This window comes from Hypomesus transpacificus, chromosome 5, assembly GCF_021917145.1.
Source record: "Hypomesus transpacificus isolate Combined female chromosome 5, fHypTra1, whole genome shotgun sequence".
Taxonomy (NCBI): domain Eukaryota; kingdom Metazoa; phylum Chordata; class Actinopteri; order Osmeriformes; family Osmeridae; genus Hypomesus; species Hypomesus transpacificus.
Window position 1 is genome coordinate 3,177,463 of NC_061064.1, and position 124,203 is coordinate 3,301,665.

At 48.9% G+C, this 124,203-nt stretch overlaps 8 protein-coding genes, 1 long non-coding RNA gene and 18 other non-coding genes across 35 annotated transcripts; 8 read left to right on the forward strand and 19 right to left on the reverse strand.

The window, feature by feature from the left end:
* The first annotated feature begins 2,462 nt into the window (after window positions 1–2,462).
* LOC124467786 (spectrin beta chain, non-erythrocytic 1) lies at window positions 2,463–36,871 on the forward strand. Its single transcript, XM_047020215.1, is given in 42 exon segments — window positions 2,463–3,222; window positions 17,423–17,574; window positions 18,123–18,296; window positions 18,756–18,847; window positions 19,076–19,156; window positions 19,956–20,071; window positions 20,473–20,585; window positions 20,722–20,909; window positions 21,030–21,147; window positions 21,271–21,429; window positions 21,797–22,099; window positions 23,039–23,192; window positions 23,655–23,749; window positions 23,751–24,050; window positions 24,167–24,430; window positions 24,549–24,665; window positions 24,667–24,761; window positions 25,194–25,227; window positions 25,229–25,332; window positions 25,442–25,592; window positions 25,595–25,663; window positions 26,073–26,609; window positions 26,761–26,963; window positions 27,070–27,160; window positions 27,274–27,420; window positions 27,651–27,914; window positions 28,244–28,468; window positions 28,692–28,781; window positions 28,923–29,213; window positions 29,479–29,609; window positions 29,738–29,942; window positions 30,219–30,593; window positions 30,694–30,938; window positions 31,092–31,230; window positions 31,329–31,413; window positions 31,627–31,823; window positions 32,151–32,275; window positions 32,493–32,568; window positions 34,424–34,602; window positions 34,829–35,002; window positions 35,234–35,276; window positions 35,373–36,871. Coding segments are annotated over 42 exon segments (7,026 nt in total). The 5' UTR covers window positions 2,463–3,116; the 3' UTR covers window positions 35,592–36,871.
* A 3,428-nt stretch (window positions 36,872–40,299) lies between these two features.
* On the forward strand, window positions 40,300–50,669 carry cdc42ep2 (CDC42 effector protein (Rho GTPase binding) 2). Of its 5 annotated transcripts, none has more exons than XM_047020220.1 (2): window positions 40,300–40,320; window positions 48,187–50,669. In XM_047020220.1, exon 2 carries the CDS (start codon window positions 48,504–48,506, stop codon window positions 49,260–49,262), a length of 759 nt encoding a protein of 252 aa, XP_046876176.1. In that variant the 5' UTR covers window positions 40,300–40,320; window positions 48,187–48,503; the 3' UTR covers window positions 49,263–50,669. The 5 variants fall into 5 exon arrangements, with proteins under 5 accessions (XP_046876176.1, XP_046876172.1, XP_046876173.1 ...); XM_047020216.1 differs by lacking the exon at window positions 40,300–40,320 and adding an exon at window positions 41,511–42,132; XM_047020217.1 differs by lacking the exon at window positions 40,300–40,320 and adding an exon at window positions 41,511–42,132 and having other exon boundaries at window positions 48,190–50,669.
* A 1,955-nt stretch (window positions 50,670–52,624) lies between these two features.
* Window positions 52,625–52,697, forward strand: trnav-uac. Its single transcript has one exon. It is a non-coding gene; the product is annotated as a tRNA-Val (tRNA).
* Window positions 52,698–52,994: 297 nt separating this feature from the next.
* Window positions 52,995–53,066, reverse strand: trnaa-cgc. The gene has a single exon. It is a non-coding gene; the product is annotated as a tRNA-Ala (tRNA).
* Window positions 53,067–54,379: 1,313 nt separating this feature from the next.
* trnas-uga lies at window positions 54,380–54,461 on the forward strand. Its single transcript has one exon. It is a non-coding gene; the product is annotated as a tRNA-Ser (tRNA).
* A 986-nt stretch (window positions 54,462–55,447) lies between these two features.
* LOC124468313 (rap1 GTPase-activating protein 2-like) lies at window positions 55,448–72,964 on the forward strand. The gene is made up of 24 exons (XM_047020990.1): window positions 55,448–55,852; window positions 58,331–58,366; window positions 65,709–65,793; window positions 65,952–65,987; window positions 66,410–66,457; window positions 66,754–66,786; window positions 66,880–67,104; window positions 67,257–67,360; window positions 67,478–67,556; window positions 67,729–67,782; window positions 67,933–68,016; window positions 68,126–68,226; window positions 68,425–68,554; window positions 68,643–68,798; window positions 69,073–69,144; window positions 69,388–69,474; window positions 69,678–69,821; window positions 69,985–70,074; window positions 70,176–70,270; window positions 70,465–70,560; window positions 70,755–70,812; window positions 70,909–70,996; window positions 71,152–71,222; window positions 71,734–72,964. The coding sequence occupies exons 1-24, from the start codon at window positions 55,809–55,811 to the stop codon at window positions 71,740–71,742; spliced, it is 2,025 nt and encodes a 674-aa protein (XP_046876946.1). The 5' UTR covers window positions 55,448–55,808; the 3' UTR covers window positions 71,743–72,964.
* A 235-nt stretch (window positions 72,965–73,199) lies between these two features.
* ncbp3 (nuclear cap binding subunit 3) lies at window positions 73,200–79,066 on the forward strand. The gene is made up of 13 exons (XM_047020240.1): window positions 73,200–73,599; window positions 74,583–74,648; window positions 75,151–75,256; window positions 75,413–75,538; window positions 75,676–75,810; window positions 75,890–76,068; window positions 76,164–76,272; window positions 76,498–76,597; window positions 76,753–76,862; window positions 76,969–77,317; window positions 77,516–77,694; window positions 77,817–77,999; window positions 78,158–79,066. Exons 1-13 carry the CDS (start codon window positions 73,417–73,419, stop codon window positions 78,439–78,441), a joined length of 2,109 nt encoding a protein of 702 aa, XP_046876196.1. The 5' UTR covers window positions 73,200–73,416; the 3' UTR covers window positions 78,442–79,066.
* Window positions 79,067–79,325: 259 nt separating this feature from the next.
* On the reverse strand, window positions 79,326–84,090 carry LOC124467867. Its single transcript, XR_006956124.1, has 14 exons — window positions 83,780–84,090; window positions 83,470–83,526; window positions 83,174–83,257; window positions 82,947–83,030; window positions 82,689–82,737; window positions 82,461–82,508; window positions 82,192–82,275; window positions 81,415–81,463; window positions 81,193–81,240; window positions 80,924–81,007; window positions 80,653–80,716; window positions 80,419–80,465; window positions 80,201–80,225; window positions 79,326–79,992 (listed from the first exon to the last, which is right to left on the reverse strand). It is a non-coding gene; the product is annotated as an uncharacterized LOC124467867 (long non-coding RNA).
* LOC124468360 lies at window positions 80,068–80,141 on the reverse strand. Its single transcript, XR_006956177.1, has one exon. It is a non-coding gene; the product is annotated as a small nucleolar RNA SNORD65 (small nucleolar RNA).
* Window positions 80,299–80,374, reverse strand: LOC124468359. The gene has a single exon (XR_006956176.1). It is a non-coding gene; the product is annotated as a small nucleolar RNA SNORD65 (small nucleolar RNA).
* LOC124468364 lies at window positions 80,533–80,608 on the reverse strand. Its single transcript, XR_006956181.1, has one exon. It is a non-coding gene; the product is annotated as a small nucleolar RNA SNORD65 (small nucleolar RNA).
* LOC124468343 lies at window positions 80,785–80,859 on the reverse strand. Its single transcript, XR_006956161.1, has one exon. It is a non-coding gene; the product is annotated as a small nucleolar RNA SNORD49 (small nucleolar RNA).
* On the reverse strand, window positions 81,073–81,148 carry LOC124468357. Its single transcript, XR_006956174.1, has one exon. It is a non-coding gene; the product is annotated as a small nucleolar RNA SNORD65 (small nucleolar RNA).
* LOC124468365 lies at window positions 81,302–81,377 on the reverse strand. The gene has a single exon (XR_006956182.1). It is a non-coding gene; the product is annotated as a small nucleolar RNA SNORD65 (small nucleolar RNA).
* LOC124468344 lies at window positions 81,534–81,608 on the reverse strand. Its single transcript, XR_006956162.1, has one exon. It is a non-coding gene; the product is annotated as a small nucleolar RNA SNORD49 (small nucleolar RNA).
* LOC124468361 lies at window positions 81,824–81,899 on the reverse strand. The gene has a single exon (XR_006956178.1). It is a non-coding gene; the product is annotated as a small nucleolar RNA SNORD65 (small nucleolar RNA).
* Window positions 82,053–82,127, reverse strand: LOC124468346. Its single transcript, XR_006956164.1, has one exon. It is a non-coding gene; the product is annotated as a small nucleolar RNA SNORD49 (small nucleolar RNA).
* LOC124468358 lies at window positions 82,341–82,416 on the reverse strand. The gene has a single exon (XR_006956175.1). It is a non-coding gene; the product is annotated as a small nucleolar RNA SNORD65 (small nucleolar RNA).
* LOC124468366 lies at window positions 82,576–82,651 on the reverse strand. Its single transcript, XR_006956183.1, has one exon. It is a non-coding gene; the product is annotated as a small nucleolar RNA SNORD65 (small nucleolar RNA).
* On the reverse strand, window positions 82,808–82,882 carry LOC124468345. The gene has a single exon (XR_006956163.1). It is a non-coding gene; the product is annotated as a small nucleolar RNA SNORD49 (small nucleolar RNA).
* On the reverse strand, window positions 83,098–83,173 carry LOC124468363. Its single transcript, XR_006956180.1, has one exon. It is a non-coding gene; the product is annotated as a small nucleolar RNA SNORD65 (small nucleolar RNA).
* On the reverse strand, window positions 83,327–83,401 carry LOC124468347. The gene has a single exon (XR_006956165.1). It is a non-coding gene; the product is annotated as a small nucleolar RNA SNORD49 (small nucleolar RNA).
* LOC124468348 lies at window positions 83,667–83,737 on the reverse strand. Its single transcript, XR_006956166.1, has one exon. It is a non-coding gene; the product is annotated as a small nucleolar RNA SNORD49 (small nucleolar RNA).
* A 416-nt stretch (window positions 84,091–84,506) lies between the features above and the next one.
* On the forward strand, window positions 84,507–88,691 carry LOC124468314 (ras-related protein Rab-34-like). Of its 4 annotated transcripts, XM_047020994.1 has the most exons (11): window positions 84,507–84,805; window positions 85,459–85,598; window positions 85,953–86,044; window positions 86,157–86,222; window positions 86,727–86,828; window positions 86,967–87,031; window positions 87,140–87,191; window positions 87,304–87,385; window positions 87,475–87,565; window positions 87,676–87,783; window positions 87,868–88,691. In XM_047020994.1, exons 2-11 carry the CDS (start codon window positions 85,542–85,544, stop codon window positions 87,924–87,926), a joined length of 774 nt encoding a protein of 257 aa, XP_046876950.1. In that variant the 5' UTR covers window positions 84,507–84,805; window positions 85,459–85,541; the 3' UTR covers window positions 87,927–88,691. The 4 variants fall into 4 exon arrangements, with proteins under 4 accessions (XP_046876950.1, XP_046876949.1, XP_046876948.1 ...); XM_047020993.1 differs by having other exon boundaries at window positions 87,676–88,691; XM_047020992.1 differs by lacking the exons at window positions 84,507–84,805; window positions 85,459–85,598 and having other exon boundaries at window positions 85,616–86,044.
* Window positions 88,692–88,790: 99 nt separating this feature from the next.
* supt6h (SPT6 homolog, histone chaperone and transcription elongation factor) lies at window positions 88,791–102,059 on the reverse strand. 2 transcript variants are annotated; one of them, XM_047020154.1, is made up of 38 exons: window positions 101,935–102,059; window positions 101,043–101,155; window positions 100,776–100,934; window positions 100,452–100,525; window positions 100,125–100,314; window positions 99,921–100,002; window positions 99,541–99,796; window positions 99,334–99,435; window positions 99,124–99,237; window positions 98,912–99,001; window positions 98,642–98,784; window positions 98,305–98,453; window positions 98,054–98,164; window positions 97,815–97,944; window positions 97,429–97,579; window positions 97,160–97,314; window positions 96,868–97,060; window positions 96,573–96,712; window positions 96,361–96,478; window positions 96,145–96,221; window positions 95,924–96,059; window positions 95,541–95,678; window positions 95,264–95,431; window positions 94,997–95,124; window positions 94,530–94,737; window positions 94,284–94,431; window positions 94,035–94,177; window positions 93,670–93,810; window positions 93,347–93,542; window positions 92,882–93,027; window positions 92,679–92,771; window positions 92,427–92,540; window positions 92,151–92,275; window positions 91,885–91,997; window positions 91,670–91,747; window positions 91,343–91,536; window positions 90,924–91,159; window positions 88,791–90,715 (listed from the first exon to the last, which is right to left on the reverse strand). In XM_047020154.1, exons 2-38 carry the CDS (start codon window positions 101,143–101,145, stop codon window positions 90,529–90,531), a joined length of 5,229 nt encoding a protein of 1,742 aa, XP_046876110.1. In that variant the 5' UTR covers window positions 101,146–101,155; window positions 101,935–102,059; the 3' UTR covers window positions 88,791–90,528. The 2 variants fall into 2 exon arrangements, with proteins under 2 accessions (XP_046876110.1, XP_046876108.1); XM_047020152.1 differs by having other exon boundaries at window positions 100,776–100,937.
* A 285-nt stretch (window positions 102,060–102,344) lies between these two features.
* Window positions 102,345–104,408, forward strand: sdf2 (stromal cell-derived factor 2). Its single transcript, XM_047020155.1, has 3 exons — window positions 102,345–102,579; window positions 102,672–102,868; window positions 102,989–104,408. Exons 1-3 carry the CDS (start codon window positions 102,405–102,407, stop codon window positions 103,289–103,291), a joined length of 675 nt encoding a protein of 224 aa, XP_046876111.1. The 5' UTR covers window positions 102,345–102,404; the 3' UTR covers window positions 103,292–104,408.
* A 3,465-nt stretch (window positions 104,409–107,873) lies between these two features.
* On the reverse strand, window positions 107,874–119,904 carry caln2 (calneuron 2). The gene is made up of 6 exons (XM_047020648.1): window positions 119,705–119,904; window positions 116,696–116,820; window positions 114,324–114,467; window positions 113,739–113,851; window positions 108,947–109,097; window positions 107,874–108,060 (listed from the first exon to the last, which is right to left on the reverse strand). The coding sequence occupies exons 1-6, from the start codon at window positions 119,887–119,889 to the stop codon at window positions 107,933–107,935; spliced, it is 846 nt and encodes a 281-aa protein (XP_046876604.1). The 5' UTR covers window positions 119,890–119,904; the 3' UTR covers window positions 107,874–107,932.
* Between the last annotated feature and the right edge of the window lie 4,299 nt (window positions 119,905–124,203).

Below are 124,203 nucleotides of genomic sequence, written 5' to 3' on the forward strand. Positions count from 1 at the left end.
TTGTGTGTGTCTTGGGGGGGGGGGGGGGGGATTGTGTGTGTTTGTGCCCATGTGTAGTCTTGACTCTTCCTGCACCATAATGCAACAGATAGTATCTCCTTTTAACAAGCAGGGGCTTGATGTGAACATTCTTTGACAGGCTGGAGCAGCGTTCCTCCCCAGGCGCTCTGCACCTCCTTTTAACCCCTCCCTCACGACAGCACCTCCCGCCTTCCTACACTGCTGTTCACCTCTCTCTCTCTCTCTCTCTCTCTCTCTCTCTCTCTCTCTCTCTCTCTCTCTCTCTCTCTTTCTCTCTGTCTCTGTTCTGTCTGTCTCTGTTCTGTCTGTCTGCCTGTCTCTGTCTTTCTCTCTTAACAGGAAATATCCTGTTCTCTCTCTTTTCCCCATCTCCTTAATGTACCATTATATTGGCTGGCCCTCTTGTGTCCCTGCCATGAGCTATTGTATTCTCCTGCTCCACTTCCTGCAAATGAACCATCTTTGTCATTTGCGTAGATTAAGCTCTCGTTACACTCCTGTGTGTGTTGCCTCTGTGCCGACGTCCGTGACAGTGACGGCCCGTCACCCCCACCCCACCTGTCATTATCCTCCCTCCATCCGTCAGCCTCTTCGGGGGAAATGTATGTCAAATAGAAATGTTCTTGGGAAAAGTAGGAATACGAGACCTGGTGTCTCGTGGTGCTTTCACGCCTCGGACGTGTGAGACACCCTGAGGAAGCTGCCAGCTGTAAAATAGGTTGGAGAAATACAATGATGAAATGAGGTATTCAAACTTGACGTTGACACGGTAGTGACCCTGGCTTTCGTGAGGAGAGGAATGTGTCTTTCCCCGGCACCAGGACACACACAGCTCCATCCTGGTGATCCCTCTCCCCTGTCCTCCTGTCTGGAGGTCAGAGCCTGGGCCTGATCCTGCGCAGGGCCAGGACTGGCCTCCGTCAGGGGGGATGTCAGGGGGCTCTCGGCCTCCCCCGGCCCGTGTGGAGGAGTGGGGGGACCTCTGAGGTGTGTTTACTCTCACATCCCGGGGATCACTCTTATCCCCTTCCAACCAGTCCGCACAATCTCACTTCCCTCCCTCCCTCCCCTGCTACGACACCGTCTTGCCTGTGTCCGTGGACCAGCAGACCGGTCCAGGCAGACTAGACCATTTTTCTGTAATTGCAGCGTGCTTCTTCCAGGGCTCCAGCCAGCTCCTCTTAAACTCTCCTCACCCCTGTGATCTGCACAAGCCCGAGCGGCTTGTTTATCCCCAACTATGCATCCTCTCCATCAGAACGGCCCACACAAACTGTTTATAGAAGACGAAAGCCTACTAATCTTAAGGCATGCGCGTGCACACACACACGCACAAACACACACACACACACACACCCTGCTCATGTGTAGTCCCTCATGTCAACAGTGGTGTTGGATATTTAGTAATGGCAGCACCGAGCACTTCTCTCTCATCTCATCACCCCTGGCGACCGTGACAAGACCTCCCTCGACCCCCCGTTGAGAAGCGCTGGTTCTCTTGAGGCCCCTTCCCTCCATAAAGACCTGGTCAGCGTGTCGTAAGACCCCGGGCCATGCTTCTAATTAGAACAACCCCATGCCCTCCTAACAGGGTCCACACTCAGCATGCTGTTAGTCTACAGAGCTGGACACCTCTGCCCCCCCCCCCCCCCCCCCCCCCCCCCCCCCGGGGCAGACCAGACCAGGCCTGGCCGCCCCCTCCGGCCACCACGCCCTTTGACCTCTGGTGTTTACGTGCCGGGGGACATCACCTTTCTGGAGACCCCTCATCTGGTCTGTATTAAGCATTCTCAATGGTAGAGTCAATTTACCGAGAATGTGAGAAATGGAGTTGGTTTAGATGGCTAGGTTGGTTTATGGCAATCCACAAAAGCCAAGACTGTTCACATTTATTAAACAGCGCAATCCTGGTCGTGTGGGAAGAAACCCTATTGACACGGCAGGCACGGCCTTGCACACACCTGCTACCAAAGTTTCACTTCTGATTCATTTACTGGATTTGATCAACTGAAATACACATTACTATCTATATCTAGATATGTGATTTCTGGCTCACATGCTGATATCTTGCACACGCAGGAAAGAACTTGTTGCTGCTGACTGTTTCTCAACTACTTCCTTCCTGTCTTTAACGCCTTGTTTTCGTTTGCTGCCGGAGAGAGAGTAAAGCAAGTGAGAGGCACACCCACGCGAGAGGATGAGAGGGGGGAAACAACACAATGTGGCTGCTTGTGACACACCTCACCAGCAGGCCCCACCCCTCCACCCCCCTGGCATTAAGCAGGAGTGGATCACTCCACCCCCTGTCTCACACACTGAGCCTCTCACAATGGTTTGGTCCACCTCAGCACTCCTCCACCCCTCCTCCACTCTGAGCCTTTTATACACCCCCCCCCCAGCCCCCACGCTCCTCCCTAAACACACCTTATGCAAATGTCCCGAGCTTTGAAGGAGCAGCAGCAGGTTCTGTTTACACATCCACCCGACCACGGCCGCTTCTCCCACTGGCCGCACACAACGCTCCAGAGTCCGCCTGCCAGCTCAAACCGTGGAGCGAAGGAGAGGAGCGCCGAGTGCTGGTTTTAGCGCGAGTGTGTGAGTGTGTAAGAGTGTAAACGGCAGGGAGGAGGTGCGGAGAGCTACAGGTTTTCTACTTTGCTCCGAGGCAAAGTAGACTTGTCATGGACTTCAGAGGAGGTGGTGAAAGAGAAGAAAAGAAGTAGAACATTTTGTTCTTATTTTTGTTTGGGGGGAAAAACCTCGGCCACCCCTGCACACTCCACTGCCTTTTCTGTGGAGAGCAGAGGGAGTGAGATCCAAAAAAAAACCTTTCCAAACTTGGATACCCTGGAGTTGCCATGTTGATATGTGTTAGCAGAGGACGACGGCAACAGGGATTTTAAACAGGCAAAGGTGGACTTTGTCGAATCGTTCCCCACGCCTCCTTCAGACTGAGAGAGCACACTCTACAGGTATTGCGCCTTGCTGTCGCTGTGCTATGCTGGAGAGCCCCCCAGGGACTAACACCAGAGCCCCTGTACCCGAGGGAGTCGTTTAGGCGGACACATTTCTGAGCTTTTTCACCCGGGGGAACTATGGAGTTTGACCTGCGAGACCGAGAGCCTTGCCTCTCCCCCGCTGCCTTCGTTAACCAGGTGCAATACTCCAACATCCTGGAGGGGAGGTTCAAGCAGCTGCAAGGTAAGAGACGCGCAGTCGCTGCCCCCGGGGGAGGGGAGGTTCAAGCAGCTGCAAGGTAAGAGACGCGCAGTCGCTGCCCCCGGGGGAGGGGAGGGGTTAACACCCGTCCTGCTGCCTTTGCAACCAGGAGTAAAGAACGAGGGAGAAGCTTACAGCTCATCATGTATTCATGATGTCGCGCCCGCCAAGCTGAAAGGATCTAGTGCCGTCTGGAGGAGCGCTGGCTGGTTTTAAGGGGAGAGTGGAAAAAGGTGGTTCCCTCAAGGCTTCCTCCAGTCTCCCGTCCCCTGTCGTGTCAGGGACACCGGGAGAAATGGGTGTCCGCTAAGCTCCAGCCCCTGCCAGGCCTCCTGATCAGCAGGGCTCCTGATCAGCAGGCCACCTGTCCCTCCCTATCCTATTACAACAACACAGGCCTCGGCCATGTGAGGCGCCATGCACGGATGTGGCCGTGGCCATTGTGAGAACGCACATGCTCTGAGGCGCTCAGGTGAAACGAGCCCGGCGCTGACTCACGTCATCGTTCGGATTCTGAGGACGGAATGATCCCATTCCGAGAATTCCCCCCCCCCCCCCCCTCACCAGTCACGAAATGTTCCCAGTTTCGTTTCAGGAGCCTCCCGCCACTGTGGTAATCCCCTCTTTTGAGGAGAGTTCTTTTTGGGATGGGGGAGGTTGGCTGTAATGAGCAGGTAACAGATCGTGGGTTAGGGGAGTGTATGTTTGCTCGTCGTATCATGTGTAGTTAGAAGGCTTTATGTGGTTTGTGTAATCAGGTGTGTGCTACTGCTTGGAGCGCTGGGGCTCGCCAGTCATGGTCCACTAGGCAGGCGGAGGGGGGGAGGGGGGGGGGGGGGGGTGAGCAGGCAGGCAGTCAACAGAGCGTACCAAGATCACAAACCGGTCCCCCCCCTCGCTGTCTCAAAGATTTAACACACATCGTCTGGAGTGGAGAGCTTTCAAGGAGTTGACTCGAGGGGCAAGTCCACACACCCTCACGCGTCGCGCACATTCTTTCTTTGTGCTAACGATATTTCACCTCCCCGATGAAGCCATGGGTCCAGTGTCACCGAGGGAGAGGGCAGGCTTTCAGGGTGATTTACTGCTTCTCCTCCTGGGGGTCATCACACTAACTGTGTGTGTGTGTGTGTGTGTGTGTGTGTGTGTGTGTGTGTGTGTGTGTGTGTGTGTGTGTGTGTGTGTGTGTGTGTGTGTGTGTGTGTGTGTGTGTGTGTGTGTGTGTGTGTGTGTGTGCAGGTCTGTGTGAGATTTGTCCTCCCTCTAAAAAGACACTATGATCTTTCTCCAGGATAAGACCCACATATGAGATCCAATCATGTGTTCAAAGAAAGTCGAGACCTAATGCCATTGTTTGTGATCTTGCTCGAAACCCATTCCGGTGTGTCATGGCGGCGATTGGAAGGGTAACCAGGGCTTGGCAACACGGGCTGCATCTTCATTCCCATGTTTCAACACGGGCCTAAGGTTATCTGATCAAATTCCACTTGATAACAAACAATACCCCTCATGCCCAGCAATGTGTGCCACGGTCAAAGTTCAGGCTGAGTCCGTGGTGTGTCTGTAGTCAGGAGGCTGAGTGAAGGGAGTCAGGGAGCCTGGGCCTGCCAGTCATCGTGATGGAACAGAAGCCTAATCTCCTGATGTCTCCCTGTCAGACATGTAAGCCTCGCTCACGCAACCCTCGTGTGCTTTGAACTTGACGGGGGCGAAGCAAACCGTTTACCAGCAAGTTCCTCTGTCGTCTAGGTGAACCCAGGCAGGTGCAGGTGGACACCTCTACCTGTCCTTTTGAAGGGATTCCAAATGTCCTTGATCAAGCTTGCTCCTCTCTAACCTCTCCTCTCTTCTACCTCCGGGCTTAGCTCTCCACACACATGCTGACGACACACGTCCCTTTCACACACACACACACATCTCTGTTGCACAAACTCGAACACACAGCAGTAATTCTGGTCTGACTGCCCTTGAGGTTCATTCTCAGCCTCGCTCGCTATGTTTTGTTCCTTTGTTCTCCCTGTCAGTCTTGAGACCCAGGAAGCTGTTGCGTCTGCAGGGACGGTAGTGATATATCGAGGCGATGTTTCCACATGGTGTGGAACGCATCACTAGCGCTCGCCTTGTTCCAGGGGTCATGTGACAGAATTCTTCTGGCTAACCAGAATTCTTGACTGAATTCTTCTGGCTAACCAGTCATATCAGCATTGTGACACATGACCCCCAAGTTAGCCTCAAGGGTCGTTTTAGACTCAAGGAGAAGTGAAACCCACCCAGCTGGGTAGAGAAGAAACTCATCAAGGTGGGTGAATGTGTAAGCCTGTGATTGGCTGACGGCCAGAGGGGAGCCTGTGATTGGCTGACTGGCAGAGGGGAGCCTGTGATTGGCTGACTGGCAGAGGGGGAGCCGTTGAAGGGAGAAGGACGACCTTGACCCTGCAGACCAGCACCTCCTTGGTCCTGGCCCGCTGTACACAACCAGGAAGAGCTAGCCCCTGTGGTGATTTGCATAGCTAACGTTTTTGTGTAACTGTCCAACCTGCAACCTGTCTAGGCAGGAGAGACGGTAGCTGGAGAAGCAGTGTGGAATGATGTCAGCTTCTCCAGCTTCCTGTCTGGCTGCCGCCTTCCTTTTGTCGTCTTTTTTTATGGACCAACGACGCTCGAGGCAGTTCTCAGGAATTAAAGGAAGGTCAGGAAGTTCAGCAGGAATTAAAGTAACGACAACTGCTGAGACCCGTTATCACGTCTCAGCTCTGTTATAATACCTGACAGAACCTTTTGCTTCTCCGGCATTAGACAGCGAATTCCCTTTAGATCCTAGGTTACAGCAGGCCCAAACCTCCAGTTATTTATTCCAGTCCAGGCAGCCTATCAGGCCTGATTGGTGAGAGTTGGATCCTGGTCCGAAGGGTCAGTATCACTGGGGCCAGTCACCTCCCTGCCGTCTGTGTAAACACTGCTGTGTGCTTTAGCAGGGAGGGCTGCAAGGCAACCATTAGCAGCGTGGCTCTAGTCAAACACAGGGGCAGCAGCAGCTCACTAACTGGGAGTCAGGTGGATGAGCGGTTAGGGAATTGGGCTTGTAATCCGAAGGTTGCTGGTTTGACTCCCGCCCGTGCCAAATGACGTTGTGTCCTTTGGCAAGGCACTTTACCCTACTTGCCTCGGGGGAATGTCCCTGTACTTACTGTAAGTCGCTCTAGATAAGATCGTCTGCTAAGTTACTAAATGTAAATGAAAACTAAGAGCAGAACCCACTTAGGCTACGTCTTGTCAGAGGCTGTCCAGGCAATACAGTAAGGAAGTGTTTGGAATGCAGCAGTAAAAAAAAAGAGAAAAAAAAAGGGATTGAACACACACATGTCCAGACTGCAGCTATCTTACCATGTTCTGGGCTTAACTGTTCTGGGCTTAACTGTTCTGGGCTTACCATGTTCTGGGCTTAACTGCCAGGGATTGATAACGAGTTTTTGAGTTGCCCGGCAGATGAAACAAACGGAGATCTCCAAGGTGTCAGTTGGCTCCGTTGGCGCTGATAAGGGTCATTCATTACACACCTGGGGGATTGATTTCACAATGTGTTCTCACTTTGTCACTCTTACTTAACCTCACCTATGTAGGTCAGCGTGATGAGGACAGAAGTGTGTGTGTGTGTGTGTGTGCTAAGGCAGACACACAAAGGCCTAAAGGTCATTCTTGTCACGGTCACCGACGAGATGTATGAAGGAGAGTCAAGCTAAGGGTCACCAGAAGTTTGATACCAAGGTATCCAATAATCACTGTGAGTAGTGACAGGACACTGTAACTCTTTCAGACTAGCTGTTTTCAAACGGCTTTACTCTTCTGATGCCCCCATGTTAATCGTGACCTGGTGCAGCGTTTGAGCCACCGGGGGTGAGCGGTTAAGGAACTTGAGAGGTGTTCTCGTCCTCGCTGTCCAAGTCCTAGACTTGCTACAGGCTCCAGCATTTAGTTCCTCTACTTTATTTAAGGAGGTGAATGGGTGCTTGTGGAGATCCATGTCCTTCTATGGGTCATGTTTCGGGTCTGGTAGCAGACTCTGAATTGGCTATAGTAACTCTATACTACTAAGCTTCCTGTTGAAAGCACTGGGTCTAAAGGCCTTAAGGTCCATATTCCCATTTCCAAGTGGATAACCATGACCGTACAGGCATAATACCTTTATCAATACCGTTGTTGTTGACACAGCTTGACAATTATTTACTGATTTCTACTTGGGGAAAGTAGCGCAACGGTGCAGTTTCCAGGGCTCCGGGGCAATTAGAGGCTTCCTGTTCACACTGGGTAAGTGTCCAGATGTTATGGCTGAGGGCAGGGGTGCCTCTGTCTGCAGCCCCCCCTCCCTCCCCTCGTTATCAGGAGCAGCTGCAGGTGGCCTGGGGGGAAGGGAGGGGGGGGGGAGCCCTTCACCCAGACTGGGTCCACCTTCCCCAGCCGGCAGCATGGCTACATCCTGCCCTCCTCCTCCTGCTCTCCTGTGGGTGTCTCCGATCCATGAAAGCCAATCAAAAAACTTTTATTTTTTTATATATATATATATAAAAGTCCTAGTGCCTGATGTGCTCATACCGATCGCCAACTCAGCCCGTGAGTCCCTCTCTCAACGGAGATGTTTGAGTCTTTCCCCCTGTCTTTTACGATCCCCTCTCTATCTGTTTACCTCCTCTGCCTTTTTACGTGGGTTTACCCCGGAGAGTGCTGGCTCCAGATCAAGCGACGTGCTCAATTAGTTTTTACACTTTAAGCCCACAAACCGTCGAGCGTCTAAAATAACCAGCGTCACACGTGGCCAGACTGGCCTCGCCCGCTCCTGCTCTCAAGTCTTTTTCAGAGCATGGGCGTTTTGTTATTGTCGCGCACACCAAGTGTGTTTGTCGCTGCGTCTTGTCCTCCCTGCAGACTGAGCTCTCGTTTACGCTCTGATTCCGCTGTGTTGTGGTCTGCTGCACTGAGGCGATGCAGCCATCTTGCTCTGGTGTCCTTGGCTTAACCCAGAGGACAGGTTACACTGTTCTAACACAGAGGAGTATTATGCTGCTTTGAGTGTGTGTGTGTGTGTACGCAGAGAATAATCACCCAGAGAATTGATATTCTGTACCCATCATTCCTTTCCTGGGTGGATATTCTTGAGAGGGCCAGACACATTTGAGAGTGTGTGTGTGTGTGTTTCACCTCAGAAGTATTGAGCTCATCTCTGGTATTGGACCTCTCTGTGTCTCTTCTGGGTACTTTCAGGAGGATTCTGATTGGCCTCTTTTCATAGTCCTTTGTGTACTGCTGCAGGTGCTGCAGGCACCGTCGACCTGCCATCTTCTGACATGGACAGAACAGCGGGTGAAGAAGGGGTGACATCATCCGCTTGGCGAGGAAGTGAGAGGCGGTTTGGAACCGCAGATGGGAAAGCCCCTCCTTGTAAAAAACAACGCTGTTTGTGTCATCGCGAGCGCCTGTTTGATACATTTCTGGAGATACAAGCTTCCTGTGTGTGTGTGTTAATGAGTACCTTGACTGGGCTGTAATCACAGGCTGGCTGGAAGCAGCTGGAGGGGGGCTGGCTGGGGAGGCAGAGCCTGCCCTCCCGTTTGGTGCTCAGAGACAGAGCTGCACGGTCGCTTGGCCTCGTGACGCGGGGGCACACAGGCCCCCTTCACGACACCACAACCCCCGTCGCTGGGCTTAGGCTGCTCCGTCACAGCCAAGTGCTCCTCACTCCTCCTCCTCACCTCCCTCCTCCTCCTCATCTCCCTCCTCCTTCTCATCTTCCTCCTCTTCCTCATCTCCCTCCTTCTTCTCATCTTCCTCCCTCCTCACCTCCTTCCTCCTCACCTTCCTCATCCTCACCTCCCACCTCCTCACCTCCTTCCTCCTCACCTCCCTCTTCCTCCTCACATCCCTCCTTCCTCCTCACCTTCCTCCTCCTCACCTTCCTCCTCCTCACCTCCCACCTCCTCACCTCCCTCCTCCTCCTCACCTCCCTCCTCCCCTCCCTCCTCCTCACCTCCCTCCTCCTCACCTCCCTCCTCCTCCCCTCCCACCTCCTCACCTCCCTCCTCCTCCTCACCTCCCTCCTCCTCACCTCCCTCCTCCTCCTCACCTCCCTCCTCCTCCTCACCTCCCTCCTCCTCACCTCCCTCCTCCTCCTCCCCTCCCTCCTCCTCACCTCCCTCCTCCTCCTCACCTCCCTCCTCCTCACCTCCCTCCTCCTCACCTCCCTCCTCCTCCTCACCTTTGTCGTAGCGCAGAGTTGACTCCAGCACAGGGTGGCTCTCTGTTTCCACGTGTCATCACTTGTCCTTGCGTACTGTCTGCTGGAACACAGGATAAGACCTTTTGAAAGTTAAACGTCGCTGCTCTGAACGGTAACAAAGACTGGAAATAATGGGGCTTTACTTCAGAAGACAAGTAAAGCCCCAACAGCTACTACATACAGTCGGAGGGTTGACTTTCCCCACACAGAGGAATAGTCCAATCTAACTCGGTGAGTTTGTCTGAAAGGCACCGCGTTCTTTATGGGTTGATTTGTTTGTCAGGTGCAATGTGAGGGCCTCTGTCCTAGACCAGGAGTGCTTTCAGAGACGGATGAAAGCATAAGGGCAGGGTTGGCTGGTGGAGTCATTAGATTAGTCAGATCTGTCAGAACTCTCACAACCCTCTCCTCTTGGCTGCCACAGACCATCCATAGAATAGGGCTTTTGTAGGCTTTTTCTCCCTCCCTCTCTCTTTCTCTCTCTCCCTCCCTCCATATCTCTCTCTCTCCCTCTCTCTCTCTCCCTGATGAGACATCAGTGCAGGAGTGAAGAACTGTGCCAACATTGCATTGGGCCAGGCAGAAGACGTTGTGTACGCAGCAGCACTCTCTGTCAATAAGCAACAGTGCCAGTCGTCACCCCACAGACCGTGCATCGCGCAAGGAGGCTGTGAGGGGACGGGCCGGCGTGCCGTCCTCCTCAGGGCCCTAATGCCCCCTGCCGCCCGTGATGTCACCCTCTTAAGACGCCGTTTGCTCTGGCGGTGACTTTGGTCATCATGAACACATAGGTGTGTGTGTGTGTGTGTGTGTTGTAGGGGTCCATCAGTTGCATGGCTTCAGTCCCTGCGGGCTCAGGCTGTAGGACAAACACAGACGCAGGATAAACACTGGCGGCATACCTGCCTGGATTACCTGTGTTTAGATCCTCATCATTGTCATCAGGCCAGCAGAGATGCCATCAGGCTGGCTGTGGAGGGTTCAATTGGAAGGTACCACGCCTGCCTCTAATATGCAGTGGAAACCACACAGGAACCATTCCAGAGAAGTAATATTGTAGCCCGGGGCAGAACAAGCTGTCATGATGTCTGTTTGCTCACAGACATTATGTTCTCGGAAGACGGGTGTGTTTGTGTGTTTAGTACGGCGGCGAGCAAACACGACATGTGTGTCCCGTGTTCGTCTCCGGCCCTGTCATTAGGGAGCCGGGACGAGGAGGCAGCCTGGATGAGGAGGCAGCCTGGATGAGGAGGCAGCCTGGATGAGGAGGCAGCCTGGTGAGGAGGCAGCCTGGGTTTTGTTGTCTCCCCAACTCGTCTTCCTCCTCCTCCTTCTCTGCCTCCTTAGGGTCAGGTGCTGTCACGACACGACCAGGCATCACGAGGAATGTCTCCGCCCCCTGCCTTCCCTCGTTGACCAGCCTCACCCTGCCTCACCCTGCCTCACCCTGCCTCACCCTGCCTCACCCTGCCTCACCCTGCAGCTCCCTCTCCTTCACTAACCCTCCAGGGCTCCCAACCAACCATCTTCCTCTCTGTCCCAGTGCCTTCTGGGAAAAAAAGTAACGAAAGGTTGAAGAGATATTGTCATGAATGATTTCGATCAAAGGTTTTTGAAAAAAATCTAACGAGTTTGGCAATGGTTTGGCAAAGGTATGCAAAAAGGTTTCGTAAGGTTGAAAGACTATTTACGATTTATTTTCCAAAATAGATTTGCATCACTCTACCGTACTCTCCCTCCCCCACTCTCTCCCTCCCCCACTCTCTCCCTCCCCCACTCTCTCCCTCCCTTCTGCCAGGAAAGGTAACCTCATGCTTGGAGGGAACCACCTGCTATTTGTGTGCTCGAAAGAAGAAGTGAGAGTAAGACTGCTGTTGCCTGTACCAGTGTGTGTGTGTGTGTGTGTGTGTGTGTGTGTGTGTTGCCTTGGCCAGTGTAGGTCTGGTGGCAGAGTGTGTGGGAGGGTGACCCGGTAGATGTTTAACTAAACATCCCCCTGTAGGTCAGCCGAGTCCTCCCATTAGGACTGAGGTCAAACAGGTTTTCCATGGTGCTGTGCTGTGCAGTCTCTAGCCCTAATTCAGGGGTGTGTACTGTGCTGTGCCATCACTCGGATCACCTTGAGAGCTGACAAGTCAATAGGAAGTGTTTGCATGCGTGGAGCTGAAGGCTGTGGCCATGTGGCCGGGCCTTGAGCGAAGGCTGTGTTCCCCCTGGAGCTCAGATAAAAGCCCCACAATCTGCGCCTCCTTTATCTCGCTCGCCCTCGCTCTTGTGCTCTCACTATCTCTTTCACTCCAGCCATTCTGTTTCTCACTTTTCTTTTCTTTCTTTTTTTCGTGTTTTTGCTTTGACGTTCTTTTACAGGTGTGTGTGTGTGTGTGTATTGGAGAGGCCTAAATCCTTGCACGTTTGTGCTTGTGTGCCTGCGTGTGAGTTCAGGTCCTAACCGTCAAGAGATACCCATCTCTCTCTCTCTCTCTCTCTCTCTCTCTCTCTCCTTGTGTGTTTTGATCTGCCGCAGTGTCACACTGTTACGTGTTGCCATGACACTCTCTGTCTGTCTCTCTCTCGGTCTTTTCTCTGTCTCTCTCTCTGTCTCTCTCTTTTCTCTGTCTCTCTCTCTCTCTCTCTCTCTCTGTCTCTCTCTTTTCTCTGTCTCTCTCTCTCGTCCCGTTTTCCCTTCCCTCTGCTTCCTGTTCTCCTCTTTGCCCTTTCTCTATCCCTCCCCCCACCCTTCCTCCCTCTCTTCCTCCCTCTCCCTGTCCTCCTACTTTGCCTCTTCACGGTCAAGCCCCGAGGCGGCCTCACAGGAGACGGCAGAGAGACAGAGGGAGAGAGAGACAGAGAGACAGAGGGAGAGAGAGACAGAGAGACAGAGGGAGAGAGAGACAGAGAGACAGAGGGAGAGAGAGACAGAGAGACAGAGGGAGAGAGAGACAGAGAGACAGAGGGAGAGACGGAGGGAGAAACAGAGCCGGAGAAAGTTATACTTCATTGTTCAACAAGCGCATGAAATCCAGTCCGCCCAAGCTCTGAGGCTCCTCACGGGTTAAAGGAAAGGTCACCTTGAGATATGGAATTGTTCCCACCTGAAGTTACAGTGAGCTGTAGCTGCAGGAATTTGTGTGGGCTTCGGTCTCATTGTCTTTCTGAGACCGACAGGAACTCTGGGTTCACACGAATGTCATGTCACATCATTATTTTTAGGGTTTTTTATGTATAAAAGTGGTTCTTTTGATGATTGTGTGTATTCATAACTGTTCTGTAATCCAGATTGTTTTTAGGCGTGGCTCTGACACATTTGTGGTGTCACATGCTGTGGTGTCACATGCTGTGGTGTCACAGTGCCTGTGTTAATATGAAGGCTATTGATAGGGGTGATGAGCAGCAGTGTTGTGTAAAGGCAGTCACAGTGCGTGCTCCTCATAAGAACCTGTTGTTGTCGGTTGAGAGATGATGATGATGACACACTGCTATCACAGCCTTTCCGGCAACCGTTGAACGCGCTGTGCTGCAATTTCCTCTGTATCAACACTTCTCTCTGTCCAGTGTCTTTAATCCGTGTGAGTAGTGTTTGTTTATACAGCATGCCTCCAAGGTCAGCTGGATTCCAGACCAGGTGGATTAGACAGTGCAGGTGTGGTTCTCTGTGTTTGGATACAGAATGCTGTTAACCCCCCCCCCCCCCCCCCCCCCCCCCCTCCCAGTCAGCCATTCTTACAATTCTTGAATGCTTTGGCACGGAATGTTCTCAGGACTTCCATTTCCCTGCTGTGTTGCCGAAATGTTGTAGAACACTCCGGAACGTTGTACAACACTCCGGAACATCCAGTCACTCTGTTCTCAGTTGGTCTTTGTATTCCGCAGTCCTCAAAGGTGTAACTCTCTCCACCAGACATTTAGCTGGTGCATTGATGTCTGCCGCCAACTGTAGAAAATATAAACCTTGTAAGATGATTAGCTAACAGATGATTAATAATATACTCTGTACTCTGCACTCTGGGTAACTGATCAAGCTGAGGTGACAGAGCCCCTACAGGGTTTCAACTGGGTGGATATCCTAAGCAGAGCTATCAGGCCTGTGTCGTGTTCATCCGGCCTCTAACTACATCTCTGCTACAGGCAGTCTGTTGGTTGTCCAGTGTCGTCCTGTCCTTCTCAAGGAGTCAGTGTTCGCTTTGCCCTTCTCTCTCTCGCATCCCAACTGCTTCCTTCCACTGTTGTATGTCACCGTGACCTGGTTCTGTCTCTCTCTCTATCTGGAATCATTTGTACCAGCCTAGTTCTTTAATCTACTGCTGAGCTGTTTATTTACCAACACGGTGGGACTGGGGAGGGCCTTGGCTGACTGTGTCGAGGTGATGCAGAGAGAGGTGAGGTTTAGATCGCCCTGGCTTGGACACTGCTACTAGACTTGGACGCTGTCATGCTCAAGGTTGCCAGATCCAGGCAAGAACCCCCTCACATGGGGGAGTTAACCCTCCTCTATCCTTACTAAGATAACAGCTGACAGTTTGTGTAACTCAAGCATACACATGCACCACAGACATGCACATAGTCTGTGCACTTTAGTGTTCTTCAGGCATTTTTCCTGATAAACTGGGTGAGTGGTCTGTTGCTTAACCCATCCGCCTTAACAAGCAGGCAGATTCACAGCCCAGGAATTCAGTTTATTCCTTAATTGCTCTTTTTTTAATCTCCACTTTTCTGATTTATTGACTTTCATGGCTCTTTTTTCAAATCAAGCTTAGTCTTAGAGAAACCGCAGTGTACAGCCAACTACACATGTTCCAGAGATGTGTGGTGTGTGTGTGTGTGGTAATTGGGCTGGTATTCAGCTGATCCCCTGGTTAACATCAAGGGAAGAGTGTCACAACCTGTGTTTGTGTGTTTCCTGTTGGCCTCCAGAGGAATGTCCCTGAAAGAGAGTCGCTCCTCAGATCTCATACCGCCCCTCCTAGTTCATATAGACACAGACAAAGACGACTTATCAATGTCATGCGTTATCACGTCGCTAGGATCAGGGTGTCGCCTTGTAAAACTAGTTTGGGATCTTTTTCTCAGATGAGGAATACCTCTTATCATGTGACGCTTGTGCCACCGTGGCAAAATGGGGAGTTCATTTTGATTTAACGACCAGGGCAAAGCCACAGTATTATTATCCTCTTGGGTTTCAAGGATCTACTCTGATAAGAAACCTCATTAAAAGGTAGGCTAATCCTTCGTACTTAACCCACCCATTACAATCATCGAGGGGCTACAGCTCACAGCTTTACAGGCCTTTTATGTCTTCATCATCGAGGAAGCTATTGAACGCATAGGACTAGCGGTCTAAAATAAGCACACACTATATGGAACAATATGGTTTGAAGTGCATGTCATTTACCAGAGGGTTTTCAACTGAACTTGAGCCTAGCCTGAGGTTTCAATAGCGTCAGAGCACTTTCCAATGGCTTCTCACCTCTCTCACTCCTGGTAACCCTGAGAGAGAGAGAGAACTCACCTGGGTCTGATCCTGGTCTCCAGACCCCTGACTACTTTCCTACCCGCCCACCTGCCTCTCCTCCTGGCCTCCCCTCTTCTCCCCTCTCTTCTCTTCCTGGCCTCTCATCCACTCTCCTGCTCCCCTCTCCTCCCCTCTCCTCTCCTCCTGGCCTCCCCTGTCTTCTCCTCCTGGCCTCTCATCCCCTCTCCTCCTCCACTCTCCTCTCCTCCTCCCCTCTCCTCCTCCACTCTCCTCTCCTCCTGGCCTCTCCTCCTCCACTCTCCTCTCCTCCTGGCCTCTCCTCCTCCACTCTCCGATCCTCCTCTCCTCCTCCCCTCTCCTCCTGGCCTCTCCTCCTGGCCTCTCCTCTCCTCCTGGCCTCTCCTCCTCCACTCTCCTCTCCTCCTCCACTCTCCTCTCCTCCTGGCCTCTCCTCCTCCACTCTCCTCTCCTCCTGGCCTCTCATCCCCTCTCCTCCTCCACTCTCCTCTCCTCCTGGCCTCTCCTCCTCCACTCTCCTCTCCTCCTGGCCTCTCCTCCTCCACTCTCCTCTCCTCCTCTCCTCCTCCCCTCTCCTCCTGGCCTCTCCTCCTCCACTCTCCTCTCCTCCTGGCCTCTCCTCCTGGCCTCTCCTCTCCTCCTGGCCTCTCCTCCTCCACTCTCCTCTCCTCCTCCACTCTCCTCTCCTCCTGGCCTCTCCTCCTCCACTCTCCTCTCCTCCTCCACTCTCCTCTCCTCCTCCACTCTCCTCTCCTCCTCCACTCTCCTCTCCTCCTGGGCCTCTGCTCTGAACAAAGCCATTAGCGTTTGATTGAAAGGCTCCTCCAGCAGGCAGAGGGGGGCTTCCTTAAACCTTGCAAAGTGGCCACCTAATCCCTCAAGTACGACCATAAATCAGCTCAGGATTACCGGTGCTCTGCCACAAGGCCAGCTGCTCCTCTCTCCGGCCAGTCCAGAGTGGCCACCACCAGGCAGGGGGAGTTGCCCAGTCAGTCAGTCACCATATCACCTCTCAGTCACGCCCATCTGCCAGAATACACCACCCACCTCTAAGACTCCTAGAGAATCAATAAATAATATATTCTAAATAATAGAAGTCTGCCTGACTTCAGATCTGGGAGTTCTCCTTATCTATTGTCCTACTTCCCTCCTCGCCCCCTGCCCCAGTTTGGGGCTGCTGTCCTTGGCCAAGGTGGGGACGAGTCTCAGCCTCTTGGCCCTGGGGCTCCAGGGAGGAGCTGTGAGTCAGCAGGTTGTCCTGCCGGCTTCACGTCTCTTCACCAGCCGTTACCTTTCGGCGCCCATCGCTCTCTGGTTTGCTTTAATGCGAGACCTGACCCTTGCCTCGGGACTAATAATAGCCTTGAGTAGCTTATAGACGAGGCAGTATCGCGGCGCACACTCAACCTCAACATTTCCTGCTGTTTGTCAGTGGATATGTTCTTATCTCGTGTCTTCTTTAATGTCACACCTCTGAGGGAAGTGTGTGTGAGGGCGTGGGCTCGTGTCGGGAGAGAGATAACAGCCGCTCAGACGGCAGTGTTTCCCCCCTTAGACCAGATCAAGCTCTCCTGCAGCCCCGTGTCCTGGAAATGAGGTCACCTCGTTAGGAGGCAAGTTTAGCTTCTTACTTCCTGGCTCCATATGTCCGTGCTACCACCACCATCTGCAGCTTAATGCATTGTGTCCCGGCCTCCCCGTCCTCCCGTAGCGTTGGAACGTCCCGTCCCCTCCGACCCATCGCCAGTCCCCCCAGTAGGGCACCGTGGATTCGAAGCCGCCCACATCCCTCACCAGGGGGGAGCGTTTGTTTCGTGAGAGGTCGGCCGTGCTCCCGTCCAGACCCGGCGGGAGGACCCGTCAGCAGAGCAGTCGCTCATTTAGCAGACGCTCTTATCCAGAGCGACTTACAGTAAGTACAGGGACATTCTCCCCGAGGCAAGTAGGGTGACGTGCCTTGCCCAAGGACACAACTTCTTTTGGCACGGCGGGGAATCGATCCGGCAACCTTCTGAATACTAGCCCAACTCCCTCACCGCTCAGCCATCTGACTCGCTCACCCCCGCATCCCCCCCACACCCACCTCTGTCAGTCAGCTTTAGGCTGGGGGGCTGAGAACTCTCTGCTAAGCTGTCAAATCAATGATCCCAATGACCTCATGGCGTAGCTCATCTGAGAGATGGGCCGCGTCACACCGGGTCTCTGATCCACATGATTTACTGTAATCAGTCTGGGCTCAGGAGTGATTGAGGGTCTCTAATAGGGGCTGGAATTGTTTATAGACACGATCGTTATTGGAGGAGAACTTAATTGAAATATCGGGCAATGATGATGACTTTACACAGTCCGGTGGGAAGCTGGGGCTGCCTTGTGATTGGTGGACCCGTGCTAACCGCCCCTCCTCTCTCTTTCTCTCCTCCCTGCAGATGAGCGTGAGGCGGTGCAGAAGAAGACCTTCACCAAGTGGGTGAACTCCCACCTGGGCCGCGTCACCTGCCGCATAGGAGACCTCTACACTGACCTGCGGGATGGACGCATGCTCATCCGCCTCCTGGAGGTGCTGTCTGGGGAGCAGCTGGTCAGTACCTCATCCTCTCCGCCCTGACCTGGCCCTGACCCTGGCCCTGGCCCTGACCCTGGCCCTGGCCCTGGCCCTGACCCTGGCCCTGGCCCTGGCCCTGACCCTAACCCTGGCCCTGGCCCTGGCCCTGACCCTGGCCCTAACCCTGGCCCTGGCCCTGACCCTGGCCCTAACCCTGGCCCTGGCCCTGACCCTGGCCCTAACCCTGGCCCTGGCCCTGGCCCTGGCCCTGGCCCTGGCCCTGGCCCTGACCCTGACCCTGGCCCTAACCCTGGCCCTGGCCCTGGCCCTGGCCCTGGCCCTGACAGTCTCCCTGACCCTAACCCAGACCATAACCTGACATTGTGACTCGCTGGTCATCTGGTTTTAGCGGCAGCTGATGATGAAACTCTTATTTCTGCTTTCTCTCGTTCTTCCTCTTTTGAGTTTACCCCTCTTTGCCAACACACTGTCTTGCCTACGGTACATAACTCCCCCTCTCTCTCTCTTAATGAGCTCTCCCCTCGTCCTTGACGCCCTCTCTCCCCTCTCCCTCCCTCCCCCAGCCGAAGCCCACCAAGGGCCGCATGCGTATCCACTGCCTGGAGAACGTGGACAAGGCCCTGCAGTTCCTCAAGGAGCAGAAGGTGCACCTGGAGAACATGGGCTCCCACGACATTGTGGACGGCAATCACCGCCTCACCCTCGGCCTCATCTGGACCATCATCCTCCGCTTCCAGGTAACGTCCTGGCTGCCACACTGGCTCTCAATTTCTCTCTCTCTCTCGCTCTCTCTCTCTCCCTCTCCCTCTCTCCTTCTCCACCTGGCATCTGGACCTCAGGTCCCTGCTTGTCCTCAGGCCTCAGGCGAACCACTATGAATGGAAGCAATTAACTGCTAGGCGGTGTTTTTCAGGGCTGACTCTGCTCTCGTAATATCCTAACACTCTGATATCATTTCTGAACTCAATTTGTCTCACCAAGGACACAATTAATATTAGGACCCGTCAGCTGTTTCCCCATCATTGCTGGTGAATCCGCGTAAATCTCCGCCCCTGTGCAGAACGACAAGATTATGTTTGTTATTTATGTAATCAATGCCGAGCAATGTTTAATTAGCCGAGCCGGGGCTGCGTTGGAGTGTTAAGTGGGCCTGTGTCTGTGTGACTGAGCGGAGCCTCTCGTCCTCCTGCTAACAGATCCAGGACATCAGCGTGGAGACCGGGGACAACAAGGAGAAGAAGTCTGCCAAAGAAGCCCTGCTCCTCTGGTGCCAGATGAAGACTGCAGGGTGAGGAGGGAGGGAGGGGTGGGGAGAGGAGGGAGGGAGGGAGGGAGGGAGGGGGGAGGGGGGGGGGGGAAGGGGAGGGGGGGAGGGGAGGGGAAAGGTGGGAGGTGGGGAGGGAGGGCAGCGTCGGAGAGACATTTCCCAAAGTCCGCGTGAGAGATCATTGGCCATGTGACAGAACTCTTCCTGCGTGTAGTTGATGATTAATCCCCGTTGACCTTCTCCCTGCAGGTACCCCAACGTGAACGTCCACAACTTCACCACCAGCTGGAGAGACGGCCTGGCGTTCAACGCCATCGTGCACAAACACAGGTCAACCACCTGCCAGCACATGACCCTGTGCACCACACTGTCATCAACAGGAAGTCAGCCGTTAACTGTAGGCCGCTGGGTGCCCGCCGTGTTCTCTATAAAGAGCTATATTTAGATGATTAACTGTTCCATTATCTGAGGATAAGTGCCTCGCCCTCTGGTCCTATCAGGACCTCTTGTCTAATGTGGTCCACCTGCCATGACACCTTGTCTCTGGGGGGGTCTGAACCTCCTGTTTGTCTATGTGGGTCTCCTCAACCCTCCTCTCCTACAAACTTTCAGCAGTTTGGATACGTGGATGAAAAATACCAACTCACTGGAGTAAGTTGACCTAGATAACGGAAATAAAACCCACTGGATGTTCACGCGAGAGCGTGCCCAGTAGCTCACTGGTGCCCCCTGCTGGTAGTGTGCCGGCGGGGTTAACGGGTTGATTGTCAGTGGCTTCCCCTCGATTGTTGAACACGGACAGGTTGAACCGAAATGAATGCCTGCAGCGTTGCTGCCTGTTTGTAGGTTTGTGGTTTTCCAGAGTGTAGAAGTCATTTTTAATGAGGAGTGATTCAATCTTCAGGGCTACAAGATGGCACTATCATCTCTACATGATCTTATCTCATTAAACAGAGGACAGAGACCACAGATAAGACAGACTTGGAACGAATTGAAAAAAAAAGATTCATTAGACCATAAGTCTTCTTCTTTGTTGACTTGTCAGACTGAATTCAGTGGTTTCGATGACAGTCCTCCCAGCCATGAGATGAGTGTTGTCATGAACAAGCTCCCTGCCCCCCCTTTCCAGATCGGACCTCATTGAGTTCGACAACCTGAAGCGGTCCAACGCCCACTACAACCTCCAGAACGCCTTCAACGTGGCGGAGAAAGAGCTAGGCGTCACCAAGCTGCTGGACCCAGAAGGTGAGGGGGATCCCTGGGAGAGACACCTGGGAACGTGGGAGTTACCCCCCACCAGGAAGAGCCTCTGTCCTGGGATAGCTGGTTGGACTGGGGGAGGGAGGAGGGGAGGGGTGGATGGATGGATTACCAGAATGAATGACAGCTTAAGAGCGAATAGGAGATGGGAGGCCAGACTGGGCACAGTGGCTTAGGGATGCCTTCTGACATCACTGGTCTGGAAGTCCATATATGGGGACGGTTTGGCTTCCCTTCTGAGCCCTGAGCTTGATTTGAAGACGAGGCCCACGTGTTCTTAAAGGAAATGGGATGTGGATGTGTGTGTGTGTGTGTGTGCATGCTAAGTAGATGAGAGGGATAATGGGGCTCCAGTGAAGCAGGCTGACAGTGCCGTCTTTGTCCAGATGTGAATGTGGACCAGCCAGATGAGAAGTCCATCATCACCTACGTGGCCACCTACTACCACTACTTCTCCAAGATGAAGGCCCTGGCTGTGGAGGGCAAGAGGATCGGCAAGGTGGGCTACTGTGTGTGTGTTAGTGTGTGTGTGTGTGTGGGGGGGTGCATACAGACTGTGTGTGCTTCCGTGCGTTTGTGTGCTAACAGATGGTGTGTGTGTGTGTGACCCTCACCCCTCCTGCCTGTCTCGCTAGGTGCTGGACTACGCCATCGAGGCAGACCAGCTGATCGACAAGTACGAGACCCTGGCGTCGGAGCTGCTGCAGTGGATCGAGCAGACCATCCTGACCCTCAACGACCGGCAGCTGGCCAACTCCCTGAGCACCGTGCAGAACCAGCTGCAGGCCTTCAACACCTACCGCACCGTGGAGAAGCCCCCCAAGTAAGAGAGGGGTCTGGGGGGGGGGGGGGTTAGCGGAGGGAAGCGTTGACACATTCCAGAACACGAGGCCAACGTTTGAGAGGTTTTCAAAAGTGTGCGTGTGTGCGCGTGTTTCCTCAGATTCACAGAGAAGGGGAACCTGGAGGTGCTGCTCTTCACCATCCAGAGCAAGATGAGAGCCAACAACCAGAAGGTGTACATGCCCAGAGAGGGCAAGCTCATCACTGACATCAACAAGGTAGGATCCTGCCCCCCAGGACCCTATAGCTCCGGGTGGGGCTCCTCCTCACAGACCCTCCTCCCAGCACAGGAACCTGCTCTCTCTCTGCTCTGACCATCTGTGTTCTGATTGGCCGGCCAGGCCTGGGAGCGCCTGGAGAAGGCGGAGCACGAGCGCGAGCTGGCACTGAGGAACGAGCTGATTCGCCAGGAGAAGCTGGAGATGCTCGCCGCCCGCTTCGACCGCAAGGCCGCCATGAGGGAGACCTGGCTGAGCGAGAACCAGAGACTCGTCTCCCAGGTAACCCACGACACACCTGGGGAGGGGGCAGGAGGGAGGGGGCGTCCGTCCCCGTGGCGATTACAGTTGGGATGATCAGTGACTGGGATGGCGGCGTGTTGATTTAGATTTATGTACACGCAGCTGCCCTGAAGATGAACTGTTCTAATGATCTCTCCAGTGCAGGTGGGAGGGATGTACCTGAATGGGGCTGATCTCCCCACTGGGGCTGTTAATAACCTGTGTTTATGCTCTCTTCCTCAAACACAACGTGTAACGTTGCTGAAAAACCTTTTGGGATTTGTTGTGAAGGAGGGAAGCAGCGATGGTCTCAAACAGACCAGCCCGTTCCGGCGCTAACCTTTGACCCCCCCCCTCCCCCCCGCAGGACAACTTTGGCGTGGACCTGGGGGCGGTGGAAGCGGCCACCCGCAAACACGAGGCCATCGAGACGGACATCGGGGCGTACGGTGAGCGCGTGGCCACCGTGGAGTCGGTGGCCCGCGAGCTGGAAGCGGAGGGATACCACGACGTGAGGCGCGTGCTGGCGCGGAGGGATAACGTGCTGCGGCTGTGGGAGTACCTGAAGGAGCTGCTGGCGGCGCGGCGGGAGAGGCTGCACGCCCACAGGGACCTGCAGAGGCTGCTGCAGGAGATGCGCTACATCATGGACTGGATGGGAGACATGAAGGTAGACGAGGGGAGACGGATGCCTTACAGAGGGTTAAAACCCAGTCAGGTTGACGTTGTAGAGTCCTGTTTGACAGGGTGGATGACAGAGGGCTTTACGGATGGCCACAGATCAGCTCCTAGAACCAACCTAAACCCCTCAAAAAAGAAAAGGAAAAAAGAAATGCATTCGGAGAAACTAAAGTGGAGGAAACGTTTTACTGCTACCCCAGAGACTCACTAGTCCCTCTAGTCTTAGTCGTTGTGCTGCCAGAACATAAACCTCTAATCTCATAAATGGAATGAGGTGCTGATGCACACACAACATGCCCAACCCTGTCCAACCCAATCATGTCTAGAAGTCCACTGAAACCCACAGAAGCCTGCTCTTCCCTGGGACCCCCTCCCCCACCCCCTGTCCTGTCCTGACCTGCCCTGCCCTGTCTGTGTTGGGGTTTACCAGGATGTGCTGAGCTAGGCACACCAGTAGGCTGAGCCCTCAGAAAACCCCTCTCCCCACCGCGAGCACATCAACAGCAAACAGATCGATAAGCCCTCCATGAACCCACTTTTGTCTCAAGTTAATAAGTCTCATTTATCATCAGTCTCTCCGAAGGCTAGACCCCGTTATTGACCCTGCTGGCTTCATCTAGAACTTCCAGTAGCAGCGGGGATATGGGTTTATTTTCGGCCCTGCCATTTACCCTCTAATTAGACACAGTAAAATGTATCAAATCTAAACATTGTACAAAGCAGGAACGTAATGCGAGTCTCCTAGTCCGTCCAGATTGTCGCGGCCCATCGGCATCTCACCTCCCAGCCATCGCAGTCTCCAGAGTCACTGCATGTCACCGGCCCTGCCAGGGCCTGCTGCCCCGAGCCAGACGGGCGTGCAGAGAGGGGGGGCCAGGTCCTGGGTGTTTATGTGATGTGTGATCCCTGCGGTGTGCTGTGTCCCCAGGGCCGCCTGCAGTCGCAGGACAGCGGGAGGCACCTGCACGACGTGGAGGACCTGCTGCAGACGCACACCCTGGTGGAGGCCGACATCTCGGCCCAGGCAGAGAGGGTCCGCGCCGTGCAGGGAGCCGCCCAGCGCTTCACCTCCGACGAGCAGGGTGAGGCGTCACGCGCACGCGCACACGCTAGCAATTGAAAATAATTTGATGTGAATTGATTCATGCGTTGTATCGCAAGCAACTGTGCTACTTTTGGGTTTTTCTTCTGTCTCTGCTTTAGTTATTCAGTGAGGAATCATTTGGGTTTGATCCCTTTCTCTCCCCCTTTTTTTCTCTCTCCCTCTCTCTCTCTCTGTCTCTCTCTCTGTCTCTCTCTCTGTCTCTCTCTCTCTGTCTCTCTCTCTGTCTCTCTCTCTCTGTCTCTCTCTCTGTCTCTCTCTCTGTCTCTCTCTCTCTCTCTCTCTCTGTCTCTCTCTCTGTCTCTCTCTCTGTCTCTCTCTCTCTGTCTCTCTCTCTGTCTCTCTCTCTGTCTCTCCCTCTCTCTCTCTGTCTCTCTCTCTGTCTCTCTCTCTGTCTCTCTCTCTCTGTCTCTCCCTCTCTGTCTCTCTGTCTCTCTCTCAGTGTACAAGCCGTGTGAGCCAGCGCTGGTGGATGAGAAGGTGACCCTGCTGGGCCGGGCCTACGACGACCTGGGCCAGCTGGCGGGCGAGCGGCGGGGGCCGCCTGGAGGACTCCCGGCGCCTGTGGCAGTTCCTGTGGGAGCTGGGCGAGGAGGCGGCCTGGATCCGCGAGCAGGAGCAGATTCTGGCGGCGGGCGACTGCGGCCGCGACCTCACCTCCGCCCTGCACCTGCTTAGCAAGCACGAGGCCTTCAGGGACGAGATGGCGGCGCGCTACGGCCCGCTGAGCAACAGCATCGCCTCCGGGGAGGCCCTGGTGGAGGAGGGGCACGTCGGGGCGGCCCAGGTCACCGAGAGGATCCGGGACGTGCGAGCACAGTGGGCACACCTGGAGGAGGTGAGCGAGCCTGGGAGGACCCAGACCCGTGTCAGGAGAGAGTGCATCCTGTAATATCCTGTTTCCACGTCACCAGCAGGGCGTAAACAGTGTCCCCCGTCCCCCCCTGTCCCCAGACCTCCCAGCTGAGGGAGCAGAGCCTGAAGGAGGCGTCGGCCATGCACCAGTTCCAGACGGACGCCAACGACATGGAGGCGTGGATCATGGAGACGCTGAGGCAGGTGTCCAGCCAGGAGGTGGGCCACGACGAGTTCTCCACCCAGACGCTGGCCCGCAAGCAGAGGGAGGTGGAGGAGGAGGTCCAGAGCCACCGGCCCCTCATCGACTCCCTGCACGAGCAGGCCCAGAGCCTGCCCCAGGCCTACACGCACTCCCCTCAGGTCAGGCCTCTCCCTGCCTCCCCCAGCTCCCTTCATCTGACCCCCCCTCCCTCCCCCCCCCCACCTTTCGGCTCTGCCCTGCTCCGTGCCCTAACCCGGTCGTCCCGGCCGTCCGCAGGTGGAGGGGCGCCTGCCCGCCATAGAGCAGCGCTACGAGGAGCTAGCGTCGCTGTCGGCGTCGCGGCGGCAGGCCCTGGAGGGGGCGCTGGCCCTCTACCGCATGTACAGCGAGGCGGGGGGCCTGCCAGCTGTGGGTGGGGGAGAAGGAGCAGTGGCTGGACAGCATGGAGATCCCCACCAAGCTGGAGGACCTGGAGGTGGTGCAGCAGAGGTGAGGGGGGAGGGAGGGAGGGGGGAGGGAGGGAGGGAGCGGGGGAGGGGGGAGGGAGGGAGGGGGGGAAGGGAGGGGGGAGGGAGGGGGGGAGGGAGGGAGGGAGGGAGGGGGGGGAAGGGAGGGGGGGAAGGGAGGGGGGAGGGAGGGAGGGGGAGGGAGGGGGGGGAGGGAGGGGGGAGGGAGGGGGGGAAGGGAGGGGGGGAAGGGAGGGGGGAGGGAGGGAGGGAGGGGAGGGGGAGGGAGGGGGGAGGGGAGGGAGGGACATGAGTGATATTGTTACTTAACATATGGTGTCGTTATTGGTGCCGTCTTGATATTTGACACTTTCCTGCGCCGTGTATGTACGTGTTATCATCGGAGCACACCGCGGTTCTGTCCTGTGTGTGTGTGTGTAATGAGAGTGAACATTAGCTGTTGCTGCGCGTGCAGGTTTGAGACGCTGGAGCCCGAGATGAACAACCTGGGGCACTCGCATCACGGACGTCAACCAGGTGGTGGAGCAGCTGCTGGGCTCTGACAACCGCAGCAAGGAGCAGATTCACCAGACCCAGGACCAGCTCAACGACAGGTGAGAGGCAGCACCACCGTGTCAATACGCTGGAACGATGCGTTGACTAAAGACTGTGTGAGGTGGACAGCGAGGGAGATAAGGGTTTTGACGTCCTGTCGTTCCCCAGATGGAAGGAGTTCCAGCGGCTGGCGGAGCAGAAGAAGCAGGACCTGGAGTCTGCCCTGAACATCCAGAACTACCACCTGGAGTGCAACGAGATCCAGACCTGGATGAGGGAGAAGACCAAGGTGATCGAGTCCACCCAGAGCCTGGGGCAACGACCTGGCTGGGGGTCATGGCCCTGCAGCGCAAGCTGACCGGCATGGAGAGAGACCTGGAGGCCATTCAGGTACAGCAGGGGGGGGGGGGGGGGGTGAGGAGGGGCAAGAGTCATATTCTAGGCCAGAGGTCTTCAACCCTGGTCCTCAGGGACCCCCTGTCCTGTACGTTTTAGATGTTTTCCTGCTCCAACACACCTGACCGCGTGCTTTCCCGAGCGTGAACAAAAATTCATTGTTTATTTTTAATTTATTTACATTTAGTCATTTAGCAGACGCTCTTATCCAGAGCGACTTACAGTAAGTACAGGGACATTCTCCCCGAGGCAAGTAGGGTGAATTGTCTTGCCCAAGGACACGTCATTTGTCACGGCCGGGAATCGAACCAACAACATTCTGATTAATAGCCCGACTCCCTAACCGCTCAGCCATCTGACCCCCTTTATTTGACTCTGTTTCCCTCCCTGTGTGTGTGTGCAGGGTAAGCTGGACGACCTGAGGCAGGAGGCAGAGAAGCTGGCCCGGGAACACCCCGAGCAGGCGGACGAGATCCACGCCCGCCTGGGCGGCATCCAGGAGGTGTGGGAGGAGCTCAACGCCACCATGAAGCGGCGGGAGGAGTCCCTGGGCGAGGCCAGCAAGCTGCAGGGCTTCCTGCGCGACCTGGACGACTTCCAGTCGTGGCTGTCGCGCACGCAGACGGCCGTGGCGTCCGAGGACATCCCCACGTCGCTGGCCGAGGCCGAGGGCCTGCTCGCCCAGCACGAGAGCATCAAGAACGAGGTGGACAACTACAAGGAGGACTACGAGAAGATGCGGGCGCTGGGGGAGGAGGTGACCCAGGGCCAGACGGACGCCCAGTACATGTTCCTGGCTCAGAGGCTGCAGGCGCTGGACACGGGCTGGCACGAGCTGCGCCGCATGTGGGAGAACCGCCACAGCCTCCTGGCCCAGGCCTTCGACTTCCAGACGTTCCTGCGCGACGTGAAGCAGGCGGAGAGCTTCCTCAACAGCCAGGTGGGGTGGAGGCGGAGAAGGGCGGAGGGGAAGCGGGGGCTTTCTCTGGGGGTGAGGTCGCGTGTGGAACTGTTGCCTGTGGGAACATAACGTGCTTATAACCTTGGTTATCGCTCTCTCGTTTCCTCTCTGTCGCCTTCCCTCCCTGTAGGAGTATGTGCTGTCCCACACCGAGATGCCCTCCAGCCTGCAGGGGGCAGAAGAGGCCATCAAGAAGCACGAGGACTTCCTGACCACCATGGAGGCCAGCGAGGAGAAGATCACCGGCGTGGTGGAGGCTGGCCGCCGCCTCGTCGGCGACCTCAACACCAACTCTGACAAGATCGAGGAGAAGGCCGACTCCATCCAGGAGAGGTGAGGGAGAGAGGGAGGGGGAGAGGGGGGGAGGGAGGGATCAAACCCTTATACATTTCCTCATTGAGTAGTGTCTCATTCTGTGTCCGCTCTGTTTCGTCATCAGACATCAGAAGAACAAGGAGGCAGCTAACGAGCTCCTGGCGAAACTGAAGGACAACCGTGAACTTCAGGACTTCCTCCAAGACGGACAGGAGGTAAACACAGGCATCACTACAGCCTGCAGCTCTGACCGTCCATACCCCTTTGTCATTCCCACAGTAGTTAGTTGTCCCCTGGTATGGGTTTGACCCCTTTGTGCTCTCCACAGCTCTCTCTCTGGATCAACGAGAAGATGCTGACCGCCCAGGACATGTCGTACGACGAGGCGAGGAACCTCCACAGCAAGTGGCAGAAGCACCAGGCCTTCATGGCTGAGCTGGCTTCCAACAAGGACTGGCTGGACAAAATGGACAAGGTAAAGGCCATGGTTGGGTCTGTGTGACATCACTGCCTGTGGTAGTCTGGCATTGTGTCCATCTGTCTGCTCTCGTGCTCAACTCTCCTCTTATGCTCTTTCCTCCACACCCCTTTTCCTCACCCCCTTCAACTCTCCTACCCCTCCACCTCCCCTCATCTGCACCCAACCCTCCTCCTGCCCACCCCGCCTCCTCCCCACCCCTCCTCCTCCTCCTCTCCCCCCGTCAGGAGAGCCAGGCCCTGGTGAAGGAGAAGCCCGAGCTGCAGCCGGTGGTGCAGCAGACGGTGGACGGCCTGCAGGCGCAGTGGGAGGAGCTGGAGAGCACCACGCGCACCAAGGCGCAGTGCCTGTTTGACGCCAACAGGGCGGAGCTGTTCACCCAGAGCTGCTCGGCCCTGGACGGCTGGCTGAAGAACCTGGAGGGCCAGCTGCAGAGCGACGACTTCGGCAAGGACCTGACCAGCGTCAACATCCTGCTCAAGAAGCACCAGGTGAAGTGAAGGACAGCTTTAGTTTTGGAGCGGCAAAAATAACATACTCTATCAATAAGACTTCTACATGTAGTCATTTAGCAGACGCTCTTATCCAGAGCGACTTACTCCCAGGGACAGGAACATTCCCCCCGAGGCAAGTAGGGTGAAGTACCTTGCCCAAGGACACAACGTCAATTGGCAAGGCCGGGAATCAAACCGGCAACCTTCTAATTGATAGCCCGATTCCCTAACCTCTCAGCCATCTGACCCCCTTCTACATGATTAGTAGTGTATGAGGGGGGGGTCCACTGTTGTCTGACGAAGCCTCCTGGCTGTTCCCTCTGCAGATGCTGGAGCACCAGATGGAGGTGCGTGAGAAGGAGGTGCAGTCCCTGCAGTCCCAGGCCCTGGCCCTGTCCCAGGAGGACGCGGGGCTGGCCGAGGTGGACGGCCAGCAGAGGCGCGTCACCGACAGCTTCGGCCAGCTGCAGGAGCCCCTCAAGCAGAGGCAGCAGAGGCTGCTGGCCTCTAAAGAGGCCCACCAGTTCAACCGAGACCTGGAGGACGAGATCGTGAGTCGGGCGGGGTTGTGTTTATAGCGGGGGGGGGGGGGGGGGGGGGGGGGATGCGGATAGCTCAGTGACCGCAGATCAAGAGTTTGGAGGTTCAACGGATAAAAGGCTAAATGACTACATTGATAGTACATTTATACTAAATTATGCAGCAGATTCTTCAGTTGTAGTTTCATTAAGGTTGTATGTGTATAACTCATTGCGTGTGTCTGGTCGTCATCAGCTGTGGGTGAAGGAGAGGATGCCATTGGCCAACTCCACCGACCACGGCAAGGACCTCCCCAGTGTGCAGCTGCTCATCAAGAAGAACCAGGTAGGCACCCTGTCCCCACGCCCACACGCCACAGGAGTGCCAGCGCCACCTGCTTCTGGAAAAAGGAGGACTGCCTCGACTTTTTTCAATCCACTACCCCACTTGTAAACAAACCTCCCCCCCCCCCCCCCCGTCGCACAGACCCTGCAGAAGGAGATCCAGGGCCACCAGCCACGCATTGACGACATCCAGGCCCACCGGCGGAGCATGTCCCCGGGGCAGGAGGAGGTGGACGGGGAGAGGCAGGAGGCCCTGGAGGGCCGCCTGGCCGAGCTCAGGGACCTGTGGGCCCAGCTCATCGCCGAGACAGACGAGCGGCACGTGCGCCTGGTGGAGGCCAACCGCGCCCAGCAGTTCTACACGGACGCAGCCGAGGCCGAGGCCTGGATGGGGGAGCAGGAGCTGCACATGATGTCAGAGGAGAAGGCCAAGGTGAGGCCCGGGAGGGGGGAGGAGCTGCACATGATGTCAGAGGAGAAGGCCAAGGTGAGGCCCGGGAGGGGGGAGGAGCTGCACATGATGTCAGAGGAGAAGGCCAAGGTGAGGCCCGGGAGGCCGACCGGTGGATCATAGAGGGGATCGGCCTGGCCAGATGAGCGGAGCGCCAAGATGTGTTTTAGTTTTTTCTCTCAATTGTCGTTGCGTAATCGATGCACTTTCCTCCATCTGTGTGTGTGTGTGTGTGTGTGCGCTGCAGGATGAGCAGAGTGCCATGGTGATGGTGAAGAAGCATCAGATCCTGGAACAGGCCCTGGAGGACTACGCCCAGACCATCCACCAGCTGGCCAACAGCAGCCGCCTCATGGTCACCAGCGAGCACCCCGAGAGGTCAGAGGTCATAGAGGGCTCGACCAGGCCAGAGAGAGAGCCACACAACCCAATACCTACTATCTGAGGTTGAGTTATACGGCTGGGGACTGATGTGGTCATGTTGGGGTCTGGTTCCCTGTGCTCAGTGAGAGGCTGACCCTACGGCAAGCCCAGGTGGACAAGCTGTACGCGGGGCTGAAGGACCTGGCGGAGGAGCGTCGCGGCCGCCTGCAGGAGAGGCTGAGGCTGACCCAGCTGAAGAGGGAGGTGGACGACCTGGAGCAGTGGATCGCTGAGAGGGAGGTGGTGGCCGGCTCTCACGAGCTGGGCCAGGACTACGAGCACGTCACGGTGAGAGCAGCTTCTAACACCCCCCCCACCCCCCCCCCCCCCCCCCCCCCCGCACACACCTGGATAGTAGGGCTGGGAATCTTTTGGTACCTCGCGATTCAAGAAAATAAAATACATTTGATTCACACAAATTTGTGAATCGATCTGAATCGCTACCAGACTGAATCGCGATTCAAATGTGAATCAATGTTTCCCCCCCACCCCCTACTGGATAACCAGCCTGGCATCCAGCCAGCCGCAGACCAGGCCTGCTAACCGCTCCCCCTCTTGTGTTAGATGCTGAGGGACAAGTTCCGGGAGTTTGCCCGGGACACCAGCAACATCGGGCAGGAGCGCGTGGACGGCGTCAACGGCCAGGCGGACGACCTGATCGAGTCGGGCCACCCGGAGAACGCCACGGTGGCCGAGTGGAAAGACGGCTTGAACGAGGCGTGGGCCGACCTGCTGGAGCTGATCGACACGCGCACGCAGATGCTGGCCGCCTCCTACGAGCTGCACCGCTTCCACCAGGACGGCCGCGAGGCGCTGGGCCGCGTGCGGGAGAAGCGCGAGGCGCTCCCCTCGGAACTGGGCCGCGACCTCAACACCGTCCAGCACCTGCACAGGCAGCACACGGCCTACGAGCACGACATCCAGGCCCTCAGCGGACAGGTACGCCCACGCGCTAAACCACCCGACCTCCACCTCCCCCCCCCCTAAACCCAGGCAGCGTGCGTGGTTCTGAGCTGGTCCTCCTCTGCCCCCCCCCCAGGTGAACCAGGTGCAGGATGACGCGGCGAGGCTGCAGAAGGCCTACGCCGGGGAGAAGGCGGAGGAGATCCACCGCAGCGAGCGCTCCGTCACCGAGGCCTGGGAGGGCCTGCTGGGGGCCGGGCAGGCTCGCCGGCTCCTCCTGCTGGACACGGTGGAGAAGTTCAGATTCTCCAACATGGTGCGCGACCTCATGCTGTGGATGGACGGGGTCAACCTGCAGATCGACGCCCACGACAGCCCCAGGTGAAGCCACGCCCACCCCTTGTTCAACTTGATTGCCGTTGAGCAAGTACAACTACAGTACCCGCCACATCTGTCCTGGGATTGGATTCTCCGGGGAAGGAGAATGATTGGGGCCTGAGCTGACCTGTCTGTGCCCTGCCCTGCGTCCTCCAGGGATGTGTCCTCAGCTGGGCTGGTCATCGCCAACCACCAGGACATCAAGTCTGAGATCGAGACCCGGGCCGACAACTTCACCGCCTGCTATGAGATGGGCAACACTCTCAACAACAACAACCACTACGCAGCTGACGAGGTATGGACTCACACACACACACACACATACACATAGATATACAGAGTTGTTGGCAGTTGGACTGCTGTCCTGACCCGTGCGATGTGACCGCGTCTCAGATCCGGGAGAAGCTGGACCAGCTCCAGGGTCGGAGGGCTGAGACCAACAAGAAGTGGCAGGACAAGATGGACCACCTCCAGATAGGTATGTTCCCTGGGCAGGGTGGGTGAGGGGTATGTTCTCTAAGCAGGGCGGGTGATAGGGGTATGTTCTCAGGGCAGGGCGGGTGAGGGGCATTTGAACCAGTAGAACTGAGTAGCAGGTGAGTGTGGGGTGTCAGGACGTCTTTGCGTGTGGTCGGCGTGTCTCGCACCCCCGGTGTGACCCTCCTGGCCCCTCTCGCCGTGTCTCCGTCAGTCCTGGAGGTGCTGCAGTTCGGCCGGGACGCCTCCGTGGCCGAGTCGTGGCTGGCGGGGCAGGAGCCCCTGGTGAGGGCGGGGGAGCTGGGCGCCAACGTGGACGAGGTGGAGAGCCTCATCAAACGCCACGAGGCCTTTGAGAAGCTGGCCCACGGCTGGGAGGAGCGCTTCATCCTGCTGGAGAAGCTCACCACGGTGAGGGCGTGTGTGTGAGGTGTGTGTGAGGTGTTGAACAGATATAGCAGGCATGGCATCTCCTGTGCCTGCCTGAGTGTGTGGAGTGATGCACGTCTGGCTCCTTCCTCTGGCCACAGCCCCGTCTGGCCCCTCAGACAGCGGCTGGCGAGCTCCTCCGGCCACAGCCCCGTCTGGCCCCTCAGACAGCGGCTGGCGAGCTCCTCCGGCCACAGCCCCGTCTGGCCCCTCAGACAGCGGCTGGCGAGCTCCTCCGGCCACAGCCCCGTCTGGCCCCTCAGACAGCGGCTGGCACGCTCCTCCGTTAACCATCCCTCTGTGTGTCAGCTGGAGGAGCAGGAGCGTCAGAGGAGGATAGAGGAGGAGGAGAGGGCGAGGCGGCCCCCCACACCGCCCCCCACCGAAGTGGCCCCATCCGAGGCCGAGAGCCAAGCACATGAATCTGCTGCCAGGTGAGTCTGGGAGGCCTGGAGGCCCGGGGAGACTCGGGCTGCTGCTAAGTGGAGGGGTAGAGCGCAGGGGCAGAGCAATTTGACTGCCAATTAGGAGGTTCCGGGTTCGAATCCCCCTTTGTTGCTTTGGATAAAAGGGTTAGGGTTATGGTCTATGTACACACGTCTTCTGGACATGCCTGGGTCGTGTTCTCACCCCCCCTGTGTACCCCTCCAGGACCAGCCTGGACCAGACCACCCTGAACCAGTCAGTATCTGTGAATGGAGTCCACAGTGACCAGGACACGTCCCAGGTGAGACACACCTCACACAGTCTCATCATGCTGATGCTCTTCACATCCAGTCACATCCAGACACAACCAGTCACAACCAGACAACACCAGTTACATCCAGTCACAACCAGACACCACCAGTTACATCCAGTCACAACCAGTCACAACCAGACACAACCAGACACAACCAGACACAACCAGACACAACCAGACACAACCAGACACAACCAGTCACCATTCTCAGGGATGTTTGACCTGGAATTCGACGATTCGTCGTTTTTTGGTTCACAGTTTGGATGTTCAATGTCGTGGTCTTCTTCACGTCGTCTTATCCATGTATGATGATGTGTTTTCATTGTTTGTACGTGTTACGATATGTATATCTTGTAACTTGTAAGTTATCAGTAATCATTAAGAAGACCTATACGGTCGGTTCAACATCAGTCCATTTATGTGAGATGATACAAGTGTCTTTGTCTTTGTACGATCTACTTGTTTGTGTGTCAGGGTCTTGTTATGTTTCACTAACACTGGCGAGCAACACTCCACACTCCAGGACCTCTTACCTTTCCTGTTGCGTTTTTACCTGCAGTCCTTATCAGTCTCGTTGTCAGTGGGAAAGAAAGCCCAGCCTAAGCCCGTCTCTAAGCCCGTCTCTAAGCCCAAGCAGCTGGAGCGTGTGAGTACCCGACCAGGCGTAGTCCTAGCCTAGCCTCCTCATCCCTCCCCCCTCCCCCTCTCCCCATGCCTGGCCTGCACCCTGCTCCTGGTCTGCCGCAGTACCTCAGCCTGGCCCAGCAGAGGGCGCCATTGCTCCCTGTCACGGCTGCCATCATTGCTTTCTTTGAGCGCACGCACAACCTCCCCAGTGTTGCTGTCCAAGCCTGTCCCCCCCACCATCCCCCACCCCAACCCCCCCCCCAGGCTCTCCTGGCTACGGATTCCTCACATCCCTCTGCTCGTGAGTGGAACAGTCTCTGTCCTGAGTTCCCCTCAGTCTGTGTCCGTAACTGTCCAGGACATGAGTGGTTGGGAGAGCAATTGTTGTTATTAGCTTGAAGCTAGCGAATAGAACCCATGTGTCGTCTTGACTCGTGAAAGTAGCTTCGCCCAAGTGGTCTTGTGTTTCTGCGTGCATTCAGCTGTTGTTTAGTAGGCCGACTGGAGAATAGGTTTTCAACTGAGGTGGAAACTCAAGATTTCCAATCCAAGTTGATGCTAGGGAACGTAGTCAACCATGTGTTGTCCCTCATGGGTCGCAGTGAGCCCTATCACTTCCTGCTGCCTTGTTATGGACCATGTCTGGAGTTCTTCAGTGGAAACGTCATTGCATGAGTGTGTGTGGTGCTGTGTGTGTGTGTGTGTGTCTGAGACGCTGGGCTGGCCTCCTGCTTCTCCCCTCCTGGCAGTGAGGGGGCGCTGTGTCACGGGTCACCTCTGTTTAGAGTGAGTCGGTATCTGTGTGAGGATGTTTCTGTTTGAGGATGTTTCTGTGTGAGGGTGTTTCTGTGTGAGGGTGTTTCTGTGTGAGGATGTCTGTGTTTCTGTGTGAGGATGTTTCTGTGTGAGGGTGTTTCTGTGTGAGGCTGTTTCTGTGTGAGGCTGTTTCTGTGTGAGGATGTTTCTGTGTGAGGATGTCTGTGTTTCTGTGTAGTCCTCCTGTGTTTGTCACGTTTAGCGCATCGTGAGTTCACCAACAACGACACACTGCTGTTTTTGTTGTCGACTAGTGGTGTCATCATGGCTGCTAGCTCTGTGGTCTTTCTGTAGAGGAGAGAGAGAGTGAGAGAGAGAGAGTGAGAGAGAGAGAGAGTGTGTGTGTGTGTGATGTGCTCCGTCCAGCTGTGTGCTGACTAGCCCGTCTCTCCCCCTGCAGGGCTCTGAGACAGACTCTGTGAACGGGCCGGGTCGAGACAGCGGCCTGGCCTCCTCCAGGCTGGACCCGTCGGCCACGCTGCCCAGCAGGGGCGGGGCCGAGTCGGGCCCCGACGCCATGGAGGGCATGCTCTGCCGCAAGCAGGAGATGGAGTCACACAGCAAGAAGGCAGCTACCAGGTAAGGGAGGGGAGAGTGTGTGTGTGGGCAGGGGGGAGTGTGTGTGGGCAGGGGGGAGTGTGTGGAGGCAGGGGGGAGTGTGTGTGGGCAGGGGGGAGTAGAGGGAAGGACAGAAAGGAAGACAGGGAAGAAGAGTGGCAAAGGAGACATGAAAATGGAGGTGAGGTGAGTGAAAGAGAGGGCTGTGATCCCCTTGTGATCTCTGACTGAGCGCTCCTCCCCTCAGATCCTGGCAGAACGTGTACTGCGTCCTGCGGAAGGGAAGCCTGGGCTTCTACAAGGACAACAAGAGCGCCTCCAACGGGATCCCCTACCACGGGGAGGTGCCCATCAGCCTGGGGGAGGCCGTGTGCGAGGTGGCCAACGACTACAAGAAGAGGAAATACGTCTTCAAGCTTCGGTAGGAGCACGTCATGAGGGGAGGAGGTGGGGTGAAGGGCGGGCGGGCGGGCGGTTCGTCGGTCGGTTCGTCGGTCGATTTGATTCGATGGCTGAATAAGCCCGATTACTCGTTCTCCGGGTGACATTCAGAGAGAGCCCAGTCACTGCGGTCCTAATGCTGTAGAGGTGATCCAAAGGGGAGTAGAGATGTGTTAACACTGAGCTTGTCCTCTCCGTGCTGTCCCTGCAGGCTAGGAGATGGGAAGGAGTATCTGTTCCAAGCTAAGGACGAGGTGAGCGCCAACACACACTGGTCACAACGTGGCTCCGGTCATGCCTGTCTATCAGTCGGAGTTAACCCTCTCTGTCTGTGTGTGTGTGTGTGTCAGGGGGAGATGAGCTCCTGGATCCGCTCCATCCAGGCCATCATCCCACCAGTGGGCTCAGGGGACCACTCTCCCGTGGGCCCCCGGGCCCTGAGCCGAGCCATGACCATGCCCCCCATCTCTCCCAGCTCGGCCGAGGCCGGGGGCGTCACCATGCGCAACAAGGACGGCAAGGACAAGGACCGGGAGAAGAGGTTCAGCTTCTTCGGCAAGAAGAAATAAAGACATTTTGGTGTCGAGGGGAGAAATAACACACCGACTTCAACCCAAACAATATTTGTCAAAAAAATTCCAACAAACTGAAACGGGCAGAAAAGGAAAAAGCGGTCTTGTTGCATCAAACGCTTTGCTGTTCGGCCTCAGCCCTAAGGAGTCTCTCAACAACTACAACAGGCAGAGCTTGCTCTCTCTTTCTATCTCTATTCATTTGTCAGTTATTTCCCTTTAGCTATCTGGAACCGTCTCCACATCCAGCATCACCCCTAGTACTCCTGTGTCCATGGCTTTCGTGAGTTTTAGGCTTTTGGGCCAACAGAGCTATATTGGCCGGACTCACTAGTAGATAACGAGGGGATTCTTGTGGAAGCAGGGATAGTCACTCCGTCTCTGGCCAAGAGAGAGTGAGGCTCCCCTCCAGTCAGATCCCCCACCACTCTAGATCCGGTTTGGGTGGAGTTAGCCAGGTTAGTTGGGTTAGCCTAGTCTGGAGACAGGCAGCTTACTTCAATGCTGTTAAAGTGGCACGGGAGAGAGCGACCATGGCACACGGTGCTACGGCAGGTTCCATCTTGACCTGTTTTCTCATCTCTCTCTCTTTTCTCCTTCGGAAGGACCACATCCATTTTGTTTTGGTATTGATGTTAATAACTTTACCAATATTATTGCTGTTATTTTATTTATCTTTTTTTTGCTGTTGCAGGTTTGAGAAAAGATATTATTTAAAAGAGTTTGTCAGTAGAAATCTTGAGTAACGTTAAGGAGGAGAGTTTTGGATGAGCGTACGAGACCACGTTGGTCTCGATTCTGTTTGTTTTGTTCTCTTTTTATTTTTCTTGGAAGGGAATGTTCTGAGGCGTTTTTAAAAACGGTACATTTTAGCAGTGTGCAGAAAGTGATCATCATTGGGGAAAATGAAAAATAGATATTTAAAGTGGTTTTATTTTCAATTTTATCTCAACTCTTACTTGTATTTAATTTTGTTCTTCTTCTGAGGGATTAATTCTGCATTGATTTGGAGTTGTTTCTTTATAAAGCAGAGGGTTAGTTTTCTAGTAAGGGTGAGTGTGAGTTGTGGTGCTGTTGGTTTTGCACGTTTTCTGTTACTCTTGATCAGAGGCAGCAAGTTGGGTGCCACTGTTCTATCTTTACACACACACACACACACACACTCACACCAACGGAAGTTAATGGGATGGCTTCGAAAAAAAAAGGAAAGAAAATGTTTTTTTGGTTTGAACATGTAGATGACACTGCTAAATTGATTAAACGTTCCTCCTGGATGATTTTCAGACTTCAGTTTTCCTCTTCAAATCCCTTCTCCAGGTATAGACACGTAGTGTGTCTGAACCCTGTTCAGGAGAGGATATGGGCCACAGGAACACTCCTCTGAGAGACTGAGGGGGGGCAAGCAGGGCAGAGAGATCGGGTGTGTGGGGGGTGGAGGGTCATTATAGGTGGGCTAAGGAATGATGAGGTGGCAGATGGGATTCTGGGTAAAGAATGTGTGATGTCAAGTGCAGGATGATGATGCCTGAGAGAGCTGCGCTTTACTCAAGCCCATGTTTACTTAGTACTTTTCACAAGCCCAGACTATCCATTTAATTTAATCAGTGCTTAACCAGAAAGCGAGCTTTATCGTTGATAACGCATCGTTTGGTACAAATCTTCAAAAGAATGTTTCAAACGCTGCCCTTGGCCTTGACTTCATGTATGGCCTTAATACCCAGGTACTATACGCAGGCTCAGACAGGCTCACAGCCTCGGCTTCAGGATGTGAGGTGAAGGAGAGCAGTAACCATGGCGATCTCTCTGCGTTTGATGGTGACAGTCAGGAGGGGGGGGGGGGGGAGTCTTAGTGGGTTTTCAAGGCGAGCCGCGTGCTGTTCCGTGTCATGTCCGTATGTGGCATGGCTTCATATAGGATTATACTTGTATAGGTGTCATCGTTGTCTCCAAGTTCCATCTACTTGATGTTCTCTAGGTACGTGAGGTTCCATGTAAGCAAGGTCTAGCATGGCATGATATACCATGAAACCCACACTGGGTAGGGGGGGAGATTTACACAGGACCGAACTGGTCAAACTATCTCACCTCTTAACAGTTAAAGATCAAAAATACAAAGAACAGTTCATTGAAACCGGTCATTTTAAATAAGACGATGTTTGAGTCCAACAGCAGACACGTTTGGAACGTAACATTGTTGTTTATTAGTAGTGCAAGGCTGCTTACCCTTGTAGGTGTTTTTCCCAGTTGCTCTCTCATTGCCAATAGTGGTAGGAGCTGTAATGGATGTTTTAAAGAACATTTCAGATAAACTAAGCAGATCGACCGGCCTAAACTGCTTGGCAGCAGACTGTTTTGTCTACGAGGTTCTCAGAACCAGCTTTGAGGCAGAGCTTCTGTTTAGAGTGCGGAAGCAGCTGAAAGGTTCAGTCTGGGATCTAAGTGTTGAGCAGCAAAGCTGAAAGCTGGCTTGGTCAGGACTTCCTGTCTACCAAACTACCAGAGCAACACCTGAACGTTAAAAACAAGCTTGAATGGACACTCCAAACTACCGAAGCTAGGTTCTAGTGCCCTCTCGTGGACGTACTTGTGCTATGGTGACCCTCTTGAAATCCTGCCAGATTCAAGGAGGTGCAGGTGGGAACAATGAACAGCCCAGGCAAGTGATCGGTGAATCTCTGGATCTCTTATGAATGTTGACGTCTTAAAAGTAGGTTGGCCAAATTGGTCATGTGATGCAAAATAATGGATGCTGTTATTTCAAATGCTTTAAACACCATCTCTCTCTAGGACACAAAACACACACACCCTGAAATGCCTGGCTGTGAACTGGGGTCAGACTTGGGTTGATGATGTTCAGTCTGAGGTGAGCGATGACCGAAAAGGCCAGACTTTATCATTGCTGGCAGAGGGCTGGTAAGCGCTTAGAGGGCGATGCTGTTGAGGGACTGTCCCAAACGTGTATGAAGAAGGGATGTCTCCTGCTTGAAGAGGAACAGACACACGTGGACAAGAAGACAGATGGCAAATTTGAGCTTCCCTTTTTAGCTTTAGGCAGCAAAGGGGGGGATGTGCTGTTTTACAGGGGCTTGTATTTTCTCATCCGGTGATCGGTTCTGCAGCGTTTGATAAGCCTGTCCATGCAAACTCATTTTCATGACTTTTAAAGAATGTCAGTCCCTTCCTCTGTGACTAATTGGAGTTGTTAATATCACTACTATGATTGATTATGTTTATTATCATTCTTATTATTGCTACTGTTATTACTACTACTACTGTTACTACTGCAACTTACTTATTACTACAACTATAACTGCTGTCCATTTTCAGGAATTTGTCTGTAATACCAGACCCTTCCACAAGATGTCCGAGTGCTGTGGAGCATTTTCATTACGAATCGAAATGTTTGTTGACTTGTGTATCTACATCTAATATTAGGAATAATAAAACATGGTTAAAAAGAAAAACATGCCTTGTGCATATATAGTTATTTGTAATGTGTCTCTTTGTTTGTGGATTTGAAACTACAATGCAACTTTACATGCATTTCCTAATCCTGTTCGTCTCAGTGTTCATGTCGGAAATAGAAGCTCGTACATGCTGACAAGAGCGTATGCTGATGCCAGGTAACCTGTAAATAATTTACATGACCCCGACTACACCAATCTGTTAAGCACACAGGTGAGGCAACGTTCACTGCAGAACCTTCAGTTACGATATTCTGTTAAATTAGCCTGGTCTCTGGGTGATCCAAACTGGCACTTCGAAAACGATCTGTGCGGCTCCCAAGGGCAAGCCCTGGGAGCACACAGTCACATCCTCAGGCCTATCCTGACGTCAAAGGCTGAGAGAGGAAGGGCATTTCAGGCATGTCCTGTCTCCCGTTTGCCAGACTTGAACAAACAGCTCTGAGAGAGTACGTCTTGTTCTTGGTTTTCTCCAACTTGGCTGCACATGGCCTCCTCTAAGTGCTTCTAATGTGCTGTCTGAAGCGTGCCCATCATTCTCCAAACATGTTAAAGGGCCAGGTAGTCTGTGTCATACCACACCCTGCTGAAGCATTGGCATCCTTCACATCATCATCCCCTGTATCTCAGTTGATTCAATGGTAGTTGGCATGTTACATAAGGGGGGAGGGGAGGGTATGCAAATGTTCCTTGTTTAGCAGCTTGTTTGTAACATTAAACTACAGAGGATGGATGCTGGTGTGACCTTTTGTGTTTTTCAAATGACTTCAAATGTCATTCCCTGCTTTATAACTTAAATAGAAAACACTTATGTGGTGTTGTCACGGTTGGAAGGACTGACAAATACTCTGATCTAAATAGTAACGGCCACTTTCAAATCCACATTCTCTGCACAAGAAGTGTAAATGGCCTCAAAGACCTCAATTAATCAAGTTCCCTGGACAACTTGGCAACTGCAATATACTGAGGCAGTTTTCAAAAGCGTCAGAGCCCTCTTTCAATAGGCTCTCACTGGCTCCCCTTTCTGCTAACGGCTAACCTAACAATAGCCAGTAACCCAGCGACCGTTGAAGCTCCCAGAGAAAAGACAAGGAGGTCACAATGCTTTTAGGAACCCTTCGCTTCAGTAGCAAAGTGACTCTGACATGCTAGACTACTCCTCTGTCTAAAATCAGGATGGAGTAACATTTTTATACAGTCGCGTTGTTTTATTCATTAACTAGAATGAACTAGAATGAAGATAAAGGATGATGTCCCATTTGGTAAGTTTTCTTGTATCTTGTTAGTATTTTTAAGTTGTTCTTTTGCTCTGATTCTAATGCAACACAGATGAGTCACCCATATTCATTCATATATTCCAACTGGTGATTTGAATGCTGCCTAATAAAATGTTATCTACCAAATAGATATTTCACAACACCCCTTGCTCTGCCACATGCAAGTAGATAACTAAAGAACTATTTTGAAGGAGGCTGTGGGTAGTATTGCATTGATTTCCTGCTCTTTAAGCCCCGATGCATTATGCATGACAGCAGCTATGTGGGGGGATGCGTCGTGGACACAGGGGAGCTGACTGCACACTCTGCTTTTTCCACTTAACAGTCCAAGGACACGGTGCAACTGAACTCCTCAAAACATTAAAGTTCGTTGTATCTCAGGAATATACGGGTCTCTGAAACATTCATAACATCTGGGCCGTATTTAGAGCTTAGAGAGGAAGGAAAAACGACAATGGTTGCTGTGCCTGTGTCCGGGACGGAACTGCACGTGCGCTGGATCATTGGGCCCGCTACCAAAACCTGCTTCAACTTGACTCAGTGTTGATTACGCAACGTTTTACACATGAAGGCATTTACACCCCTTGTTAGGTTGAAGTTAATCTCGTTCAATGTTAATTGAAGACAGATTTTCAAACATTGTTGACTCAAGGTGGCCAATAGCTTTAGCAGGATATTTTAGGGGGGGGGGGGGGGGGGGGGGGGGGCTGTGAGGGGTATCTGCCTTTTTTAATAAGTTGTCATGGTGCCTCTCTTCTGGATGCCACGTGCTATTGAAACTCTAATTCAATGTCCACGGTGCTTTACACCCCATGCAGGTGGTATAGAGCTTTAGACTTGATTTTTTGCAAAAGCCAAGAAAGTTTAGACACATTTGACAATGACAACTACCCACTCTCTCTCTCTCTCTTTTTGTTGTTGCTTTATTGTGATTGTGTTTACTGCATTCTCTTGTGTTAGGTGATTACAAAGCGATTAGCGATAACAAAGTTATGGTAGGCTTGATGAACACTTGATTCAATCATGATATGCCCTTCTGGATTGTCACGTTTGACTGTGAACTAGATAATAATACATGTTTCCATGGAAGGTAGTTGTGGCAGAACTATCATAGGCCTGCCTAGTGGTGTAATCGGCGATGAGTCAATAATCGCGCGCCCGTCGATGCGTGCACATTTGAACAGCGACGGCAGCGCCCATCTACGGCAGCGCCTGCCTGGGTTGGAATTTGGGAGCAACAAGGAAGAAGAGAAATATTCTAATAGAGACATACAAAGCCTGGTATGGATCATTGCATTTCTGAGGAATAGTCTTTGCCAAACCAAGCCACGATGTATGGTAGTTGATGCAGCACTGATGTAGCGCGGACTATAGACCCTGAATGAACCCGTTTAGATTTACCAGCCTGCCACGAGCGTTTCCACGCGTTTGCCTTTTTCTGCAAAAATCCGGTGCCGCACTTTACAACTCCTCACCAATTGAGGAGGTGCACCCGCAAAGCATGCGTACAGGAGAGCGCGCGAGGGGGTGTCATATGAAGCGCATCTCTGGTTCCACTGTATCAGCACATCCACTGCAGGCTGCGGAGCACAGTTTCAAGTGAAGAGGTAATTTTGGTGGTGAAGCCAGGCACCTCTGCATCGCTGCACTCACGGAGACCTAGTTAACAGCTTTAACATTACATTTTTTCAGTGGCCGGATTGTTTTAGAATTCTGTGCCATAGGCCCTATTCAAGTTTTTTACAAGCCTATAGGTGCTAACACTATTGGATGTAGGAATTATCTTGGAGAGACGCGGTAAGTCTTTAACTATGTTATTTTTAGCCGCTAAAATAGCGCACCTTAACTACAACTTACTAAGATAAGCTTTATCTCCCTTGTACAATATTGAGGTGCCGCCTCGGTAAAAGTAAACTACTTCTATGCGATATTAGCCTACCTGCGGTCTTGCAGTAGCCCACTGTTATATTCTTAAAACATGAACGCTAGTTCATAAATTAGGTTGACGAAGGATTGTGCATTTATTAATATTACCTATGATGTAAAAGACTGGGATAGGATACATGAGCAGGTTACACAGGAACTGTAAATGCGTCATAAGATGACGCATACACCTACATTTGTTTTCTCATTCCTTTGAAATGATCAAAACAAATAAATAATACATTTGCATAACGGTTTTTACAAGCAATGTCACATAGGGATTCACATACAGTGCCCTCCAAAAGTATTGGAACAGTGAGGCCAATTCCTTTATTTTTGCTGTAGACTGAAAACATTTGGGCTTGACATCAAACGATGAATGTGAAACCAGAGATCAACGTTTCAGCTTTTATTTCCAGGTATTTACATCAGGATCTGATGCACAAATTAGAAAATATCACCTTTTTGTTCGAACCCACCCATTTGTCACGTGAGCAAAAGTATTGGAACATGTGACTGACAGGTGTGTTTTGTTGCCCAGGTGTGTCCTATTACATACATTATTCAATCAATAAATACCACTGAATGTCTACACTCAGGTTCAGATTGGGTAAGATAGGTTTTGTCTATGCAGACTGTATTCAGAGGTGAAAACAACATGAAAACCAGAGCGCTGTCTTTGGGTGAAAAACAAGCAATTGTGAGTCTTAGAGAAGATGGAAAATCAATCAGAGCCATTGCAGAAACATTGGCCATAGCCAGTACAACCATTTGGAATGTCCTGAAGAAGAAAACTACTGGTGCATAAAGTAACAGACGTCGAACAGGTAGACCAAGGAAAACATCAGCAGTTGATGACAGAAACATTGTGAGAGCTGTAAAGAAAGACCCTAAAACAACTGTTAGTGAGATCAGCAACAACCTCCAGATGGCAGGAGTGAAGGTATCACTATCTACTGTTCGCAGAAGACTTCATGAACAAAAGTACAAGGGCTACACCAGAAGATGCAAACCACTCATTAGCAAGAAGAATAGGAAGGCCAGGCTGGAATTTGCCAAAAAGTACAGAGATGAACCTCAAAAATTCTGGGACAAAGTTTTATGGACTGATGAGACAAAGATTAACTTTTACCAAAGTGATGGAAAGGCTAAAGTTTGGAGAAAGAAAGGAACTGCTCATGATCCCAAACACACAAGCTCATCTGTGAAACACGGTGGAGGTAATGTCATGGCTTGGGCTTGCATGGCTTCTTCTGGGACGGGCTCATTAATCTTCATTGAGGATGTAACACATGATGGCAGCAGCAAAATGAACTCGGAAGTCTACAGAAACATTTTGTCTGCCAATTTAAGGAAAGATGCAACCAAACTGATTGGCAGAGCCTTCATCATGCAGCAAGATAACGACCCAAAACACACTGCCAAAACAACAAAGGAGTTCATCAGGGGCAAGAAATGGAAGGTATTAGACTGGCCAAGTCAATCTCCAGACTTAAACCCTATAGAGCATGCATTTTACCTGCTTAAGAGGAGACTGAAGGGAGGAACCCCACAAAACAAACAACTGAAAGAGGCTGCAGTGAAAGCCTGGGAAAGCATCAAAAAGGAAGAATGCAAAAGTTTGGTGACGTCAATGGGTCACAGACTTGCTGCAGTTATTGAAAGCAAAGGATTTGCAACTAAATATTAAGTCTTATTCACTTAAATATGTTTTAAGTATATCTGTTCCAATACTTTTGATCACATGACAAATGGGTGGATTCAAACAAAATGTGATATTTTCTTAGTTGTGCATCAGATCCTGATGTAAATACCTGGAAATAAAAGCTGAAACGTTGATCTCTGGTCTCACGTTCATTATTTGATGTCAAGCCCAAATGTTTTCAGTCTACAGCAAAAATAAAGGAATTCGCCTCACTGTTCCAATACTTTTGGAGGGCACTGTATACCCATAGAACTGCATCTAAACCAACGTAAAAGAAGACAAGGAAAAAGTCTCATGAAAACTTAAGTGACAAAACGGAAGAAACCTTGGGAGGAGCAATTCAGTGTGAGATCCCCTCTTCCAAAGACGTTTGGTGAGATAGAGAGGTGCCAAACATGCAATGAAAATAGAGATAACATGCCCAAGTGAATGGATGATGAAACACATCTATTCAGAGTTATGAATGAGAGCATTTGCAGTGCTCTTTGGTGTGTGTCAGTGTGTGTGCAGTGATCAGCTACTGTGATGGGAAGTACAGGATCAGTGGAACGCCACAGGATGGTCAAGTAGGCATCAGGAGTTCTGTGTGATCCATCAGAGGGCATTGCAGACCTAAATGTGTCTTGTTATCTAGGTCCAGAAGGCATTGTAGGATGTCCAGGACTACAGATTATGGAGAAAGAGTTTACAATGTTTTGTAACCCAAAAACAATAATTTACATAGTGCTGTTTTTGTGTCAATATCATTAGACTAAACACAACTGTTCCCCCTCTGGCCCAAAACAACTCTACCATTTCTATTTAAGGTGGGTTTTTTTTCCTTCTCAAAATGATTAGCTGGGTCATGTTTATCTCAGGAGGAAGGAATGTGAAATGTCATCCAGAAACATCTCAGATCCAGATCTTGTACTAATCACTTTGAGTACAGGCTCGTGAAAGGAAAGTTTGTCAGGTTGGGGGGGGGTTTAACACCTGACATTTTTCAACCAGACCATGTTTCAACAGCCCTGGTGGAGTGAAATTCCCTCCAACTCGTACCAATGTTCAGCCTCCCCTCTCGCCCGTGTCTGTCCCTGCCCTCCTGTGTGACAGGAGTTTGAATAGTGACAGTGCTGGCATTGTTTAAAAAGTGCTCAGTTGCAGTGAACGGTAGTGCATAGTGAACAATGTCCTCCTTAGACCTCTGACTGCGCTCTTTGTGTGAGCTCTCAATGGATGCTCGAGCCCAAAATGTTGTGGTAGTATGTTCCATGTATGATGTAACAAACAAACAAACAAGGACGATTTTCAAGGGCTTCATCCAGCGTTAGGGTATAGATTATGGTCGTTAAAGACGGCAGCCATAGATGCAGGTCAGATAGTCTCATATCTGGAAATTAGGTCACATATGGTGCACCAAAAAACAGTTACTATGTAATTACTCGGACATACTCTTTGTCTTATGTTAATGTTTTTTTTAATCCACCAAACAATCTAAAGACCTTAAAAAAAACTAACATTATATTATGTATAGGGTTCTATACATCGGATCTATCCTGTATCTGGGTGAATGTGTGGATGAACATGCTGTTCCTTGGTATCAGTAAACATACTTATAACATGCCTATAACATGCCTCATGAAACTTTCATGTGAGGACTCCCATTCTCTGATAATTTAATTAATAAAATGCGATGAACCCTACCAGTTACGCCACAACAAAACAATATGGCCAATGCCTGCAGTATCCAGATCTGGGTTGACGACCTTGGTGGTCTGTCTGTTCCTCTAGACCGTTGCACTCGACCAGTTGTCTCCCCTCATGTCTAAAGCTGTTTCAAAACAACCAATTAATGTCATGTGACCAGTATGTTTAAGCCAGGGGCTGGAGAGGCCTGGGTTGGGGTTGTTGTGGTGAAAGATGAAGCAATGAACCATCAAAACCACCTCTTTAGGGGAGGACAGTGCATGGTGAGTTTTAAAGGTATGTGTGTGTGTGTGTGTGTGTGTGTGGGTCCGCGTGCATCCACATGCCCATGATTGTGTGTGTGTGTGTGTGTGTGTGCGTGCATGTGTGTGATTGTGTGTGTGTGTGCAGATGATGGTGTGTGTGTGTGTGTTCATGATTGTGTGTGTGTTTGCGCTTGTATGATTGTGTATGTGTGATGAGGAGAGGAATGTTTAAAGATGAAATCTTTCATCCATTAGTAACCTGCTGATGTCAGGTGTGGAGGCTAATGGACTTCTAATAAGACTGACCTGTCAGCTCAGACTAACAAAAAGTGTTTTGTGGAGGCATGTGGACACATTTTTGGCTGTGTAGAAGTAGCCTTATGTAGAAGTCCACGAACATTGTCAGGGTTCAGACGAGCCGCTTAGATGCTTCTGCCTCTGTCCTGCCCTTTCAAATGAGACGGAATGTGCGCTTCAGACCGTAACAAAGTGTTCAAAGTGTTCACGTCCACAGGCCAGGTCCACAATGGTGGCCCTGAGAGAGGCTCCCAGGCTCGGCCAAATGGAGTAGAGGGCAGCCAAGAGAGAAGGCCGGACCCAACGCTCCCTGTGTTCCACAGCGACTCGTTATCTCCACAGACCAGCGATCTCTCTCTTTCACTCCCTTCGTGTCGCTCTGTGTCCTGCTCCGTCTGTCTGTCTTGCTCTCTCTCTCTCTCTCTCTCTCTCTCTCTCTCTCTCCCTCTCTCTCTCTCTCTCTCTCTCTCTCTCTCTCTCTCTCTCTCTCTCTCTCTCTCTCTCTCTCTCTCTGTCTCTCTCTCTCTCTCTGTCTCTCTCTCTCTGTCTCTCTCTCTCTCTCCTCTCTCTCTCTCTCTCTCTCTCTCTCTCTCTCTCTCTCTCTCTCTCTCTCTCTCTCTGACCCTCACCCCCCACCCCCCCCCTTTCCCTTTTTTTCCCCCCTTCTTTCCGTTGTTCAACAATGTATATCAGTCCCATTGTGAGAGGCATCTGCCAACACCCAGAAGTTGGTTAGACCAGCTCCTCCTGCTTGGCACAGGTTGCATCACGTGACTTCATATGGGCACCTTTTGTGGTTGAATACAGTCAGGCAGCCATTGTTTCTATTCACGCCGAGGTGAGGGTTGGTTTTTCTTGTAGGAGGCGTTGGCCTTTTGTTACTTTTTGAGGGATCTTGATCTTGCTCTAGATGCCTGTGTAAGTGTGCATCTGCCCCTCCCTCTCTTCCTTTCTCTCTCTCTCTCTCTCTCTCTCTCTCTCTCTCTCTCTCTCTCTCTCTCTCTCTCTCTCTCTCTCTCTCTCTCTCTCTCTCTCTTTCTCTCTCTCCCTCTCTTTCTTTCTTTCTCTCTCTCTCGCTCCCTCTCTTTCTCTCGTTCTTTCTCTCTCTAGCACTTCATCTCATAGTTGTAACCAAAGAAGTATGAGTTCATATCTGTGGCATGCGAGCCAGGCCCTCTTGTGTTCTCCAGGTGCTGCTGCTCAGCCCAGCCCAGTCATGCCCCTAGGGTCATGGCTCTCTTGAGTCCTGATGGAGGCTAATTTGGCTCCGTCAGACCTGATGCCTGTCACCGCTCCTCACGCTGCCGGCCTAAAGCTGCCCCAAAGCTGTTTATATCAGGCTAACCCCCTGCGGTGTCCTCCTCCAAATGTCCTTTCCTAATTCACACTTTGACACTCCCAACGTCTCCCCCTCCCTGCTCTGTCCACGCCTCACACGGCTGGTCCACATGATCTCCCTCCAAGACGTTTCAGGAGCGGGAGCGTATCTCATTCACGTCTGGTGGAGTCGTAAAATGTGGGGATTCAACTCGCTTTCTGACCATGTCACCCTCCAGCAAAGTGAGTGATTTCAGTTCAGCGTATCAGGATTCACACTACTCAGGGGAACAGTGTATTTTCCCACATTGCACTGCCAACAACAATAGACTGGGTGATTATTTTATGTCCTGTCCCCAAATGATTCGATGGAAATATGGATTTATTTTTCTTTTAGCTCAACTCATTAATATCTTGGATGTACTTGATGTGGTTAAATATCTTTCTCAGAAAGGCTAATCAAACCGGTTTCTGGGCTGTGGAGATTTTCGAGTACGTCACCAGTGTTAGCTTCTCCTTGAGACACAATTACGCTTTTAATCTAATTTCATCTCAAATCATGATTTTAAATATTAATAAAAAATTACGAAATAACTCTTCCATCTGTAATTCTCAAGTGATGGCAATTGCATGATCTGAGAGGCCTGTATGGTGACATGTCCTTTACTCCTTTGTCAGCAGTTGCAGGCGAGCAGTCTGGATGGACGGTCCTCTGACCTCACAGAGACGTCTCCTAGCCATCAAGCGTATCCGCCCGACATTCCTTCCACTCTGAAGATCTGTCACAGAGGAGTAGATTCTCGTGGACTTCCTTTAGAATAACAACCGACCTCCAGGGAACGTAGCTCCAGATAAAGGTGCTTGCAGCAGTGCGGTCCTCCAGTCCAGTTCTTGAAGCTCTGTGTGAGAGGAGCCCTCCTGAGCCTCCTCTCCCAGCCAGCCCCCTCACATTGTTGCCAGGGCTGAATCTCTGCTGCCCAGGGAGGGGTCCCGACATGTCCACCAAGGCCCCCATTTACCTGAAGCGGCGGAGCAGGAAGGGGAAGAAGGAGAAGCTGCGGGACATCCTGTCCTCGGACATGATCAGTCCTCCGCTGGGGGACTTCCGCCACACCATCCACATCGGCAGCGGCGGCGGCGAGGACGACCTCTTCGGGGACCTGTCCTTCCTGCAGGGGAAGTTCCACCTGCTCCCGGGCCAGCAGGGCCACAGCCTGTCCCAGCGCTCCAGCATGTACGGAGAGCCCTTCCAGTTCAGCCGCACGGCCAGCGTCAGCGGACACACGCCCTCCTCGGAGAGCTCCCCCTTGCTGAAGAACGCCTTCTCTCTGCCTGTCATCGGGGGGGTGCAGGCCATCACCCTGCCCCTCAACTCCGCACCCCCCCCTGCCCCCCAGTCGCCTCAGAGTGCAGCTCCTCCGCCCAAACCCCCCAGACTGCACCTGGACGACAGGGCCCTCCCCTCTGGCCAGGGTCCCTCCTCTCCGTCAACCCAGTCGCCCTGCGGCATGGCCAGGTTCAGCCCACCCCTGCCCAGGGTCTCCTCGGTGGATGACGTGTGCATCCAGGACCCCTATGTGGAGGATGACAGCCAGGAGCACTCCTACATGTCCCATGCTGGCTCCCTGCTCTCCCTGCACCTCGACCTGGGCCCCTCCATCCTGGACGATGTCCTGCAGATCATGGACAGCCATCGTCTGAACGGGCTTAACAGCACCTGTCTGCAAGGGGGCATGCAGGGGATCTACACCTGACGACATGCACCCTCCTCCACCCTGCCTGCACCCCCTCGGCTCACTGTCTTCTTTCAGTCCTTCTTAGTGTAGGTGAGACAAGGGACTGTAACGTCAGATACCCTTGCAGGATCACAAGGCTGGGTAATAGAGCACTCATATTAAGTGCACACTCCTGGCACTTTGCTTCAGTTGCTGTTAGTGAATACCTTTTACACTTTTGCCCTCATGTGAAATGTCTGCGGTAAATACATGACTCAGACTGTGCTGACACTGTTATAGTACAGTATGTCCTTTCTGACGTTCCTCACAGACAACTACGAAGACTTTGGTGGAAGAGTGCACTGCTGGTCAGAAACGTTAGCAAGCATGTGAGTTTTTTACTGCGTGTAAGGACGCTACACAGCTCCTAACCTCCCCGTCTGTTCCCTGGCAACACAGAGGCCTGTGTTACAACACAGAGGCCTGTGCTGCATCACACAGCTCGCTCAACTCTGCTGGGACCCATTTTCAGGCTCTGCTTGGTTCTGTTGGTGCTATTGTTCTCAAAGACAGGCGGATGGGGGAAAAAGGAACTGTACAAAAGGGTGATGTCATTCTCCCCAGGGACCAGAGTGGGAGAAGAGGTGACCTCCTTGAGTCTTTGACACAATTCTCCTGCTTTTCTTTTTAAACCAAGTGACCGATGAAACCATGTGTTTTATGTGGAGTTTGATGTTGAATTGAGGGCCTGGGTGAGGAAGTGTACTCCAGAAAACGAGTTTGAAAGTTCAACAACAGTTTCGGGCCCACTGAGGCTTGAAATAATGGATATAATAAGATGTGCAGTAGCTACATTACCATTTACTGAAAAGAGTTTATAATGAGATTCTCACTACAACTGCAAACCCCTGTAGGATTCCATGCACTGTCTCTATTACGTTAAGTAACCAAAACATCCCCATCTGTTTTGGGGAAATCTAAACTGGTTATAGCTGTTGTAGAGATATGTATGCTGGAACTGTACAGTATTTTTGATATTACAAGGGCAATGCAAGAATACTACAGTATTCTGAACAGCTTCATGGGTTTGTTTTTCCTCAATTATTACTCGTAGGTATGATGGTATGATTATAATATAGCAATCTTCTTTTTATTTCATTTTAAGGCTCTCTAATTCACTGCATACTTTTGAATTTGGTGATGATGGTTTAGTAACCATTGAAGTCCACCATGCTATTAGAAAGGGGCCCATAGCACAAGTAACTCATAGGCTTTTATTCTGGATAGTAGTGATACAGTAACCATGATAACATCACACATTTAGCATGCACTTGGAGGACACCATGGTTGACATTTAAAATGTATCGAACAAAAGCACTAGAAATTATTATTTTTGTCTGTATCTTACACAGAAATGTCAACTTGCAATAAAACCTGCTGTAATTACATGCTTGGTATGATGAACAACTGTAGGCCTATAGCACCACTGTTATCAGATGTCTTTTGTTGTAAATGTTGACGTCCTCTTTGGGATATACACTCGTCAGATACAATTTCACTACTGAGTTGAGCTAGATATGAAACAAGTAGGAGTCGGGCCCAGTGCTATCTTCCTTTTGCATGCTCATGAATCCGTAAATCCATCCTCTGAAAAAAGCTCCCAGGTTCTTGACTTGTGAGTCTGTGCAGAGCAGGGGGTGCGTTATCACTGGCAGTATATCAGACACACACAGTACTCCTCAGCCCAGAGAGGATGCGCTAGCCTAAGATGAACTGTCCAGCTCCGGTCTGCTCCAGATAACTGGGACCGTCAGACGGCGTCCTGGCTGATGTTGCGTAACAGTACAGCGTCAGTACAGTGGCGCGCCACTGACAGCTCTTTGAGACGCCATGCTCCAGCCAGGACACTCAGCACCTGTTAACATTCAGCTGTGTGGAAAGGACTGGTGTCTATGCTGTTTTAACCTACCTAGTACCTCCTGAATGCTTCTCATCAGCCAACTGCTAGTACAGATAGTTTGATTGATACAGATGATTTAAATGCTGTATTGACTTTGGTCTTCCTTTTTTAAGCTGTGATATGTATGGTTTTTAGGATGGAACAAGTTCTGGCATGTTTCAGATTAATCATATCTAGCCTCTTATATCAGACTGACCTCCTTATTTGTGCTGTGTAGGTCTCTATCATAGTGTACTTTACTTCTTCAAGGCATCAGGCCTTTGTAAATATTTTAATCACCAGACATTATGCTCCATGCAGTGACCTACCTTATCAAGGTTCTCAATGTTATCCATCACTAAACCATCACGGATCATTCCTTTTAGTTAAGCACTGTTCAGAGTATGATCAGAAATTCTTATGTCGCTGCTATCAACAATTAATATAACTGTCTATTTGAATCAATAAACTCTTTGAAAATTGTAGAAAAAAATACCTTTCATTTGTTATGTATTTGCAATGTGAGAAGATTGGTGGTTAAGCGAATAGTTAGGCCTATCCGTGTGTGCGTGCATGTGCGTGCGTGCGTGTGTGCGTGTACTCTTGTTTGCCATGACCCATCTACTTTCTGAACAGCCCTGGGAATCGCTCCAACTGGCTTTATTAACACTGGGTCCTCAGCACACAGCCCGTGACCCTGAGAGCAGAGGCGGCCTGGGAACACTACAGCGAGGGGGCCACAGTGGGGGTGGGCTCAAGAGGGAGGAGAGAAGGGGCCTTTCTAACAAACGGGATGAGAAGAGGCAGGAAAGCTGTCGCAATTTTGTTGAAGTGGTGTGGGCGTATTCCTGCTAGTCGGAACAAATAGTTGTCGTCTTCACTGAGGCCTGTCGGAAGCAGGTGACATCCTCAGCTACAAAGGTAATCTGATGGCCATGTGACCAGATCTTCAGTTCTACATCCTATGTTTTGCACCATCTGGACCTACCTATATATCTCCTGTTAAGAGTTAAATTATGTTACACGGTCAATGTAATGTGTAATGTGTTACATTGCCATTGGTAGTTTGGGGAAAAGTTACACGGTCAGCGTACATTGCCATTGGTAGTTTGGGGAAAAGTTAGATAGTAGCAATAGATAAACACTACAGACAGTGTTGCAAGGGTGGCGTGGCTCGTAGACTGGAACATCGAAATGTTTCGTTGTAGTTTACTAGCTGAACGGCAGAATAAAACTACCATACGGTAATGCAAAAGATGCTGCAGAGCATGCTGGTGTGGTGGCGCAATGTTCTGCATTCTGGGACTTCACTAAGATAGCAAGCAAATATTCGGGCTGCTAAACGAATCCCGGTGTATCATACTTATAGGCAGATGTCGCCATGTTTCCATCGTATAATTGAGTTTGAGGAAAAAAAGAGTACTTGGCTATGTATCCCGTCATATTTTATTATGGAGCAAGTGGTTCCATAGTGTAGCGGTTATCACGTCTGCTTTACACGCAGAAGGTCCTGGGTTCGAGCCCCAGTGGAACCATGGTGTTTTTTGGTTCAGAATGATCTGATACAAGTAATGTATCTGTATCTGGGCTACCACTACTCCCGATCGTAACTACACAATAATGTATAAGGTACTGATTTTGCCAGATTACATCATCAATCTTTTGTCTCCCACTGCTGTCGTCTTTACTCGCGTCTTATTGAATAAAAACTGTCCGCTAGTTACCTAAGATCATTTGTTTGTATTTTGTCAACGTAGGTTAACATGGTGAGAGAGTGCCGGTGTCGGTTAACACGGTTTCACCTTGTACGAAACAGTAGAGCCCATCAAAAGTGGAGATGCCGGGGATTGAACCCGGGGCCTCATACATGCGAAGCATGCGCTCTACCACTGAGCTACATCCCCACGTGGTATGCTACAGTCGTCAATAAAGCTTTATAAACAATTAAACAATGGCTGTAAAAAAAAACTTATTTGAAATGTGTTCGGAATTGTGTTTGCCGTCCAGTGAGAAAGTTTCGTTCGGAAACTTTTTTTTACAGGTCCCTTTAGGGCTCCGTACATCAGAATCAGATTTGGTCTATTCGCCGTGTAGGTGTAGACGGGTGGCGAATTTGTTGTAACACCCCCCATCACAGTTATTTCTGGTTATCTACAGTATGTATTTTGGTGTTTGAAACCTGAAAGAAAGCTACATACATAAGCTACATACATGTTTGTTTGTTTGCTGGCGGAGGGTACATTTTGAATAGGTTATTTCAGCCACTAGGTGGCGATGTCATAAGCCAGGTAGTTGCGCAGTGCATCTTGGTCTCTCACTTGGGAAAATCCAGGGGTATACCGTGTGAAATAAATAGCTAAATATTGTATAACTGGTTAAAAACATGCATGAACAAAGGTTCAAATGATACCTGTTCATCTATTAACTGGATGATATGTTGTATTTGAGATTTACTTTGGATGGATGTCTATGGATTCATGTGTACTGTAGCGGCTAACGCCAGTGTTTCCATGTGTTAGCCAGACAGTGACAAGTTTATGAAGTTGTGCGGTCCCTGGTGAAACCCGTTGTTCAGAGTCTGTATTCTGGGAAATGTAAGTGTTTTTTTTTTGTCAAACTGTACATTTAAGAGTCAGACAGATATTATTGTTACTGTATATTTATATTGTTTTTTTTTGTGTTTTATGTCAGTGTCCTCCCGATGCACCCTCGATAAAAGGGGCGGATCAAGAATACTTCCGGGTGTTTTCGGCATTCTTGGTGATTCTTTGGATTGGAACTGGACTTGGCAAAGACATGACGTAAAACGAGTTTGCAAGAACACAAGAACGGAGAAAAACATGGATTGGTAAACAGCAATTGTGTCCTGTGTGGGTGTAAGTTCAGCAGGCTACGTAGGTTTAAACAAGCAAGGAATGTACACGGCAGGAAGGTGCAAAAAATAAACATACCGGTCTGAAATAAAAAATAACCTGGCTAATTCTAAGAACTAAATATTCTAAAAAATTAATAGTTAGCTGATAGCTTGCTCTTTGTAAAATTCTGCAGATTTACGTCACGTGAAATGTGACCCTGCCCCCTTTACCTCTGTTCGGACTTAAGTTCGGAATGGTTAAGATTTTTTGTTCGGAATATGTCTTCATCTTACACAGAAAGGTATTTCGCAATGCTTTCAGGCCTCATACTTCTTAGTATAATTGTGGTAGTGATGACGTAAGCTGCGATGGCCGAGTGGTTAAGGCGTTGGACTTGAAATCCAATGGGGTCTCCCCGCGCAGGTTCGAACCCTGCTCGCAGCGATTGGATTCATTTTTAATTTTGGGTATTCGAATTGGAGGCAAATCAGTGTATACGGAATCAACATTTATTAAGTCTGCATCTGCATTGTTTCCACCTCAAAAGAGAACCTTCTTAAGAGAACCTAGTTGTAGCAGGCATACACTTAAATAATGGGTTCATGTGAACACAACTGTCCATACTCTTGCTTTACTGCTGTGGACAAATAGGATTGCTGATTATCATCTGTATATTGATATTGATATAATATAGAGAATGACGAGGACTGTGATTAAACAAGTCAATGTGCAATATTCCGACTGTGTGAGTCTGTGGCATGACAGCCATCTTCTGACTGGCCTTCATCTCAGAAACACAATGTCACCCTCTCCCAGCAACATGCATCATTCTCTCCTCCCTATCTTAGTCTCCCTCCATCTGTGTCCCTAAGATTCTCTCTCCTTTCATTCTTTCCTTCTCTCCTCTCTCTCTCGCCTTCTGCCTCTTTCCTGACAGGGATGTATTACCATGCCAGTTCAGTCCATATGGCCTATTTTCTCTCTAACCACATCTCTCTGGCCGCCTAGCTGTCTATCCACTTCTCTCTGTCTACCTCCCTCTCTCCATCTCTCCTCTGTTTCCACCTGCCTCTCAAGGGAGGAAAAGGGAGAGAAAGACAGACGGACATAGTTATGTAAAAACCTTGCAGGAAGAGCTAGGATAAACCTTGATAGCTGGATCTTCTCTGCAGGATATACATCTGTTCATATCAAAAACACGTGGTCTCTAAATAATTACTGACCCAAGGCCAGAAATAGATAAAAAATAGTCTAGCAGTAATGATAGTAACATTTTGACAGCAGTGTGGGCTTTGTCAGGATGGGTGTTTCAGAGTCAGTGAAGAGATGTAGAGCCACAGAGAGACAACACCCACCCTCCCTCCCTTCCTCTCTCACTCACTCACTATCGCTCGCTCGCACTCTCTCACCTCAGTCTAGAGGGTGTGCACTGAAGTGAGAGGGAAAGACTAGGCAGGTGTAAACCTTGCAGAAAGGCAGAGAGAGAGAGAGAGAGATTGTAAGTGTAAATAAAAGAGAACGGGGGGAGGGAGAGAGAGGCAAAAAGCGAGGGCATGGTAAAATAAAAGCCTAAAGGGCTGACCGAGAGGAAGGTATATATAGATAGATGAGGAGATAGAAGAAGAGGGAGCGCTGAAGAGGCAGAAGAGCGAGAAAGAGAGAGAGAGAGAGGGAGAAAGAGAGAGGGAGCTGGAGAGACCGTTTAAGAGGTGCACTGGCAGGGCTGAGGGCGATCCCAGACAGAATCAGACCGAGAGACAAAGAAGAGAAGAAAACAGGGACGTGGACACCATGCTGAGGAGGAAGAGGAGCGTTTCGTTCGGGGGGTTTGGATGGTAAGTGTGTGTGTGTGTGTGTCAGTGGTTACTGCGCCCGCACTAACAGTTTGTATTTGCATGTGGGTTGTGGTGAGTTTTTCTATCCAGGAGGACATTGATGTGGGGACTGAAATGTGTTCCTTGTTTTGCTCGTGTGAGAGCGTGCTTTTGGATTGGGTGAATGCTCTCCCAGCTTAGGAGGGTTGTGCCACACGCACAACCCTCCTGAGCTGGGAGAGGTGGCCATGTGCAGGACAGATCCCCCACATGACTAACTCAGGAACCTAGGTGTATTCAGGTAGAAGGTAGAGCACAGACAGGGTTATACTTTTTTCCTAACCATACAGTTATCTTTGTATTAGTTTGTAAAACCCTAACATACCCTACCCTGCCGCACCTTACTCTAACCTAACATACCCCCTACCTTCCCCAACCCTAAACCAACCCTACCCCTACCCTAACCCTGCCCCAACCCTGCCCTGCATGTACGTATGTTATAGAACCTCAACTAACATTCATATTCTACACAGAATCTCTCCATGAATCTCTCTCCATGATCCCCCCCCCCCCTCTCTCTCTGAGCTGTAAGTCACTGAATCGCAGATCTGTCAGGTCTAAAATGTGCCTTGAATACACAAGTCTGTGTGTGTGAGAGAGAGAGAGAGATTGTAAGTCAATCATTCACTTTCTCATACTGAGGTTTTTGTATCCTCCTCCCTTCCATCTCCACTAGAACACCCAGTATAGAGGTAATGGAGAGACATCATCTAACGATGCAGGAGGAGACTATAGGGGAGATGGAAGCAGAGACGCATATTAGCATTTTCCCTCCCCCTTCTCCTCCCAGGTAGCTGAGCCTTTCATGTCTTTCTTTTCCTTCCTGCTCTCATCATCCCCTCAATCAGAACATCCTCACCTTTCCACCTTTGTGTGAGTCTGCCTTTATTCTGCGGGTGAAGCTGTGTGTGACTAACTGTGTGTGTGTGTGTGTGTCTGTGTGTGTGTGGTGCACGTGTGTGTGGGAGAGAGAGAGCCACACAGCTTGAGTTGAGTAAAGCCCTAGGTTGAGCGGCACTAAATGCTTTATTTATGACCAGTGGGAATAGATGTTTCCCAGGCTCATCATATGAGGCTTTTAACGTTTACTGCTCCTTCCACCTCTCTCCCTCCTTCCACCTCTCTCCCTCCTTCCACCTCTCTCCCTCCTTCCACCTCTCTCCCTCCTTCCACCTCTCTCCCTCCTTCCACCTCTCTCCCTCCTTCCACCTCTCTCCCTCCTTCTCCATCTCTCCCTCCTTCTCCATCTCTCCCTCCTTCTCCATCTCTCCTTCTCTTTGCTCCTCTACATCTCTCTCCCCTGAAAACACCCCCCCCCCCCCTGCATCTGTTCCTCTCTCTGCACCTCTCTCCCTCTTTACTGTGATCCCCTCCTTTCTGCGTCTGCATGATTGTGATTAGCTTTCTAACACGTCACATATCCTGGCTGGTAGGGGCCCCCCAGTCCCCCTCCCATGTCAAAGGTTCTGGTCTGTGGTGCCCATCCGCCCCTCTCCCCACGAAATAGCTGTGAAAATAGAACACTCACAAACAGTTACACCTGTGATGGAAAATGATTGTTCACTCCAGGTTACTTATAGTGTAGAAAATGTTTTGTTTTGTGTGTCTGTGTGTGTGAAACCAGTTTATTCTTAACAGACAAGCAAATGGAAAATATGCAGAAGCATGTACCACTGAGTTACTGATCAAAATCTTTGTTAACTGTGTGTGTGCGTGTGCGCGCGCGTGTGTGTGTCTGTGTGTATGCGCGCATGTGTGTAGGTGGGTGAGCGTGTGTGTGAGTGTGTGAGAAAGACCAAACGGGGGCTGTGTGGTTGAGCTTCTCTGGGAGGAGTGGTGACACAGGAAGGGTGTGTGTGTGTATCTGTGTGAGAGAGAGAGAGAGAGAGAGAGAGAGAGAGAGAGAGAGAGAGAGAGAGAGAGAGAGAGAGAGAGAGAGAGAAAGAGTTATAAAGAGAGAGAGAGAATCATAAAGAGAAAAAAGCTCAAGTCTATAGAACCTGTACTGATGTGAAACGCTCACAACAGCAGAGCTATGAAGAAAGCCCTGGTCACACCATGTACTTGGCGGAGCCATAGAGACCCTGATGAAAAGGAGAGGCGTGTGCGTGGCCATCGCCCTTCCTGCGTCAGCACACACTTTATAACACCCTCAAGAGACAGACAGGAGGACAGTTAGGAGCGATGTGACACATAAAGCAGGAGATTAACAGTTTCATTCCTTCCAAACCATGGAGATGAACTTTGTGTGTGTGTGTGTCGATGATGAAGTGTTTGCTGGAGTGCGCGTGTGTCTTATGCGTGCATGCGTATCTCTTACTGATGTGTGTGTGTGTGTCTGTGTGTTGAGAAGACTAAGTCATGAAGACTGAAGTGATGTCTCCCCCTGTAGTCGTCGATGGGTCTGTGTTGTAAACATGTCTCTGTCTCTCTCTGCAGGATTGACAAGAGCACTGTCAGTGCCCTCAGAGCACGGTGAGTTTGAACTTCGAACACAATCCCACAGTAAGGAAACCTGGACTGTCAGGGTGTCCGCTAGCAAACCCTATGGATAGCAGCCTATCACTGTCCAGAAAATGAGCAGTATGTGTGTGTGTGTGTGTGGGGTGTGTGTATGTGCTTTATTTGTCTGAAACCTTTGTGACAGTGACAGTGTGTGAGGTTCCTTTGGGGTAGGTGACTTCTCCCTCTCTCACTGTGGGCGTAATGAGCCATGGTATTTTAATCTCTGTCTGACCCCCCCTTGTAACGTCCGAAGCCCCCAGCCCTACTGTCTCTGCTTGTCACTCAACACCCCCCCCCCCCCCCCCACACACACACACACACACACACCCTGTCCTCCAAGAAACATCCACAGCCTGTCACTCACTTGATTAGACTCGTCAGACACAAGTTTGTCCATGAACAGAAAGGTTTGATGACGGTTGTGTTTTTCTGCTTGGTGTGGCAGCGAGCCTGTGGGTTTGCACTCTCATTCCAGGGTTGTGTTCTTGAAGCAGTTTGCCTGTGATGATGGAGGGCGTAGTGTGTTCCCCTGGGACCAGGCATGAGTGGCACCCGGAGCAGGCTGTGTGAGGCCCAGGTGCTCCTCTTACTAAACTGCTGAGAAGTCTAGCGTTGGAAGACAGGTTGTTTTTAGTTGTTGTTATTTTTTGTGTATCAGTGTTTGTCTGTGTGTGTGTGTGTGTGTGTGTGTGTGTGTGTGTGTGTGTGTGTGTGTGTGTGTGAGAGTGTGTGACCAGCTTTGGGGTCAGTTCTATTTTAACTGAATGGTTCTGCGATTTCTCCATGGGGGGGAATTGAATTCCTTTCTCAAGGGCCTGGAAATGGGATTGATTGAGATGTTGAGACACGTTGTACATTGTGTGGGCGAGGCAAGGCCACGGGCCATGCCAACTAGAATGAGGATCATTAATTGTGCATGTTCACATAGCATGTTTGTTTACGCCAGTTTACATGTGAATAACCATGTCATTGAGCACAGTGTATGTGACAAAGAGAGAGAGGGTTTGTGTGTGCTTTGTACCATTACAGATTTTCGGTTCAATCCATTTGTGTATCAGAAATTATTTATGCTGATTTTAATGTTTGTATGTTTTATGAATGTGTACTTACTGTCCAGTTTACCCAGTAAATAGTCATTACCATATTTAGAGCCCAGTCACACAGTCCTAGCCCCATCTCTCTCTTTCTCTCTCTCTCTCTCTCTCTCTCTCTCTCTCTCTCTCTCTCTCTCTCTCTCTCTCTCTCTCTCTCTCTCTCTCACTCTCTCTCTCTCTCTCTCTCTCTCTCTCTACCCTCCCCCTCTCCCTGTGCCCCTATTAACTCTCATTCCTGGTCTCACTCTCTCTCTTGCTCCCCCTCTCTCCTGCTCCTCTCTCTCCTGCTCCTCTCTTTCCTCTTCTTGCTCGCTATTTCACACTACAGAGCGCTACGCCCTTTCTTCCCCCCTGCCCTAAAGCAAGGATTACTGTGGTTTAATCAAGGACCAGACTGTGTGTGACAGAGAGAGAGAGAGAAAGAGAGAGAAAGAGAGAGAGAGAGAGAGAGAGAGAGAGAGAGAGAGAGAGAGAGAGAAAGAGAGAGCGAGTCAGTGTGTTAGGGTTAGTGTCTGTTTCATTCTTCTCTCATCTATGTAAGAGCTTGCTACTGAATTACCAGCGGTTAAATTGCCTCCATGCCTCACAACCAATGGTAAGTCTTGTCTCCTTAAGTATGCGTGTGTATGTGTGGCTGTGCGTTTGTACGTGTGTGTGGAGGGGTGGGGGGTGGTCTTGATGTTTTTAGCAGGGTTTTGACATTTTTAGTGAGCAGTAAATAGAGACACAGGGACGCAGTCCACATTAAATATAAAGAAACAGATTTGTCATCTAATTATCGTCAGTGTCATCAGATTGTTCTGTTGTGGTAGTGTCCGCTGATGACCGGCTCGGTTTGAGCTGTGCTTCTGTTTCTTCAAGGAATGGGAGATGTCTTCTTTGTTTCATATCCAGCGTGTTGCCAGCGTGCAACCGTGGAAAAGCTGCTCTTGTCTTGTGTGTTTTAAGCCTGTTACGTGTCAGCGATGCCTTAAGCAAATGAGTGATGTGCACAGGTCCTGAATGTGCGTACTGTGCGGTCCTGTGTGTGTACGGTATGTGTGTGCGTTGATGGGGGAGTGTGTCTTGTGGTGGTAGTGGGGAGTCTTTGCTTTGCTGAACGCAGCCCTGGCTGAGACGAGGCTGTGCGACTGGCACTAACATCCCTGAGTGGAGATCAGAGATGGGGAGGGGGAGGAGAGTGAAGGGCAAGAGGGAAGTCAGAGAGTTGAAGAATGGAACGGAAATGAAAGCAGAAGAGACAAGAGGTGGAGTAAAAAGGAGAGGAGGAGGGGAGGAGAGAGGAGGAGAGAGGAGGAGAGGAGGAGAGAAAATGCAGAACGTAAACCCCGAGCAGCCCGGTGATAAGTTGCCCTGTGTTGTTGTGAAGCGCTGTGAGACCAGCTGACCAGTCAGCTTTGGGGCACAGCCATGCGTGAAACTGGTCCCTGTTAACAAAGAGCCTGAGCTGCAGGAGACCCAGGACATGGCTGCCTCAGCTCTCAGGCCCTGCCAGGAGAGCCTCCCTCCAGCCCTCCAGCCCTCCATCCCTCCAGCCCTCCAGCCCTCCATCCCTCCAGCCCTCCAGCCCTCCAGCCCTCCAGCCCTCCATCCCTCCAGCCCTCCAGCCCTCCATCCCTCCAGCCCTCCAGCCCTCCATCCCTCCAGCCCTCCATCCCTCATTCTGAGTCTGTCTCCACAGATAGCCACCAAACAAAAGGAGGCCTGCAAATTTCTGCTGCTCCCAAATGGTGACTGTATTGTCTCTGTGAGGACTGTTGGTCTGACTCCGTGGTTTATTCCCCTCCACAGGGAAAGCTTTTTCCTGGCAGCCAAGTTTGCGGCCTATCCTGGACGGGTGACAGATAGCGCCCGTCTTTTTCAGGGAGTCAACATGAGCCGTTCTCCTCCACGAGTTAAGTCTGTGAGGACGGCGTGTCCGTGACAAAGGTAGAATAGCTGGAAGAGTGTGTGGAGGTTTCAGTGCTGTGCAGGACCCCAGGTGGCTGTGACTGGTGTGAGTCCCTGCTCTTCAATGTTTCAGCAGCTTGTGTAACGAGGCCAGTCTTCGTGGCCAACCAGGAGCATCCCTGAACAGCGGGGGCGTCTTCAGTTCTGTCGGAGCCTCACGGAAAGATCTTACGCTTCGCCCGGTCTACGATGGCTAATCGGTAGCACCCGGAATGCCATCTGGCTCATTGACCAATGAGCCTCATGAAGAGCCTCAACAACATAATGTCATTCAAAGGTCAAACAGGATTCCTGGAACTGGCCTGGCAATATGAGGTCAGTGTTGTTTCTCTGCAGCACAGCATGCAGGTACAGCTTTTCACCAACAGAGGGAGTCCCGAGATCAGAGTAAGTAGTACAGGACGGAAACGCCTCACGAGCACCTGTTAGAAGCTCCCTAGAACTGGGGTAGACTAATGCGTTTGTCCTTGGGAAGCACCTGCAAGGCCTGTGAGATGAGAGGAGGCAAATCTGTTGCTCTATTGTGCTGCTGGGTCGACGCTTGTTACAAGATGACAACTTGGCTAATTTCATCACTGTTGTTTACCGAAAGCAGCGTTGAATAGTGCACCTGGACTCTCAGGCACAAACGCCCACACACGGGGGGCACACACACACACACAAACATACACACACGGGGGGCACACACACACACAAACATACACACACGGGGGGCACACACACACACAAACATACACACACGGGGGGCACACACACACACAAACATACACACACGGGGGGCACACACACACACAAACATACACACACGGGGGGCACACACACACACAAACATACACACAAGTACCAAGGCACACACGTCGACGGAGGCACAAATATACTTACACCCACGCACACACATGCAGAGACACACACAGACAACACTTACAAATACACACACATTCACCAACACACGTACACACACACAAACAAACACACCCGCACACTCCCTGTGGAGCCCGTCTGTTCAGACTGACCTTCTCCTCACAATGGGGGTCTGAGAGTCGCCTCGTGTATGGCCCTTCCATGCTGCTGTCCATCTCTTCTCTCTCCCTCACCATTTCTCTCGCTTTTTCGTCTCTGGTCCCTGAATGTCCCGTTCTGGCACTTATGTGTCTGGCAAAGTGTCTGGTCTCAGTTGTGACCAGTTCACCAGCAGAGAGGGTGGCCGTGTCTCTTTTTTCCCCCCCTCTCCTCTTGTCTTCTCTCTTCCTCTCCTCGCTCCCGCTCTCTTTCTGCAGCACCGTTGCATGTTCTTTTTCTGTGTGTGAATCCTTTCTTATGACCAGACAGATTCTCTAACTCATGCACCCAGGTATATCTTGTACTCTGTACCTGTGTAAGTGTGCATCTGCCCCCTCTCTCTCTCTCTCTCTCTCTCTCTCTCTCTCTCTCTCTCTCTCTCTCTCTCTCTCTCTCTCTCTGTCTCTCTGTCTCTCTGTCTCTCTCTCTCTCTTTCACGATTAATGAAGATGCCATTATCAGCTGAAATGAATTTGAGGAGTTAATTCGGATGCTGACATTTCCATTGAACAGAGATAGATAGCACTACCCACAGGCTACACCTATCATGAGGTTTGTGACAACGTGAGTGTGTGTGTGTATGTGTGTATGTGTGCTACCTTCTGAATATATTTCAGCCACGTCTTTGCCAAGGAGAGACAAGTGATAATCCGACAGAAAGGTCAGGAAATAGCCCTGGAGCATATTAGTATGTGTGTGTTTATGTGTGTGAGAGAGAGGGAGAGAGAGAGAGAGAGAGAGAGAGAGAGAGAGAGAGAGGGAGAGAGAGAGAGAGCGAGAGAGAGAGACAAAGAGAGAGAGAGGGAGAGAGATAGAGAGACAGGGAGAGAGAGAGAGAGCGAGAGAGAGAGGGAGAGAGATAGAGAGACAGGGAGAGAAAGAGAGACAAAGAGAGAAAGAGAGACATACACAGAGGAGGAGACACACACACAGACACAGCGGGGCAGAATGGGTCAGTGTAGACTGTAGTGTTGGCTGAGACTATAATGAAGTCAAAACATCACCTCATTATCCTCATCTACCTCCAGCCAGCCAAGCAAGTAGAGCTGGGACTAACATGTCTTAGCCACACACATGTATGCACGCAGCCACCCACGCGTGCCCACACACACACACACATAGTGTGTGTCTAACATACTCTGTGTCTCATGTTCCGTGTCTGTGTTATCTAAAATAGACTGATAGTCACACTGTCAAGCCCGTGCTTTTCAATCTAGCCATCTCTTTTCTTCTTATCCAACATCTCTTTCCACAGTTTGGCAGACGCACCTCTCTTTAGTTAATCCCCAAACCAATCACTTCACTCTGCCACAGTGATCCAATCTAATCCATATTCACTCTCAGATTAAAACCAACAGATTATCGCTACTGTTTATGTGTGCGTCTCTGTTTGTGTGAGTGAGAGAGTCAGTCAGGCTGTGAGTCCTCTGTCTAGTAGACACAGACAACACCATGCCTTGGGTGCAGTTTCATTTCTACTCAGAAATACTATCTGCCTTTTGGCAAACACACTTCATGTTACCACCCTGAACTGAACATAAACTTGTGGTCTACTATACTAACGACAAGTGAAGCTATCTTAACCAGTGTACATGTTCACCTGATGTAAGAAGCAGATCATAGAACATTGGAGACCAGGGATAGAGAACGAACAGAGGATGGTCCGGTGGTAGTAGTAGAGAAAGAGAGATACATACATACATACATACATACAGTACTGTGGAGAGACGCTAAGGGAAGCAGGGGGGAGGGAAGGAGAACTGAAGATAATTAGAATTGGCAGAATGCGTATGTGTGTCATTGTTCAGATGGGTACCAAGAGAGAGAGAGGGGGGGCGAGGTAGGAAGGTAGACACAAGTGTGGAGGGAGAGCGCGTGTTCATTAGTGTGCATTTAAGCTCAGACAGGTGGAGAGTAGGAGGACTGAGCAGCGTTACCCAGAGGCAGGGGTAGAGAGCGTGTGAAAGACGGAAGGACAAGAGGCTGTTGCAGACAGGTAAAGGAGGGGCAGGGAGGAGGGGCTGGGAGGTAGAGCGTGGCCAGACCTGCGGACCTGTTGGCTGTGTCTGCTCTGTTGGCTGTGTATGCTCAGTTTCTACTGCAGTAGTACTCCAGGTTCTGCTTCTGAAGGGATCACCAGGGGTATGAGTCCGGACCATCTGTCCTTCTCTATGGCTGCGGTAACAAGTGCCAACAGAACCTTTGGACGGTGACTGTGTTTCAAACAATAACAGAGCCACCTTGCTCGATGTGGTAAAGGGGGCTAACCGGAACCTTCCGGTTGTAACGGGAGCTGATGTCGGAGCCAGGCAGCTCCCGGGTGGGGTCCAAACGAGCGGGGGTCCGGGCCGCGGTGGCGCTGATTGGACTCCTCTATCGCTCCAGACAACAGAGAGAGAGGGAGACGGAGAGAGAGAGGGAGAGGGAGGACGCGTGGTGGGTAACATGATGTTTTATTGAGAGGCGTCTGGGAGATGAGAGACAGTGTGACTGTGTCAGGTTGTGTGTTTGTTTGAGTGACTTGGGTATAAAGCAGCTTGCTTTGTTTTGTAAGATGCTTTAAGTATAGGTTTTGAGGTTGTATGTTGCCTGAGTGCATCTCTGTGTTTGTCTGCGATCTGAAATAACCCACTGCACTTTTGAATGGCAGAGAAATATGGCATCATTGATTTGCAGGAGAGTTCGAGGCTACCTTGCAATTTCAAGATGCATGAAATTCAACTGGAATGCAGCCCCGAGAGCTGTCATTGATAAGATAGTGTGAGGGTTTCGTGAAAGACATCCGAGCTTGTAACATCTCTGGGTGTGAAAGCATGTGTGTGTGAGAGAGACTGTATGTGTGTCGGTGTGTGTGTGTGTCCCTCTGTAATATATGATGTGTCGTGGTCCCTTTAATAATAATAAGTCCAGTGATGAATCTATGGCGGCTATTTACAGAGGGCTTATGAGGGATTGGGGGGGTATTTTTAGAGAATGTCTCATTTTTCTCTTTCTCTCTGTCTGTCTCTCATTCTATGTCTCTGTCGCTCTTATTCTCTATCTCTCTCTTTCTCTCTCCCTCTCTCTCGCTCTCTCTCTCTCTCTCTTTCTAAGTGACTGATGAAGATGATGTGTCTAGTCATTAGAGCGGGAGGGAAAGGGGAAGGAGGAAGGAGCTGTAGAGTGCAGGTGTGTCGCAGGTGGTAAGAGTCATGGTGTTGTTGTTTCAGCAAACAGGAGATGCTGACCATCTCCAACGTTCCACTGGCAGACTGCCCCCCATCCCCTCCCCGCACGGCTCCCCCCACCATCAAGGTAAGACACACACACACACTGGCACACACAGTAACAAGGATCCACTAGACACATTTTTAGCATGCATATACTGAACTAAAATAAGAAGCAACTGGAAACTTTTTCCACATCTTTTCTACTTTTCTCTCACTGGATCTCTCTTCTTTTTCACTTCCCAGACGGCCCATTTCTTTGACATGATGGAGAAGATGGAGGTAAGGATGGTTGACATCTCTTGCATGGCCACCCAGGCTTATACACGAGGGCCTAATCATATCTGAACTGAACCAGAACACACTTGCAGTTATAATATTGATCTCCTAAAATATGATTTTATGCTAAGGTTGTCTAAGGTATGCTAAGACCTGCTATCCCTGCAAATCCATTGAGGTTCCCTCTTTCCCAGCAATGAAGATTTTAGAGTTTGCTCATGAGCTTTCACTGTAATAGCTGTATAAACTGTCCTTTGTTACAAGAAAAAGTCAGACAACTTCCAGTGCATTTCTCCCTTATCTTCAACCCCAAACCTCTAATCCTTGACCCTTGAGCTCCATACGTCCTACTCCTGCCTAAACCCTGACTCACGACCATTGACCCTGATCTCCGACTCTCCCCCCCTGGATCCTCTACCCTGTAGCAGGTGCCAGAAGCTGCAGAGACCAGGACAGGGCCTCAGAGACTAAAGGTCTGGACAGCATGCACGCCCACGTGTCTCTGCATCAGTCCACCATCGTCTTATAACCACAGAACTGTGCCCTCCTCCCAGCTCATCAGCTTAATGTCCCTGTGTTTGGCTCATTGTCTGGTTCCTTCATCTGTGATCGAATCCATTGAGTGTCACCATGGGGGGGGGGGGTGACAGAGGGGACCCACACAGCGCATGTCCATGAGCTCAAACCCCACTGTGAGGTCACCTTTGTGTCAGCATCACTTGAGAGATCTCTGGCCCAGCTGGACCTAATCCGCCTCTCTCTTTTCCAGGATGACTACATCCCCTACCCAAGGATAGAGGAGGTATCTGTGTCTTTACCACGAATCACACGCACACAAATACAGACAGGTATGTTACAGTCGATGACGGTTCGGTTCTATTTTGGTTCTGGTCAGGTGTTGGAGAGGGGAGGCCCGTACCCCCAGGTCATCCTGCCGGAGTTTGGGGGCTACTGGATCGAGGACCCTGAGGCCCCCACCCCCCCACCCCTGTCCCTGGAGATAAGCCTCTGTGAGAGAGACGAGGGAGGGGAAGGGGAGGACACCCCCCCGGCGGCTTATGGGTACCGCCTGGAGAGCAACGAGGCCGCCCGCGCCTACAGGAAGCACTTCCTCGGCAAGGTCAGAGCCGTCATAGAAAGAAAAAAAAACAGTCCAACGCAAACTCAGTGGTTTGATCAATGAAGAATCCTCCTCTGTGACAGTTCAGCATCGACACATAAAGTTAAAGACGTGCCAGTAACGGTTGTCGCATCTCACTCCCGGTGTTGCAGGAACATTTGAATTTCTACTGCATGGCCAGTAGTCATGGCAACCTCATTCTGTCACTGAGGCATGAAGAGGTGAAGGATCAGGAGTGCCTGCATGTCATTGTGAGGTACGCGCACCTGAGCACTCTCTGACAACTCTCCCGATCATCCCAGTGAACTCGAGCCCCGCAGTCTGTCTGCCTCGCCTCACTCTCTCCACCTCTCCGTCTCCACCTCTTGTCCAGGTCCAGGGTGAAGACTGTGTACGACAGAATATCCCTCACAGACCTCCCAGAGCTGCCTAGTGTGCCCCAGCTGGCCAAGGTGGGCAATTACTGTTCTGCCAAAATACAATAGGCCAAAGTCTGACTGTATTCTGTGTATCTGCCATTTACTTTGTTTGTCCTGTTGCTGTGCGTGTGGGGTTGTGTCTGGTTGTGTGTGGTTGTGCGTGGTTGTGTGTGGTTGTATGCTGATGTGCATCACTGTTTCCCAGCTGCTCTGTGACGATGCTGTTGGGCTGCGTTTCAGTCCAGTGCTGTACCCTAAGGTGAGCCCTCTCTCTCTCACTCTCTCTCTCACACACACTTCTACTAAATACTGCTAACACTTAGAACACACAAATAACATATAAACATGACTCTTCTCACTATCTCACAGATAATTGTACTGTGTGTGTGTGTGTGTGTGTGTGTGTCAGGCCTCCCAGCTGATTGTGAGTTATGACGAGCATGAAGTGAACGACACCTACAAGTTTGGGGTCATCTACCAGAAGTTAGGTCAGGTGAGTGGGTGTCATTCAATCTGTGCTGTGGTGTTGGTGTTTGGCTGCCTTGTCCTCCAGCCATCAGTCAGTCTCTCTCTCTCTCTGTCTGTCTGTCCGTCCATGGCAGGTGTCGGAGGAGGAGTTGTTTGGGAACACGGAAGAGACGCCAGCCTTCGCAGAGTTTCTGAGTGTGCTGGGAGACATGGTGGAGCTGCAGGACTTTAAGGGGTGAGTCACGGAGTGGAAGAGGAGAGAGAGAGAGAGAGAGAGAGAGAGAGAGAGAGAGAGAGAGAGAGAGAGAGAGGGAGGGACAAGGCAGTCTGTACCTCAAAGGTACAAACAGCCAAAGATGAAGGGGGAGACAGCACTCAGAGTAATGACCTGTCCATCTGTCTGAAACCCCTCCACCTACTTCACCCCCCCCAGATTCCGTGGCGGTCTGGATGTGACGCACGGACAGACTGGTTCTCAGTCTGTGTACACCATCCACCGAGAACAAGAGATCATGTTTCACGTGTCGACGAAACTACCCTACACAGAGGGAGACACTCAACAGGTAACATTTCTGAACTCTCCAACTAACGTCTCCAGTAGCAGATACAGTAGGTAATGATGAATTATGATGAGCTGTTCTTCCCTGTCAGCTCCAGAGGAAGCGACACATAGGAAATGACATCGTAGCAGCCGTGTTCCAGGAAGAGGCCACGCCCTTTGTGCCGGACATCATCGCATCGAACTTCCTCCATGCCTTCATAGTGGTGCAGGTTGAAAACAGCTGCTCAGAAGACACCACTTACAAGGTACGTCACAAGCACACACTCCATCTAGCTCTCTCATCCTCTCTCTTTCTCTCTCTCTCTCTCTCTCATCCTCTCTCTCTCTCTTTCTCTCTCTCTCTCTCTCTCTCTCTCTCTCTCTCTCTCTCTCACACACACACACTCACACACACACACACACAGGCATAAACACACCCTAAGATGATACTCTGTATAATAATGATGACGGTGGCAGATTCACTGCAATTGAAGCGTTCAATTGAATTGTCTATCAAAAGGTGCATATTATGATTGACAGGTGTCCGTCACAGCCAGAGAGGATGTCCCTCCGTTTGGCCCGCCCCTACCCAACCCTGCAGTCTTTAAAAAGGTTAGACAACTGTCCAGAGCAGACAGCAACACTGATCATTAAGGAGCTACTTTCTGACACATTTCAGTACCAAGGGTTGTATCTGCGGTCTACCCACTGGCTGCTGTCACATCCCCCCCCTCGGTGTCTTCCCCTCTCTTCCTGCGGTGTAGAACATGACATGGGTGGACTGCCTCTAGCTGGTATTTCTCAGGGGAACGATCATGAGTTAATGAGCCTTTCCGTGTCTCGCTCCGTCTGCAGGGACCTGAGTTCAGAGAGTTCCTGCTCACCAAGCTGATCAATGCAGAGACAGCCTGCTACAAGAGTGACCGCTTTGCCAGGCTTGAGGTGCGCTTCGATGCTTCTGATTTGTACTTGGACAGCCGTGATTGCGGTCATACATACTAACAACCTACCAACTGAAATGTTTTTTCTCACGTGTATGTGAATTATATACTGTATACTGTAGTTTTTAGTGTATGCCTGTGTGTGTGTGTGTGTGTATGTATGTATGTGTGTGTGTGTGTGTGTGCGCACGCATGCTTGCCTAGGAGAGGACACGGGCTGCCCTGCTGGACGGTCTCCATGACGAGCTGCACAGACACACCCAGAGCATGCTGGGAGTGGGCGTCGGGCCTGACGATGACCGGGCAGAGAACGGCCACGCCCACGGAGGCCTGCTGGAGTCCATCAAGGTCTCTCTTCCTCTTACTCACTTCTCAGTCACTTGGTATTCATCAGTCATCATCACTCTTGCCACCAATCATGCCATTCTGCAGCGTGTTTGTTCTGCAGGAATATCCTTATTCCTTCGCCCTCTCTCTGACCCACCCTAACCCTCATCCTTCCCTCTCTTAGAGGGCAATGCGAGGGCGCAGTGTCTCCATGGAGATGATGGCGAAGGGTGGAGGGGTCCTGCCCACTAGTCTGACACACAGTAATTCTGAGGTAAGAGGAGCAGCAGGAGGACACAAGGAGACCAACGGGGTTTTGCAGCCTTGGTGGGGCAGTGTATCGACTTCCTCTCTCTCTCTCTTTCTGTCTCTCAGACGTCTAGCGTAAAGTCTCCAGTCAAGAGACGCTCTGGTCTGTTTCCCCGCCTCCTCAGTGTAGACAGCCAGACAGAGAGACATAGTCATCGCAGGTAGGACATGCACATACACACACTCTCTCACTCTCTTTCTCTCTCTTTCTCTCTCTTTCTCTCTCTCTCTCTCTCTCACACACGCACACACACATGCACACAGACACACACACTGGTGGGTTATTCTTATGCATATGCCCGTATCTTCACAGAACTGCATGAAGACATTACTTATAATGTCTTTTCACATTTAGTCTCCATAGTGACCAGAGGAGCTTTGATTGTAGCCATGTGAAGTCAGAGACGCCCTCAAACCCCAGCTCTCCAGAGGCCTGTCCCCACAAGGAAAGGTAAACATAAATTGAAAACAACTAGTATAGAAAATTATACCAGTTTAGCAATGTACAGTAAGTACTACTTATCTAAATTGTAGACAACAAAGTAGAACTGATGGCATCCATTGGTAGGTATGATGTCTTCATTGTAGGCTTAGTGTGAAGATATGGGAACTCGACAGGACTAACGCCAAATATTCTTTCTCCAGCGCCGGAGGTTTTAGCACCACAGTAGGAGAGGTAGAAATACTAGATGACTCTGACCCTGTGAGTATATCTAATTATATGTAGTAGACAATATACTTTGGAGACTCCAGTATTGGGTGTGTATAATTTACTCGCCTACTATTTACATTTTTTCAGAACACTCTGGCCCCATCACTCCTCCCTCCAATCACTGTGGAAGGTCAAAGTTCTGGAACCCCAGTCATCATGTGCCGGAGTCCCACAGGTATCTACACTCCACCTCTGCTATAAACACAGCACTCCAAAGCTGGAGGCAAGATTCTAAAATCTAGGATATTTATGGATGGATATAGAGCTAATTATACAAAATGTTCAATACTCACAAGGCTTTTTTATTTAAAAAAAAATCTTATTTTAAAGAATTTAAGAATAAGAGCTCACCTAGATCCAACTTGAAGTTTCGTTTTGACAAGCTGAGCCACTCTGCCGCGGTAAGTGGAATCTCTGAAGTTACATTACATGACATTACATTACATTTACGCATTTAGCAGACGCTTTTATCCAAAGCGACTTCCAAGAGAGAGCTTTACAAAAGAGCATAGGTCACTGATCATAACAACAAGGTAGTCCCAAACATTGCAAGCAGCCAAAACATGAAGCATACATTGTGAAACTCTAAACAACTGCCAAGGGAAGACCCATAAAGCATGCAGTTATACAAGTTACAAATTAAAACAACATGAACCCCAAAAAGTGCAAGGCTGTACCTGTAGAAGAACAATCAACAGTAAAATATTTCACAGCGAGTACAAGAGTTCAAGAGTTAACTTCGTTATAACTAACCTACAAGAGCAACAAGTCTCTCAAAAGAGTCATTGTGATGTGAAGTTCCTATATATGTTCCTATGCTGTACATAGTGTTCATGAGAAACTCACCCCTCTCTCTCTCTCTCTCTCTCTCTCTCTCTCTCTCTCTCTCTCTCTCTCTCTCTGGCTCAACAGGGACACTAGGTGGTAACAGAAATAGATGAAAGAACTTATGGATCGGTATTTAAGGCAGCCTGCTTGAACCGATAAAGAGCTGGATGACTGAATGTGGCTGGATGAACAGTCAGACAGAGGCTACAGACAGACAGGCAGAAAGAGAGACAGACAGACAGACAGACAGACAGGCAGAAAGAGAGACAGACAGACAGACAGGCAGGCAGGCAGAAAAACAGGCAGGCATGAATACATACTTACAGATAGCCTGACAGACCAACATACACTACTCACAGGAACCATAATGGAGACCCAAGCAGAGTCCTGCTCGGTGATGGTAAAAGGGGAGTGGTATACGCCCACCCAGCTCTGTGGAGACCTTAGGAGAAAAGTCCAAACCAATCACGGCATCACACTGACACAAATAACAGAATGAACATCAATAAGAGTGTGGTATTTTCTTTATGAGCCAAAAACCATTTTGGAAAAAGAGAAATGTATTCGCTTGGCATACAACTCTTTACTATTTATTGGTAAAGGATGTTTTATTGTTTGTGTTCGCAATTGTCTGAAACAATTATCCCTGCAAAAGAAGCAGAAAACTGCCTTGTGATGTCAAGTGAAATCAAAACATGCACTAAATGATGCGGTTCTGAAGATTTCCCTGTGTGATAATATTTATGATATTTATAAATGTGTCACACCGAAAATATGATCGTTGGTATTTAATGTATTTAATTGCACTGAATGCAAAGAGTCCCTATTTTCTAATCATGCACCTTCCCTATTTAAAAAGAACCTGTAACTGGTGTTTACTGTTATAAATGATCTTTGTAAAGTACAGAGTTAAACAGTATGTACAATCATTTTCACATTAAGAAATATATCATAAAAAAAAACATAATCCAAAGATCTAGATTTATCTAATGGCTGCAAACAGAACATAGTGTTGAATTATGAAAGACAAAAGACAAAGATGCCGTCCATAGGAACCACTTAAATCTTGACCATCCATCGGAAGTGAGGTCCCAGTATGTGTTGTGTGTTCCTGCCCCGGGCAAAGAAAGTATAAAACTCTTTCTTTGTGAAGGCTGATTCAATGCCTGAGTCACTCCCACTAGGTCCACATGACCAAGCTTTGTCCTATGTGTGTTTGCTCAAAACGTTCTCATGGCTTGTGTTTGGACAATTACTGTTAATAAACCGTTTAAATTCATGTAGGGCCTAATTGATTTGAAGTGTACATAAAATGTGCCAATGTATAATTTGTTGAATAAAATAATGTATTTTATGTCACAAATGTGTACGTGTAACAGGTTTTTCTTGTTAATAAATGTTCCATTTGAGCATGAATGTTGACAAAAATCTACGAATGTATTAAGTTGTGTAGGCTACTAGGCTTATATTGTTTAAGTGTAGTGAGTTGCATTCAAGATACACGTTTGAGAAAAAAAAATCTGTAAAAATTTAAATAAGTTAAAATAGGTCAGTCCAGCAGCGATATTGGTTTGGTCTTTTGGAACGGTGTTGACAACACTGTTGTTATCTCATCCCTTAGTCCCTAGACAAGTACGACCTTGGCAAGACATTGGTATTCTCAATTAAGGTATAACTCTTGAACGCATCTGTTCCAGAGCACGTTTCAAACAGGTTACTTAATTTTTTTCCTTCCTGTATACCAAACGGCTGCAAAGTGCAAGCACCATGGCGGCAGTACGGAGCCTACGGGTGTCTGTAAAGTCAGATAGCGGGTCTGATCGCTCAGAATCGGACTCAGAATCAGACTCGGACCGAGATGCCCGTGAGTCTGAACCTATGGAGGTGGAGGAAGGCGAGCTGGAGGTGGAGGATATTCCAGTCAATCGTTCTCTGAAGGAATTGTTACCGGTGAGTTTGTCCAGCTAACATTAGCTAGCGGTGGCTAACATAGGCCTGAGCAAGATAGAGCTAGTTTGCTACTGCTAGCAAGCTAATTCAGACCGCGGACTGAAGTACCATGCCTGTGAACTGCGTATGATGAATGGGCGACCTGCGTGCTTGGCACCCGAAGATGGGTGGTCTGTTGGCTAACGTTAACAGCTCCACAGACTTAGTCTGGTAAATGTGTTAGTCTTATGTACATTTGCCTGAACTGTGAAATGAGTTGCTTTCCCGACTGATGACGGTGCGTTGTGTGGCTTATGTTGGCTAGCTAGTGCTACGGTTATAAACAGTAGCTGGCTAACGTTCTTGTTCATATAGTCCAGCAGGATAAGGTCACATAGTGTTTTGGTTCCGTACCTAGTGCCACTAGCTGGATGGGTTATACTGGGTTGCACTACAGGACCGTTTTTACATTCGATTTAGCTGACCCAGTCAGATTGAGAGTGAGATTGCTACTAGTCTAGTTATCGCAAGCAAGCTAGCTACTAACTAGGCAACAAGTTTCAGCCTGCTAGCCACCAATGTTGCTCAACATTAGCACCCATATCAGTGGTGTAGAGAACGTTAGAATGTCATTCAAGAATATATTTTTTGTCTATTCATGTATACTTTGTTGCTCAAGAGAAACAATTTGGGACATTTTAAATGATTGTATTAATGCAAAAAGAATCTATATTATTTTATATATCGTATTTTAAATTATATTGTATAGCCATAGTATTTTATTTTGTTGTACATTTTCTACATTTTAACTTTGTTCACTATGTTTAAATGTTCACTGTATGCACCTGCCCATAGATATATATATAACTATATATATATCTATGCACCTGCACACCAAAGTAAATTCCTTGTTTGTGACCACTAATTTAGCGATTAAACACGATTCTGATTCTAATGCTGATTGACTCCAAATGAGTTTTTTAAATCAACATGCTTGTTTTTAGGACACAAGTCGGCGGTATGAAAACAAAGCAGGCACTTTCATCACTGGAATCGACGTTACATCGAAGGTACCCAAACTCTTTTTAATCCATAGGGTATACGCACAAAAGACACATACAAAACATTTAAACATAGCCTTAAGGAATGGCTTGTTGCCAATCAGATATGCAAGCACTGATGTACTGTCTGCTTATATGTGTGTTTGCCGTGTTGATGTATGTTAGCTATGTGCCTCAGTGCTATTTATGCACTTGTACTGCAAGTACTCTTTTCTGTTGCTTATATGTGAACTGGGTGTGTCTACGTTACTGTATGTTTATTGACTTATTTAAACCTTAGTATGTTATTGGATATTTTGTCATTTTAGGCTGCCTTTAAACATCTGGCTGGGGACAGCAGATGAAAATCTGCCTCTCTTGCTAACTCTGGCGCACTTACAGTTTTGCTGTTGATTATTGTATATTGTCCCTGAAATAAATGAGAAATATTATGAAATGCTATATCAGTGTTATTTCATGAAACATTGATAGTTTCTTCTTACTGTAACTGTGTGTGTGTTTTCCATAACAGGAGGCGATCGAGAAAAAGGAGAAAAGAGCAAGGCGGTTCCATTTCAGTCCAGAGGTCAACGTAGCTCAGAAGAATGTGATGCTGGACAGAGATATGATGAAGAAAGGTATAGTGCTCCACAGAGGAAATCATCATAGGATTTCTACATTCAGACAGTCTCGCCGCAGAATCCAAATACATTCTGGAGCCACATTTCTTCCTCTGCTTAGTGGTAATGAACTTCTATGTTACACAGTCCACTCATGCTCTCTGTCTTTCACAGCCATACCCAGTTTGCGTTTGGAGGCATTGCATGTTGCAGGAGTGGATAACATGAGCACCCAGGATGTGTTTGGATATTTCAAGGAATACCCTCCAGCACATATCGAGTGGATTGATGACACTTCCTGTAAGTCGAGTTTGAGACAACCCCCTTCTGCACACAGACCCACACATTGAAATTGACCATAGATAAGTGGTTTAATAATAGTGACATGACACCATAACTGTGGCCTGCAATAATGTATCGGTGACTTTATTACCTAGGTAACGTAGTGTGGCTTGATGATGTCACTTCTACTCGGGCCCTCCTCAACATCAGCCGCATGCCAGACAAAGAGGCGGTTACCACGGAAACAGATGGTAGCAAAGAGCCAGATCTGGCATCCGAGGAGAACAAAGGTGAGGCAGACTACGGGACTGGGAGGGCCACATTCACCACCTGGTGTTTGTCTCTGATCTGTACTCTGTTCTGTCTCAGCTCAAAGAAGTCGGGGCTCAAATGATGACGACAATGATGATGATGATGAAGAAGGAGAGGTAGATGAGGAGGAGGAGGAGGCGGTGGTGACGGATAAGAAAACCAGTGATGAGTGTGAAGGAAAAGCCAGCGAAAGTGAAGGAGAGACGGAGAAGAAACCAGACCTAGAGGATTCCCAGGTATGGCAGGAGACAGTTGGGAGTTTGTTCTGAACTGACTTAGTTGAGTTGGGCTGCATGGGTGACTCATCTAAACTGGAGCGACTGTGTTGCAGGTGGACCTGTTATCTCAGGCAGAGCAGGAGTCTTTGTTACGGAACGAACCTCGACCAGCTACCAAAATCTTCAAAGGCAACAATCTCTTCTTGAGAATCGCTACTCACGGTACAGACTCTCTCCCCCCCCCCCCCCCTCCACACAGCCAGACACACACACAATCTCTTTAACTCTGTTATGCAAAGTCATGGCATAACCAGACACTCATTATACAGTGAAACGCATCGCACAATAGATCAAAATGGATGCCTTTACAATGTGAAAATGGATGGTGCTTGAAAAACAGATTGCGAGTGTTTCACAGAAGACTGCTCTCCTCCCCTTTCTATACAGACGACAAGAAAGAGCTGGGAGCTGCCAGAAAAAGCAGATATTACATGAAGTACGGCAACCCAAACTACGGGGGCATGAAAGGCATCCTCAGCAACTCCTGGTAAGAACCAACTCTGACTGCATTTGAACCGGCGTCTTCAGAACTGAACGGTGCAGACTGCTCCACGCTGAAGATCGCCCCCCCGCTGGATGTCCAGCCTAATGACGTCCCAGTGGACGCCCTAAACATGTGCAATGTTCTCCCATCTGCCTCAGGAAGAGGCGATTCCACACACGGAGAATCCACAGAGATGTCATCAAGACCAAGAAGCCACTCATTGGAGACAGCTTGGGCCACACACCACCCTACACACACAGGCACTCTGGTACGAGCAACACACAAACACACACACAAGCCAAGACTCCCATGAACATGTTCGGTACACGCATCAAGTTGCTTTTTCTTACACTTTGCCTGTTCCGTCTGTCCAGCTGACCTGGTGAACTTGCCAGAGGAGCCCATTGAGGAAGAGGAGGAGGAGGAAGATGACGATGGGGGAGAGGAGGACATGGATTCAGACGACAGGGTAGTCGAGTACCGGGAGAAGGGGGTGCGTGTGGGGGGGCCGGCGGGGGTGCGTGTGGGGGAGGCGGCTGGGGGGCGTGGGGGGGGCTCGGGGGGTATGCGTAGTCGCGGGGCAAGGTCTCCGTCCCCCTCCTCGGACTCTGACGAGATGGACTACGACCTGGAGCTGAAGATGATCTCCACCCCCTCCCCCAAGAAGAGCATGAAGATGACCATGTACGCGGACGAGGTGGAGACCAATCTGAAGAGCTTACGGTGAGGCGACCTTTTCCTGAGGTCGGTTTATTTTGTGATGTCAGATGGCTGAGCGGTTAGGGAATCGGGCTATTAATCATTAATCAGTATTAATCGGGCTATTAACCGGTTCGATTCCCGGCCAGCGCATGGTCTGTAAATGCATGTGGAAGAATTTGCAGCAGTCACCAGCGTCTGTTCTACCGGTTAATGTTCCAGACACGCTGTTCGGAGCGACAGCAGCTCGGGCAGCGGTGTGCGGAACAGGATCGGCAGCGGAGGAGGGTCTAAAAGCATTCCAGACAAAGTGATCGATGTGCGACAACTGCTGGAGGAGAAAAGACAGGGGCTCACTCAGAACAGACAGCGCCCCCCAGTGGCTACATCTGGGAAGACGGGTCAGTCACACCAGACAGGAACGATTTCGCTGTACAAGGGCTTTTAAATGCAGAGCTACTGCACACTACTTTACTCATATGAAAGTGGCCTTAACGGGGTGTTTTGTGTTTTCTGTGTGTAGATGTGAGGCAGAGGTTGGGGAAGAGGGCGTACTCCCCAGAGACACGACGCTCCACCTCCCCCGTAACCCTGAGAGACAGTCCCCCTCCACGAGAACCAACCACTGATGTGCACAGCCGACTGGGTGTGGCCAAACAAGATGCCCGCCGCCTTTACTCCGACACGTCCAAAGACAGAAAAACAAGTAAGCAAAAAGCATAGTCTCCTCCAATAGTAAATATGGCACGGGGCATGCGGTTTAGTCTTTCATATTAATTGTAATTCTGTTCCACTTCCTCTCATAAATCAGTAATCAATTTGCTCACAATGTTTCTGACTGTCTCCCTCATCTCATCTGTACAGGTCGTCTGTGGAGCAGACTTGGCCCCTCCCACAAAGACGGCCCTCTAGACGGGAAAGCACCTAGTCGGAGATCGGGGTCAGTCGCCTCCAGGGTGGGCGTAAAGAAGGGAGGGGAAGAGGTCGAAGAGGAGGATGACTCAGCCCTCCAGAAGGTATGGGGGGCCATGATTAAACAGAAGGAGCAGCAGACACACAAGATGAAGAAGAGTCGCCTGGACAACCTTCCGTCATTACAGATTGAGATCAGCCGAGACAGCAGCAACGGCTCTGACTCCGACACCTGAGGGAGGGGTCAGGGGAGTGAGGGAGGGAAAGGAGATTTGGGTACAGAGTGACACGGACTGAGTAGGGAGGTGGGGTGGAATGTTAAGAGTGATGTTAAATTAAAGAAAGCTTGGATGGTAGAGGGAAGTGATTTGTGTCAGTTTACCACAGGCATTGACCTTAGCCCTCTATTTTAAACCTTCTGGCTCAGTCTTTCTTTTGAACTGACGTTTTGGAATTAAATGAGATCTCTACAGGACACCAATAAGAACCGGGCACCATTATTTTTTGCCCAAAAGGGGACATCATGTGACATTTCACCTCCGATACTTTGTTCAGTTACTTAACAGCAATATGCCTGTGTTCGTTGCCCCCATGTGAAAACAGAACTGAGTGGTTGGCGACAGTAACCAAGCTGTTTTAAGTATCTCCATACTGTATGTGGTACCTGTGTGAGTAAATATGACAGCTATTTGGTTGGAGGCATTCTACATCCAAAATGTTCCCACGGATACAATTCTATAAAAGGTTTTGTACACCACCAGTTAGTATTCTCTGAAAATGGCCAATCATTATTCCAGATGGAATAGTAAACATTCCCAGACATGAACTGATCATTGTGTCATCACCAGAAAATAAAGTTTGTTTTGTAAACCACTTGTTTTTTTTTTCAGGACTGGTATTGGAGCAGAGGTTATATAGGGACATCTGAATTCAGTACCAAATGACATGCCAGTGCCCCCTTTATAGGCAGTGAACATCCCTTCATGGAACTATTTACAGGGTTTCAGCAGGTTTCATTAAGTCAATTTAAGACCTTTAACACCAAGATCATAAAGATTGAAATTCAACAGTAGAAGGTACTAGGGGGTGGGGGAAAAGATTGAATCGCAATTCATGTGAATTAGTCTTCAAGTGATTCTCAATTTTATTTATATAAGCATATATTGAAATCACAATTCGATAGTTGGGAAAAGGGATCTAGAGACAGTCAGGGAGCGTGCTGAGACTACAGGGGTCTAAAAAGAAATTCAACTGAGTTATGTCCATGAAAAATTGAGCTGTAAGAAGAGCGTTCAGACCAATTTGACCCCCCCGTAAATCATACCCTCTAGAGCTCCACTTTTGTAGGCTATGACGCAACTTTTTGCTACTTGTAACTTTCTGCAGCCAGCATTTCTGGACATTAAGGGTAAAACCTTTGACTAAATTAAATGTAAGAATTTGGATGAAAAACTGTCCGTTCTAAGGCCTTGCATTTCAAGTTCAGAATTAAAACTCTAGACCCCACAGGAACTCTGGCTTTACCGCAACCAAGTTTAGCAGTGGTTTTGAACACAATGTTTTTATTCTGCATCTAGTTGACAACTATGATATTCAGGGACATTGAAGAATTGAAGTGATGTGAAATGTATACTGTTAAACTCATGCAAGGTACAGTTCTGTATGGATTTTGAACTTTATTTAAGTAGAAAGTCACACGTTCCAAAAACTGAAACAGCTGGCAGTCATCCTCTGGCTCCCAGGTCTTCATGCAGCCAATGTAGACATCCCCCTGGATCGCCAGTTAACTACAGAAGGTAAAAAAATCCAAATAATTAGTTACAGAAGATAAACCCACTACTCAACACTGAACTATCACTGGTGTTCAGAAAACCGATTATCACCACTGAACCATCTGCCGGTAATTCCAGCTATTTCAGTTTAAATTTCATCATTACTACATCAGTGAATCAGAGGAGGATTCTGCAGTATGCTTTGACACTGGAGTGTGCTTACCCATTGTTCCTTGTGCAGGGTCACCCTAAATGAGGATACAAATCATCCATTATAAAATCTTTTTAATAAAAAAAAGTCAAGTCTTTAATTCAGCCAAATCTCAGAAAACCGATGATCACCACTGTACAATCTGCCGGTAATTCCAGCTGTTTTCAGTTTCAAATTTCATCACAGCATTTGGCAAAACCCCTTAATCACAAGTGTAATAGGTTTCTTACCTCAGGTAAAAGTTTAAGTTGGGGTGATGGTCATTGCCTTGGAGGACCTAGTAAAACGAAATCTAGTTAACCGTCTGCAAACACAACCAATGGGCTAATGTTTACATCTGCAACGTTCAGAAAACCGATGATCACCACTGTACAATCTGCCGGTAATTCCAGCTGTTTTCAGTTTTAAATTTCAACATACCATTGTTTGCAACCGTAACAACAACAACTAATACTTTATCTTACCATTCCAAAGGACCATCAGGACTTGGAACAATCACGATGTTAATTGTCACCCTGGGAGTGTCTCCTGAAATTAGGCTTACATTAAATATTGACAGAATTTGATGCAAAGTACTTAACCCCAAGGTACAGCAGTCTCAGAATTGGATTATGAAAATCGTCAGTTATCGCATAGGACGGCACTTCCTATTCAAGGTTTTCATCAGCGACAAAGCTGTAAAGACCATGCTACCCAACCGCATGTCATGGATTAGGAGTTAGCCAACCAATTTACCTTGCTCCCTCCACATGTGTTGGACGAGTCCTTCCACCTCTGGTAAAAGTTGGGAGTGGGGTGACGGTCATTGCCTGGGAGCACCTAGTAAAATGAAATTTAATTAACCATCTGCAAACAACTGATGGGCTAATGTTCACATCTGCAATGTTCAGAAAACCGATGATCACCACTGTACAATCTGCCGGTAATTCCAGCTGTTTTCAGTTTCAAATTTCATCACAGCATTTGGTACAACCCCTAAATCACAAGTGTAATAGGTTTCTTACCTCAGGTAAAAGTTGAAATCGGGGGCGAGGGCCATTTCCTTGGCGAACCTGATAAAATAAAATCCAATTAACCGTCTGCAATCAAAACTGAGAGACTTACATTTGCAATGTTCAAAAAACCGATGATCACCACTATACAATCTGCCGGTAATTCCAGCTATTTTCAGTTTTAAATTTCAACATACTTTTGTTTGCAAAGTAACAACTAATACAGTCTCTTACCGTTCCAAAGGACTATCAGGAGGTCATCTCGTCACCCTTAGAGTGTCTCCTGAAAAATTAGGCTTACATTAAATATGGACAGAATTTGATGCAAACTACTTAACCCCAAGGTACAGCAGTCTCAGAATTGGATTATGAAAATCGTCAGTTATCGCATAGGACGGCACTTCCTATTCAAGGTTTTCATCAGCGACAAAGCTGTAAAGACCATGCTACCCAACTGCATGTCATGGATTAGGAGTTAATAAACCAATTTACCTTGCTCCCTCCACATGTGTTGGACGAGTCATTCCACCTCTGGTAAAAGTTGAGAGTGGGGTGATGGTCATTGCCTGGGAGCACCTAGTAAAATGAAATTTAATTAACCATCTGCAAACAAAACTGATGGGCTAATGTTTACATCTGTAACGTTCAGAAAACCGATGATCACCACTGTACAATCTGCCGGTAATTCCAGCTATTTTCAGTTTTAAATTTCAACATACCTTTGTTTGCAAAGTAACAACTAATACAGTCTCTTAACGTTCCAAAGGACCATCAGGAGGTTCTCGTCACCCTTGGAGTGTCTCCTGAAAATTAGGCTTACATTAAATATGGACAGAATTGAATACTAACTACTTAACCCAAAGGTACAGCAGTCTCAGAATTGGATTATGAAAATCGTCAGTTGTCGCATAGGACGGCACTTCCTATTCAAGGTTCTCATCAACGATAAAGCTGTAAAGACCATGCTACCCAACCGCATGTCATGGATTAGGAGTTAGCCAACCAATTTACCTTGCTCCCTCCACATGTGTTGGACGAGTCCTTCCACCTCTGGTAAAAGTTGGGAGTGGGGTGACGGTCATTGCCTGGGAGCACCTAGTAAAATGAAATTTAATTAACCATCTGCAAACAACTGATGGGCTAATGTTCACATCTGCAATGTTCAGAAAACCGATGATCACCACTGTACAATCTGCCGGTAATTCCAGCTGTTTTCAGTTTCAAATTTCATCACAGCATTTGGTACAACCCCTAAATCACAAGTGTAATAGGTTTCTTACCTCAGGTAAAAGTTGAAATCGGGGGCGAGGGCCATTTCCTTGGCGAACCTGATAAAATAAAATCCAATTAACCGTCTGCAATCAAAACTGAGAGACTTACATTTACATTTGCAATGTTCAAAAAACCGATGATCACCACTATACAATCTGCCGGTAATTCCAGCTATTTTCAGTTTTAAATTTCAACATACTTTTGTTTGCAAAGTAACAACTAATACAGTCTCTTACCGTTCCAAAGGACTATCAGGAGGTCATCTCGTCACCCTTAGAGTGTCTCCTGAAAAATTAGGCTTACATTAAATATGGACAGAATTTGATGCAAACTACTTAACCCCAAGGTACAGCAGTCTCAGAATTGGATTATGAAAATCGTCAGTTATCGCATAGGACGGCACTTCCTATTCAAGGTTTTCATCAGCGACAAAGCTGTAAAGACCATGCTACCCAACTGCATGTCATGGATTAGGAGTTAATAAACCAATTTACCTTGCTCCCTCCACATGTGTTGGACGAGTCATTCCACCTCTGGTAAAAGTTGGGAGTGGGGTGATGGTCATTGCCTGGGAGCACCTAGTAAAATGAAATTTAATTAACCATCTGCAAACAAAACTGATGGGCTAATGTTTACATCTGTAACGTTCAGAAAACCGATGATCACCACTGTACAATCTGCCGGTAATTCCAGCTATTTTCAGTTTTAAATTTCAACATACCTTTGTTTGCAAAGTAACAACTAATACAGTCTCTTAACGTTCCAAAGGACCATCAGGAGGTTCTCGTCACCCTTGGAGTGTCTCCTGAAAATTAGGCTTACATTAAATATGGACAGAATTGAATACTAACTACTTAACCCAAAGGTACAGCAGTCTCAGAATTGGATTATGAAAATCGTCAGTTGTCGCATAGGACGGCACTTCCTATTCAAGGTTCTCATCAACGATAAAGCTGTAAAGACCATGCTACCCAACCGCATGTCATGGATTGAGAGTTCATTAATCGACCAAGTTACCTTGCTCCCTCCACATGTGTTGGACGAGTCCTTCCACTCAAGTGCAGAAATCGCAACCTTAAAAACAAAATAGTTCGTAAGCAATGTACTACAAATCATTATTGCAAGTGGCATGCCGGCTACCGACTATTTTTAGACAAGCCGGCCACCGACTACCTCGATAGCTAGTTTTCCAGCATGCGGATCAGAAGGTTAGAAATCTAACACTTAGGAGTTTTCGTCAGATGTCGCATCAGACGGCACTTCCTATGTGGTTATCATCCCTTCCGCAAACTGAAACTATACATTAGGTTACTTGTGTCAGACTCACCTTTTAAAGTGTTGTTTCATCACCAAACCACGTTTGTGGTTTCAGCTCATCGCTAGCCCGCCATTGCAACCAAGCTAAAGTAGTATGTCACCGGTCAACGTGACATACCTTAACGATACATCATTAGTCACGTTGGTAACTAAAATCAAGTTGTACCAAGATACAAAGGCTTTCCTAAAACCTTCCATTCTTTCAGTATCCAGATAGGCATGGTGTTTCACGAGATTACTAGGCCCAGACACCGCTTCAGTTCAAATGTATCTGCTTCCCTCTTGAAGAAGTCGGTGTGAGAGAACGACATCGTGGTGGTCGAAGAATTTATACGCAGCGGTCGCTTGAAGTTTGCGTAAACACCAAATAGTGTCATACGTCACACCACCCGTGAAAGGCGCTCTTTATGATCCTCTCTGCTGAATTATTATGTACAACATAGAAAATAATAAACATATAAGCTATATTATAGCCTATACCTTTTTTAAACAGTCAAAATATAACCTTTAAAATAATTAATAGAACAAATTAAATTCGTTTTAAAATAAATACTTACATTTACACGTTGTTTGGTCATTACTACTGGAAAAGCCCATGTGGATTGTGTTTTTTCCCAAATGTAAGTGATTTTCCACAGTGCTCACATTGTATTTAAATTGAATTAATCTCGCATATTTTATCTAGCCTGGCTGCCAGCCCAACTTCTCCCCGCCCAAAAGAAATTTGTTCGGGAATCTGACTAGAATTATGAGTATGACAACGTCAGGCTATATTGTATCCACAGTGACATACAAACAATACAGCATAAGAAAGTAGGCCTAGGGCAAAACATCAAGGATTTTCACTTCAAAGGACCAATTCAGCCCACTTTTGCTGCTAGTATAAAAGATGGGTTGAGCTGTTTGCCCGCAGCATAATCGGAGTCATCTGTTTACTAGGAAGCATGTTCGTGATGTAGTCGAATGAATGAGGTGTTTGCAGTGCTGCTGTGGAGAGCGAGTTGCCAGAAGAAACGTTTCTTGTATTCTCTGCAAGGTAGGCTATGGACCTAAATAAGTAGCCTATAACTGTATAACATTTTTTCAACCCTGTAGCTGAAACTGATTTTTCTGGAAACCAGTCTTATGCCCTGGTGTCCATTTTGTTGTGATGATTTAGTGGATGGTATCTCTTTTAACTCAACTTAACTTTTCTAAAAGTCCTTCTAATTTTTAAAACAATTTTCAATGACAAAAATGTTACTTTGTAATAGGCCTACGGTTGACATAGGGCCTATCCAAAGTTTATGAATGAAACCAGTTATGGATTTGTGTCGCCTTTAGACATTCTAGGCTACAGTCAATGCTCATATCCATCATATTTCCACATTCTACCGGTCGTGACAATAGATAATGCAACACCCTTTTAGACAAGGTTTAAAAGGAGAACAAAAAAGGTTGCAAACATATTTACTGTTCCCATAGTAACCAGGCGAAAGGGTAAAACTTGGTTACCAAAGAGACTGTACATATTCTCAGTCAGACAAGCAAAGAAGATGGAGGAGCAAACACGTACTGCTCCGCATATCAGTATTTGTTTATTCTTGTTATTGAGACCGCTGGAATCACCATGGAGATCCACAAGGCAAACATTGGATGATAAAAAGAAATCCAGTTACTATTTCTATTTTTCTGTGTTTTTCATTTCAGGTGCTTTGTGTGGAGAGATTCAGTTAGTGTAGGTTAATGTCTGTCTATGTGTTTGTGCCTGTTATATCTACTCCAACATTCCCATGAGAAATATGTTACCACCCGTGAAAAAAGACCGGATCATAGCTCAGCTTCCCCAGGTAACACACACTCACCTCCAGCCAATCTGAATTGAATCATGTACTGTATATGAATAGCACAAGGACTGACTGTTGGGTCTCAGGAGGCCTGAGATTGAGACGATTAAGTCGAGTATTTAAGGTTGACTTTTTCACCCAGATAATATTCTTAGCTCCGCTTTTGCCCTTAACTCATGCGGAATGGCAGCTCTAACAAGGAAGCCCCAGTTTGAGTCAGAACACAAGTTTCTTTCTTCTTTCTTTTGCTCTCTCTCTCTCTCTCTCTCTCTCTCTCTCTCTCTCTCTCTCTCTCTCTCTCTCTTTGTCTCTGTCTCTGTCTCTACCTCTACCTATCTCTCTCTGCTTCCTCTGCAGTGTTTCACTCCTAATGCAGCCCTGCACACCAAAGAAAGCTTCCCCACGCAGGTGACGTCTGCCTGCCATGGACAGAAGACTGGCACAGTGGGGTGAGACAACGAGCAGACCTCTCCCTCCAGACCTCTCCCTCCAGATCTCTCCCCTACACACACACACACATTTCAATCATCTGTGTTCCATACACTTGTTTGTGTTTTATAGGTTTAACATTGCTAAGGTGATTGTTGTGGGGGATGTGGCTGTGGGGAAGACGTGTCTGATCAGCAGGTAAGAGCAGGCATGTGCAGTGAAACACTTCCACTGAACGAACCAGTAAAATGCATGTACAGTTTAAATCCATATAACAAAGTGTTGGCTCATTGTGCAACACTCATATCCTTTAGTAAGCTATCTCATCAATTTTATAGACTGCTGACTACATCACCTCCTGTTATTTTGTTGTTGCCATGATACCCTAGTTAGTCCACACACCCACAACAGGTGCTGAGTCAGACTAAGGCTTCAGCACGTTTACTTTCTGAACCATTGATTTGATCCTCCGGTTCACACCTGTTGACCCCATTTTGTGGCTTCCAGGAATTATTGTCAGAATGCAGTCACATTGTCATTTACAAAGGCTCATTGTTTGACTGACTTGAGGGCTTGCTTTACGTCCTCAGTCAGTTCCATAAGGAAGCCTTCTGTTAGGTTTGGTATTTCAGTGCGTTGAAAGGTTATTAAGCAGATGATCTCTCCTCCATGTAATGCTCTCTGTCTTGAACTGAACTTTAGGTTTTGTAAGGACATGTTTGATAAGAATTATAAGGCTACTATTGGGGTGGATTTTGAGATGGAGCGATTCGAAGTGCTGGGTGTACCTTTTAGTTTACAGCTGTGAGTATACTTTTAACATTGGCAACACACACACACACACACATACAGACACAATCATTCACTTTTCATATGAATTTAAAATGGGCTTTGGTAGTGGATAACAACATCTCTCCCTCTGACTGTCTCTCTGTCTTTTAGATGGGACACAGCTGGACAGGAGAGGTTCAAGTGTATTGCTTCCACATATTACAGAGGAGCACAGGGTAACACACACAGCCACACACACGCACACACACTACAAGCACATGAGAGAGAGAATGCCTGTGAGAATGCCTCAGTAATGATGTGTCTGTTTCTGTCTGTTTCTTCAGCCATCATCGTGGTATTTGACTTGAGCAGTGTGGGATCTCTGATACATGCCAGGTATGAGAAACCAGCACAGGCTGGTTCATTCACGTGGATCATTCTCCACCATAATCCAGTTTGTAATAAGGTCATGTTGGGTGTGGGTGGGCTGCTATGTGTTTCTGTTCAGGCAGTGGCTGGAAGATGCTATGAAGGAGAACGACCCCTCAAGTGTGCTCTTGTTTCTGGTTGGAACCAAGAAGGACCTCAGTGTGAGTTACCCATGAAAAACAACCCACGTATAGACGCAACCAAAATGGTAATCATTCACTTAAAATCCAAATGTATCTTCCTCTCTCAGTCTCCTGACCAGCTGGAATATATGGAGCAGGAGGCCATCCGACTGTCTGAAGAGATCAAAGCAGAGTACTGGGCAGTGTCTGCTAAATCAGGTAAGATGACTAATAACAGAAGATTGACATATGCACACACACACACACACACACACACACACACACACACACACACACTTTTATGTCCTCTTCTCCTTCCTACTTCCCAGGTGACGGCATCAAGGACTTTTTCTTCCGGGTCGCGTCTCTGACCTTCGAAGCCAACGTGCTGGCAGAGCTGGAGAGGAGCGGATGCAGGCAGATCGGTGACATCATCAGTAAGTCCTGCCAAAGTCGGAAGGATTCTTTTCAGAGAAGTGTCACCCTAATCTCGTTCCCGGTCCTCGTCTGTGTTCCTTTAGGGATAACTGACAGCACGGAGAAGCACAAACCGACCAAGAAAAAAGCAAACTGCTGCTGATGGGCTGGACATTTATACAGAGTTGTTTCAGTACATTTACGCGAAGCTAAATGGGACAACCCAAACTAAATTCTGGAATCCACAATCTGTCGGCAAAGAGTTACGGAACCATGGGCACCAATGGACTATTCATTGTAGATCATTGTAGAGTAGCAGGAAACAATTAAGGGATCATCAGAAGAATCCACCGTGGAGCCAGGCCTGGTAGCCTCAGTAATCACAAGACCCTCGGCTGAGGTCAACGCTGACAACAACAGGCCTGTTCTCCAGATACAACTGAAACTGAAGATGATAGCTACCATTGCTAACAACCAGTCTCAGACTCACTCTGTTGTCCTCGCTGGTGCGTGCATAAGACAACATGGCGTACAGCGAGATCCCATGTTATTGTCTCGAATCATGTGCCTCTCTGAAGATATGTTGTTTTACTGGAGAATGAGACATCAGCAGACCTAATGGCCTTTTTTTTGTTCGCTGGGTTATTTCCTCAGTCTGCTCTAGCCGTCATGTGTCTGAGATGCTAATGTGATGCGTACGCCTGTTCCCATGACGCCACTCAACACAGCTCGTCTCCAGAAACACTCATCTCTCCTGCTCCCAAAATGGAGGGATTGTTTGCAGAGACAAGGAGGAGAATGTTTTATTTATATCCGAGTCCAATCACATTATGCGAAACACTGGAACAGACCTACTACAGTGGTGTGAGTTCTGTAGAATGTTTTTGCAGTTTATTATGGCAGCATGAATAAATGTCATGTTAAATCAGTTATTTCACTCAGAGGATCATACTGGTTCAGTATATACAACACTCCCCAACACTTCTCCCATGACATGTAGCAAACAGACCACCACAGAGAACACAGGAAGCTTCAAAATGAACTTTTATTTTAAAGGGATCACATATACGGTAGAAAGGGTTAACAGCAGTGTAATGCAAGACATAATTTCACATCCATGATCTCTTAACCGACAACACCAGGGGCTGCTTATATAAATTGCACAGTATGTCACAGAAATACAATCTGAGTATTTAAATCGATTCAATTTCGTGCCTGACTGAAACCAATGCATTTACTTTGCAATTTCATACGCAGCAGCCTCTCGTTTCCCATTGCTCTGAATTAACCACAGCTGTACACGGGCAAACGTATCAAAATCCAACCCATTGGCAATGCCATGCACAACAGGCAACACATACAAGTAGGTGAGAGCCAAGACCGTCCACCCACACAACATCCCCAGAGTTAGCCCTCCCTATACTGGTCAGATCTGGCCTTAGAATAATGGATGGCAACATTATCTGTAGCACCTCATTCAAACCTGAGCTTGCTCATTTTGTGACCTGGGTTTGCATGGATGGGGTGGAGCTTTGGGACAGCAAAATAGGGCACTTCACTGGCACACTTCCAAGCTACCATGAGCTGAAACACTGACCAAGAATGCTGCTGGGAACAAGGTAATGCAGATAAAATGCAAACATTTTAAGGTACTAAAGTAACACAAATGACATAGACAAGATCAAAACTACCTTCAGCAAATTTGCTAAATCACTAGTTATGGTTTGATAAACTACTAAAGAATAAAAGAAGAAATATGGACACCGCAAAATACATTAACTTGGAAAACGCCAACTAGAAGTTTAATTGCAAAGGTTAAAAGTGAACATAGGAATCTTCTAACTTCTTTCAAGTCTTTTGCAAAGAAGTCCAACAAATCACTGTTTCAACTTTCAAATAATACTAATACCCTAATTCTTGAGAATGAAGAAGCCCTTTATTTACAACAGCACATTCTCAACATTATAGACTTGTGAGGCCAGTCTACAGTCAGAGAGCCTGAGGTGGGTGTTGGTTTTACAGACATGTGAGAAGTGCAGGCTTAGGGTTCATACTGAAAACTGTGTCTTTATTTGTTTTGATGCAATACAAAAATGCAGACAGCTTCCTGATTGGTTAGTCAAAGCACTTGATGGCAACTTTTGTCAACGACACCTCCAATCACAAGGGGGCAATGGATATGGGGTCTGTGAAGAGAGAGATGTCGACTGCCAAAGAACCCTGGGGAAAACAACTCATCAACCAATCAGACGCTTTCAATAGCATCTCCTAATTTATTTATTTTCTTAAAAAAAAACGAAAAAGTAAAAAGAACGTATAGCCTAGCCCCCATTGAATCCTTAAAAAGAAATAACGGAGGCTGTCTGACAAATACAAGCACTCGCCGTAGGTCCATGTCCTATCTGCATTTGTCAGCCGTTTCAATTGCTTTGTCTTTATCTGGACAATCTGAGAGGCATACAGTGTTTCCTCACCATTTATATATAAAACAGTATGTAGTCGGATAAGAGAATAGAGAAACCACAGAGAGTTGAGGCAGGTACGAGTGTTGGAGTAGCTGGGGGGGGGCCCATACTAGATACACAGTAGCTATAACACGGCGGTCTGGATTATTGGGGTTCCTGTCTGAAGGACCCGCTGAATGGCAGGACGAATGAGGCAAGGCGAGGCAGGGGTGGGAAGATGAGGGTGGGTGATGTGCGGATGGTTCAAATGAGGGTGAGGTAAGGGGGGGTGGGGTGGGAGGACGGCCCCCCCTCCCTGTCCTATCGGTCCATCTCGTCCAGCAGTGGCGTGGCGTCTCCGGCGATGGACATGGGCGTGCTCTCGATCATGGGGCTGGGCGAGGGTCGCGGGGTCATCCGGGGGGTCCTCTTCTTCCTCTCGGCCTCCTTGTCCTGCAGCCACTGTTCGGCCATCTTGCCCCAGTCCACCGCAGTGCTGCTACCCGACCTGCAGGGGGCGACACGCGGGGGGTTAACGGAGCAGTGGCAGAGACGGTTTATGTTTCTACAACACCGACAGGCTTAGTGCGTCTACATGGTCATTCTCCTACGTACGTTGACACACCAACCCATTTGGTACTATGGCCATTTTTAGAACACATTAACAAACCGGTAGCGCCCAGCCCTGCTGGCTGAGGCCTGTGCTCTCTACTCACTTGGGCTGCTGAGGTGTGCGTCCTCTGGAGGTGGAGGAGGAGGGCGTGCCAGACGAGTGGCCGTGGTGACTGCTGTGGTGGCCGTGGCTGTGAGAGTGCGACTGCGAGTGTCCGTGCGAGGACTGAGGGGTGGAGCCGGGGTACTGGGGCGTGCCCACGGTCTGCTGGTTCGGCGTGTACGCAAAGCTGGGGGTCATCATGGGCGTGGCCATCGGCTGCTGGGGCGTGGCAAACACCTGCAAAGATGAAAGGGGTTTCTTTAGGTAAGCACAAACACTCCCAATTGTCCGAGTAATTTAAAGACTTTTAAACAACCTAAAGCGCCTGCAGTTATGTGTGGAAATGTGGGTGTCTGGATTCGGACGTTGATGGAACACCCTTGGATTTGTCCCCTCCCCCTTCCCTGAGGAAACACTTACGTGATAGGCCGAGGAGCTGCCCCCCCCTCCTGCTCCCGTGCTGCCGCTGTAACCGTATTGGCTGGAGCCCCACTGGGCGGGCGTGGTGTTGGGGTTCTGGCTCTGGCTCTGGCCCTGGCCTGTTACCGCCGCAATGGCGCTAAACATCTGTGAGGTCATGTTGCGAGGCAGGGAGTTGACAGCTCGCGTCAGGTCTGAGGGAGAGAGAGAGAGAGAGAGAGATAAGATACAAGGCATAAGGCAATAACAGAGTGTGTGTGGTTTTTGGGTTAAGATTAGCGTTTTCAGTCCCCACAAGACTAGCCATGCAAATTGTGAGAGACTGACCGGCAATGTTGATGTTGGCTGGCGTAGCGTTGTGAGACGCAGGTGTTCGTGTTCTGCTGCCACTGCTCGGGGTGACTCCTGAAACAGAGGACAACACAGTGAAGAGTTAGAGAAAGTCATCACCATAGAGCACAGGACACAGTCCAGGACTGCTCCAATTCAGAAAATATCAGCATTTCTCCAAGACAGTCAGCCGATAAGCTGTGGTCACAAACCCGGTATGGGCTCCTGGAAGTGGTCCTTGAACCAGCGGAAGAGCCCGTTAACCGTGGGGAACACCTGAGAGCGGTAGCGGAAGCCGTCAGGGGTAATGGTCACGTACTCTATCCTAAAGAGCCAGAGCAGAGGGAGCAGGGTTAGGATTCAGCGTTATGGTTGACGGCGGTCCATCACAAGGTGGGTGGTCCTGTGTGACCCGACAGCTCCTTATATGGTCATCATCGGGGGGGGGACCAGCCTATCAGGAGAGGAGACGACTCACCTGGGTTTGCCGCGAGGCTGGTAGCCCAGGATGAACTTCCCTGGGAGATCTTTACAGGCCGACACAAAGTAGGGGATGAATGTGGGCTTCTCTTTCTTTGACCTGATCAGCAACTCTTCCATTTTCTAGTCATGAGAGGGAAAAGAAGAGAATGTGAATTGTCTGAAAACAAAACCAAAGACTAAGGATAGATTTAGAAAAACAAGAAACTGGTGTTAACAGCTTATCAGCAGCACTTTGAGTACACTGCCGAGGGTACCACCAGTCTCTCCCTACCTTCCTGTCACCTCCATAGCATTCGTGGAAGTATTTGTGTCCAAGGAGATCGCGAGCGAACGCTGCCATTGGCTGGATGTAACGAGCCGTGATTTCGTCGAGATCTTCAAACTCCTACACGGACAGAGACAAGAGAGACCGAGACAGCTTTCAGACACGTAACATAAAACAACAATATTGCTATAAAACACAAGCCTAGACAGAGACTTGCCGACACACACACACACATCACACACACACACACTTCATCACCTCAGTGTTGATCCAGAGTGTGTGTCCCAGACTGAAGGCGTTCTCCTTTCCCTCCTCTCTCACGTCTACGTGCTGGTAAATACCATCAGCCACCTGACAAACAACAGCACCAAATCCAGATCAGTTCACTCTGCCTGTCAGTCAGCCAGGTCAACCTGCTGCGTGTCTGCCTGCCTGCCTGCCTGCCTGCCCAAGGGCCTGACCTTCCAGGTGACGGTGAGGTGGTTCTCTCCCTTGCTGCTGGGTCTGATCACCACGTCTCCCTGGTCCATGGACTCCATCATCTTCTCGGCCTGCCTGAAGTTGATGTTGTGGAAGGAGGGGTGGGCGATCACACGCTTGATGTAGGCTGGTGGGGGGAGGGGGAGACGGAAATAGGAGTTAAGTGGACAGAATGGTGATATGAAATGTAACTATGTGTGCCTGGTGTTAGTCAGCACTTTTTGTTGTTGCTTTTATTGTCTACAATATCAGTCCTCCATCTATACTGACTGGTTCAATATTGTATACTGACTGGTACAGTATTGTAGACTGACTGGTTCACTTTTGTTTACTGTCTGGTTCACTATTGTTTACTGTCTGGTTCAGTATTGTTTACTGACTAGTTCAGTATTGTTGACTGTTTGGTTCAGTATTGTTCACTGACTAGTTCAGTATTGTTTACTGACTGGTTCTCTGCAGTTTCTTCTTGAGCTCCTCCTCCTGCTTGGCGTCGTCCGTCTCAGCGTCAAAGTCGTAGTAGGTGTCCTTAGGCAGCTTCCACTCGTTGTTCTTGTCCATGAGGTCGGACGTGCGGCAGGTCAGGTCAACGTTGAACTTCTCAATGTCGATCTTCATGATGCGGCAGTGCACTGTCATCCCCACCTGGAAAACAGGGAGACAAAAAGGGATGATTGGTTGACTTGTATCAAACAGGCCGAACACCTCACTAATATAAACATTGGCTGATTTAATTCAAATACAGCTATGGTTCATTGTGTGTGTCTGGTACCTTGACCCTCTCCTCTGGGTGTTTGACCACCTTGTCGCTGAGGAACTTGGTGGGGATGAAGCCCTGGACCCCGTTGTCCATCCTGGCCCGCACACCAATAGCCTGCCCTGGACACGAGCCACTGTCAAAGTGGTTCCACACCTGGCAGGGAGACACATGCAGGGAGGGTTAGAAGGAGAGAACTGGAGAGAGTGAAAAGAAGAAGCCAGAGGAAAACAGGGAGAGAATTGCTTGAATCGTTAAACTATACACAGCTGTGTGGGTGAGGTGTGCTGGGGGTACACTTCCATTTAGTTGAGGATAGACATGACAATCAGATAGATCAGGGTGGCGTGGGGTGAAAGGTCAGGGGTCAGATACGGTACCTCGCTGAGTTCGGGGAAGTTGTCCTGCTGGCAGAAGGGGCACTGCCACAGGCCGGTGGCGTCGTTACGGATGGCCTGGTCATAGCTCTCCCCCTGGGGGCGCCGGTGAGCTATCCCCGTCACCACGCTGGTGATCAGCTTACCTGGCAAGGTAAACAAGGAACAGGAATGTGATGAGTGAGCTGGGTGTATAGAGGGGGGGGGGGCATTAAACTGTGTGCTTAAAAGGACAATGTGTGTGTGTGCTACCTATGTAGAAGGTCTCAGGCGTCTCCTTGGTGAGCAGGTTGAAGACCTCCTCAGTGTTGGGGGGCCTGTAGGGAACCCTCAGGTCTTTATACCTGCAGCTGAGCTCAGCCCGGATGTCATACAGCGTGATGCCCTTGTTACCGTAACCCTGAGCGACGGGGGAGGCGGAACAGCACAGGTCAGAGTCTGGACGTGAAACACAGAAAAACGTAGTACAACCACACACACACACAGCTGCCTGCCGACCTGTCTCTCCAGCTCCTCGGCGAAGGCGTCCAGGTCCAGGTCTTTGAGGCGCTCCGGGTTCTCCAGGATCTCCTCCAGAGCCCCGGCTGGGTTGGCGTCCTCCGCCGACTCGTCGTACTCCAGGGCGTCCACCGCCATCTTGCGAGCCCACTCGTACGTCTCGGGGTGGACGCGCGAGCCGTCCAGGACCTCGATGTAGGAGTCGGTGCTGCGAGAGGAAGGCAGGGAGGAAGACACCACAGAAGAAGACACACTTCAGAACACAAACCAACACAGCGCGTCCCACACCTTGTCTCGTTGGCCTGGTGGGTCTAAGCAGGGGCGGTGGAGGAGATGTACCGGGGAGAAGAGAGGGTTCTCTCTCTCTGTCTTGGTGGAAGTGCAACTCAAGTGTTTCACAGACGCCGCCTTCATTCACAGCTATGTTCTAGAGGCGACGCTTCAAAAGAGGAAAGGAAGTCAGGCACCTGTCCCCGAGTGAGGCCGTGTCTATCTTGATGAAGCCGGCACAGTTGATGAAGACCTTGGGGCCCATGTGACACATGGTGACCAGCTGGGTCCTGTTCTCCAGACGAGTGTTGTTCTGCTTCAGGATCTGGAAGGGGAATGACGCTCGTCAGAAGCCTTTACCGCATCAACTCTCCATACACACGTAGTGTCATAATAAGAATCCAGAAAGCCCTGTCAAGGCTGGTCTGAATCATCAACAACAACAACAACACAAGCACACTGACCTTGAGGAGGTGGGATCCTTTCCTGATGCCGAGGCCACAGATGAACTGGACCAGGCTCTGGGTGTAGGGGTGGGAGATGGCCCTATTCACATCCACGCCCACCTCGTTGACCCGGTTGATGAACTCACAGTACAGAGCACTCAACAGGTCCTCTTTCACCACCTGGTCCTGCAGGGGGACGGGGGGGACGGGGAGGTGTGAGGAAGGTTCAAATGACTTCATCTGAGCAGGGAAGTCCCAGTGGGATGTGTGTCGTGTGTGTGTGTGTGTGTGTTACCTGCTGCGGGTGCATCTTGAGGCAGAGGATGTCCTCGTCGGAGCTGCAGACCTGGGCGTACTCCACCAGGGGGTCCTGGATCTTCCGGGCCACCGACACGGCCTGGCGCAGCAGAGGGGGGTAGTCCCTGAAGTCCGCCTGGAAGGAGATGAGGGGGGGAGGGAAGGAGAAGAGGAGTTATGGGAGTCAGATGGCTGAGCGGTTAGGGAATAGGGCTATTCATCAGAACGTTGCCAGTTTGATTCCCAGCCTACTTGCCTCAGGGGAATATCCCTGTACTTTAAGTCGCTCTGGATAAGATAATCTGCTAAATGACTAAATGTAAGATATGGAGGCAAAGCGGGGAGCAGCAACACTGACTGTGAGTGAGTGTGTGTGTGTACCTCAGACTTCTTGCTGTTCATGTAGAGCATGGCTAGCTCGTTGTCCACCAGCTCCACTCCCACGGCAGGCAGAGAGGACTCCTGCTCCAGCTCACTGATGGCCCTCTTCATGTCCTCCATCACCATGTGGGCGTCCCTGTGCACCAACCACGTCACATGAGGTCACTGGGTCGTGTCATAAGGTGCTCCCTAGCCACAGGAAAGGGAAAACCAGGCCTTACCTATTCTCCCCGGCAACAGCCACCACATGGGGCTTCTTACTGGTTAGAAACTTTTTCAGGGTTTCAATGTCGTGAAGCTGAGGAAAAGGAAGGGGGAACAGAGGAAAAATGGATGTTAGGTGAAAACACACATACATCCAGACACCCTCTGAATGCTAGGCTACATAACTATTCGTTATTGTTGTGTCAAGGGATCAATGTGAGCTCCCTCCATACCTTCTTTTCCCTCTCGTCCTCCTTCCAGGCATTCCTCCTCTTCAGGAAGTAGGGGAGGCGGAGGAAGTCCACCACCTCGCCCTCCCCGTTGATCAGGGAGCAGAACACCGGCGCATCTCTACGGCAACAGAACCACACAAGTCAGTTTGGCTGAACGTTCTTTGCTAGTGGAAGACACCCAAACACACACCCAAACACACACCCAAACACACCTGCTGGAGGAGAAGGCCACTCCCAGTACTCGGATGCCTTTGCCCTGGCTCTCGTCCATCAGGTCATCATCCTCCTCCACCTGCTGGTCTGGTCTGTAGGGAGCCACCTTCAGCCAGTTATACAGACGCCTGCAACACGACTGGGGACGACACAGCACAGGGGTGACAATCCACGCAACACCGCGGCCACACATGCACTTCAACATCAGCTCCCACACAGAAGGAACGAGTGAGGCTGTAGAGCGAGACGGCCCCCTCTGTCGAGTGTCTGTCCTGTGGAGAACGTCAAGTTTACCTTGACGATGTTCTCCTTGGCCTCGGCCACAAGCTTGTTCTTGAGCTCCTTGGCCATCTGTGGGTAGAGGAACTGAGTGAGGGCTCTCTCTATGGCCAGGGTTCTCTGTCGGTTCCACTCCTGGACCTGGTGACTGAACTCGTCCCTGTAGTAGAACTGCTTGATCTCGTCATAATAGGTCTGGTCGCCATACCTGAGGGAGAGGCGACAGACCCATGGTCAACACCCACAGCTTGTAAACAGACCGGCGTCCAGGAGGCCGGTGAAGTGAATCAACCTGGTTCCCTCTTACCCTTTGACCCCTAATAGGTCGATGCAGATGTCGATGGTGAGCAGCCCCTCCTCCTCGGCCAGACACATCTTCAGGAACTGATCCCCGTTCAGCTCCTTCACAGCTTTGTTCTTCAGGTACTTGAAGGAGTAGGCAAAGTGGGCCTCGTCCACATCCTGTTGAGAGGGTTAGTGATGTAGAGGAGGGTGAACAGGACTGTAACCTGGCAGGGAAGCAGTAGTTACCATGACTGCTTCTTGGTGTGTTTAGTACCGCGGTGAGGTCTGTACCTTCTTGCCCTTCTTGGTGGGCTTGATGTTGATCTTGGCCCTCTCCTGGAAGGTCTGTCGGAGGACGTGCCTGACCAGAGGCTCCCTGGCAATCTGCATGGCCACCATGTACCTGGTCCCCTCCAGCACCGCCTCGGGAGTGCTGAACTGACTACAGCCAGGAGAGGGGGCAGTGTTAAACCCCGAGGTGTGAGTGAAAGTGTGTGCAGGTGTGTGTGTGAGAGAGAGACAGGGTGTGTGAGTGAGAGAACGAGCAGCAAAGAAGAGGCCAGAAAACTAGAGAGAGGTAAGGTTAACGAGGGAGAGGCTATCATGACTGTTGTATTATGTGTGAACAGGGCAGTGAGACCCAGTACAAGGAGGGCTCCTCCTTCCTCTGTGGTTACCTGCAGACGTAGTCCTTGGCCAGCTCTCCTGGCTCCGCGGGGAACTGCTCCGTCTCATGGCGCTGGTAGCTGTCTCGGAGATTCTCTCCAAACTGCTCCGGAGTCAGACCGAACTTCTTGGCCAGGCCGTCTGATCGGAGAGGGGAAAGGGAGGAGGAGCAGAGAGACAGCGATGAGTGTGAACAGTGAAAGTGGACGGCACCGACGGGACTTTTGAAGCGAGGGAGGAGAGTCCCTACCTAGCCCGGCGTTCTGGCAGATGCTGTACATGTCCCTGCGAGACGCCAGCTTCAGGTCTGGCCCCTTGGGCCCTACCACCTCCTCCTCTACCTCCACCTCCACCTCCTCACCTACAGGAGGAAGACAGCAGCCACATGCCAACCGAAATGAACTCGTTCAAAGGTACAGTTAAGTACAATCGTCAAGCTTCTTTGAGGTAAGGTCATTTATCTCACAGAGAAAAAAGAAATGCATCCGTCATGATCCATACCATCTTCCTCAGAAATCTCCTTGATCTTCTTGAGCCTCTTCTTGCTGGCCTTGAGAGCATTCTGCATCTTGGGGATATCTCTCCCGTAGTACAGCAGGAAGTGGTTGTACACGTCGCTCAGCTCATCGATGGACTGGACGTCTTTCAGCCTACAGCGAGGAGATGGGGGAGAGAACAAGACTTCAGATTCATCTTGGTCTGTGGGCCCTTTGAAAAGACCAGTGAGCATCAAACAACACTGTGGGACAGGCATCACTCCTTTCTGCTTCTGAACGTGGCTGACGTCGACCTTCGCGTGACCACATTGACCCCCCCGTCCCTCCCCCTGCCCACGTACCGCTCCACGTCACCGGTGTCCAGAGCCCGGATGCCATCTGCCAGGGGTTTGTCTGGGTCGGCAGAGATCTGCTCAAACTGATAGGACTGCATCCTGCGGAAGAGCCGGGTCAGGTTCTGTTTCCTGGTCTTCAGCTGGGTCCACTGGGGACGGACGCAGGAAGAGGGATCAGGACACAGAGTCGAAAGTGGACAGGGTGTTTTGTATAGATGTCTACGATGTATTGAGTGAACATGCAGGTGTGCTTTCAAGACACGTCACATCACGTACCTTCTCGTCCCACTGCCACACCTTCCACAGGTCGTTGATGTTGAGCTCCGGTTCCACATACTCCTTCCTGTAGAACGCTATAAACGGAACCTGGGTGGAACGCAGAGGATAGCACACGATGAGAGACTGGGCAGGAAGGGGTAGATTACTAACTGTTTAGGACCAGGACAGTGACTGGTCAGCAGGAGGGGGGGGGGGGGGTTATACTGTACCTCAAAGTGCTGGTTCCTCATGAAGTTGAGGGCTTCCTTAATCTTGGCGATAGTACTGGGCCCTTTCCTGCTGAAGTTAGTGGTGGTACCTCTGTCCAGGTAGTCTGTGCTCTCCTGACGATGGGATGAAAACATACAGAGACTCAGATGAGGCTGGTGTAGATGGAGAGAAGGTTGCAGCGTGATATAGGGGCAAGTCAGAGGATGTACCTGCATGGAGATGGTGAGGGTGGAGAAGGCATGTCTGTAGACCCACTCTGCTTCCATCTCCAGCTCATCGTCCTCAGCTGGCTTCACTGGCATGGAACGCAGCTGAACGACGACCATGAAAGACACCGAGTCAATGTTAAGGATGCCAGACAAACAAAAAGTCTTACTTTGGCTGTACAAAACACAGACACACACACACACACACACCTGGAACCTCTCTGGCATGTCTGTCGAGCGAATCTCGTTATCCTGGTCGGTCATGTGACTGCTTTCCAGCTCGCTGGGTTCGTAGATCTCGAAGATGCTTCTTTTCCCCACCCTCCTCTTGATCTGCTTCTTGGGTCTGTCCCAGCCCTCTTCGTCCTGGTCCTCCTCCTCTTCCTCACCCTGCTCGTACGTGTCGGCGTCAAAGTCAGCAAGGTCAAAGTCCCCACCGAATATCTCCTGGGCTTCCTGTAGGGCTCTGTGGAGCGGAGAGGAAGAGAGAGAACTTAGATAGGAAGTATTTAAGGGATCGAGGGATGGGGGTCACGTCCTACCTATTCTATTATTTGGCAGCAGTAGAAAAATGCCTTGAAATGACTCACGCGTCTGTGTATCCGGAGAACTTCTTGCCTCTCTTCTTGGTAATAGGCTGACCGTCATCGTCTACAATGAAGTCATCTATGTCTGTGGGGGGAACAAAAAAAAACCCACTTGTTTAAGGACAAGGATTGGCCAGGAAAGACATGGTAACAAGCTAAACAAGATTTTTTAAATACATCCACGATCAGGATTTCTAGTAGACTTACCGGACTCTTCGTCTTCGCCCTCCTCTTCGTCATCGATCTGACGATTAAGAGGTATGTCCACAGCCTCTCCCTCCTCCAGCTCTCCATCACCATCACCATCTCCGGTGAAGATCTCATCAGCTATCATGTCCTTCTCATCGTCCTCTTCCTCATCATCCTCCATTGTTCTCACACGGTCATACTTCTTCTTCTATGAAAGGCAGAGGGGTGGGAGGTGGGGGGGGGCAGAGGGCGAGTTAAGACAAGCTTAATGCTGCTGTCCAGAGCATTAGATGTGCATGGATATAATACAGCTTTTAAATTAACTGGCACCACCACACTGCTTACCCTTCTCTTCACTTTAACTCCCAAGTTCTCCTCAATAAGGTCAAGGTCGTCATCGTCCAGGTAATCATCATAATCTAAGAAAGAGATTTGTTAGATCCACACGTTAACAAATCAAATTTATTTGTATAGCCCTTTTTACATGCAAGCATGTCACAGAGGGCTTCACATACGCCCATAGAACTGCCCCTCAACAAACCTAAACCCTCAAGGCAAAATTATGCTTTGTATCAGAGAATGAACTGCCAACCCCGATGTCAAGCTAACACATAAACCTGATATTGTCCTGTTAACAAGAATACGAGACCCTCTAATCCCTAAACTTACTGCGTTTTTTGCGTCTGTGTCTAACTTCTTCCTCTGAGTCACTGGCCGCTCCGGCACTACCGCTCCCGGCATGTTCCTCTTCCTCATCCACATCATCGTCAATCAGGCCTCGGAGGTTCCCATGCTCATCCTGGTCTTCTGTGTTCTCCTCCTCTTCTTCTTCTGACGGGGGAGAGAAAGACAGGCTAAGTCCAGCACACAGCCAAAACGTCAACGCACGTGCTTGTAAACACACAGCAGTGACAAGAAAGATCCATATTATCTTACCGTCATCTTCCAAAAACTTCTGTGCTTTTTTGGGCTTAAGATCTTTCTCTTCAAACTCTTCCTCCGCTGATTCTTCAGCCTCGCTTTCGATGAAGTCAGCCATACCTGCAAGGCTGGGGAATACAACAGATACAGGTAGATGTTAGATATTGAGCTGAGATCTACGTTAAAGAGGTTCCATTATGTAATCCTTCTGAAATCAGAATGTCCTAGCTCATCCATTGTACTACAGCACCGTTTGTCCAAAGACCAAATACATTCAAACACTCGTCCAGCAATTGAGCTAACTTTTGAGTGAGTAAAGATTCCAATTTCATCAAACTGAAGAACATCGGAGGCCTACTCCCTAGATGCAATGCAGTACTATATGGCCATCTACGTAAACAGCCAGCTAACAATTTATCTTGGATTAGGAAATCAATATAAATGCATCTCACAAAAAAAGAAACGATTAGAAAGTAAACGTAAAGGGCAAAAAGCATCACTCCACGAGAGCAAGCTAATGCGTGAACGTTAGTTTGCTAACTTTAGCTAGCTAGCCAAAGTGTAGGATTTAATTTATAGCAAACAACGTATACTAGCTAAGTAGTTGAAACATGTAATGATGGAAGTCTCTGCACATAGATTGACTACCTCACAACATTAGCTCATATTGTAACCCTGATCGAGAGCATAACTAGTGTAGGTATAGTAGGGACTGGAGACAATAACAAGGCCTCACTCCTCAATTTCGCAAGTGTTGGGTCTCTTGCTAGCTGGCTAGCTAGCTACCAACAACGGCATGTTAGCCTAATTGCTACTCTGGGTGTGAACAAGTCACGTCCTTGTTTTTCTTGTCATTGCTGGCGCCGTATCGCCAAGAAGGTGAAATTGCGTTGCGCTTGGAACTTACTTCTCCTTGCGACGATAATTTGTTTAATCTCCTAATCCTTAGATTTAGGGATTTCTCTGCTACAACTTCACTAGCAGCTTTTTAATGATGAAAATGGCCGAAGACAATTCCGGTGTTCAGCTAGAAACTTCCGGTGTAAATCGAACTCAACCATGTGTCATCGATGGAGAATCATGATGACCCATTGTAACATGTCATTACTTTCACCTAAAGTGTATTTCACTTTTAACTACAGAGTTATTTTAGAGGTTAAATAATTATTATAAAACACTGGAATCTAATGGAATGAACACAGCCACGGCGAAGTGTATTACATTGTGACAAGCGCTCAGTTTATTCTACAATTACAACTCCACACAGCTCGTGGCGCTGTCGCCATTCTTGACCTGATTTTATACTGTAGCCACATCAGTGACGTAGCGTAAACTCACTACATTTGCGGTGAACAGTAGCAGCAGCGGTGAGCTGTAATGGATAACTGTACTGGTCCCTCACATTTTATTTGTATCTATATACTGTTGTATTGTATATGTGGGCTTTCATTTGGTACTGAACTTAGTTTTGTGACGTGCGGTTCAGTCGTGAAACTCTTGAATGTAAAGCATAATGTGAGACTTCACTCGCATGACGTGCGCTACGGTTCTGGTGAGTCAGTCCTGATTTTAGCTCGGATCCCGTTTGATGTGTTTAGACTTTTACTACGTGTGTGTGTGCGCAAACGAACCTCTTTGTGTCAGGTAGTGGACAGCAGTCGGTGACAGGAGTCACCACCGTAGAGGATAGTAATAGTTACTGGAGCGTGCGTGGCACTATTGGCGCCATGTGCCACCGTGGGATCCCCGTCAAGTGTGGCCAGACCATCCGCCTGACACATGTCAACACAGGGAGGAACCTTCACAGCCACTACTTTACCTCCCCACTTTCCTCCAATCAGGTCGGCTTTATGCTCCAGTAGCAAATAGATTAACACAGCTGACAGCACATACTTCACAAACCCAACAACGCACTCTCTCATTCACACCCCCTCTCTCGTTATAATTTGTTCTCTTTCAAGGAGGTGAGTGCATTTGGCGAAGACGGGGAGGGGGACAACCTTGATGAGTGGACGGTCCAATGCGGGGGCTCCGTGTGGCAGCGGGAAGAGGCCGTCCGCTTCCTCCACGCCGCTACCGAGACTCTGCTGTCAGTGACAGGGGAGCAGTATGGGCGACCCATCCACGGACAGAGGGAGGTACACGCCATGGCAGGCTCCAGCCAGCACAGCTTGTGGAAAGCCATGGAAGGCATCTACATGAAGCCTAGCGAGAGCCCGCTAGGTAGCAGGGACTACAGCCATCCTCTACACACAGAGTTCTGAACCTGACCCCTCCCCCCCCACCCCCCGACCCCCCTCTGCTACCCACGTTAATACTGCTTCCTGTCTTTCGGTATTCTTTCTTTCTCTTTCTCTCAACTTCTTAAATCCATCCTTTCTCTGTCCTGCTTCTGTTTTGGCTCTGTTTCCTTTCCTTCTCCATCATCCTCCCCTTTTCTTTTTTGAGGACACATTTGCGCACAAGTGCCAAAGTGTATCAAGGTATGGTTATAATTGGTCTCGAGACCCATACCTGGGTACACACAGGATTGATACACTAAAGACTGAATCATAACCCAACCTCAGGGCGACAGATCGCTCTGTACCCCCTTCTGACTGAAGACGAGACAGGAAATGACCCGATCTGGCCATTCAAGCCTATAAACACAGTTCATATGATGTCACGGGTGCTATATTACCATGTGTTATGTTCTGGTTTTTGTACAGTGTTTGTCATTGTATGCCTGTTACAGTACATATGACTGAGTAATAGTGTCTTAGAAGGGAAGAGTAGAATGGAATGTATTAAACTTATCTCCGTATGAGTGTTCATATCACCACAACAGACATATTGTAGAGATTGTTTATATATTGGACAGACAGTATGTGTGATTTTGTGATTGTGACTCCTATTAGTTTTGGGAAATGAGTACCAACTCTGTTCCCATGTAATCCTGACAAATAGACTTGTAGCAAAACAGCATTGTTACACTGGTGCCTTTATTATATCGTAAGGACATGTGTGGTTTGCATTATAAACAAGCAATGGTTTTAATAATTGAGGGGCACTTGATCATAGAAACGGATCAACGTTAATATTCACATTCAGATTCAGTATTACACACACAGGACATATTCTCCATTGAATAAGCTGAGACAAAAAGCCTGCCTGTTTTCTGTGTTCATTGCAGTATTATCTGTCTCACTGCCACAGCTGTCAGGCAGCTAACATGGACACCTCATTACCGCAGACAGATGTCATGGCAATGTCTTCTTCTGCGGCTGTAGGTGTCTCTTGCCCCAGGTGGAAGGGCAGTGTTTTAAGTTTTGGAACAATGCTGTTTTCACTTTGTATAAAATGTAACTGATACCTCAGAATAAATATGTTTTGCGCATCCTAGCATGTCCTGTCCTTGTGCTCTGATAGAAAATATATTTTTACTACCGGCATATGTCATTCATATGAGGTGCAATTATCAAGCTTGTCTTTTATCACTGTTAATCAGTATATATAGCATTTGGCCAGCATAGTTATATTGTTTTTATATCCTTTCCTATGTTGTCACATTCCCTTTACACCGCCCATATGTTTGAGGAATAAACCATTTTGAATGATCTAACCAAGTGTGACAGATGTTAAGACAGAATGACAGATGTTAATACCGATTGGCCTCACTGCTCCAGCAGAGTCCTCTACTCACAGATTGGCATAACAGGTGCAGTGGCCCACCCATAATGCACCTGGTTTAACAGGGTCACAGGTCCCAGAAGCCACCAGGACTACACATTTGTGGATTTAAATGAAGCACTGAAAATGTGTGTTAACGTGTGTCATCCACCTCAGGGTCAGTCCAGTCACATCAGCTACGTCTGTGGTGTTCCGAGTCCTGGCTGAGGAGGGGAGGAGACATGAGGACAATGTGCATTGCACAAAAGTAGACACTGGTACTTCAATGTCCAAGCTCCTCTCCATGACCTCACCTACTGAGGTGAGGATACGCTCGTGCACCTTGACGGAGAGAGACACTGACAGGTTTGAATAATTCATTAACCTCAGGGACTGTCCTGGAAGCAGCAGGCGGACTCGGTGGGGATAATCTTGTCATACGGTAATATATAACATGAGATGATGGTTCAATACATAATAAATGTTCCCAGCTTTAGTTACAGTACATTTACGGTACTCATTTATTTAAGTAAAACAATGATTATAGTAATTATCAAACAACAGTTAGTCTGTGGTTATTTTATAGGCCTATAACTTCTATGCTTACTTTGAGACAATTATCTATAAATACGTCTACTTCTTAAGCTACCTCTTAAAACAGGACTTGTGGCAATGCATGACAAATGTCTGAACCTGTTCAGATGGCTTGGTTTGTTCAATCCAGATTTTGTATGGTGCTGTTGTTGACTGTAGCTCACAGCTGCCAGACGTCTAATAATATTCCCGCAGCCAGGCAATATTCCAACAGGCTTGTGTGAGCGTGATCTTAGCTCTACAACAATAAGCAGCCAGATACACACAAATACGTACTGACTTCAAGTTTATATCAAAACAAGTTTTATTGCATAAACACAGGTTTGATTATTTTTCATACCGATTAGATTACATGTCATTATTTGCATTATTTAACATCCATTTGAATAAACAATATTGCTGTTTTCATTCCTTCTCTCTGTCTAAGCAGCATGCCAAGGTTATATATATCTGTGTTTAGATTTCTCTTTATACAATCATGTAATAAACATGTTTCAACAAGTTTATGTCAGTTAAGGGGAGATTTACTTTGTTCTTGCAGGGAAATGGTATTATGGTGTAAACTTGGAGATATAAATATTTTGAAACCTCTCTTTACATCCCCTTTGCAAGGTTTAAAAAATATGACACAAATATTAAGACTATCTAGATTACATACTTAGAATATATGCTGGTGTCATAGGACCTGGCTAATAGACAAAAATGGTCCTTGGCAATCAAATATAAATATATTGTAAACGTATAGAGAATTTTTTTAAACAACTGGGTGCTTTGACATAAAACTACAGAATACTACAGTATGTGTACATTCACTACTTCCGCTTATAGAATATGAGGCAGTGAATACATCAATATCTACTGTGACAGGAACACAACATTACAACTTATGTGGATATCCACCTTTTACAGTGAATCCTACAGTCACCAGTGTGGACGTACACGACACTGAGATGATGTGACCTTGTATTTGCATATTTATGAAACATATTCCTTTGTGCAGTCTGATTTGATTAATAGCTGGTATATACTGGCATGAGTAGTTATTTCAGTATAAATCTGAAAGTCAAATGTGACAGCCTGTCATACATACATACATACATTTAAGGCCGTGCCACTGGGAAAGGTTGAATAGATTTCCCCTTTCTTTCACAGTCTTGAAACGCAGTAGTAGAATATGCATACTGAGTGTGTGACTGTTGTAACGTTTGATTTGGCCTCCATCTGTCCGTGGTGTCGGTTCACCCCGCCTACTGATCTGAGTCATCTGGATAGATACTTGTAAGAGACAAGAAGGGCTATGAGGTTGCTTACATCCATCCATGTCTATGAGCTTTAGTAAGATGAGTGAATATCAAGTAACTGAACTGGTGAAAGAACATTATGACTTCTTACTGAAATATCCATTTATTTCAAAGATAATACTTGGTGTAGTTCTCACTTGAGCCACTAGATGGCCTAGTTCAACAAAATAAATTATGTTGCCAACATTCACAAATATCCCTGACATAGCTACCCTCACCCCAACTATGTATATATCAAATATGCAACATTGTAAATGTGTTTTTGGTAAGATGAATATATGATCAGACTATACTGTTGTAAGTGGCAGTGTCAACTCTGTAAATAAATAGACTGACTTTTGTAAGTAGGTCTACCTTTGAACTGAACAAAAATGTTAGAAGAACAAAGATCTGTACGTGAAGGATACAAGCCTGTGTCTCAACACAGCATTTCGAACCAAGACCCTACTTTACCCAATCCCCTTACATGTCCAAAACAACAACACACCTCAACCATAGCCTGGTGTGTCTTCCACTCAATTTCAACTGCGTCTATACTTTGCCTCAGCTCACATAGCACACACATGCAGACAACACTGCCCTACTGACGACATGAGACAAGAGTAACCGTATATAGCACACATTGTACATACAGAGTGTCTGTGTAAACGCGTTTGGACATTATCACAGACTGTAGTTGCACAAATATTACATATAGACATGTACAAAGTGAGTGAAATGTCTCTTTACTGGAGCACCAACGCTCTTAGTAACATGTTGGCTGGAAATTTAATTTTTTATTTTATTTTAAGGGGGGTGGGGAGTTGGTGGTGGGGCTATGCATTGGCCTGTGGTGTGTCAAACAAGGGTGAGGCCATTTTAAATACTGTACATGACAGAACAACAAATATAGAGATTTAAGTACCACAGACGACCTACAGTGCCCTCACTCAGTTAGTAGCAACAGTCCTTAAGTTTCAACTTAAAGGTTCAGAGCACCTGGTGCATGTTAAAAATGAAGGTGTCAATTAGAAAAATGTTAAAGGGTGGTCGTGGTATTGACTTCAGTACTCAAAGGAATCTTCTCATCCCTACATGATTATGAAAACAAAATACAGATCCATCAGATCCAGTTTATTAAAATAACCAGTGTCTTTGTTTTTTGACAGTTACTAAAATAATGGATTCTCTGCGTGCATGCCTTCCTTACATCCATTGCATTGTCTGTTAATAATAGGAATTCAAACAAATAATCATAAAAAAGTGATCGTAGATCACAGGTGTGTTTGGGAGGCTGGTCTGCTCCTGTTGTCTGCTGAGACAGCATGTGAGATCATAGCTGCCCTCCCTCCCCCCCACAGTCCAGGCTCACAGTGTGGTTAGTTACTCCATGCCGTTCCGCAGCATCTGATTGGCTGCGATGAGCATGACACTGATGATAAAAGCCATGGCAAAGGCGCAGATCAGACTCTTCCTCACGCACGTCTGTCGGTTCTTCTTCTTAGGATGGACTGGAGAGAAAAGAGAAGAGGAGGAGAGAAAACGAAATGATGAGAATTGGACTTCCCCCCCTGAGACTGCACCACAGACAACAAAGAAATGGGGGTTAGTAGGGGTTAGGATGGGTTAGGGTTTCCCCCAGACACCAGATAAATGAGGGGAGGGAAGATGGAGGAGGAGGGAGGGGGGAGGAGAGTGGAAGGAGGAGAGAGGAAGGAGAAGGGATGAGGGAGAAGGGTGAGGGAGGATAGAGGATGGAATGTGGGGGAGTGTAGTTGCCATGGCTCTGGCAGTTGGAGCAACAACACTGAAACCTTCCCTCTCAGCCTGCTCTTGTCTAAGTTGGTTACAATCACAAAGCAACGTCAGCAAGCTATGTCATGTCACTGTTATTGGGTCTGACAGACATTGGATCCAAGGGACAGGTGAGAGCAGGTAGGAGTGAAGGATTAAGGAGGAGAGGAACAGATGTAAGAGAGGAGGGGTTAACGTGCAGGTCAGAGGGTAGAGAGCGGGTGCTCAGGCGTGCAGCTGTTCTATTGTATTAACGTCCTAAACATCGCTGTTGTCTTTGACACTTCTCCTTCCCCTCTACGTTTCCAGTCATTGCTTATCTCCTTTAGGAGCCTTAATTCATGACTTTCAATCTCCTCACTGAAATATAAATCGGTGAGGTAAGTGGCACACTGATTATTTTCCATTTTTTCATTGACCATTTACCTCACTCTGCCCATCTCTCTGTGCCTCTATCCTATTTCCCTGCCACGCCCCCCTCCTTCCCCTTCCCCCAGATTTCCAATCGACCTCCTTTATCTTCGTTTCTATCTCCCCCCCCCTTTTCCTGTCATCATAATCTATCTTTGTCTCCCCCCTTCTTTCTACCTCCCCACCGCTCACCTCCTTCGTACTCAGGGCAGTTCTGGTTTTCGTTGAGGCTCTCTTCCTCTGTGATGATGATGTTCTCAATGTCCTTCATTGTCAGGTGGTCTCTGAAGGCGTGGAACAGAACTTGCTTCAGCTCATCTAGAGACAGCTGCTGCATGTCAAACTGCAAGGGCATGATCATAAACACACATCTCAGTTCCAGCATTGCAAAGAGATGATCAAAAAGATTGTATTGAAATCATTAGTTTCCTTGCAGATACAGATTCGATTATTTTTTATTTTTTTTTGGGGGGGGGGGATCCTGTATGTGTGTGTGTGAGTGAAGAATTGATTTATGAGGCCTTGAGGAGAATGGGTCTTATCCGATCAATAGTGTGATTCTCTGGCATTTTCATCGGTTTCACTTTTGGGAGCTTTGGATTTCATTTCAGTCCTTCCCATCCTAAAACCCATGTCCTTCCAGGACACTCTCCTCTTTTCTGCCTGAAATGGACTGACTGTTTATCCTTAAAAACGGTGTGACCACTTACTAACCCTAACCCAAAGGGGGGAGGTAGGAGGAGTGAGAGAGCAAAACGGTTGAGTGGAACCGATACTTTAAAAGAAGGAAGAAAGGTAACGGTAGAAAGAGAAAGTGGCAGACGGTCTTAAGGACAGGAGGAGGGAGAAGAGGGAGGAAAGACAGAGATGGAGGAAAGAGACACAAGGTTGTGTCGGTGAAAGAGAAAGGTTGACTTGATTGAACTGAGAGGCTAGTAATCCACGTGTGCGCAGCTGGTGATAACATCGGTCTCTCAAATGATTAAGCCAAAAACCAACACCGACTGGAGCGACTGTGTCAAGAATCGTTGAAAGGGTATTAACGGTTTTGGAACTAAGGCGACGCGGGGATCTGGGCACTTTGCAGGTGTGGAGAAGAAAAGTGGGCTTCTGTACGTGTCACTCCCAACCCTCACTGTGTACAGGAGATACTGTGACAGGGAGTATGTTCCCACAGGAGGGAAGTGGCAATGGAAAGATTTTTTCCCCCCTGACCTTCAGACAAATTCGCTTACTTCTCTTGGTGTGTCACTCTCACAAACACACACACACACACACATACAGAGGAGATGCTCCTCCCTCCTCTGCTTGCTCTCTCTCCCTCTAGAAGGCCAAGGTAAGATCAGATCAGTTGATGGATGATGTGGCGGTGGGAGACTTTGAGGCTGTTCTATTGTAGGCAGTGTTGGCCCATTGAGTGTGAGCTGTAATAGGGTTTGGGAACATGAAAGTGACACCAATAAAAGGTCGTAATAACATTCTAATCAGCCTTATCTAATATCCTTCCTGATATCCCATTATCCACATGGATAGCAATCGATACAATGTTCCCACCACATTCAATATTATATCTCAATGCCTACTCTTCCCACAATGTTGTATGAGGTTGATCTACCTAATACATGCTCACACACACACACATGCACGCATATGCACGCACAAACATTTATTAAGAGCTTAAAAGCCTGTCTCATTATAACTGATTGAAAGGTAGTGCGTGATGTGTGCATTGAAAAGCAGGAAAGCTCTATTGATTCCAATCTTACTGAGCTCGTCACCTTTCCAGGTGATTTACACCTCAATTACCGAAACAACGTACACACACACACACCCTGACACACGGACACACACACCACAAGATTAATACAAGAAGAAAGACATCAACCTTAGAGGGACACACACACACACACACACATACATAGAACCAGGAGGAAGGTTACATTTACATTTAATCATTTAGCAGACGCTTTTATCCAAAGCAACTAACAAGAGAGAGCTTGACAAAAAGTACATAGGTCAATGATCATAAACAACGAGATAGCCCCAAAAACATTGCAGGTAGCCAAAACATGAAGCAAACATTGTGAAAAGCAAATAGGTGCCAATGGGTAGAACCAGAAGAGCATGTAGTTAAACAAATTTCAATTTAACAACACGATCCTCGAAAGTGCTGGAGTGTACCTGGAGGAAAGCAAGCAACAATAAGGCAAGCCAAAGCAAATGTATCTCTGGTGGGTGCGTCTGTGATATCGAAGACCCAGATCAGATCACAGTGTGCAAACAGACCCCAGGTCAAGGATAACCAGTGCTCAGGTGAAGGTGGAAGCGATGAGTGGAGAGAGCCTAAGTCCACAGACTCAGACAGCAACATAACGACTTCATTCATCCCCAGAAGAATGGTCTGCCGCATGCCAGAGATTGTGTGTGGTGTCTCCGGACGGACTGTGTGAGTGACAGCTGAGGGCAGGGAGACTGAGCGGTTGTCTGTTCATTGTTGCCAGGGCTCTGTTCTCTGTGTGATGTCTGAGTAGGGGGAATAAAGCTACAATGCCTTCGCCTCTGTCTGAGGATAAACAACATGACATGGAAGGACAATGAGACTGTCTGTGATGCTTTTGTCTGTCTGGCCTGGAGAGTGCTGTGCCCAATCACATCCCAGGATCCTCTATGATACACCTGGAAATGTAAATAGGGGGTTGGAATATCACACACACACATGTGCACACACACACACACACCGTATGAGGGAGTGATAGACAGGGCATGTGGAGATTACATCTGTCTGCCTTTGGTTGACCGTGTAATGTGTGTGTGTGCGTATGTTTGCATGTGTGTGTGTGACGACAGCAGTGGCACATTAAAGGTGTCCAGACACATCAATCAGACACACATAGACGCATGACTCAATGTCCTTCCAAACATCTCCTCTCCGTCCTCTTAGGAGTCAGGACAGTATCTCCTTGCTCACAGCTGTGTTAACACTTCAAAACGTTTACAGAATGCTTACAGAACACATCTTCTGCAGTAATGGCTGTATGCAATGTCAGTTGGAGTTGAAAATGCTTGCAAGCTGTACTTATAAGTCTTTTGATTTGAAAGACCAAAGTTAAATGAGCTGATTATGTAGTTTTTATGCTAAAAGCACTAACGCATTCCATCACACACACAAGCATGCACACACACACACACACACACACACAAACACACACAAACACACACACAGATATGCTGGAGTCCTTTTGCTGGTAAGGGAAGAGGGTTTCTCCCCCCCTTCATATTTACTAACTCTCAGCCGATATCTGGCATCCTTGGGTAATATCTGGCAGTCTGGGAATTAAAAAACAGATACTGCAGAACGACCGTGGGGTTCCGATTGGGAGTCAGATGGCTGAGTGGTGAGGGAGTCGGGCTAGTAATCAGAAGGTTGCCGGATCGATTCCCCGCCGTGCCACATGATGTTGTGTCCTTGGGCAAGGCACTTCACCCTACTTGCCTCGGGGGGAATGTCCCTGTACTTACTGTAAGTCGCTCTGGATAAGAGCGTCTGCTAAATGACTAAATGTAAATGTAATGTAAATGGGTTCCATTGAATCTGTCAAGGCATCCAAGGAACATGGAGCTTGGGCCGAGGCCCGCAGTCAAAACTTTCCTAGATGGAACAAGGTACAATCTCACAAAAGTTCAGAAACACACACACACACACACACAGGCACATCTTCATGTCTCCATACCTCCTACTGATGCCAATCAGTGAGCTGCTCAGCTGGTCTCATGATGTTATCGCAGTTCAGTGCCTATATGAGTCATCACCCCCCACCACAGCAAGGTATAATTCCCTTCCTCCCTCTCTATTTACCTCTTCCCTCTCCCTCTCCCTCTCCCTCTCCCTCTCCCTCTCCCTCTCCCTCTCCCTCTCTCTCTTTCTCTCTTTCTCTCGCTTTCTCAGTTTTGCTCTCTGTCTCCTTATTTCTCCTTCTTTCTTTTGCTCTTGCTTTTTTTATGACTCATTGTGTCTGTTACGGTGAACGTCTAAATCTCCACCTAGACACAGACTGTCTGCGACCTTGATGAATCATTAAATCTTATTCCCTTTCTTTCTCCCCGTCTTCAACTACTTCGGTTTTGTTTTTGTCTCTGTCTTCCTCTTCTCTCTCTCTCACTCTCTCGCTGTCTTCCATTTCCTCTCTTCCAAACAGTCTAACCTTCACTCCAGTGATTCACAGTCTTTAGTTAGTTAGTTTATTCAAAGTAAATTACGTAACGCTGACTAGCTCCGACGGGAAAACTACCAGGGGAACAATAATCTGTCCTGACAGGATTTCCAGAGTACACTGATTTACTCAATACAAAACAACACAAACAATCCTAGTTTTGGTTCGAGGTACTGCCAACTACATTACTCCAACAAATAGTAAAAAATGGAATTCATCCATCAACAGAAGCTAGGCTAGTGCACACCAGCCATATGGACGTGAACAGAAGCTTACTCCAAGGCACTCGTTCAACCCCAAACAGATGCACTTCCCTGGAATATCTTTCTTCTGTGAAGGAGAGGTCTTTTGAAGCCGATACAAATGTCCCAAGAGCAGGCATGCGCATACACGCACACACACACGCAGACCCACACACACTCAATCCTCAGCATGACACTCTATTAAAGCCCTGGGCCCCCCCAAAAATATGTTTCTGGATGAAGGGTGTAGGTAGGGGGTCTGTGAGTGCTTGTGTGTGTTTGTGTAGGTGTACATGTGTGTGTTTGTGCCAATATGTGAAGAAAACAGGCTTTGAGTGAGCCTCTCAACGTGACCTGAATGCCGAATACTCTCAGAAGACATCCTGAGGAGAATAGGGAGAGGAGGTAGCAGAAATGGAAAGATGAAGAAGGAGATAAATGAGAGGTAGGAAGAGGAAACGGAGAGGAGCCAAGGAGAGACAACAACCAAAGAAGAAGAAGTGGGTAGGAGGCCAGCGTCCTGGCTCTAACCTGCCAGAAGATGTTGTCAATGGTGTTGCCCAGAAATCCTTCTCTGGTCTCAGAGGACAGTAATTTGGGTCCTAGTATCGTCATGAACTCCTCAAAGTCCACCTGGCCATCCCCTATAGGCACACAGACAAACAGATAAGGGGGGCTCACATAGATAAACAGACAGACATACTGGTGCGCCCCGACAAACAGGTTTGTGTTTCCTGTGTGGTTCTGAACATTTTACAACTCATTTTTCTTCCGTGCAATGGATGTTCTACGCACATTATAAGTACTGATCATCTCATACAGAGATGATGCGTGTGTGTGTTTTGTGTGTATATGTAAGTGTGTGTGTTGTGTGTATGTAAGTGTGCATGTGTGGGAGAAGGAGACCGGGTCCTTGCCAACGCAAATGAGCCCCATGTAAATAGCTTATGTGTTTGATAAGAATGGAGAATGACTACATAAACAAAGACAAAGGAGGCAATCTTTACTTTCAGTGTGTGTGATTGTGTATACGCGTTTGTTTATGTGTGTGTGTGTGAATATGCTTGTGTGTGTGTGTTTGTGAGTATGCTTGTGTGTCACCGTCCACCGCCTCACCGTCCATGTCCAGTCTTTGCATGATGATGGCCAGTTCTACCTCACTGGGCATGTACCCCAGAGAGCGCATGGCCATACCCAGCTCCTGCTTAGAAATGAAGCCATTACCATCGCGGTCCAACACCCGGAACGCCTCTCTGATCTCTGCAGACACACACACACACAGACACACACACACACACCCAGACACACACACACAGTACCAGTATACATTACATAAGCGTGTGCTGTGCTGAGAGCTACACAGACTGTGTGTGTGACTCCCGTACATATCTGTCTTTGTGTCTCTTTTAATTACCGTATGCAGGAAGAACAAACGAACAAGCCAGCAATCCGACCATTCAAAACTTCACGAGAGAGACGTGATCCAACCATAAGCTCCTTCTCTCTGACAGGAAGTCTCTCAGTCTTTTCCTGCACCAACCCCTTTATGTTCAATTCCCAGGAAGGAGACGATGCTCTATTTTACTTCCTTTCTGTTCTCTCATTCCCTCGCTATCTACATCTCTATCTCTCTGTAGTCAATCCCCGAAGTCACTGCCTGTATTTAACAAAGCCCAGGAGGCCTGTCAGAACCCTTGCGGATAGAAGGCTTAGATTCCACACCTACAGCCTTCCTGAAATATCTCCAGAAGATAAAAGACTTCCCGTTCCCCTGTAATTATTAGTCGAGGAACCCTGAATGCCTGCTCAACTGAAACCTTCAGAAGGCAGGCCCAACCTTCCCTACAAAGTACCCTGGCCATTCCTCTAATTAGCTGTCAATCATGCAAAGCAGGGCGGGCACTTCGCTACGTTAGCAGGATAACGTCTGTGAGGCTCCCATCTACAATGGCCTTCACCCAGACAGTTTCATCTAACAGTGGGAATGAGCTTCTTTTAGTCATCAGCTTGCCTCAGACGTCTCTGAGTGTCACACTTAATCCTGTTACTCACGCACTGTGTACTCAAACTCCTTGCCATCGACAATGTTTTTCTCTTCTCCCTGCCTCTGTATTAAATCGTTTTCCATGCAGCAGTTCCAGTGTCGGACTTCTATTGATTGTCTGCTGTGGGACCGGCTGTCATTTCTATCATGCAGCTGGTTGGGTGTATGTGACACTGACACCGTGGACCAAGCTCGTGCTGCTGATAGCTAAGGTGGACACATCTAGACAATTAAACAGATGTTCTGTTCTGCTCTTTGACAGAACAGAACAAAGGAACTATTTATATTCAATTATACCCAGTTGCTCCTGATTTTCGAATGCATCCCTCTCTATGCCCCCCTCCCCGTACTCAAGCGCTTTCTCAATCCCCCTCTTTCTCTCACTCCCCTCTGTCTCCCCTGCTTTATCAATTAGTTTCCTGGGTTCAAATGTGGTCGGAGAAAACCTAGCTCAGTACAATTTGGAGTGTTTAACATTCTGTGAGTGACACACGCCCCCCCCCCCCCCCCCCCCCTCTACGTCAGTGTAATCAGCCTGTCTGCGCACTGTCAGCCCCTGGTGATGGGAAGCTCAGTCACAACATCCATCTGAGCCTCTAAAACTCCCCCTCCAGCAGATAACAAGACCAAAGCGTCTCCGGCTCCCTGGGCAAACAGAGCAGGAATCAGAGGAGAGAGACTGAGTGAGCAACGAGCACGCCTTTCTCTCCCGGAACAAAGTGAGATTTATTTGTATGCTGCTCCACAGTGGAGAGGCCTGTGAAAGAGCTGCCCCTCCAGCCGTATTACTGTATTTCTGATGCGTACGCGTGTGTGTGCGTGTCTTTGTGTTGCCAATACTGTGATGTAAACTTCAATCTTACCCGAGAGGAGTATGTTCTCATCCTTCACCAGGAAACGTGTTATGATTGAAGCCGACACACACCACAGTTTTACCACAAAGCCTGCAGACTCCCTCCATGGGAGGGATTATCAGGAGCGCTTATTCATCGACATCCAATAGGATTGCTTTATTCTTTATTTCAAAGACTCTCATTGGCCTGGAACTGTTATTGACAGCTCAAGATAAGCCATTCGATCATCTGGGGTTGGACCAGCTATAATTACTTCCTGCCTACTTTACCCTTCTCTTTGCCCTTGACTACCCCAATGAGACCCCAATGGGGCCTACCAGCTTGCAGGGTACAAGCAAGTTTGCTTTTCGCGGCTAAAGTCAATCAAAGTCGGACGTATCGAGCCAGCGATTGCTATGCGATGCAAGTGTTGTGGTTTCTTTATCGAACTGATCAATGAGTGTCCATTGGGGACGTGGGATTAAGAGATTTGGAGGACAAAGGACTTCATAACAGCTCCTGACTGCCAAATTCAATAGTGTGCTAACAGACACTGCACACACACACACAAGACAGCAAACAAATCTCCATGCAGGCGCACGTAGGCTCACCTCCGAGTTCCTCTGTGGAGATGCTGGTGAGCTGGAAAGCCTCGCTGGTCTCGGATAAGGAGCGGCTCAGATAGTTCCCTGTGTAGAGCAGCCCTGCCCGTACATGGTGAAACGGCATTTTCCCCCTAAACGCACACAGCACACACCTTTGAATTACACACACTGGGGATATCAAAATGTGTGTCTGTGTGTGTGTGTTTGGGTTTGTGTGTGTTTGGGTTTGGGTTTGTGTGTTTGGGTTTGTGAGTGTGTGTGTTTGTAGAGAATCCACGGCTGGGTCCTGCAGGACAGTTGGCAGTGTCGAGATCAGCCATAAACCGGTTTGTAGCACCCGTCTTTTCTCCCTGCCAATCCTTCTCTCTCCTATCCGGTGTTTCTTTCTCTCTCTCTCTGCCTCCCTCGGTCTTGGTACCGCCATTATTCTCTCCTGTTTCCCTGTTTCCCTGGCCGCCCTACTCTGTCAGGCACCCGGCCCACTGAGATAAAGCATGACTAAAGTCCTGTCTCTTCTGGTCAGACCCTCTCACCTTCCTGTCAATGCCTGTAACTTCCTGTCCCCCCAGTCTATCCCCAGGGTGACTGACGGACTCACTCACACCTCACGCCCTGACAGAACATCAATACTCACTTCAGACGCTTGGGGAAACCGAGGGAGAGAGAGAGAGAGAGAGAGAGACAGACAGACAGAAAGAGAGAGAGAGAGAGATGAAAAGAGAGAGATATAGACACAGGTTTTACTTGTGACAGATAGAAACCTGGTGTTCTCTATCCTTCTAGACAGATCCCTTAGAAGAGCCAAGGTCCTGGGCAGACAGATCCCTTGAGTTCCCTGTGCTCCTCGGCAGACAGAGAAGATAAACCAACAAAAGTACAGATGTCTCGGTACCTCTGGGAGAGAACGAGAGGAGAGGAAGGTCAGAGACTACTCTGTGCTTCAGTTCCTACACCACCCTCTCCTGTGACCAACAGGGAATGCACAGGACTAGGAGGAATGTAGTCACATGGTACAGCTCAGATCAGATCTGGGTGTGGATGCTTTGATCAGCTACACAGTGGAAAGTATGCCCGTGATGGTGTCACTCTAAGCAGAGAACGTTCTAGTGTGTTTGTGTATCTGTGTGCATATTGTATGTGCGTGTGTGTGTGGGCGTTCTGGGGTGCATATGTGCATGTGTGTAAGCATTCAGGTTTGTGTGTGTACATGTGTGTGTGGGTCCTTGGGTTTGTGTTGAGGAGTGTGTGTGTCATGGGCACACTCTGAAGGGGGGTTTTCAGCCCATCTGCTCACGGTTCTAATCCTATCCCACCTGCACAGGTGCACAATTACGGCACTCAGGTCACCACGGCAACATCTATTTGCCCTAGATGCTACACTGGCGAGCCACACGCACTGGACCACAACTCCTATTACGCAACGCTCAATCCATCAATGACCATCATCAATCATCCATCAATTTAAAGCTCCCAATGAATCTACCCAACAATTCCCCTCAACTTGCACCCACACACACACAGACATCAAAGTCCAGCCTTTAGTAGTAGGATGCATCAGAGAAGATGTCTCCACACAATATCAGCACAAGACAGGTCTAGAGGACTGGGTTACGGTAAGTGAGTGAGTAAGAAAGAAAAAGAAATGAAGAAAGAGAGAGGGAGTGTATGAGGGAGTGTGTGTGTGTGTGTCATCCAGGGTCATCTACTCCTGAGAGAGAGGGAGTCTCTGGTCTCAGGCAAGGTTACTCATCAGGTGAGTCGGTTCTTGAAATCGCGGAACCACCTACACGACACAGGGAAGTGGGCAAGGGGAGCAGGAGAGAGAATGAGAGAGACGGACAGAAAGAAAGAGAGAGGGAGAGGCAGAGGGGTAAAGAGGTTGAGAGAAAGAGAAGAAAGTGCAAGAGAAAAGGTGGAGAACCGTCCACATACAGTACTGTAAATACAGATGGGAAATAAATAGAGCGCAAAGAGTTGAAGGTGAAGAAACATGTTGCAATAATATAGCATCACAAAGAGAGGGGAGAAGCAAAGCTTTTGTGTGTGACAGCCGGGGCTAGAGATATAAAGAGAACACAAGAGAGAGCAACAGAGAGAGAGAGACAGAAAAAGAGAGAGACAGAATAAGAGAGACAGAGAAAGACAGAAAAAGAGTGAGACAGAATAAGAGAGACAGAGAGAGAGAGAGAGAGAGAGAGAGAGAGAGAGAGAGAGAGAGAGAGAGAGAGAGAGACAGAGAGAGAGCGTGAGACACATAATAAGAGAGACAGAAAGATGTTCTAGCTCACACTCTACTCAGTCCCCTTGGACAGAGATGCATTAGTGGTGAGAGGGAGGTCATAGGCACCATGCCATTCATCACACACTCCACTGCACACCAACACACCTCAGCACACACGTCTCACACCTAACCTCAAACTGCAACACACAACCGGCATGTGTCGGCAACACACACTCTCACGCGATCAAACACACACACACATCATGCACACACATTGAACCATAAACCTGTTGTGTCTTCCGGCAATAACAATTTAAAACGGTAATATTCTTTTATGAGGGTGTAGTAGTGCTCCAGATGTTCTCGGGAAACACGTGAACAGCCTGACTGTATCTGTCCGGAAGCTCTCAGACCGCGCTACACCTGTTCTCTGCTGTATTCAGATCAGTTACCTGCAGGTGGCTCAGACAAATCATAGTCGACAGTCATTAGGAGTTTGAAGTTGAGGTCCACACAAGTAAAAAATATTGAGCTGAGTTAAACATGCCTTTGTTTTTTGTATTTTATTAGATCAAACCACTGGGCATCATGAAAGACACTGCCTCTAAAATTTGATCTCTCTCCAGAAGGCACATTCTATATCTGCAAAAAGCTTACAGGTTAAATTACATCTAGCAAAAGTCCAAAAGGAGGATGAAAGCTCTAAACGGCCGCGGTCATGACGTCAAAGTCACCTTGCACTCTTGTACATCCTATGCCACAATTCGGGTACGACCTTCACTGTGGTCCCTTACCCGTCGGGGCTGTATTCTACCGTGATTGACATCTCTGCTGACGCCCTCGCATGGCTTTCCATAACGTCGCCCCCCGTTGCGCGTGGCTCATCTTCCGACAACCCACGCGGAGGTGAAGAATGGACATCCACCTGCTGCAACGGCAGCTCCACGAGTACCGACCTCTCCGGTCCCATCTTCAGCATCTGAGCTACCTGGATTTCTCTGATGTCTTCCGTTGCACGAACATGCGACCGGAGACCAAAGAACGTCCGTTTCTTTTAACGAGACTCCGAGCAGGCGTGGATGTGTAGGTGCCCTTGGTCCTGTAGGCAGTGGGCTACTTTGACAAAAAGACGTTAGCTAGTGAAGAGGACACAGTGAGCCTCTATCGAGTAGTGTCAGTGGAAGAGATTTATTTTATCCAACAACCAACACCGCAGAGCGTCCGAAGTAAATAGACTGCGCGACTGAACTCCATAGGCTATGTGCCTGCCGTGCGCCATCCCGCCAAGTCAACCCAGGAGACTGTGGTGACAGAAAAACTCAGGCACGCCTTCCGTAACAAATTCTCTCTCACACACTTCCATCCATTATCACACTCATACGCTGCACTCACTTGAGGCGTTTTAGCACCAGCAGCCATGGCAAGTCTTTGGGGCAGGATGAGGGATGGTATTTTGACGGGTGACAGATTTGGTCAATATAACAGAGTAGTTCAAGGCAGGATCTGGCTGGTGGACACGCTTGCGCAATGAGAGATTCACAGGCTTTCAGAAAAAGCCTACAGGTCTAATCATCAGACAGAGCGGAAAGAGAGGGGGTGTTTCAGACACTGAGATAATGAAAGAAAAAGGAGTATATGATTTTAAGAAAGCTAAGGCATATTCCTACACTGATTTTTTATGGTAGAACCGTCAATGTATTCGTCTCAAGTGCTGACCATCCTGTTCGCATCCTCTTTACACCAACAGGTGCAGCTGCAGTCTAGGCTGTGTCCATGCGTAACTGGTTACAGTGAGTCACAACGGTTACCGCCTTCATGGATCAGGGAATTGGTGCCTATAGAAAGCTTACCTGTTAAATCGATGATTGCAGTCAATCAATGTTCAATCTCCCAGGGGCTCCTCTCTGCAGAGGCTTATCCGACTTTGACACACTGTGTTTGCATCAGGTGCTGAGCAATTTAAGAGCCTAGCAGAAGTAAGGGTTTTTTAAATAATGCTCTGCTTGGAATATGTTCCGAAAATTGTTATGTTAAACATCAAACTGCACTTATTCACTGGCAGTTGCTATTTCCATTTAAAATTCTACTTAGGTGCTTAATGATATGCTATTGTTTCCTCAGATCAGCTGTGATGTGTTTGAATGGCCGTCCATCCGTCTTCATCTCCAATCTCCATATCTGAGAGTTGGGTGATGATAGTGGTGCCTGGTCTTCAGAGCCCCCTCCTTGTGATTCACTCCCGCGGCGCAGACGGACGACACCCAGCCGCCCACGAGTCTGGAGCGCGGTGTTAACCGTAGCCCACTCTGTCTCTATAAATCTAATATCAAATGCTCTGTCGAACAAAAACACGGATAAACGTGGGTAGAAGATCTATTTAACGACCGCTTCCACTCTTGAGATCGATAAAACAACAGTTGATGGACGGTTTCGGTTGAAAGGGATCCCCCGTTGTTGCCGGTCCATTTGTCTTCTGCTGTTGACAGAGTTAACCCATTTATAGTCCAATCGGGGGTGGGATGGACGATGCGCCCCGAGCAGAGGTGGAGGTGTGTTCGTGTGATGTCGATTTGCTCAGTGGACACGGTTTCTCTCGCAATGATTTATACCAAGTGCGCGTGTGTGTATGCGTTTTTGGGTTTGTTTCTGTGGGTGTAACAACTCCATATCAAACACTTCATTCTGAACTGGTCAATTTCTTCACAAAACCTGATATTTGACTGCTGTCAAATGAATTTCACCACAAGCAATATGGGATTTTTCTTAGTTCTTCCTTAAGGAATAAATGAGAATGTTCAGCTCAGCCCACCAACAGGAAGTTGACCAAAATCTCACCGTCATTTGTTCCCATTGCCCATTGCCCATTATGGAAAAAAAACTAATGTATTGAATTCTTAAAACAATAGTTTAACCACCTAAAAAGAGGTATTATGTCAGTATTTGCAGTATGTATTATTCACATGATTCTTGCAACCAGGCAGTGCCAACAGTGCAACATGGACTAGCTAACTGTGAGTGCTACAGTTCCATGATGGGAATGCTAAAAGGATAGGCTCTTGTGGTAGTGCTAATGTGCCACTCTCCATGGTGCTGAGCAGTTTTCTCCAGTTCTGCAGAGTGAAAGAAACCAAAGAATGAGGGAGTTATGAGGTCATGTGTTTCCACAGGTGTTTGTACACTGAGGAGCACTGTATACTTGTCCCTCTCTCCGTTTAGCTCTGTTTTCCATATAGGAACCTTGTCAGTGTTTCTGTGACTGTTGAAAGAGAGAAATTAACTGAAGCAGTAAAACATATAATTTAGTTTGTAATTAAGCTGACAGGTCACCTTCAATTAGAGAAGCGAGACTAGGGAACCAAAAAGCTAGTGATGCAGAGGAAATCCATATTATATAGGATGTAAGAGTGCTTCCGTCTGCATGTAAATTAACTGATCACACGGGGTATCCAGACTTTAATGAAAACTTCCTGCTAGGATTACATGCCTTCCCCTTCATCTGGTCTGAGTGTCTGGCCATGAGCCCTGAGGGAGGACAGCTGGGCCGGTAGCGGCGATAATGATCCACACATTTTCAGGTGCTGGAGGAGGGGACTCGTTGACTATAAATAGGTCTGATTGCAACTGATAACGCCTGAGTGGAACACAGGTGCCTTTTTTTTATCTCCCACAAACTCGTTTTTGTGAGTCAGACATGTTTGTGCACAAGACTTTCACGAAACAGTCCCTCTCGATCACACACGCAAGCGTTTAATCGTCATGAAAAACGGGGGGGAGGGGGGGACGCAGGTATTTACATGTTGGTTTAAACATCTTGTGTAAAGCTACCTGCATCTTGTGTAGTGACTTGTTTCAAATGAGGAGAATATAAAAACCTTTGTGCTCGGATTAAATAGTGATATCTAGCTTTGTGTGACGTTGACCTCCTTGTACCCTAAACGTTTGAAGGTCAAAGTTGATGTACATTGACAGAGGTTTGTCGACGCTGCTCCAGTAAGGGTAAACCCTAAACTAACATACACAGAAAGAGCAGTTTCAGCTTGCAGGGCCGCAATAATGCATTCACCCACCCTTTCCAATTCAACCTCATTTTGATTAGCATATAAACATTTTCATCATCCATTCCACTCCATAGCTATTATTCCTCTTCTCCCAGAATGTGTTGACCTTCCACGGGGAAATGAGGGGTGCTGTCAAATCAACACTCGGGTCTAATAATAGGAGCATCAGGAGCAAATCAACCCCTGAAATAATACATTCAATATATGCACATTCACCCAAGATAGTGCTGACGAACTGAGATACCAAAACAATCAGAAAACAGGTGTGTGTGTGTGTGGTGTGGCATGCGAATGTGCTGGAGTGTAACTGCCTTCCTATGTTCAGTTCATTGAAATTGTCTCAACATCCACTTAATTCTACTTATGAGGCGTCTGATTTGACAGACATACTGATTTGTAGATGTAAAAATGTCTTCTGTTGGATAATACAGGTTCATATATTTTTTTTACAATCACAGACACACACATGCACACACACTGACACTCTGCCCTGTAAAATACATTCTTTTCCAATATGTCCAACGGTAAAACTTTGAGCCACTCCAGAAGGTTATGCCTGTAGCAACACATGCATTATGCAACAGCATGTGAATTTAACATGAGACCTTCAGAGTCAGAAGTGATAGCAGTAAACTAAAAGGAACAGAGAACTGCACACACACACACACACACACACACACACACACACACACACACACACACACACACACACACACACACACACACACACACACACACACACACACACACACACACACACAAGCACTGACACACACATGGTATGGCTTCCTAGAACAGAAAGTGACAACACACAAGGGTAATCTGACATCTTTAATGACTACATTCCGTGTTCGGTGATGGAAATGTGCTCCGAGATGTCATTTCACTGAAATGAATTTCCAGAGCAGACCTTCTGATGCACAGCACCCATCGATTGAGATGAAATAGCTCTATTGGGGAACGTAGCAGGGAAGCTGCCTGTGTGGCCCTAGCATTCGGCTCACGTGCACAGGTGAGTCTCTTTAAAAGCTCAGAGAATCAATCCCAGCTCAGTGAAGAGTCGGTCGTCGTGGTGACCTCACAGAGCTGTCAAATGGATTTCTGGTTCTGTTATGTGAACCCATGAGATGGTATTGATTCTTTTTTTTAACACTGCTTGGTGTAAATGTTGCAACCACCTGCACATATATTTTCCTATTATACTGTGTATAAAAATGAGAGATATGGACGGTCCA

What these genes read in the sequence shown, in the direction of transcription:
- cdc42ep2 (XM_047020220.1), top strand. Translation starts at nt 48,504, where the DNA reads ATGTCCACCAAGGCCCCCATTTACCTGAAGCGGCGGAGCAGGAAGGGG.
- LOC124468313 (XM_047020990.1), top strand. Translation starts at nt 55,809, where the DNA reads ATGCTGAGGAGGAAGAGGAGCGTTTCGTTCGGGGGGTTTGGATG. An exon ending in CCTACCCAAGGATAGAGGAG is followed by an intron (nt 66,787 to 66,879) that starts GTATCTGTGTCT and finishes GGTTCTGGTCAG; the next exon opens with GTGTTGGAGAGGGGAGGCCC. An exon ending in GAGCTGCAGGACTTTAAGGG is followed by an intron (nt 68,227 to 68,424) that starts GTGAGTCACGGA and finishes CACCCCCCCCAG; the next exon opens with ATTCCGTGGCGGTCTGGATG.
- ncbp3 (XM_047020240.1), top strand. Translation starts at nt 73,417, where the DNA reads ATGGCGGCAGTACGGAGCCTACGGGTGTCTGTAAAGTCAGATAGCGGG. An exon ending in GGCATCCGAGGAGAACAAAG is followed by an intron (nt 75,811 to 75,889) that starts GTGAGGCAGACT and finishes GTTCTGTCTCAG; the next exon opens with CTCAAAGAAGTCGGGGCTCA. An exon ending in CTTGAGAATCGCTACTCACG is followed by an intron (nt 76,273 to 76,497) that starts GTACAGACTCTC and finishes CTTTCTATACAG; the next exon opens with ACGACAAGAAAGAGCTGGGA.
- LOC124468314 (XM_047020991.1), top strand. Translation starts at nt 85,779, where the DNA reads ATGGCAGCTCTAACAAGGAAGCCCCAGTTTGAGTCAGAACACAAGTTT. An exon ending in GGATCTCTGATACATGCCAG is followed by an intron (nt 87,192 to 87,303) that starts GTATGAGAAACC and finishes GTTTCTGTTCAG; the next exon opens with GCAGTGGCTGGAAGATGCTA. An exon ending in GGCAGTGTCTGCTAAATCAG is followed by an intron (nt 87,566 to 87,675) that starts GTAAGATGACTA and finishes CCTACTTCCCAG; the next exon opens with GTGACGGCATCAAGGACTTT.
- supt6h (XM_047020152.1), bottom strand. Translation starts at nt 101,145, where the DNA reads ATGGCTGACTTCATCGAAAGCGAGGCTGAAGAATCAGCGGAGGAAGAG. An exon ending in GGGCGAAGACGAAGAGTCCG is followed by an intron (nt 100,003 to 100,124) that starts GTAAGTCTACTA and finishes TTCCCCCCACAG; the next exon opens with ACATAGATGACTTCATTGTA. An exon ending in CCCTCACCATCTCCATGCAG is followed by an intron (nt 99,238 to 99,333) that starts GTACATCCTCTG and finishes TCCCATCGTCAG; the next exon opens with GAGAGCACAGACTACCTGGA.
- sdf2 (XM_047020155.1), top strand. Translation starts at nt 102,405, where the DNA reads ATGGATAACTGTACTGGTCCCTCACATTTTATTTGTATCTATATACTG. An exon ending in TGACGTGCGCTACGGTTCTG is followed by an intron (nt 102,580 to 102,671) that starts GTGAGTCAGTCC and finishes TCTTTGTGTCAG; the next exon opens with GTAGTGGACAGCAGTCGGTG. An exon ending in CCCCACTTTCCTCCAATCAG is followed by an intron (nt 102,869 to 102,988) that starts GTCGGCTTTATG and finishes TTCTCTTTCAAG; the next exon opens with GAGGTGAGTGCATTTGGCGA.
- caln2 (XM_047020648.1), bottom strand. Translation starts at nt 119,889, where the DNA reads ATGCTGAAGATGGGACCGGAGAGGTCGGTACTCGTGGAGCTGCCGTTG. An exon ending in CTCCACAGAGGAACTCGGAG is followed by an intron (nt 114,468 to 116,695) that starts GTGAGCCTACGT and finishes GTGTGTCTGCAG; the next exon opens with AGATCAGAGAGGCGTTCCGG. An exon ending in CTGCCCTGAGTACGAAGGAG is followed by an intron (nt 108,061 to 108,946) that starts GTGAGCGGTGGG and finishes TTTTCTCTCCAG; the next exon opens with TCCATCCTAAGAAGAAGAAC.